The following is a 118,709-nucleotide window of genomic DNA, read 5'->3' on the forward strand; positions in this document are numbered from 1 at the left end:
GTACCCAGAAGGCAATTTTAATCATCAAATTGAAGGACCAGCTACTAAATAAGGAGTTTGGACAAGAGGAGATCAAAAACTAAGATGTGTAAAATCGTGAAGGTACATCAGAAGCTGAATGTAAAGCAGCTATAGACCAAACTGTACAATATTAGGGGCACAGCGCATTGAATCAGGCTTGCAAGAGTTTGATTAAAGATAGAGAAACTAAACCATCTCCTGTAGAATAGCAAGTGAATATCTAGAATATGTTGTTACAGAAGGTTCTCAAGACATCCAGCATCAGTCAAAAACTCATCAAACTCATGTTCTCCCTAGATATTATCTTTAATTGTCATTGCTAAGATATAGAATACTGAGGTAGATGGGTCATTTAGTCATTTGTATGTTAAATAGAGAAACTGAAGCAATTGAGCAAAACTTAATGAAAGTAATTGTATTTAATGGTACAATTAAAGTTTTATGCTGTGAGAATTAGGTATTCTGTGAAACAGGATTTAAAACTAGATTGATCCCTTCTTACACAAAGGCAGGAGGAACTGATTCAGCCATTACTGCATGGTTAAGATCAGTCAGCTGGGATATGGGTGAACCTCAAGTTCCTACTTTGTTAGATACATGGTCATAAAATTTTGTCTCAGTCAAATTCCCTAATGACCAAAAGTAGATCTGTCATGTTGTTACATCCTCTTCCATCTGAAGATATTCAGTTTCTGGAAGTCAACTGGATTAATAGGGCATAGAAACAAAACTTGTTCTTTTTGTTCAGGTACAAGTCAGGAGTTGTTACAGGGGATATTTCCTAAACATAAATTATAAAAATTGAATTCATAATTATGTGAATAGCTTCAAGTTGTTATTTATAGAGAAGCAGCCTTCAGAGAAAATTTTAATTTTCAATTATATTTCATTATATTTTTAGATAAAGCTAAAAAGTATTTCCTCATCCAGGAATAAAGTAAGACAAGAATACACAAACCTTATTTTAACATTTTAATAATCTCATTATTTGACAGTAATGGAAGTATTTTTCATAGCCAGAGTTTTCTATGTCAGCTTTGAACAGGTTTTATAAATTATTTTGCAGTGAAAGGAAATAAAGCAATAAATAGCTCAACTTAATTCATAGGCTTTGTGAAACGTTCAGTGAACATTTGTTATGGTTCACTTTCAGGCAGGAATTTCATTTTATATGCTAAGGAAACCAAGCCACATATGACACTAGATTTTTTACTAACTTGAAAGATTCTGACACCACTATGCACAGATATCTCCTAATTTGTTTATGTAATAAATTCCACTTCACATCTGGCTAAAGAAAAGTGGAATAAACAAATGAAGATGCTGAAGGCTCAGGAGCATGTGGCTGGAAATTTTCCCAAGACCTTGGTCTGACTGTCTCAAGACCTTGCCAATATGATAACAAAGGCTGAAGATGCTCCAAACATTTTAAAACAGTCAGTGATAGAATCTATTCTGATTTAAACCCAATGTAATTTAATGAACTCTTTAATCTTCCAGTATGAACCATCATAGAGTAATTCTCCAAAACGAGATTAAAATTGCTTGCATTTTGTGTGGTCCTCCTAGCTAAGGCATGCTGAGGATATGGAGGTGATTTGTGAAAACAGCACAGCTTCACACAGCGCAAGTTCTTCCTGATCAACCCAGTGTGGAGAGACTGCAGCAGTGGACAAGGGAAAGCCTGCAGGCATCATTTGTTTGGGCTTCTGTAAAGCCTTTGGCACAGATCCCCAAGTGCCCTGCTCTCTAAACTCGAGAGAAATGGATTTGATGGTGCTGCACTGTTCAGTGGAATCCATTCTTGCCTGAGAGCTACTCCATCCCTCTGATCACTTTGGTTTGGGCAGCTGCGTCTAGGTAATCCTATCAGAACCATGATCTCCAGGCATCTTCTGCAACATCAAAGCTACTGAACTTAGTTTTTCAGCATAAATATGAACAAGGATTTCTAGCATCACAGCTTTTGCAAGTCTTCTTCTATAAACCAACAATATTTATAATTTTATTTTTCTGTAATCCTTCAACCCCCACTAAACCAGTTTGAATTACTAGCAGTTGGTCTTTGTCACTGCAGTGAATCAGAGAACTCTGCCTGATGAGGGAAGAGGAAGTCAGTGAAAGAAGTCACTTCTTGCTATCTGCTAGTACAGAAAAGAAAATGCTGAATGCCAAGTCTAGGGGATGCATGAATGGAATTTTTTAGCTGGCATAAGAACAGAGATAGTGCAATCTAATGCAATCATTTCTAATGACTTATCAGGGACACTGCTGAAATTCCTTTCTTTTGTTGTCATTCCATCCCACAGCTACCATGTGAAAAAGAGGAATGGAAGCCGTTGTCTTCTTCTGAAAGTGAGTACAGAAGGACATTCATATAGCAGAGGCCAGGGTGAAAAGGGTAGAATGTCAGAATGGCAGAGAAATTAGGAAATGTGGAGAAATGGCTGAAAACACTCTGTTCATATCATTCATATAGAGCAGTGTTAGTGTGCAAGATAGTGTTAAGGCATTAGATAGACTAAATAGGATGTTCCAAATATTGCAAATACTTATCTTGAGAACTTAGTCTGAATCACATTAATTTGTATTTGCAAACTGTGTTCGTTGGTTAATTTTTCTGTATCATTCATATAGAGCAAGTGTGTGCAAGATAGTGTTAAGGCATTAGATAGACTAAATAGGATGTTCCAAATATTGCAAATACTTATCTTGAGAACTTAGTCTGAATCACATTAATTTGTATTTGCAAACTGTGTTCGTTGGTTAATTTTTCTAGATCACTTTTTGAGCAGTATTTCACAGTAACCGAAAATTCACTGATATCATGAAGATACTGACTGATAAATTTGAACATGGAGAAGTCTCTGAAGATTTCAAATGACAGCCAACATATGGAGGCCCAGATTACTCAAAAAATCTGTAATGCATGGAACTTCAGTATGCCTAAAGTGTCACATAATCATATTAACTAAAATGTTTTCAAATTATCTAAGTTTTATGTTTGATTACTGGTATTAAGGAAACCTCACCACAGGCACTGGGAGCTGCTGTTAGGTCCTCCTGAAGCTGTCTGCTCCAGACTGAATCCCGCTGTCCAGTCTCTCCTCACAGTGCAAGTGCTCCAGCCCCATCATCTTGGTGGCCTACCCTGAATTTGATCCAAATGGGGAAGTGAGATTTTTGACTAAATGTAGAACCTCCTTTTTATTATATTTCTTTGTAATGGAAAAACTGACCTTTATTTCTCTGCCACATCACTTTATAGTTTAAAACATGCACTTTGCTAGGTAGCACCAGGAGGTTTCTTAAACCCACCTTTAGTAATCTCTCACCAGTTATCCAAACCTTAATTTTAAGCTTACCACTTGCTTGTTGTACTTTCTATAAAACTGTATGCATCAGTCTTCTAGTTTATGCCCCCCTTACCCTCAAGAGCTTTTGCAATGGGGTTGAGAAACTGCTTTGTAAACAGCCCAGCTGTATAAACAACATGAATGTGGTTGGCAAGCAAACCCCATGGCTTTAAACATTACACTTCCTTCTCTAAATGTTTTTAAAATGTATGGGTTTAGACATAAAATGCCTTACGAATCAAAATTTACGGTAAACTTTACTTCCATGCATTTCCATGAAGGACAAGTACCTGTCCAAAGAATTTCTGATGCTTTCTCTTTTTTTTTTCAGATAATATCAATGCAACTTTTTTAATTCATTTGACATCATTCTGAATTATTTGTGTGCATATATGAGAGGCTCTGATCTTGAAAAGAAATTTTTGAGCACTCAGGTGGAAATTCCAATAGACATTGGCTTGGGAAAATATAAGGACTCAGGAATACAGTTCAATTAGGGTGTACCTTTAGTGACTGATGCCTCTGGAAAGAGTCAGGTTAATACATCATTCAGTACATATGAACATATTTTATGAACAATGGACACAACTCTTATATTTTTCACTGGTGCTGAAGAGAGGCTTTCTCTCCACCCTCAAAATCCACACCAAACCTGCCCTGTTCCTCTGCTGCATTTCTTCTTACAATACCTAGGAAAACAAAGGCCTTCATGGGGTTAGGTACTACAGCCAGCACTGGTTTGACATGTCTAGATCCAGTGGAAACAGCTATGGCTTCAAGAGGTGTTGAAGATACAGTGCTGTTCAAACTCCACTTAGACATTTAACATGCAAAATTTCTGGGTAATTTGTTCAAATTCTTGAGTCCCCACAGTTTTAGAAAGAAATGCTGAATCACCTTATAGATAAATCATCAAATGTATTTTTCTTCCTAATGTAGATATTTTTAAAAGTTACAATTAACTATGAAAAATGACTATCCATTTATAGTGGAGGTCTTAATTTTTAAGGCTAAAGTTGCTACAGGAAAGTACTTAAACAGTAAATTGACAAGACAGGGGACATTTTTCACCATGATAGAAGAGTGAAAATAAAAATGGACATAACATATGTATTTTGGGGCAGACACAAGAAATAAAATACATCAAATCATACTAAGACCTACTTATGGGTGTCAGAGATCCACAGTGCCACCAAGATAGCCTCTAAATGTCTTTTTGAGACTGTGCAATCTTAAATATCAGAATTAAAAAATGTGTATAAGATGATGAATGTATCAAAAAAAATTAGAAAATTATGTTTTACCTTGGATCTATTTTTCTATGGCTTCATTTTCACTTAGTTTTTACTGTAGTGTTTACCAGTTCCTTCCCCTGATCAGCAAAATTATGTTGGCTAGACGCAAACTCACGAACTCATTGTTTGCCTACAGTTTTCTAGCAGTAGAGATAAGTTGATATTTTGTACTTGATCTGGGCAGTCAGTTTGTCTGGACAAAGAAAATTTGGATTCATGTACCTCTTTGAGGCATCTTCTCGGTTTCAGTTTGGCTGTGGGCATGAGGCAGGAGTCCCTGTTTCTCCCAGGTCAGGTGCAGCTGGGAGCAGGAACACTGTCCTGGAAGGAATGCATATTGCCCAACTGCCCACCAGCTGCAGAGCTGCCACCTTGCACAGCAGCACAACAAAGCCCTGCAGCACAACAGCTCCTGCCTTCTTCAGGCACCAGCAGAAAATGGGTGAGAAGTTCCACTCCAGAAGAGGTCACCTGAAGTATCTGTGTGAACCAGCTGGGGCTCCACGAAGTCAGCAGAGCCCAGGTGTGAGGCACTTGGCACAGGAGCCCAAAGAAAGGCATCTGATGCCAGCTGAGATGCAGGGGGAACCCAGGGCACCTGCATGGGATGGTCAGATATGGCACAGGACCAATGAGAGCTCTCTGTCCTTCGGGCAACATTAGAAATCCAATCTGTCTGTGGCCAGTTGAAATAACCCCAAGATAAACTGCTGTCTAGGGATTAGAGAATGCTTTCACTTCATTGATTATAATGAGACTTCAGACACAGCACCCAGGAGGGTGCCCAAATTTAGTCCTGCAGACAAAAGGGCAACTCATCTCTGGTGCCCTTAGTCTCTGCTCCACAGAGTTTAGAGGGCCTCATTCAAATTAGACTCACTGCCTCTTGGGAACATATTTATATGTTTCTTGCTTCTGGCACTGGACCATATTTAACATCTCTGAGCACCCCAATTACATGTTTTTCCCAGCAAATGATGCAGAGATGCTGCTGTTTGATATAAAAAGGAGTCAGGTTGCTGTAACATCCCCTGTCATCCCAGCTCAGTTGTCTTGGCCTCCCCTTCTTGCCACAGGTCCCAGCGATGAAGTCCCACCTGGAGAGGCAGAGCCAGAGTATTTCCATGTATTTGGAACTACTCTGAGATTCCATTTACCCCTCTGCACAATGGGCCTCAGAATAACATCCTTTTCCCAGAGGAAGATCATCTAAATGTGATGGCACAGCCCCAGGCACTGGAAATGTTTCACTTGAAATACAACTGCCTTGTGGTAAGAAACATTAACAAATGGGACCATTGACTTTTGTTTATTTTCCTTAAGTGAAGTGTCTGCTGTTTCAGGGTCGGTGATCATTCACCACATTCACTATATGCTGTTATTTTGGGCACCAAACACAGACTGTAAATCAAAAGAGGACACCTTTCAATTATTTGTGTTAGCAAAAGGTATGTAGAAATCACATGGTTGGCTCAATCCTTGTTTTCAAATAAATAGAACCTAAATGCTGCTTTAAAGCACTTAATTTCTTCTTGACACATCTTCCATCCCCCATTTTCCATTTTTCCTTGAAGGGGGAAGACCATCATGATTATTCCAGTCTCTGCTGTGCCTGTGTAAATTACCATCAGTCCAGCAAACTTTACCCATACCCACAAGATGACAGAACTGCAGAAATTTTGCAGTGCTTGTTGAAATCTTACTATTCAGCAGTTTTGTGGGTTTCAGAGCTTTTAAAATAAAACTTTCCAGGCTTGCTTGGTTGCACTGGGGTCAGCACAAGGTCTATGAACCACTGCTGATGGGTTTTACCTTCATTTACACCTATCTTCATAGTTTTGAATTCATTTTCCAACTCAGACGGTGACATCACCTGATCCATAGATTTTACATCTTACAATGCCCAACACTGGTTGGCTTTGATGTTTTCGTTTGTCAGTGCCAACTTTAAAAACTCCCTTTGTTTGAGGTTTACAGAGTCTCTCTATATAAAGGTAAGACCTTCAGAGGTCTCTACTTAGTTCCTAGCTCAGTCAAGACTTTATCTCCCCTTAAAAATACCATCATACACTGCATCTGTGACACTGTTTCAGAAAGAGGGAGAATAAAGCTAATTTTCTTTAAGCCTTCTATTTGCTTGCTTGCATGGCCTTTTACCATTCTTTCTTCGCTTTGTCTACAGAAGACATAAATCCATGCCTCAGTTTGGACTTCTGGCCACTGATGTAGTATAAATAGCAATAAAAAGTGTAAGAAAACATATTGGATTCTATATTTTTACATCACCAGGACTCCCAAAGGATTTAACTGAATGCTCTGAAAACACGATTCAGCCATAATACACCCTCACATGGCTCATTGCACACAGTCTTTCAGAAACCAGGTTCAGGTTTAGTATTTTGATTTACTCCCTGTGACAAAACAGCTACAGACTTCCTGTTTTGTTTTGTTTTTTTTCTCTCTGTATGATTTTCTACTGGCATGCAGAATCTGTTCACTACAGTGGACTATCTTCACTTATTCATTTCATTTCATTGTTCTACTGTAGCAAAGATCCAGCTTTACTCATCTTTTCTTATACAAAGAGAAGTTGTTTTCAAAAAAGCTGCCTGTTCTATTTTTTTCCTGTAGTTACTTTGCCGAATTTTTAAAATATTCCTTGGAAATGCCTCAGGACAGCTCTCTGGAGGTACAAAAAGCAAAGTTTTTGAAAGAGATTTCACAGTGAACTTCAAAGGACTTCAGAGCGTTTGTGGAAAAAAAAATCACGAAAGTGGAAAATCGTTCTTCCCTGCCTAATATATCATTCTCTTCATGCAAGACAATTACAATTACAATTACTACTGCTTTGTTGATTTCAGTTTAAGCATTTTAAAGAGCTGGGCTCCACATCACCTTGGAGCCCTTGGGTAGGCTAACACTGTTCCTTAATGTTACTCTTGAGCCAAGCTAAATATTTATTTTCAGTTCTACAATTATATCATTCAAATATTGTCTCTGTGTATTTGGTTTCGCTTTTAATTGGCAGCAAGCTGACCTGTGTTTTAGGTAAACCTGAAACCACTGAGGAATAATTTGGAATCATCTTCTCCTCAAGTGTCATGGACTGATCACATTTTTGCAATAACAATTTGTTAAGAAATCTCTCCTGTTCCAGAAGCAAAGATTCCAGTGTCTGAGCTGAGAAAGAGTAGTTCTATAGGGACTTGAGACAGAATAAAAACCTTTTAACTACATCTGATAAGGGGCAGTGGTACACAAATGACAGTATAAAACTGTGCTTCTTTATGTATAAGGAACCTAATTTCTGAGAATTTGGAATTCACTGGAATGTTATCTGTGGAATTTTAAGCTATTCATTTCACTCATAGATTTCTGAGCTATGTCTGGAAGTGCTATGAACAGCAATAACATCCACAGCTTCATGGTCTCCAGGAAAGCATTCCTTAAAGCCACCAAAAACAGGACAAGGCAGCACCACTGCTCCTAAGCTCCACACAAAGAAAGCAAAACACACTGTAAACTGCTTATTTGCCAATTGGATACCCCAACATTAATAAAAGCAGTGCTACAACTATTAATACAGAAATGCTGGAGGGAAAGAAATGGGACACAGACATAACCTGGCATTCTGCACCAGCAAGGAGTGCAGTGCAGTGAGAGCACTGGCAGCATGGATTCAGTGCTTGTCCTGAAGCACTTCAGGGAATAGGTGGAAAAGGAAAGGTGGAAAGGTGGAATAACTGATTAACAGTCTTTATGTCCATTGCTTAGTAAAAATCTCAGTGCTGCTGACAGACAATGTAAAGGAGAATATACAAACTGCTTTAACAGATGTTGTCTGTTCCTAAGTGGTCTGACCATATTTAGCAGTGGCTGAGATGGGCAGAGGCAGAAACAGCCTACATAACAAATTCTTCTCAGCTTTATTTGCTTTTGCTGTTTGTCATCATAAAACACACAGCTATCATTGTTTGAGTAATAGAGCTTTTACACATTCAGCTTCACTGATTTTTGTCCTTTTCCTGTTTTGCCAACAAGGGAACATCCACATCAGGGTAGTGTATTCCAGGGTGTCTGTCCCAATGTCTAACAGAAAACTGCCTGAGGTTTTCCATACAGGCAAAATAAATTATCCATGAAAGAACAAGGCAAATTCAGCAGAAACCACATCTCTCCTCGGACCTGTGCTTGTCAGCAGGTGATATGATACAAGGTATAGCAGTAGCTGAGATTGTGGTGATCCTGGGGAGATAGAAATAATCTTTATATTTGAAGTATAGTAATGCCCATCTCTGCCATAATGTCAGATTTATTCTACTATCCACCTCATAAGAAAAAAAATCACATATTTTTGTTATTGTAGACACACAGATCCATTGTCTACCTGTAGCTGGTACTGCCTCTCTCGAAGTATTAGCTCTCTCATTGATCTATGGTTGTCATCCTCTCATAAAGTAAATGAAATTCAGGTTTTTTGAAGATAAATTTTATTAATTAGTCACTCTACATAACCTGCTTTATTGTTAACAAAAAATGCTTTTAAATGTTCTTAACTATTTCCTGATATTTAGCATTTTTTGTTTTGAGTACATCAGGCAGTAAAGTATCCTGTAATATAAATAGGAATTCTCTTTAGGATCTCTGAAGTAAAATTTTTTGTTAATGTTATGGAGTTATACCTTTTTACAGAAACAAAAAAAACAATATCATATTGTATATTCTATAATGTTATTTCACTAAGAATTGCCATTGAACTAGTGTAATTACTGAAAAGATGCAGTTTACTTTAAAATAATGCCCCTTGTTATGTATTTTTATTGTTTATTAAATGGCAAAAAGAATAATTTTTCTAACAAAGAAAAGTAAGTTATTGCAGCATTGTTGCCAGTTATTGCCTGTGGAAGTTACTGCAAAATAATCAACAAGTGTGGTTTGCTTATGCCCATTTCTTCCCGCAGCCTATGTCAATATTCAGAGACCTCATGTTTATACAAAGATACAGTTTCAGAGCCCTCAGCTGGAGAACGGATGCCTAAACCACAGTGTTGGGGAGGAGAAACAAACCAGCCATCTAAGCATGTTTACTTCCAGCAACAAGGAAGTTCAAACTTGTCCCTGAGTGGTGACTCACCGGGTTGGGACTATAAAAGTAAAGGTAGCTGCTCTCTAAAGCATCAGGGCTTCAGACTTCAGAAATCCAACATGATGCAATCAGGACTTGCAGCTGTTTTCATTTTCTTGTTGGGTTTGTCATTATGCCTGACAATCCCTATTCCCCTTGAAGACAGCCATGAATTCACAGAAAAAGACCTTCAGTTTGCAGAGGTACAGTATAAAATAATTCATTTGCATGTTCCTATAACAGTAAGCTGTGCAGTTACAACTGTTTGGAAATTATGCTTATTACTCTTTTTCCCCTTCTTAGCGCTATCTCAGGACTCACTATGATCTCCATCCGAATCCTGCTGGCATAATGAAGAAGAGTGGAAACACAGTGGCAGCCAAACTTCGGGAAATGCAAGCTTTTTTTGGCTTGGAGGTGACAGGCAAGCTAGATGAAGAAACATATGAGCTGATGCAGAAACCAAGATGTGGTGTCCCAGATGTGGGGGAATATAACTTTTTCCCTAGAAAACTCAAATGGTCCAAAATGAATTTGACATACAGGTAAATGCCTGGTATTTTGAGTATTGTTGCTGTTATTACTTTCTTTCCAGGTGCATTGTCCAATGGGTTGCTCAGTACATGAGGTTGATGTGAGAAGGGTACATTTGAGTTTGACTGGATTAATGTTGCAGTTTAAAACCCTTACAGCCCCACTTTTAGAAAGGTGATCACAGCTTACACTGCAGCCCAAAGAAGTAAACGTGAATTTTTCCCATTGCACTTTGTCATGGAAAAGGAAACCTGGTGTGCTGTAAGCCAGCAACGCCTCATCTGGCCTCCATGTAGACACTCAGGACGCATCCATGGTGCCAAATGAAAGAGGGGAAGGGGCTCAGGTCAGGCACTTCTCTGGGTCACTCCATCCGAAATAATCAACATTAGCTCTGTTTTGGACCTGGTGTAGTGTTTGCTTCTGTCCTGTCCTAGACAGAGAGGTGTAGATGCAAACCAGTCTGTGTAGTGTGACTGTGAGAGCAGGCTTTTCCGTATCACATCCCAAATGTGGATCTCTGTCTTTGTTCAGACAAATCCCTGTACCATGACCTCAGAAAAGTTGACCTTAGGAGGTGAAGGGCTGACAGTTCACAGGGTAGATCCTTCTCCTTTAATTCTGCAAGGTCATATATCTGGGGCTTTCAACAGCTATAGACTGAATTTGTTTAGCAGATTAGCAAATTTGAAATCACTAAAATCTCTTAGTTCCATAGCTAGCATTAAATGTTACTTTAATATGGACAATTATAGCCTTAAAAAAAAACCACTTGGTTAATGTTTTGCTGCTCCAGGAAGTGAGGATCTTGAGATTTTTTATGTGTCATAAGAATTTTGAAGTTACTGATATTATTTTACTTAGTACTGAATATATCTGTCACTTCCTAAATCTTCTGGTGCATAGAAAACCAATTACAGAAAGCTGTTGGATAATTTCAGATATCTCTGAATTATTTTAGTGATAATATAAATGTTTATTTTTTTAATACTGTACACAGCTACTAAGCTCCTTGTTATGTGATAAGATCATGTGACAAAAGCAAAAACTTTTAATGAGGTGTACAGTCAGATAAAAGTGCATTGCACATTTCTTCAATTCACACAATTTAACTGGAGATATTAATCTGTTTGACAGAATTATGAATTACACTTCAGATCTGAGACGTAATGAAGTAGAGAGAGCTTTCAAAAAGGCATTTAAAGTTTGGTCTGACGTGACACCACTGAACTTTACCAGAATACGCAGTGGTACAGCTGATATCATGATCTCCTTTGGCACTAAAGGTAACACAGAACCAATTGTTTTCATTTTATAAGTAAACTGCATTCTTAGATATATATAACATGGAATAATTAATTTAACTGTTTTGAATTTTGTTTTATAGAACATGGTGACTTCTATCCTTTTGATGGACCCTCTGGATTACTGGCACATGCTTTTCCCCCAGGCCCAGGCTATGGAGGAGATGCTCATTTTGATGATGATGAAGTTTGGTCAGATGATTCTAAAGGTAACAGAAGTTCCTGAGATTATTTGAAAGGGTGATAGATGGAAAATTTATCCTTGTTTGATATCTGTAGGCAGTTTGTTTTGTCTGTTGACTTTTGTTCATCATTGTGTTCACTGTTCACACATAGAATGCTGAGTTTAACCTCGAGTCATAAATGGAGGTTTAACATGTTCTTTCCATAAATTTTAAGATATAACATTCCTAAGTGAAGCAATTAAAAAAAAAATTACACAAACAAGATTTTGTCATTTTGGCATTTCACTAACGGTAGCTAGTTCTTATCACAGACTGATGGGCATTGCCTTACTGAAGCCTAGAGCAAACATACCTCAGCTGCACTTTGTCTGCTTGCATTTAATTTGAAAATTCATCACCTTGCCTATTCAGCACAGAGTTTAACAGAACAAAACACTATTTTTTTTCAGCAGTAGATTAGGTCACGCTCCTGGCATTAACACTAATTGCTGTAATAATGGACTCCCTACTGCAGATGAATTCCCAGCAAAATGTTATTGATTTGAGTAGGACCAAGACTTCACCCTAGAGTTTTCCTGTGTTGCTAAGAAATTTCAAGAGATCTAAATCTCTCCACATAGTAATACCGTCATGTAAGAATTAGGCTGAACACCAGCTATGAGACACTAGGTCTTTTAGGCCCTTATTAATGCAAAGCCCTTCCTAGTGCAAAAACGACAAGCAATTGTATCTCGTGGAAGGTGTCCCTGCTCAAGGCAGGGGGTTTTGAACTAGGTGGTCTTTAAGGTCCCAAACCCTTCTGTAACTTTATGAATTATGCAGATTTTTTCCATGTATTCAGTTGTCTCATTAATTGTTCCCTATGTTAAAGCACAGTGTCAAATATGGTGATGCAAGAAGATATACATTTACTTCTGCTGTGATTTGTTATAGGCTATAACTTGTTTCTTGTTGCTGCCCATGAATTTGGTCATTCACTGGGACTTGAACACTCTAGAGATCCTGGAGCTTTGATGTTCCCAATCTACACATACGCTGGAAAAACTGGTTTTGTTCTTCCTGATGATGATGTGCAAGGGATCCAAGAGCTCTATGGTAAGTCTGTATACTGTATAATATTTATCTCCTGTATCATTATAGCCTGCTGCAGATGCACTGCTCAGTTACTCTGAGCTGCAGATGTTCAGTAACAACAGTAATGATCAATTAAGAATGATTCACAGGAGATGCTTTGATTTATTAGCTGAGAGGGGGAAAAAAACAACTATTCTGCAGAGCACAGTTGGTCACTGACCACTCTCCTTTAGGGGTAGGTGATAGGGCATAGAGTCCTTTTACTTTTTGACCTGCCTGAAAAGAGAAGGTAAAACAGAGTCTAAAGACAGAAATAGAACTATCCATGTTTCATTATGAAAAGCATAAAGTCTTTGGGGATCTTCAAAACTTGGAAGAAAGAAAGGAAGTTCAATTAACACCTCTGCAGCACACTTGAACTGCAAAGTTCATGGATGTATTTGGCTAGAGGAAAGAGAGAATAGATTTTTCTGTAAAATTTTTTTACCCATTATGTTTGTATTCATCATGGTCTTGGGAGATCTTCCATGTTCTGTTCAATATCATGATCAACAGACAGAAAATTAACACTGTCAAGATTACATCATATGATATCATTGCAGGTGCTGGAGACAAAGATCCCAACCCAAAACATCCCAAAACACCAGAGAAATGTGATGTAGAATTATCACTTGATGCAATAACAGAACTTCGTGGAGAAATGCTGGTCTTCAAGGACAGGTAAAGACACTTCCATGTCAAGGGTACTGGATAAAGTTTGAGCAAGCAAAAACACCATTTCATTTTTTACTAAAGATTTGGGTAAATTTACATTTAAAAGAGCACAAATCAATATAGGTGTCTCAAGAAATGGCATCATATATCTTTTTAGGCAGGATTCATAATGCAACTACAGACTTGACTGCCCAGCAACATGATGTGAAGATAATATGGCTGAAGACTGACACTTTTGTGCACATTTTTAAATTCATGGGATTTTCTTTTACATGCATAAATCTGCTAAGTTTTACTTGGGTGAAGATGTACTGCTTTCAGGAGCTTCACATGGGACATCAGTGATTCTCTTATTCTAAATGAAAGAAGCTTAAAATTTGTTATTGTTTGAGGTGATCACTGTGTGAGTGACAGAAATAGTCTGCAGTTGATGGCTGTGAGGAAAGGAAAGGAAAGGTCTAAGAGGGGCTCAGTCTATTCAATATTCTATGATATGATAACCATTAGTTCATCAGTAATTTATTTTAACTATAGGACATCAAAGATACTGCTATTCTACAGTATGACAAGAAACATAAAAATTATTTTCCTTTTCTGAACTAGGTTTTTCTGGCGACTGCACCCTCAGATGGTTGAGGCAGAACTGGTGTTACTTAAGTCCTTTTGGCCAGAGCTTCCAAATAAAATAGATGCAGCTTATGAAAATCCCATCAAAGATCTTGTGTTCATGTTTAAAGGTGAGTTTTCAGTTTCCTGGTTGGCTGAAGAATACACATACTTAGTCAAGCTTAACAGGTGGTGTAGAGGTAAACAACAGAAGAATAAAACATCCTGCCTTCCTCACTTAAAAAACAAGTTATTTTACGTCTATATACACATCTATAAATTTTTCAGTGAATTAGAAGATCTACAATTTAGTTAGGATGCCCAGAATCATAGTACAAATAGTCTAATGCCTACTGAGTATGTGACCTAACAATCTGTTGTATGAAAATAGGGATTACGGTTTCCTGAGTACTTATGAAAGCTGAGTACTTACAAAAGACTCACTCATAATTTATTCATATTTTCAGGAAAGAAAGTCTGGGCTCTGAATGGTTACGACATAGTTGAAGACTTCCCTAAAAAGATATATGAAATGGGATTCCCAAAAGAAATGAAAAGAATAGATGCAGCCGTCCACGTTAAGGACACTGGCAAGACTCTCTTTTTTACTGGGAATAAGTACTGGAGGTAAGCTGGAGACAGTTTCAGTGTCCATGTCATAACCTGTCCAGATGTATGGAAATATCAGGAGTTTGGTTCAAACCAGGCATTTGGCCAATCTGGTCTGTGGTTTCCATTGGTGCTACAGCTGTGTACAACATGTTGTAAAGGTGTATGCAAGGCTTTTCCAAAAAATATGGGTGCAGATTTTAAAAGCTGAAGGAGTATAAGGAAATGAGAACAAAGTGCTCTGATCTGGGAGAATTTCTAGTGTGGTCATGCCTGCTAGACAAATTCTCCATCTTGCCTCCTTGAGTTGCTTGTGTGATGTGAAATGGTATCAGTGCTGTGAGCCAGAAATCTGTCCCCCCCCAGGGTGTCTCTTTTTTACTGTCCATGAGTGGGACTCACAACCAGGTCTCATGCATAATTAAGACATTGCCATCCCTTCCCACTATCATTGGGCCAAGCAACCTCCGGATAGGTTCGTAGTACCAATATATCCAGGTACAATGATCTCCATAAAACACACACTTTATTAATCTGTTCTGAAAATTTAGCTCCATTTTCTTTTTGTTTATTCCATTTCTGGTGGAGGTATGCCCTGTTTATCACCCTGCATTTTACCATTGCACTAGACAGAAAGCACCCAAAGACTGCTGGCTTCCTTCAGGTGTGGGTAATTTCCAAACATATAAAGGTCACAGGCTAAACTCCCAGGCTGTTTAACTCCCCTGATTTTTTTTCCTTTGTTTTCAATACAGCTATGATGAAGAGACAGAGGTCATGGACACAGGCTATCCCAAGCTGATAGAGGAAGAATTCGCAGGAATTGGTGATAAAGTGGATGCAGTCTATGAAAGAAATGGTACGTAATCTGATAATGAAACTTTATTACAATTAATTGCCCTTGAAACTTGAGATTTATGTCTTGTAGAAAATTGTGCATTTGTAATTTTAATTTCTTCACCTCAATACTTCTGTTCTTGGCTGAATCAATTTTCTGATCTAAATTATGCTCTGACCAAAAAAGAGCTTCTTGCTTAGGGAACCTAAAGTGACATGTTTAATATAGAAGTATTGTAATGTAATAACTGGAGCCCATTCCTATCCAGCTTTTCAGGGAGTGTTTCTGAATCAGTGTCTTAATAATTAAAATGTCCTGTATCTTCTGGATCAAGTGATGTAAGAATTTTACACAAGATTAAATGTCAGTCATTTCAAAACTCCGATCCAGTTCTTGCAAATGGGATGAGGATCTTTTAAAAATTTAGCTCAACATTTTAAATATGAAAATGTTGCATTTGAGTTATTAAAAATGAAAACAAGATAATTACTATTTTAAGGATAACTTTAATATGCCACCACATTTTCTTAGTGTTAATTCTTTCTAACTTTCTTTTTTACTTAGGTTACCTTTACTTCTTCAATGGACCACTGCAGTTTGAATATAGCATCTGGAGTCAAAGAATTGTCCGTGTCCTGCATACTAACTCCCTGTTTTGGTGCTAATTACAGCTGAGTGCCATGTCATAGGCTGTAGAGCAGCTTGTAGCACATGGGAACTTAATAACATGGGCATTTAGGTTTATCAAAGGACAGCAAGGTTCTATGAACAAGTACTAGGCTACCTACCAACAAATGTACACTGTATATATGGACTTATACAGCTGCATGTCAGTCTGGAATTGATTTAACTTAATAGGAAAGGAGAAAATAAATCGTTAGCATTTCAAGGTGCATTACACCATTTAAAGTTTGTCTAGTATTGGAGTGATGCTGGATACATCACTCACTTTCATGAACACTACTAATTCCCAGTATTCTGAGCACATCTAGCACCTTCCAAGGATTTCCTAGCATGTCCCAAGAGATAGACTTGGTAACCCTGGAGCTTTATATCTTTAAACTAATTCTTCTTCCCTTTTTGAATTTCCTTTTAACATACTGGGAATTCAGATGTGTAGTGAATGAGCGAGGGCTGCATGGTAACTCCCTGAGCAAGTAACACCAAGCAGCAATGATGAAGTTTGGGAATTCAAAACTATTTGACTGTATTGAATGGGAATGTCCTGCTCAAAGCAGATGCCTATCTCATCTTTAGAACAAGGAGAAGGTACAGAAGCAGTGAGATGTCATTCCAAGGCAGACAGGAAAGCAGGAAAAAGGAAAAGTACTCCCTGAAGAAATCGTAGAATTTTATGATACTGGGAAGACAAGAAGGAAGCAGCCACAGGAGAATCGCACAAGTTGAAACCGTGCATGATGCTACATCTGGTATCACAGCCCAGGTGTTTTCAGCTGGTGTTGACTGAAGTGACATTTATAGAGGTTATGCCTGTGCCAGAAGAGAACCTGAACATCCAAAGCAGAACATTGAAAAGAGTATATTTTTTCATGTTGGCCACTCTTTTAATATCTATATTAATTGTTTCAGTATATTGTAATATTTTGTTTGTTTTGTTCTGTTTTTTTTTTTTTTTAATCAATGCAAATGATCTGGGACTGTGATTATTTTGATTTTAAAAAATAATATTAAATAAAATGGAGGAATAAACTGACATTGTGATATTACTTAATTTTTCTTATGCTCCCTGTCACAAAAGCAATACAGAGCTATTGGGCAAAAGAAATCAAAATCCCTAACCTGTGCATTTTATTAATTAAGATTTTCATCTCTGTTTAAAAATAAAATTTATTTTTTGTCCCTTCAAGAAAAATAATTTTATGGAAAAGAAGAAAGACAGAAGAGTGAAAAAGAGAAAGACCCCTCAGAACTGCAAAATAAGAGCTAAGTTGAGCTTTCTGTAATGATAAGCTAAGAGTTTATCATTACAGAAAGAATGAGAAATTTTTAAGAAATACTGGGAAAACAGTTACGCCTTAGTTTGAATGTTAAATATTAGCAATTAATTAAAACTACATTGTCCTGTTCTGTCTTCTCAAAAGCAACCCCTAAGTCAATCAATCAGCCAGGCCTGCCAAGCAAAGCTCACAAAAAATTATATCTTTAAATAAACATAAATGACCCGGCTTACCTAATGGTGGGCTAGGTGCGGTTAATTCTGTAGCTCACACAGCATAGATTGGTTGTGATAACTAACAGATTGAGAGCTCTCTTCTGAGCATAAGATTGTGAACTAGTGAATTCCAGACCTTATGCTTCAAAGAAATGCATGGAAATAGAACTGGAAAAAACCTTTACAGAATGAAAAACTTAAAGTGGACTAAAATCAAAGTTCTGTTTTATGATAAAATATTGAGAAAAAACCTGGGGGAAAACTCAGTACAATTCTCTAAGCATAATAAACATAATATGGTTCAATTACATATAAAAAGGTTTGACAGAGTGTGCCTGAAAAAAATAATGTTTTATATTGGGCTGAAGTTTCACTTAGTTATTTTGGCAGTGAAATAAGGCTCTGGACATAGTCCTCATTTTTCTCAGTAAAAAGGCTTGGTGAAAAATTGTATCAAAATAATAATGAATCTTCCAAAAGGGCTAGATGTTGAGTCTGAGTCTTCTGAGTTTCAAAGGTCTGACAAGAGCTGCGCTGAGTAAGAGAATGCAAATGTAGACAGGGAAGCAAGGAGAAGCAATGAATGTCTTTCAGATCTATGTGAATTTCTGTTAACATTGAACACTTGTCAGGGGAAAAAGGTACTGCCTAGGAAGCTGGACCTTCAAAAGCATGATCATATCCAGCTGCTCCCCAGCCCAAACAGACAGATTCCTGTTAGCTGCTTGCTGACTGGAAGCAGCCTTTGGCACAAGTCCAAGCACAGATTCTGTGTCTGCATCCCCAGCAAGAGATGGGAGCTGCTCTGTGGTTAGCTCTACCCCAGGTGAGAAAAGTACCAGGCTGCCAGTTCCTGGCATTTGGTTGAGAAAAAATAAATGGAAGAAATTTCTTGTGCTGTGGAAGTGGAAGGCTGAGATCAGAGGCAGAGGGACCCTGTTGCTGCTGTCAGCCAGAAAGGAAAACTCTCCACAGTACCTTGTGCCTTGGGACCCACTGCCACCACACGAGAATAGCACTGCATGGGTGACTGGTGAGAACCAGATGGGATGTCACCCAAGACCATCAAGAATTGAGAAGAAATAATTCTGTTTCCAGAGGCAGAAACTGAACTGACTTGTTTCCCTGAGATGTGAGTGGAGAAAGGACCACAAGGAGGCTGAAGAGTTGTCTCCCAGGATGCAATACAAACAGAACTTCCCACCAGGTTGCCAGTTTTTTATGTGGAACTACACAAATCCACCTAATAGTAGGGAATAGACAGAATAGTCTGTACCTAATAGTAGGGAATTTTGTCAGGGAGGTTTAGGTTGGATATTAAGGAGAGGTTCTTCACCCAGAGGGTGGCTGGGGACTGGACCAGACTCCCAAATAAAGTGATCACAGTGTCAGCCTGACAGAGCACAAGGAGCATTTGCACAATGCTCTCAGGCACATGGTGTGACTCTTGGAGTATCCTGTGCAGGGCATTAGACTCAATTCTTACGGGTCCCTTCCAACTCAACATTCTGTGATTCTGTGATTCTATGACTGATTCTGTGATTCTGTGACTGGTACATGAACAGCTATTGATTAATGTGTCTTTTATACCGATGTTGATCTCTGCTAGGAATGGTCATTTGGAGGAGGAGAAAGGATAAGGCAAGAAAAGGAATCTGTCAGATTCTCCTCAGGGAGTTTTCTGTGTTGGTTACATGATCCTAAACAATGGGGATTTGGAGGATGCAAATATATATGCCAGGTGAGAAAAAAAGTAAGCAAACATAATTTAAACTTTCCAAAGCAAGAAATTAGGCAACACTGTAAGAATTTCCATGAACTACATGAGATCTACTAGTAGCTGAGAAACTTGAGAAGGAATTCAAAGTTACATTCAAAAAGAAAGTGTATTTTTCCTTAGCATAATCTCCAGAAATCTATTCTGAAGACACTAGATGGCAGTGACAGCTTTGCTTCTTAGAGATTCTGCACAGAATTAAAATTGTAATGGTGGGTGAGGAAGCCACAATTAACTTAGTGAGTTCTTACACTATGTCAAGACATAAAGACCCCAACACTAATAAAGATATTTTAATTATCTATTCTATTGAAATGCAGATTTCTGAGAAAAATGGGTATAATAATGTTCAGGAAGATTCTAGATGTATTCACTATCAGGGATACTAATTCTTTAGTTTTCTGCAGAATTCGATGCAAAGCACTTTGTACAGTACACTCTTGTCCCAGGCACAATGCAACCCCTTAGTCTAACCCCATTCACTGGAAAATTCCACATACACATACATAGACATGTTCTATCTGCTGGGAACATGGCAACCCTTCTTGGATTCTTACTGAGTCTGGAGAGGAAAACTTATTGTTTCAGTATTTTCTCACATTGACTTGAACAATGATCTAGACCTCAGCCTTCAGCCTAGGTCAAAGAATGGCACATTCACTTCTGTTGTGGTGAGTGTGTGTTCACCTGTCCTGTTGGAGAGGTTTTCTGTTTACACATATACAATTAAACAGTACTTAGTGGAAATACTGATGGCCCACTAGCCAGAAAACTTATTTGGAATATAGGATCAAGACCTTTATCAATTATGTTTAGGGGTTTTTGCACAAGGTGAGGTGTCTCCACTCACTGTGAGTCCATACCAACTTTGTGGTTTGATGGTTCTGCTGCTTCTGATGAAAGATATTTCCTAGGAAAACCTCAGTAGTTCTCCTTAAGATGGTGCAGAGGGTACAAAGCCCACACAGAGTCCCTCCAGCCTGTGATCTTCCTCTTTCCTGCTTAACACGGGATGTGGTTGGTACATCCATTTTAGTCACAGCCTTTTGATTGCATAGTGCAGTTTGAGTTTCCAGCCAGTGCTGTTCAGGACTGCCTCTGGCTCTCACTTCACTTATCTCCCACGTGCTGTGCTACAGAGAGTGTGCTCTGCCCCTGCCCCTTTACTCACAGAAAATGGATCAAAGGATATCTTCCTCTAAGGAAACCCTCACCAGGCAGCAGGGAAGAAGCTTTCAGTTTCTTATTTAAATGTCACATAACAAATCTCCTATTGCCACAGTAATACAGGATGGTGCATTTCTGTGTGTGTTGGAGTGAGCCATCCACGTTGTGTCTTCACTTTTTGCTGGACTACACCAGGGTCCCATCACTGGGCAGGAGGAGCCTGATGGAGCAGTGTCCTCAGAATAGTCACATCCATATTGTGCAGTCCCTGCTGGACTATACATGCTCTTACATGATCCTGTTCTGCTCTTCTTAAAAGAGGAAGATGGGTCATTTCCAGAGCCGTGTTGTTTTCTTAGCCCAAATCACACAATGACAGCACTCTGTAATCTCATCATTACAGGGATTACCACCCTAGAAAGAAAGTAAGAGAGGTTTCTTTTTATTTCTGCATGATTTTTGTTGTCTGAATATATTCTTCTCAGGAAGAAAAAAAGTATGTAGCCCTCCTCAGAGTCTGCCCTAAGAAGAACCTGTGAAAGTCTGTTGGGAATCATCCCTATCTGAAGGATCTGGAGTTCACAGTGTCCTTCCCACTATTTGTTTATCTAGCAAATGTCCTTTTCAGACTCAGCTTGGACCATTCTATGATTCTATTGTTCTATGGTTAAATTACTGGTTCCAGGTAGTTTTCAGGTGAATCAGGAGAATTTAACATATAAATCTTGCTCCTGGTCCAAATTTTGTGCTATTTTGCTATAGCACATTGGTGATATAATGGCAAATAAATCATGCAGATCTTCATGATGGGGTCAAAAGGCATCAGTGGTACAGAGAAAACAGGATGAGACAAATGCCAGAAAAACAGTTGGTCATGGAAGCTGCAAGGAGCCATGGGTTAAAACATCATGTTTGAGGTCTCCCAAGGAAAACTGCAGTACAGGTAAACCAGGACCATTGGAGTGGTCTGTGCAGTACCACAGAGTGCAATTTCAACAAGGGGCAGCCAGGATGTGGCCAGGCAGCTGGGGCAACTGAGCTTGGTAAAATGCTTGATCTCCTCGTGGCTACATATTCTGATCTGTTGGTCTCAGCTGATTAGATTAGACCCTGCAGGCAAAAACAGTAAAGGAAAGTAATTTTCATTATTCTGTCAGAGCATAAACACAAGGTTGTGTTTATGATGTATTATGTGATATGTGCTGTTTTATGCCTCGAAGTAACCCATGTCAGAGAATTAGCTGATGGCTAGGCTATCCAGCTGTACTTTCCAGGAATCACCCAAGGACTCTTCCTTGTGGAAAATTTGTAACACTAACAATTTTAGCACACCATTTTTTTGAGAAAATGCTTTGGGAAGTTTTCTGTAGTCCCAATGTGGATATTCTGCACCAAAACACAGGAAAAGAATCTCCAATAGGGTCACTGGCTCACCAGTTATCTCATACATGAGAACATATTTCCAACTGAGATCAATTTCAAATTCAGAGAAACAAAAATTAAATTACACACTCAAAAGTATCACAGAAATGTACTGTCTAAAATTCTGTTGAAAATCATGGGGCAGGAAATAAAATGCACCCAGATCTATTTACAGTGGTAGAAAACAGTGGATAGCATTGCAACATGGAGATAGAGATCTATAACAGGAGAATGAGGATGTAGTAGGAAATATAAAGCAAATGAGCATCAGCTTATCTCCAGATATTTTATTTGTATAATTAGTATTAGTAGCTGAAGTATGAATATTAAGAAAGAAATAATCAATAAGAGCTTGTTAGGATCTGAAACACGATTCAAACAGAAGTCTTAACATAGAGTTCAGTTTGTTTTGGTTCAGGGAATAATTGCCCAGATAACAGCTGCTTTGCAAATTGCTTGGGAAAATCATTGCTCTCATATAATCAGTCTCAACGTTAATAGTAATTTCAGAGAAGAGACTACAAACATATGTTTTGGAGCAGCACCTGGATCTGGTACCATTCAAACATTTCAAAAAAGGGGCAGCAAAAGCCCTTTGGCAGTTTTCTGCTGAGTGCCAAGGAGGAAACACAGCTCAGAACTTTGCATTCAGGAATTTTCTGTGCTATGTTCATGAGACTTAGAGTATGATTTACACTCTCTGAAACTGAGTCACTTGATGCACAAAATAAATATCGGATGTGGGTTCCTTCTCCCTCTGTGAGGCTACAGAAGCATCAGCTCCAGAAGGAAAACGCTTGTTGAAATTTCAGGCTTAAACAATCCAGTGCTGTGCACGCAGCATTAAATAAACACCGGAAATTTTAATTGTTATGATTCCTCTTGCTCTATTCATAGCTCCCTGCATTAGAATTTTCATGGCACCCCAAGGGATGACTTGCGTTATATTGACACTTGTTTAAACTGTGACATTTATCCTTGAATCTAATCATTAGAGTCACAGAATGTTAGCAATCCCCAGCTGTCCAAATCAGGCCATCTCAGATGGTCCTACTCTTTTCTATCCATAATGGAAACAAGAAGTAAACAAGATCCTGTTCTGTGATATTTCAAGCGCTGCTGAATTTTTCATTGTTTTTCTTTAGTTATTTCTTGCCTAGATACAGGCCTTCTTAATATCCACATTCTCAACTGAATCTCAGATTCAAAATAGTACAGTAAACACAACAGATTTTTTGTGCTCCTTATGAAAGGCTACTCCTTTATGATCTATTTTTAAACTATTGTCCTTTTTCGCTGAATGTGTTCTTATATCAATAAACAGTAAATAAGAGGACCTACTTTCTGTAAGTCACTTGCTTACGTATCTTTAGCAGAGCTCTTATTTGTTTTAACTTTAAAACTGATGTTACAATTTCTTGCCCTTTGATGTGAGCAATATTTTTTATTTCTCCTGACAGTTTTGGCAGACATTTTTCTTGCTATCTGCTTTGTAAGACTGTGTGACCAGAGCTAGACACAATATTCAGGTCAGACGGAATCAGGTCATTATGTTTCTAGAATTATCATTAATCTCTTCCTCTACACTTTATAGCCTTATTTTTTGAAGACATGTCAATACATGGTTTTAGTTGTTATAAAAGGTTTGCTTTAATCTCAGTTCACAGAGATTTCATCTAATAAAGAGATTTCATCTAATTTCATCTAAGACAAGCCACAGGAACACAAATTTAAGAAATTCCCCCAGAATTACAGGAAAATAAGTAGGATTCAAGGACATAATCAGTATTGCTTCATTGATTAGCTGTCTGCAATCTACTTTCTTCTGTGTTTACTGAAAATCAGAGATTTACAAGTTCAACATGCGTCAACTGCCAGAACTGAATCACAGAGAAGCCCAGCCATCCTGTTATGGCAAAACCACCCAGGAATAAAATAATAAATACCAGTGTGAAGCAAAGTCAGAGGACTGTGTGAAACTAGGAATTATTTCCTTCCTCTGGTGCATCTTACTAAAGGGTACTACCTGCTCAGATTACCATGCCAATTTTATGATGCCAGGTTTTAGAAAATAAGTTGTAAACAGCCAAAAGGCAAGAAATGCAGCCTGAAAGTACACTTCTGGGAAGCAAAGGATCCGGGAAAATAACCTACTTTATAACAGGGTAGAGATTTAATGAATGTGTGGAATGCAACCCTTGGGCTATGGGGTAGGAACAAACTGTGGCAACAGGAAAAGCAGGAAGGTTACGGCTACCAGTAAATTCTGCCAGTGCTGTTATCCTTACAAGGGAGGATACATGAAAGCAAAAAAACTCAAAGGAGCAAGAAATGTCAAGTCAACATTTACAAATATGCGAGACCCACAGCTTTGATCCAATGCTGAAATGCATGGGTAGATTAAATCACCCACCATCGCAGATTTGGCTACAAGATTATGGGGCTGTAATTCCAACACCACCACCCCCCAACACACCTTAGAGCAACCACAGCTGTGTAGGCTGCACAGATGTGTTTAGGCTCAGGATGGATAGACTAAATTTTGATGAGATGATGTAATCAAAACAAGTCTCATTATTATTTCTAGCATTGCAACTTGTTACTGAAAATAGTGTACGTGTAAAATATCTATCTCTTAAAATATCCCAGTGACATAATTAGCCTCACTTCCTCTGTGTTAGATGACTAAACAACACACTGTGTGTCTGCACAGCCAAGACAGAAGTTGCAAGGTGGGGTGATTAGTGTATCACTAGTGACTTGCCATGAGGATGACCAAAAGGGACTCTTACTTCTGAAATGTTAGGGCTGAAGCAGAGGTAGAGTTTAGGGGCCACCCATCTTGAGGTAAACTGCTTTCTGTTTTGGCATGCTCTTTCTCATGGACCAGGGAACAGCAGTCTTCGTAACTCCAGTTTGGGATGAGTCAATTCCTCCTCCAAAGAGTTTACCCTCCAGGGAGATGTAACGCACAGTGAGCTGGCAGGTATAACCCATGAGCAGACCTCCAGCCTACAGGAGTCAGGGCCAATCCATGGTGTACTTCTTTCCCCCAAATTTGGATGACATGCTTTTGGCTGGACAAGGCAAAAACAGAGACAAGGAACACCAAGAGGGCCTTCAGGGAGCAGGGAAGGGATAGGAAAGGGAGAGATGGGCAGGGAGAGAGAAGGACAGGTGACTGTCTCAGACTGCCCTGGACTGTGGGGCAGCTCAATGGATTCCACTCGTGGGAAATGTGGAGCAGGTCCTTTGCTGTTCAGTTTTCTTCCTATGGTAATATTATAGTTTGTGCATCATTTGAGTCCTAGAGGAAACTGAAACTGAGAGCCAGGTATTGCTCCCAGTCCACTTTGCCTAGATTGCCCAGGTATTGCCCAGACCACTTCCCTTGAAGGGAAGAAGCTTAAGTGTCCTGGCTTTCTTAAAAGTTTCATTGAATGACATGACATTTTATCTTCAAATTTTCATACTTACAGTGCTTTGTTACTGAGTTTTTAGATTATGGTCTGTACTGGACATTTTGCTAAGAAAGCAGCAGACCGCTAGGCAGATGTGGAGAAATAAAAGCTTTCCAAGCCTGCCTGTTTATTCTCTCAAAACTGTTTTCAGAGTCAGGCTGAAATCTTCCTGTTTGAAGTTTCAGAGAATGAAGGATGAGTTATTTTTGTATAAACAGTAAATATTTTGTGTGAGCTAGCTGGTCTATCAGATCCTGCGTTCTTAAAATGAGAGATTTACTGGACATCGGTATTCAGTTGTAAATAATGTATCTTTCTTTCCGCAAAAGATGTCAGTTGCTACTCAACACAAGTTATACCAAGGAAAGCAGTGTAAACCCATGTGTGAGATTAACTAAGAAATGTTGGATGGTGTGTTGTCTTCATTCCTTCCTGTTACAATGAAAGGAGAGCAAAGAGCAAACACACCAGCTGGTAGTAATGATCATGCCAGAGATGTGCCTTCACAGGTAGAGCCATTGTGCTCATTTCCACAGATTATAACACACCAAAAAAAATTGTTACACTTCTTATATTTCAAAGTCACTTAAGTAGCTACAACACATTCAAATTCAAACAATTTTTCTGTGCAGTTCTGAGAAAGTGAACCTGCTCTATATGCTCGGCAGTATTTTCATTGTTTTTTATACTGGAGATCATCACAAGCAACTGTTGGGTTTTTGTCTTGGGAATATCCCAGATTTATTGTGTGGGTGTAGTACTTGTCTAGCATGATCCCACTGACTAGTCTGCTTCCTCACTTTGAATCATTAGATATTTCCATCAAGCAGATTGCACAGATTTAATTTTGTTTCAGCTCTCAGGTCCACAAACTCTTTCTCATTTGCTGTGTCAGACATTCTTGCTTCAGCTGGCATGGAGTAAATAACAAAGACCTGGAGGGCCTTTCTGCACCCAGCAGAAGAACAAATGCACCAGGCTGTGTTATATCATGCAGCAGGAAATAATGCCTGCTAGGACTTGAATGGAGATTACTATCATTTGGATTAGTGTTGAAAGAGCAGCTTTAGTGCCTTCCCTGATACGTGATTCTGTAGCAGTATCTACATTTGGATGTCATGGAAGCAAGCAGGATTTCTATCCTGATTGAATCCCCCAGGCTCAGCTGTCACATAAATGACACAAATCAGGCACCTCATTCCTCTCACTTTGCCCACCCCACAATGCCTTAAAATTTTTCATGTTGTTTAGTTTCAAAGGCTTCAAAAGAAATTCAAGTATCTTCCAGCAGAAAACATCTGCAGGTAAGGAGGTGTAATACAAGTGTCCTGAGGTTTCATCAAGCACTTCTCAGTGACACTCTTGTCCTCAAACCACCTGGCAGTGAACAGGTGATGACACATGATGGCAGATGATGGAATGTAAGGGACTCACTTCTTTGAATAAATGATTGCAAAACAGTTAATCAGTAAAGGAAGGTACAGGACAACCTTCAGGGAAGTAAGAGAAAGTAAAAACCCAGAAAAGAACATGCACTTGCATAAAGACTTTTTTCAGTAGACTTGGTGAAATGCTTCCATAGTGTTCCAGGAAAAAATGAAAAAAATCAGTTAGGTGTGTAACAGAAAGAAAGAAACAATCAGAACTGTAGGATAAATTATGAAACTCCTTTTTTCATACTTAGCTGTGACATGAAAACAACAGAAGCAGCACAGTGGAATTATTACTTCTTTATTAATAGTGAATACTTATTCAATCTCTTCTTAGTTAAAGTAAATTATTTGCATTCATTGGGCAAAGGTTGACTTAAAGTTAGATAACTGAGACATCATGCACATTATTTCAATATGAGCTTAAGGTGAGATATCTTTCAAGTAGAACTGATTGATTGTGAAAGAAGAATAAATTCTTCTTTTGGAAAGAAAGAAATTATTTTGCTTAAAGATTGAGTTTGGTTTTAGTAAGTATTTATTGATATGAATGCAAAACCCAGTGGCTTCGCAATTAGTTTCCAGAACTCTGGCAGCCTTGGTGCCATGACCACTTCCCTGAGCAACCTGTTCTGGTGACTGACAGCTGTCTCAGTGAAAAACCTTCTCCTGATGTCCAATCTGCATTTGTCCTGATGCAGCGTCATTCCATTGCCTCATGTCCCATGGCTGCTCATACTGTCACTGTATGACCATATGAAACAATTTTCACCTTTATCACAGAGAGAAACAAAACCAGAAGCCAAGCAAAAAAAATTTCTGGCTAAGTGGATAAAGAAAGTAGAAAGATTTGGCTGTTATTGAAGGAGATTAATTATCTAAATGAGGACAACACACTTCATTCATATTCAGAAGGTAAACCTGACTTACATTACCTAAGGAACTCTGGTTATTTTGCAATCTTGTTCTCTTTCTGCCTAATCCTGGGGCATCCCAGAGATTGTACAAATTGCCTAATCACCTCCACTGTTCACAAATGGCTCACTTCTTCAGGCATCTCCTTTTGACCAGATTAAAGACTGAGCCATGGCTGAGGTAAAGGGCTGAAATCATAATGACTTGTTGAATAACAAGTGTTAAGAAGAGGGATCTTTCATACATCTGGGCTGGTCCCATATTCCCAGTAAGAATATGCCAGCCTTTGGGAGGCCAGATGTGCTCCTCTCATGTTGTGTTGGGGTGTTGTTGGATTCACAAATGGCTCACTTCTTCAGGTATCTCCTTTTGACCAAATTAAAAACTGAGCCATTGCTGAGGTAAAGGGCTGAAATCATAATGACTTGTTGAATATGGTGTTAAGAAGAGGGATCTTTCATACATCTGGGCTGGTCCCATATTCCCAGTAAGAATATGCCAGCCTTTGGGAGGCCAGATGTGCTCCTCTCATGCTGTGTTGGGGTGTTGTTGGGGTCCCCTTCTCTTTGCATGCTTCTTATAACTTTTACCAGAGTAAGAGCCTCTAAATGAAATGATGAGCCAGATGTAAAATTGTCCTCTGCTTCCCACTTAGTCAATGAAGAAAGGTAGACAAAAAAGTGATTCACACCACTAATATCTCAGCTTCTGTCTGCAGGCATCTGTTTTTCTTCATTAACTGCAGATAGGAAACTTGATGACTGTGCTCCTAGCCTAGACAAATCTATGAAACCACTACATTTATGTAAGTTTTGTCTTAGATTTAGCCAGGTTTCTGACTTTACATAAACACCCCTGCTTTCTGATTTTTTTTTTTATCAATTTATCAGCATTCTGATACATTGAAGTACTTTTCAAAGTTTTTGTCTTTGGGGCATCCAGTTTCTTTTCACCTTTGGACCCTCAGAAAATTCAGGTCCCCTCTCATTCAAGTACATGGGCATTATACTCCAGCTAACTTCTGATAAATTCATTGATCTTGCCCAATGAAATTCAAGCAGATATGACTTAGTCCGTCAATGACATTTCACCCCTTGTAGTCAGTTAGCAAAATCGAAGCCAAAATATAAATACTTCATAATGGAAGCACTGATTATTGTTAATCACCATGTTGACTATAATACCAAGGTCCATTTGGACCTTGCAGCTGGTTTTTGTTAGGAAGATGGGGTGAGCCCTTCTGGTGAAACATAAATATAAACCTGTGATATCCCCTTTGGTCTTATGCTTTTGTTAAAGCAAAGCAACAGAATCTTTGTATAAAGCTCTTTTAATGTATTTTAAGTGTGTACTTTAGGGTGAGATGAATCACATTCTCTGTATGCTAATCTTTCAAAAGGAGAGATCCAGCACTAATGAAAAATAATTTCATTCCTGAAGATGACTTTCATAGCTTTTATTTCTCCAAAAGGATTCCAATATGATCAGAATCTACACAGGGATCTCAGTCAGATACTCAACTGCATAAAATTTTGATCCAGATAAATTTCTTTTCCTTTGATGTGACTCATTCGTTTTTATTCTGTCACATCATAATGCTTAAGGCTAACTGATCATCCTTTTCTTGTTTCTCACATCAGCCCACAATGTGCACACATCAATAATTATGTTCCACTCACACTTTTGTTCTGTCATGTTATTGTTAACTTCGGCCTTGGATTCTTCTTCTGAGATACTGTCTACTATATTTGGAAGCCTTCAACATTTTAATGTCTGTTTACAGTCAAAAATTAAAAATAAGTTGAGTTTAAAAAATCCAGAGTTAAAATTCAGGACTATTATGCAAGAGAAAAAATAAATTAATAAGGATTGGGCAGAATATATAAAATAAATAACATAAAATAGCAAAAAGGAAGAGAAGTTATATATTTGCTTGCAAACAATTGTTTTAAATAAGTGAATCTTCATTGTACAAATATTTTCAAACTATGCTTGAAGACCTAAAAAACAGATGATGCAGAAGGATTCAGGAAGCCTCTGTGGTCAATAATGCTTTTGGACAAATAGTGTAGAAGTGTGGGAAAAGACAGAAATAAGCCATATTTTAGCTGTTATTGATAACAGGGAAATGGAGGCAAGGCAAATCTCTGTTGAGGGATTGCTGGATTCCACCTCTTTCGGTTTTATCTTTTCTCATGGAGCTTTTGTTATTATAAAGTAAATAAATGACCCAGAATGATCAACATTGTGCAAGTGACAAACCCAGATTAATCCACCAGTCAAGCATTCTAAAGTGAGACCTCAGTAGACTCCAGCTGAGCTTGGAGGTCCATCTCCCCTGTTCTGGCAGTGCCTGAGAGGAGATGAGGGAAGTGGCTTTGCTGCCAAGTGCAGGAAGAGCCTGTATGGGGTGGCTCTTGGGCAGGCTCTGCTCCTGGGATAGGGAGCCTTTTCCTGACTTAAGCTAGTTGCCAGCTTTGCCAGCTACTGTGGCTTGTGGGGCAAATATTACCTGTGGTGGTCCAGAGAGGGTTACCAGGGTTACTCAGCTGGCAGGGACAGGGGCCAGGTACCCCTGACTGTGGGGTTCAGTGCTCAGGCCACCCCCAGTGCCAGGTGCCACACTGCAGGCAGAGCCTTTGGGCACAGACAGGCACCCTGGCTGACAGCTCCAGTAAAAGGAGTTATTCTGGAGCAGGGAGGGCACAAAAGCTCAGCCACAGGAGGTCACAAGGCACGCTATACTTTCCAGGACCAGTGGGTGACACTTTTTGTTGACCTGGGTAGGTGCCCCCAGGGGCTTCCAGTGGGTGCAGAGCATTTGCCTACATGACGCACATGTGGTGCTGCCTCTCCTGAACTGATACCATTGGCACTACTTGTGAAAGTACACGTGCCCCAGACTCAAGGAGACACAGAGTGAATATTTTCCCTCAAGAAAATTCCCTGAACTATTTGTCTTAGCTACTTCTTGGGAAGGATCAGTGCCCAGGCCTTCCTTAAAGCCTCCTGTGTGATTTTCAGAATATTCCCCTGTCCCACTGGTGTTTCCTCATTCCCTGTGTCTCCTGGGGATTCCTCAGTCCCCACCAGATCAGCTCTGCAGGGTGTGGAAGCGGGTACGTGACTGCTTCAGCAAAATACAAATTCTTCACAACAGTTTTCACTCCAGAACAGAGCCTCAAGCAGATACTTCTAATTGACTCACTGTACTAAATAAGTTGTAAGCACCTGAGTCATGCATCATTTTAATGCTCTTAACAAAAGAATCAGCTTCAAGAAAATTGGTGTGGATTACTGAGACAAAACGATATTTTAACAATACAATTTAGGTTAAATGCTCCTTTCCTGAAATGCCTGCTGGGAGGAACTGAGATATATTGGTGCATTCTATTTAATTCCACAACTAAAGTATGGTACTAATGACAACACTAAAGAATTTTTTCCTGAAAAAACTCCTCAGAAAAATTAACTAGATATGTTTATTTTACTGCCATGGGGACAAGATGATATAGGATGATGAAAATCCTATTGCACTTCCCACATTATTCTTTGTGTAATAGCAAAAGGGATTTTTTTTTCCTTTTTTCATTATCCTTCTTGTTCCAACACTATAATTTATAATTGATCAGATATATATGGGGATCTATAAATTGCTTGTGAGCAGAACACACTCTTGTCTGTGTTTCCAATTGCCTGTGCTAATGAGTTGGTAGTTAACATGACAGCCAGCTGGGTTTGGCACTATCTGTTTTACTGAAAGCAAAAATAAAGAATTGCTTGTACAGCTGCATAATGTGGAACGTCTCTCGTGGAAAGGCTTATGTCACTGTTATAAAAGCCTTTTTGTGGTCAGTGAACAAACAGAGGAAACTCTCTAAGTGCTGTTTCACTCTGTCTTAAAGGAGTTATTTCAGGAAGTGTCAGTGAATTATGTTTCCCAGATACCTCTTAAGAGTAATGGGAGCTGCACTACCAACAAAGTCTGTCCCTGTCTTTGCACAGATAAAAGTGCAACTGAGCCTCAAGATTATTGTGCTGGGATTAGTAGGAACAAAGGACACGACTGCAGCAAAATACTCCAGTCCTCTAAAGCAGTTTTTCTGCAGGTACAAAGACCTCCCTTCAGGTCCTTCCTCCTTCAGGCTCTGCTAGTTCAGTGAAAGAATATCCTTCCCTTTTCCTGTAAATTATCTCCCCTCAAAGGCCAACTGTACATACAGAAATCTTACTAGTTTTTTCAATAAATGTTTAGGGTAGACAGGACAAGCAAGGTGTATAAGCAGTTACTGAAGTTGTCCATCTCTCCTTCTCTCCATCTGCCTTTAGGCACAAAGACAGGTTGTGCTTGACCTTCCTTATTAGCTGTGACAGATGAAATCACAAGTGCTTCTTTGAGTGCTGGTCTTTCCCTGCTCTGATGGATGTCATTATTGCAATTCGGGGATTACAAGGCAGTTTTCATCAAAGCTACTTTCATTTTATTTGCATTAGAGCTGTGTTTCAATCTTTCCTGTGTGCCTGAGAGTGATTATTCATTTGTAGTACAATATTTTGGTAGGAAGGATGTTGTCCTGACCCAAGCACAGAAAAAACAGACTGTGAGAAACATCAGAGCTCTGAACTTTATTCTTTCACCATAATTACCCATCTATATGCCTGTCTTTATGGCTGTGTTGCTCTGTATATGAGGTAGGTTCATAAGTAAACAGCATGGATGGATGTGAACATCAGCTGTGGCACCAGTGTAAGGTTAGGAACTACATATTTCTGTTTCTGAGCACTTAGCTGAACATTGTTGCATTACTGCGCTTTTATATGATGTGTTTCAAGGAAATTTTTTTCCTGTTAAATTCAAAATATATGTTACAAAAATATATATATTTGATTGGATCTTAATTTAATAGTATTAAACAGTAGTACTACTACTATTAATAGTAGTAGCAATACTATTAATAGTAATAATCGTAGTCACCTTAATTTAATAGCATTAAAAATGTGTAAAACCAGAAATTAAAATTTTCCAAGTTCAAAAGGAAAACTATATTTAGTATTTTCAGTGCTCTTGCTATTCAATATCTTCTGAATTTAATGTGGTTTGCATTTTTTTTAATAAGCCTTTTCCCTTTATTTGTCAGCTTTGAGCAGGAAATGGTTTCTGAATATGTGAAGTAATAAGTGGTGTAGAAGTTTGGAAGAGCTAAAACATAATGTGGGAAATTTTGGGTGGTTTTGACTATTATATATTTTTAGGGAAAGGGAAATTTTGTTGTTGGAAGAAAGAAAAACAAGGAGTTGCCAAGCATATTATGTTTGAGAAATAATGAAAATTTCTCTATTAACAATTCACGAGTCTTGTATGATTATTTTTAACACATATTTATGATTAACTCATATTCCATGTAATGGAATTTTTCAAGTGGGCAGCAATTTATTTCATTTTCTGCCCAACTATAATTTTTATTCAAATAGAACCATGTTTGAGCCCTTATTGCAACAGAATTTTTTCACTCTTCCAACACTGCTGGTGTTGAAATCTCTATCAACACCAAAGAAAACTCAGACCAGATTCTTTCTCACTTTGCATAAAATGACCAATCTTTTATGTCAATCATACTTTCCTTAATTTTATCCTACAACGACAAGTGAGTGTGTTCTCAAATAATCATCAAAAGAGACAAGAAGTCCTTTCTTTGCTGGCAGGTCAAAAGAATGAGGGTTTTCACTTTAAAAAGAAAGCAAGTTTTAAAATGTTCCTGCTCTCCTTTCACCGGATGTCTTCAACTAACAGTAATAATACCCGGACAACAAAAACAATTATAACAATTATTCCCTTTATTCTTTTTCCATCTACTGTGAATAGAGTGATAATATCTCTATTTTGTTGCCTTCCTAATTGTTTCACAAGTATTATTTGTGTACTCAAGTAGAATAAGGAGAGACTATGTGACACAGATATTAGAGAAATGAACTAATGATCCATTTTATACAGCATCCCAGTTCTGGCAAAATAAAATTTGGATACTGAAAAGACGAATTCCCTATAGTGTGGGGCCTTTGAGAATTACAGTGTTTGAAACGATAATCCCGTGTCACCTTGGACAATTCTAACTCTCTATTTTGCAGTGCAAGTACAAGGACCAGAAAAAATTTCAAGAACATAAATTATGAAAAAAAAATTTGTAAAGTATATTAAAAAAACAACAGCCTATTCCCCATGGTCTTCTGACATTTGCACTATTAATTAAACTGAATCTCCTAACAATTTTTTAATGTTGCAGGTATCTATTTGCTAAACTGAATAGACAAAAGAAACTCTTACTAGATAGTAAAGTGTTCATGCCAGTAAAAATAATTTTTTTGAGGTTTGAAAGAGAAGCAGATGACTTTAGAATCAAATGCAATACGAGATTATTTTTTTATAGTTTAGCTACAGGGGTATTATGTAATGTCTATAGGGAAAGATGATTGCCATATGTGGGGCTGAGAAAACTGTTACTAAGATACAGGCAAGGCTCACCAAAATTTCCCAGGGAAAATAAATAATATTATAGTTATTGGTGAAAAAAAAAATTAGAAAGACAAGTTTTGACCTGTGGACAGCGGGTAGTGACTGGGAGGGAGCTAATGATGTGCCCTAATTGTGTGTGTTGGTGCTGAGGGTTCTGGTATTGAGCACAGCTGTGTGATTTGGTGTCCAACACATCTGTGCCAGACATTGTGTAAGCTTCCCTTAGTTCACCCCAGCTAGCTTCTGAGAAAGTACATGGTCCACTGGATGAAGAGCCTTCCTCTGCAAGAAGTTCATGTATGATCTGGAAATCATACTGGGTTTATGATGAAGTGTTCACAGGAAGGGCAGAGGAGATGCACGGACAAGCCCTGTGTGTCTTGTAAATGCATGATCTAGGGAGGAATCAGTCATTCTGAATTACACAGCTGCCTACTGTTTCATTCCTCAAACTCTATGACAACCCACTGCGCTTCCTTCTCTTCACATACACCTGAAGAACCTCTCTCAAATCTGAGAACAGTTTAGCATGTTTTTAGCATGTGAAGTAATATCCTAAGGCATTTTGGAGAGAAAAGGCTGTGATCAGGTCTTACAAAACTGTAGTGAAGCAACATCCTGATCAGCCTGTCTTGTGGTTTTTAATTAGCTGGAGGCCACTGGATAATCATTTCCAATTAAGTCATGTGAGTACAATTCCTTAAGAACATTGTGAGCATGAAAAAGTAATTTAATTTATTATCTGAAACCTAATCCCTGTCCATGTTCATGACTGCACATGAAAGCTTGGCCCATGTGCCATCCTCAGCAGTGACAGCTGGAGAAACTGCTGCCCAGAAGCCTCTTCCTCTGCTCTACAGCAGAGCCCATCCCTACCTGACACACTTCACTCAGATCAGTTGGACTTAATTAACAATTAAAGTTGCAAAGGTTTTACAGTTCAACTTTTTCTTGGGTGAGGTAATACGAATTTATTTGAATACCTCAGCTAGATATTTAGCAATCCCTGTGCAGGCACATAGTGGTGAGCTGGAGGAAGACACTGCTGGAAAGTGACATATTAATTAGTAATTTCATATCTGTGCTTTTTCCTGACTCTGCATTCTTGAGATCATAAGTGGTTCTCTGTTAACTACAGGAATCATATATTCAAGGTAATTTTTTTCATATTAAATGGATTGTGAATTTGATACTTGCAATATTTATTAAAATGCTTTTTTTTAGTCAAGAAACATTTTGAAATTTTGTTCCAAGGCAGTTTAATGTGTTAACCGTGGCCTTTGATTACTTGAACTGGTATTCAAAATAAGAATATTCTCTGGTATGCAGGAGTAAAAGAGATGTAGGAAGCCAATTACTTACTTTTAGCTTAGCATTTCCACAAATGCGCAATGACAGCACCTTCACTAGTCAGCATCTTTAAAGAAGTGGTTTGAGATGTTGACTAGCTTTTTTTTACAAAAGTTTAAACTAAATAAATAATTTTCATCTTTTAGATGTACAATTAGTATACAATTCTTTTGGTTTCTTATATTTGTAATTGTCCTCTGCTCTATAACCTAGAACATCAATAAAACATTTAATTGTCAATTTTATTATAAAGCTGATAAATTACATCCTGGTCTTCTATGGTAGCATTTAAATATTTTGCTATTCATTGCATTGTTCAAAGATCTCCTTCTGCTAAGTGAAACCTTTGTGGGTGCAGGTTTGCTAAAAACAGACATGGATCTATAGTGGGTATGGCCACTTTATTATATTAATCAAAATAAAGAAAGGATTGATTGCACAAATAATGTTGGTGTCCAGACAAAGAAGATAAGTAAGGGAGGTAAAGTTTTTGTTTGGTACTCATGTTCTACTGGCAGCTACTTAAGGATCAATGTAGATCTCTACATAAAATGACTGCCAGTAGTTGATTAACATAATTCTCAAATGATGACCATGACATATGAGAGCAGGATGGCAGACTGTTTCCTGGAGTTCTTCCTCACTCTCCTTGCTCAGGCCTTTTTATGGACAGAGAGCTCAGGCTTCTCAAGGTAGTGTATTTATTTTTCATGTATTGATAGTATGGTGGCTAAATATCTTAGGGGTTCCAAGTCAAATTAAAAAAGCTATTAGCTTTTTCCAGTCCACATCAAAAGGAATTCAGAAAAGTCAGGTGATTCTTTGCATGGCAAAGTTCCCTATGTCTTCCTAATATTTAGTTTAAAGCATTGCACTCAAGTTCATACATTAACACATAATATATTAACAATATGGGTGATGCACGTAACAAAGTCAACTGTTCAAGCAGTTTTAAAGAGATGGGATGACCAACCACACATCAGAAATCATCTTCTGTGGACTTGTCTTCTGCTATGCACAACCAAAAAACTACAGTAAATCTTCTTGAGTCTAAAAATCCATCACCTTAAGTAACAACCAGAGACCTGGTAACTTATTCATATCCTTTACAAGAGAATAAGAATCACTCAGGTCCTTGACCATAAAAGACTCTGCTTGGGAGGAGGGAGAAGTGCAACATTGTACTGGCCATCCCCTTCAGAAGGAAAGGCAGGATCCTGCCCACATTTCAGTTACCTCAATGGTCTGAATCTCATGGGGCGAGAATGGTAAAGAGGAAAGAGTGAATTAATTATGTATCACAACCACAGGGCTTCCTGCCACTCCCATTGCTCAGGCCATGTCCAAATTCAGAGCATGACCCCAATACATTGCCACATATGAAATAAGGGTGTTATTATTTCCAACTTTCATATTCTAGTTTAGTTCCTGCAAACCCCAGAGTTCCTGGGCATTGGATTTTGTCACACATCTTATTCACTGATGGATAATATAACGCCAATGCAATCATTCTGTGACCTTGCCTTCTAAGCTACCAAGTCAGACATTGCTGAGAGGAAATGACATGCAGCTTAAGAAACTTGTTTATATACAAAATACAAATACGGAAGTGATTTCAGCTTTGTTAAGGCTGATAATACTCAAGGATACAGACATCAAAAATCTCTAAATTCCTGTGTAATTAAGATCAGCTATTGAACCTACCTCTACATGCCATATCTCAGTTTGCAATGGAACTGGGACAAAATGCTTAGACGAAGTTGAAAAGTAACAGATATTATTACTATTAGAAGATGTATATTAGAAAAGCAGGATGAAGAGATTCTACTGATAAATGGCAGTATATGGATATGCAGGAAAAATGGAATTCAAGTCAATACCTTTTTCAGGCTCAGTTTCAATACACTCAAAGTACTGTCTTGCAGAAAGAGATTTTAAGTTTCATTTTCAGTAAATATTCTCTGTTTTTTCTGAGTCTTTTAATAGCAGACCTTCCTTTTTCCATGTCACAAATTTTCTGCTTGCCTACCTCCCCCAACCACTTATGTGCTATGATCTAGCTGTTGTTTATTAAAGACTAGCTTATACAGTGATGTAAAGGGCTTGTGTCTTTTCCTGTTCGGTTACTGTTCCTCAAGTCCCAGAATCTCTTTGTATGAATTTATCTCCCAATTCCATTCAAGTGAAAGAAACCAGCAGTTTCTTCCATGTCCTGGCATGTCCAAGACCTTCATAACACATCCTGCTTCTTTGGCACAAGTAGGTTAAAGAGGAAGAGTTTAGAAATAGCATGAGTGAAAGGGAGGTGGAAAAGAAGACATCTACAGATCCTTCTAAAAAGTTTAGAAGGTGAAATCATATTGTGCGTGTGCATGTGTTAAGTTAGTTCAAGTTTTCTTTGACTTAATGTGCTGGTTTTTATAGAGTTAATAACAATTGTTTACATGACTGTGCTAAGTATCCTTCCACTTCTCTCCATAAGTCAAAAGTGCCAAGCAGAACTGGAATGACATTTCTGTATGGAATCTCAATAGTAAAAAAAAGAAATGGCAAAATTCCCAGGTGGAATTTTGACAAATCCACTAGAAACCCTGGCACTTGGACGACACCCCACAGTATAATACAAATTGCACTGTCAGAGTACAAACAGTTCTGTGGTGGAAGAATATTAGCCTTGATGTTGGCAGGCTTTTGGTGAAATGCTTCGTTCTACTGCAGGGGTCTTCCTGGGAAAGCACCCGCTCTTGGCCCTGAGTGTGTGGTTAACTGCTGGCGATATGGGACGAATGAGTCTGAGTGCTGATGAGCTGAGGGAAGAAATGAGCAGTATTCCTGGACCCATTCTGGCTGCTTCACTGCTGCATAAGCTGGCAAGTCACCCCTGACGTCTACATGGTCTCCAACCCAGCTGAAGCACAACAGTGACTTCAGGGAACAGGGGGGATCAGCTTCCCAGGACTGGGATGGGAATAGCAGCATCTCTTTACCTATGGGACCAAGGCATGAAACAGGCATCTGACCTGCTTCAGCTCTTGCCAAGGATTAAGTGATTCTGGGCATCCCTGAAGCAGAGTTCAACTAGTTGACCTATAGGTAAGGCACGAGTGCCAGGTGAGGTATCAGCTCAGCTCACTCCATTCAAATTTGAGCTGTGTCTTTGCCAGTAAAACTTCACTGTGTCCCCTGGCAATGTAATTTTCAAACACTTCAAACTTCTGATTAAAGCTACAACACAGCTCCTGTTTTATCCTGCAATACTTGAACCCAGGACTGAATACCCACATTTGTTTGAACACTAAGACTGCTGTCTTATAGTTCAGCATAAGAAGGCAAGTCATCTCTTGGATCCATGTGTAAGTATCACACTTGCTCACACTCTCAGAGCCATGCAGACTTCTCAGCAGTGAATTTGCATCACTTGTGCTTCCAAACCCAAGGTAGGATAGATACAGCTCTTCCTCCCAACACTCACCAGACACTCCATAAATGTCAGCTTGAGCATGCAGGCAACGGGATCTGGAAGGGGAAACCAGCAGCTGGAGATGCAACATGTCTATTGGCAGCCATGCAAAAGTCACAGAGAAAGAAAATCTTCCTAAACATCCAAAAGGCTCACTGAAATCTTTGCCAACTGAGTGTGCTCCATCTCATGCTCTGACTGATTTGCCCGTGGACACAGCAAACGGAGTGTTTATAAAACATTTAACTGAAAGCAAAGGATAAATGCCATATGCAAGCTGCTGCTGCCAGGCACAGAGATATAAACACAGCATTTAAAATGTCCCTGCTCTCTGTCTGGATTTCTATGTGGAAATGCAAACATCATACTCTACAAATGCAGTTTGGGATCCTCTTCCATGACCAGCAGAGAGAAACCCTGCTGCTGCCAAAGGAGCGATCCTAGCTTTCCAGCCTTCCTGGCTGCCTTCCTGCATCACTGTTCCCATCCATGACATCCCAGCCCTCCTCCATGGAGGCTCTTCACACCCCTTAGGATGCCAGTGCATTTGCTAATTTCACAGCATCAAACTATTTTTAGTGGGGTTAGGGTTACTGTTCTGGGCTGTTTTCTGTAGCTCCAGCCCTCTGAATTGGTTTATTGAGGACACACTTGGTATCAGAAGGGCACAGGAAAACAGCAAGAGCATTGGCCAGGCTGGGAGGAGCAGGAGGACCCTGTTACAGCAGCAGTGGGCTATTGGCAAAGCCACCCTCATTCTGCTGCAGCCTTAGACATAAACATTTGTACCACTTCACTCAGTGGTTCAGGGACCTGGGCTCTGACCTGGGTCACAGACAATGTGACCTGACACCAGCCAGGCTGTTCAACTCCAGTTTCCTTTGGAAGGAAGCCATGCCTTTCCCCAGGCCACCTTGCAGACTGCAGAGCTCAGCTGCTGCGGTACTAGGATTGTTTTTATGAAGTCTCCAATATGTTTTTTCTCACTGGAGAAGTGGTTCCTTTTTTCTTATTTTTCTCATGTTCAAAGAGAAGGGGACTATTTTTAGCTCAAGTTTCTCCTTTTGATCTTGCATGTGGGTATTAAGTCAACACAGGAGAATTCTGTTTCCAAAGATGGATGTCTCGGAAATGACAGTCAACAGTCACCGAGTGACAGTGGTTCTGCAATCCCTCCATAAGGTGCAGTGCACCAGGTTCAGAAAAGGGCATAGGAACTGAAAGTAGGACTTCTGGCAAAATGGGAAGCTTGGAATGTATGACGCAAATCGTCATCACCTTCCATCTGATGTTGGAGAAGTTTATTGAAAGGTTCTGCTGAAGACCCTTTATCCAAAAGGTGCCTGTACTTCTGTAGGGCAAATTCTGATGTTTCTTCTTTAATTTTGAAACCACCCTTGGCTAACAGGCCATGTAGACCAGGATATACGATTGGGGTACTCTACTGAGACTTTTACTTTGTGGGGTGAGGGACACAGGGGAGGAGGCCCCAGATCCATGATTACATGGGCCAGGTAGCAGCTCAAATAATTGTTCTGTAACAATGCTGGGATGTGGAAAGGAAAGGAAAGGAAAGGAAAGGAAAGGAAAGGAAAGGAAAGGAAAGGAAAGGAAAGGAAAGGAAAGGAAAGGAAAGGAAAGGAAAGGAAAGGATTTTTTGTATAATTGGCTATGTCACAAAAATTATCAGGTACAAGATGGGCTAAAGAAAGGGTTTTTTCCTGGCATGCTGAGGTCCTGCAAGCCACTTCAAGAAAGCTGAAGGCAGTTTCTGGAGGTCCCTTCTCAAGTACTATGAGGAATTACAGATTGTTGACCCTCACAAAGAGCCAGGTCACTTCAGCACCTCTGAAAAATGGGGTAGTTTTTGTCCAGCCTAATTTAGGAATGAAGAAAAAAAAACATACTGTCCGATAATATGATTGCGAAATCAGGGGGTTTTGGGCAAGGTAAACTGTCATGTGTTTGCTTGCTTCTAAACCCAAATTTGTTTTCTGCGTTTCTGTGGAAAATCAGAGGATGTTATAAGCTGAGTCATGCCATTATTGACTTTAGCAAGCACAGCACTGATATAAATAGTGAAACACTGGTGTGTCTTAGACAGAGGCAAAAGAGATTAAGAGGTCTTCTAGCAAGGGCTGGTAGGACAGGGAGACAAAGATGAAGACCAAGATCCTTCTTTTACTTGAGTTATTATATTTTATATGCTCCTCTGCTTTTCCAGTGGCTCCAGAAAAGGAAAAAGAAGATATGCAATTTGCCAAGGTAAGGACTATGGATAGAACTGATTAAATAATTTATTGAGAAAATTAACATAGTGATGTATTAGCCATGTAAGTACTTTATTACCAGATCTCTGCACTTGAAAAGCAAGTTTTGTATTCTAAATGGTTGCTTTTTCTTCCCTATCAGAAATATCTTGAAAACTTCTATGATTTTAAAGAAGAGAAACATTCTCTGTTTAAAGCAAAGGACCTCAACCACATGGCTGACAAAATACGAGAGATGCAGTCATTTTTTGGGCTAGAGGTGACTGGGGAGCTGAATCAGAAGACGCTGGACATGATGAAGCAGCCTAGATGTGGAATACCAGACGTCCGTTCATACAGCGCCTTCCCACGCAGCCCCACATGGACGAAGGAAGATGTGACCTATCGGTAACATACATTAGAGCACACTTTCCTCCTCACCACTGGGAAGCCTTGTGAATGCTAGGCAAAAGTAATGTAAATGGGTTCTTTAATATTTATTTCTGTATTTCTCCATATAAAAGCTCCATTCAGGGTGAAAGGGACAGGAATGTGGGGAATAATCAGGCTACCAAATAGTGATGAGAATACCCAAGTAGGAGTTTACAGTAGTTAGCTAATAGCCTACTGAATAATATACTCAGTGGATAGAAGGAATACAGCTGAGTATAAATGTTAGGGTTTCTGAAACATATAAAAGAAAAATGTGAAAACTTTATCTGCTATGTAAGCAAATATTTTGAAAATAAACCACTTGAGACACATAAATAATTGTAACAACTGATTAAAATATTTGACCTTGATACCATGTGTCCCAGTCACATGTGATCTGGTTCTTTTTAATTCCTTTTGTCTTTAATTCACAGGATTCTGAACTACACTCCAGACATGCTGCAAGCTGATGTAGATGAAGCAATTGCAAGAGCCTTCCAGCTCTGGAGCAACGTCACCCCTCTGAGGTTCACCAGGGTCTATGGAGGCCAAGCAGATATAATGATTTCCTTTGCAGCTGGATGTAAGGAAACTCTGTTGCCAGGGAATCATAGTACTTGTCACTTTTTCTTGGTGAGATAATGAGAAGCATCCCTTTTTTTTCCCCCTTATTTTTAGTTCACGGTGACTTCTATTCCTTTGATGGTCCAGGAGGAACTCTGGCTCATGCCTATGCCCCTGGCGGTGGGATAGGAGGAGATGCCCATTTTGATGAAGATGAAAACTGGACCAAATTTACGACCTATAGTGGTAGGTAAACTTAAATATTGTGTTGACTGTTATTTTATTAGAAAACATTGGCTTGAAAATGCTGTAAAGTCACATATCCTATGGCAGTCATTCCAGTATTTACTGAGATGTAAAATTTCAGCAAAATTTAGTGAAACCTTTCTGCATATTTTGATCTGGGATGAAATCACAACAGTCCCTTGAAGTTAATGCAGACTGCAGTTACAACTTCAGTGAAGGAAATTAAGTTAGCATGGAATAGCAATGTTGGGTAATCGTGACATCAAAAGATAGGGAATTTTCACCCTCTGATAATGACCTTAAAAATTTGTTTATTTGCTTCAGTTTGGGTTTTTTTCTGATTTAAAGTCATGCTCATCTTTAATTTCTAGAAAGGAAAAAAATATTGAATTTATTGGTGAATAACATTAAATATAACAGTGAATTGTTCTGGTTTCCAGCAATGTCCAGGGATTATGTTACATGTTACTGGTTTTGTGAGGTAGTTACCAGGCAAATTCCATGTCTTTTACTGTTCTCAAAATCTGATCAGGTGACTAAAACCTTCTCACCTGCTTTTCAATTGTTATTAATATTTAAGAAACATTGATTCTTTGTTGGAAAATTTCTGCAACATGGGCAAAAACTGTTCACAGAGTGATTTTCCAGTGAGAAATCAATGCCTATGATTCAAAATTCATTTGGAGTTTCTCATTTCTTCTCCAGGAGGCCAGAGAGCTCTTACTTGAGCATAGTTAGATTTTGCTATTTTTTTAAGACTGTGAATGATATACCTCACAGGAGAGAATGGTGCCTGTATCCTGCTGTCAAGCAAAAAATTTATTTAGTGTTTGTTCTTTGTGTGGATCTTTTGTAGGATACAACTTATTTCTTGTTGCTGCTCATGAGTTGGGCCACTCACTAGGTCTCAGTCATTCCAATGTTTTCGGTGCTTTGATGTATCCTGTATATATGGCCGCGGATACAAGGAACTACCAACTTCATCAGGATGACATTGATGGCATTCAAGCCCTCTATGGTAAGTAAGAAGCATTTTCGGGTGAATGATAAATAACAATTTATAATTAATTTCACCCAACAGATAAAACGTACTGAACTTCCTACTACAAGAAAAATATTGTTACTATTTTTGGGCAAATCTCCTGGAGTTTTTGTGGCTAACAGTCTACACTGCAAAATGGAATCTGTAGACTGTACTCATTCCAGTTAGTCAAAAGATCCAAGAGCCTTTCCCCTATGATACCAGAGGAACAGCCCATATCTGTAACATTAAACCCTCTTATCTTCCACAAAAGGGTGTTTATGTGCACAGATGCATATACACTTGGCTTCACATTGTACAGCCTGAAATGCTGTGACATGAACTGCTCTGATCCATCTTCCAATTCCACACTTATTTATTTTCCAAAGGACCCCCCAAGGAATCTCCTGCACTTCCAACTGAAGCTTTTCCTCCACAAGAACCAACTGAAATGGTACCTGCAGAAGAACCAACTTCAATGTCTCCCAGGGAAGAACCAACAGAAATGACACCCTCCAAGCCACCCCAAAGACCAGACGACTGTGACCCTCATCTGACTTTTGATGCTGTCACTACTCTCCGTGGGGAAACACTGTTCTTCAAAGATGGGTAAGTGCTTTTATTTCCAGCAACTTCTTTTTGTGAGGCTCACAAAAGCAAAGCACAAAGTTCAGTTCAAGGAATTTTTCCTTCCTTGGTTACAAATGAAAATATTTCTTTCAGTAAGTGTTAAGGCAACTTTGAAAAGTTGTACTAGCCTACCTGTGATGGGTGAGCAGCATGGTTTACTAACAAGTGAGTATAATGTTTTGATCCATCATACATCATCGTCCATGTCTATCAAAATTGTGCAAGGCTGAATTCCAGTGCCACTCCTCAGCCTGCAGCTGCTTCAGCATGCAGCACTGTCCTCATCAGACCATTCTGTGTGTGGGCCAGGGAGCTGTGGAAAACATCACTGATGATTTTTAGTGTCACTCTGACCTAGGATTCTGCACTAGACCAGTAATGTCTACAGAGAGCTCCTGCTGCTACAGGGTGGCCTTGTTTCAAGCACAGTCTGATGCTCACTGTAGCAAGTTGCTGGCTGGGCACATCCAGCCTGGCGAGAGCAAACAGCAGGTCAGGTCTGGACTTCACCCCCATCTTGGCTTGCAATTGTGTTTTGATTGAACAAGTTTCCTTTGATGATGTAGGTCTGATTTTCCTCCTAAAACATATGAAGAATTATAGCTTAATAGATTTCAAGGAGGAGGGGGAAAGAGCAATTCTTCCTTAAACTGGACTTTAACAAGTTTCTCAAGAGTTCTTATTTAACATTTGCAATGAAACTGAAATGAGCTGTGTCTGCTTAGATGGGTCATGATGAAGAGAAAGCTGCAATTGTCAGCACTGCCGTAAATATCCTGCTGACCTGGACAAACCATTATGGTGCAAATGCAGAAGTCCACAGGGCCACTAGCTGTAGGTGATCCTGGCTGAGCCAAGGGACTGGACAAGATGAGCTTCAGAGGTCGCTTCCAACTTCAACTATTCTGAGCTTCAGAGCACCTGTAGCAAAGGGCGCAGGCCTGTGAGGGAGCGGGGCAGAGTGAAGGACTGCATCCCAAAAGGGGTGGTATCTCTGCCTCATAGGGAGCGCTGGTTCCACATCCAGAGGGTAGGATTCGAGTACATTTATGGGCCCTTGATCTTCTAATGAAGTACAGACCATGAAGCACTGCTGGTTTTGTTTCTAACAGCTTTGTCTGGCGCAAAAGTCCATATTTCTCAGAAATTGAGCACGACACCATCTTCTCCTTCTGGCCATCACTGATAGCTGGCTTTGATGCTGCATATGAGGTTGACAAGAAGGATCGAGTGCTATTTTTTAAAGGTACTTCTCTTACATTTCCATCAGTTTTTTATGCATATATGAAGTTATATGAATACTACGAATGTTATTTACTCATAATAGAAGGTATCTTATGCTAATATTCATATTAACTCTAATACTAGTACTACCACTAATAGAGGATATTCTTCATATTTAAATCCATTTAAATTTTGCAAATTATGTTACCACCAGTAACGAATGCTGCTTCACAACAGTCCTACACAGACTTCTTTTGGTCAGTGAGAGCAAAGACCATAGCTGAGACAAAAGTGATTGCTTCATTACATTATCTAAATACATTTTTAAAGATGACAAACACACCTAAAAATATATTGACTTTTAATTTTGGAGTATATGATACTCTAAATTATTATAAAAAAATAGAAAATACAGCAAATGTGAGATTTTCAAACTTCTCTGAGCCCTAAGTGGGTAATGTTTTCAGCTGGACATCAAATAACATCTGTTGTTTGGTGGCATTTATTGTGCAGAAAGCTCTGGGGCTTTGGCAAAAAGGAAATCAGACTCCCCAAGAATCCTTACAACTTTTTCTGTTTTCCTGTAGATGGCCAGTACTGGGCTGTCAGTGGCTACAGAATAGAGCCAGGGTTCCCCAAGCCCATTCAGAACCTGGGTTTCCCCAGCAGTGTTGGGAAAATCGATGCAGCCGTTCACGACCAAAGTACCAGGAGAACATATTTCTTTGTCGGCAACAAGTACTGGAGGTAAGGTTCTTCTCTCTTCTGTACAAGAGATAATCAAAACAGCTTTTTTAATCAAGTGATGTGAGTATTTGTATGGAAAGTTCATGACCTCTTTTTGTCAGCCTTCACAGCTGCTTAAACCTGAAACTCAATTACTCTGATGTTTTCATAAAACAAAGTCTGTTACACCTGAGTGTTCACTTACTCTTATCAGGCTGTGATTAAGGGACAAATAAGTTTTGTTTATTCATTAAGAAACAGTGTGAGCTAGTATAAAAATATAATGTACTAGTTATATAATTAGTATAAAAATATAAATCGAGAAGACTTTGTCACCATGTCAGGTATTCATTCAGTAGTTATTAAGAAGCAGAAGTGCTCTGTGAAATTTATAATTGACAAATCAAGAAAGTTGTAGAAGGAGATTAAAATATTTACTTCCTAATAAACAGTTCAGCCAAGCAGTAATCTTAGCCTAATAATTAGTCTGTAATACTGTCTTGAAAGGGTGTTATTACACCTGAAGTTTGCAATTCTCTTATGGGGTCACTTCATAAATTGTGTGCTGTAAAATTAAAATAATTATGTTTGATTAATTATTTAAGATTATTACTCAGTATAAGCTATATTCAGCCTTATTGTCAGTCTCAGGGAATGAAAGTAAATGTTCTAATCTGATATTCTGAAAACAGACTTACCTAGGGTACTAAGGATGTAAATATTCATACAGCCTGGATTTATACAGCTCTATGAGGTCATAGATCATAGGTGCTGGATTTTCCACTAACAGTAGGCATATTTTGTAAAAAATCCGTCTTGTTTCAGCTTTGACTGTCACATGCTTATTTTCTGTTTCCCTGCAATTTCTTTATTTAGTTTCAATGAAAATAATCAATCAATGGAAAGAGGCTATCCAAGAAAAATAGCTGCTGACTTCCAAGGGATCGGCCATCCAATTGATGCTGCCCTTCAGAAAAATGGTAAATAAATTAAAATGTAATTTAAAAAACCCAAAGTCCACCAGCCAAAGACAAAAAAAAAAGTTTCAATACATATATTAAATTCTTTGTTTGATTTTTTTTAAGTCACCCAAGGAAATAGTGAGCATGTAACAATAAGTATATAAAAATGAAAATTTTTTTTTTTCATATTTTTCCTTTCAATTCTAGGACATTTCTACTTTTTCCATGGATCAAACCAGTATGAGGTTGACATCAAGAAGAAGAAACTCATCCGTATAATGAAAAGCAACAGCTGGTTTAATTGCTAGAAATATTAAGTGATGGTGCAGAAGTATATTTGTACCAGAAAGAGTTTTTCATGTTTCTTGATTTTAAACAGTGTTATTCACCTGTTCCTGTGCATCTGAGTCTGAAATTATGGCCTTTGGCAATTCTAATTTAAAACCTTTAAAATATAAAACCTAATGTACAGTTTTAATTTATTTTCATTCTCCAACTATTTATTAATCTAGTTGTTTTTGAGTAATAAAGTGTTTTGCTTGAGTTCAGCAGTTCTTGTGTTCTGATTCAGTCCATTGGAGACAAGGCATCTGCTACAACCACGCACAAGCTGAATGGCACCAGGATCCGTCGGCATTTTCAGCTGGGCTCAGTGCCTGTGGGGGGAAAGTTAAAGAGAAGTGGAGGGGCAGTTCTGTCAGGAAATTAGAAATTACCCAGGTGACAAAGGAGGGAAACAAGGCACTCAGGAACAATGTGGGGGAGACATAAAAGATAAGAGGGGATCCTACACAAGAGTGTGTGAAGGGAGAGACTGGAGTCTGTGGCATGCCATGACCCCTGGCACAAGGACAGAGGGGTCAAGGCTGGGGTGGGACAGGTAGATGGGAACATGGCAGTGGCTGAGAGGACCAGTGCACCAGTGCCACTGAGGGTGGTTTTAATGGACAGAGTCATTGGTACAGCAGGACATGAACAACCAGAGAGAAGGGTAAGTGTCCAGTTTGGGATGGAGGTGGCATGCAGGCAGAGTGGGAAGTGATGGAGATATGATCACAGGGTCACAGGGAGTCAGTGGATTAGCCCTCCTGAGCTGTAACCATGTGCCATGGAAATGGAGTCAGGGCTGGCCGTCCACCTCATAATGCTCGACAACAAACCAGAAACAAGAAACACTTTCCAGAGCACACGAGCCAAAATAATACGAAAAAATCTAAGGATTTTTATGTAACTACTACAGATGAATCCTCCAGAGGATGAGTGGTGAGGCAAACCTGCCTCCTCCTCCTTGTTTGAGTCCCCCTCTCAGGGCAATAGCTCAGTGACTTCAAACACCCCTTGGGCTCTAAGAGAGCTTGGCTGTAGTCCATCTTCTCTTTGAAGGGACTTGATCCCATCTCTTACAACACTGCTGTGATTATATGATTGTGCAAGGAAGTCAATTAGCTATTAATCTTCCTCCTACAAAACTGGCAAAGGCAGAAAGAGAGGCTGGGAATGGCTGACAAGATAATTCCAGTTACCACAGCTCAAACCTCATTAGGCAGAGATAAAATTTGCTCCTGTTTTTCTGCACAGGGCAGTTGCCTCTGAAATCTGATCAAACACATACCACCTGTCTCTCCATCCATCAGGGCCAGGGTGTCTCCCAGTGCACCCATGGCCCACAGTGCTCACAGATAAGATCAAAGAAAGGCAGCAGAGATGACACTAGGCTGGAGGGGCCTTTGACCAGCCTGGTCTAGTGGGAGGTGTTCCAGCCTGTCACAGGTGGGCTGGAATGAGATTATCCTTAAAGTCGTTTCTACCCCAAAAATTCTATAATTTTATGATCTTGGACTATGTCATCTCTGGCATGTTCTCCTCATGCATGTTTTGTGCCATGCTAGATATGCTACATATGCACACTAGATATGCTCTAAGTACCTCTAAAGCCAGGTTTAAAACCAACCTATGTTACAAATCAAACCATGTCATAAAAGTTGCTTTTAAAAACTTTTAACAGTCTCTACTGTTGTGTCAAATAGGGACACGAGCTCAACATTGCCACAGGGGCAGTGGATCACCATGGCAGAGTCATGGACTGAAAAGTGGCTGAGCTCACCTGGCAGCAGTCCAGGCAGGGCAGAGGCACAGGAAAGTTGGTGTTGCCCCAACATCTCCCAGCGTCTTTCTCAACAGCTCTTGCTCTGTACATAGCCGATCCTGAACAAACTTTAGTCCAAGGACTTTAGATGCCTCCAGGCTTAAGCAGGGTGCTTGTGAGTACTGTTTGTGCATAACTAATGGGGTTACTTCCCTTTGTTTTTAAAAACGCCTACATAGTTTGATATCCTAAATAGATGCCTTCTTGTATATGAAGACTACCTTCAGAACTCAGGCCTTTAGGCTCTGGTTGCTGTCTGAGACTTGAAAGTGGTTAAGGAAGAGCTAAAAGGAACATTTCAGCAACAGTGAAGCAGAACACTGTTGGTGTTTACACTGACTCACATTAGATTAAAGTATTTCTCCTGCATAAGGTTAGTACTATTTTTTTAGTTATGACATCCAGAAAACAGCAAAATTAAAATACTCCCTCCAACTTTGACTATTAAGTAGCTTAAACTCACAGTATCTGAAAAATGAGTGATATTTACTTAGCTGTGAAGAAAAATGTAGCCTGGAGCAGAAACGGGTGACAACATGCCATGGATTTCACGTAGATAAGGGGACTAGTGAGATGTGTTAATCATGGAATTTCTGTCAATATTTTTGCTTTTTAATGTCTTAAACTTTGAAATGAAACAATATTTTCAGTTTGGGAAAAGCAATGAAATTCCTGGCAAATGGAAGATGTAGCTCAGATGATGTTGGAAACATCGGAAGCAGGAATGCTGGAGCTGTCTACACTCAGTGAACAAGAGACTATTTCTTGTAACCATGATTTTGTTATAACTCATAAATTATTGCTGGAATTAAAGACCTCTTCGGTTCTAGCAGGGGAAATTTATCCACAAATTTCAAGTACTTTTCCTGTATGAATAGGAACTTTCCTTGGAATCCAAGAGCAGGCATGCAAATTAGACTCACAAAATCTAACCGGTTACATCTAAAATTCTTGATTGCAACAACAGTTGACGTAGACCAAACCTCTTGCACATGAAATCTCAAAAACTCCTTAATGACTTCACTGACAGAGAGCAAAGGTGACCCATGTGCAAGTTGACTGGAACTGGAACACTGAATGCTGCCAGGGAATCAGCATTATCATGCCGGAGACCCACAGCTGTTATATAAAAGACAGAATTAGGTCACACACTCATCTTTGTCAGCAATAAGATATTTTTGAGGCTAGGTTTGTGCTGCCAGGTTTGCAGCACAGCCAGGAAAGAGGTGCCAAAGGCACTGAGTTAAGCAATGTTCATGACAACGCAGGCTGGAGTTGCAGTTTTACAGCTCAGAACCTTCCACTGCACAGACCTGCTCTCCCAGAGCCTGGCCAGGGGTCCTACACTGCTACCAGAGTTCAGCCTGGCCAGGACACTGAGGGTACATAAGGAAGCTGAGAGGAGCCAGTTCAAGCACTGAGTAATTAAGCCCTTGGCTTTGCACAACAAGCCAACTTAGTTTCATCCTATTGAGGCTCTATGAGATGTTCTTTTCTCTTTATTACATTATTCATTAGTTTTAACATATATAAACTGTGAATTAGCAATAACTTTTCTGTTAAGGTTAATAATAATAACAATAAATATATTGTGTTATATATTATATGTCTTGTGTTTTATGTCTTAGGCTGGGGCTATGGGAATTCATCCAAAGCAGAAGATTAAGTCCAGAAGAGGTAGGGCAATCCTAGGACCTTACCCAGACAATTTTACAGATTGTAAAAAGGAGAGCATAGTAATTTTCACACTGACTTCATTAAACTAAAACCAGAGATTGACACTATATATTTTGCTACTTCTTGGTGAAGTCTCCTCAAAGAGGTGACAGACATCAAAGAAGGTCTTTGTGATTACGGAATTTTCTTTATAAAGCATATTCTAGGCAATTGATCTCTTGAGAGAAATGGGGAATAGTATCAAGAAAAGTGAGAAAGAGGTTGACAGAGTAGCAAAAGTTGAGAACGCTGATAATCAGAAAACTATATAAATGTCATTAATACCTTCTTAGATGGTTTTGATGCCTTTTAGTAGCTCTCTCATTAGAAAGAAGGATGAGTGCTGAAAATTTAATTCCTACAGGCTGGAAAGTTACTTCTTCCTTCTAATACACATGGAGACACAGGGAATAAAAAAAGAGCTGGAAGGCTGTGGAGGGCTGTTTAGTTCCAGAAGATATTTCAGCAGAGAGGTGCTGTCAATGTGTAAGCTGCACAGGAGAGCGCTGCACCAAGTTTTGGATTCATCTCACCCACTCTGGTACACCTCACATAACTCTGTGAGTGGAGTCATTACCAAAAGCTCCCCCAGGGAATTACTTCCCCTTGGCTCAGCTGGTCCATTTCTGGGTCATTCCCTGAGCCTGTCCATCTCCTTCCAGGACTAGGGAGGGGTTCTTTCCCTAATGGAAATGCCTCAGGTAGATGTGTGCTTTAGGGTAGGAATTCATTCCTCAGTGACCAGATAACCCTTGCAGAGTCCCACCAGCCTTGCCTTGCTATTTCAGCTGCCCAGACCTAGCAAAAGGCATGCTGTGCTCTGGGAATCCTTCTGGTACCATCACAGTACTCTTCACCATGAAATAATTTCAGCAAACACCTCAAGTGTACAATATATTTATAACCTCTCCTTTCACATCTCTATTATCCCAGCAGCTCTGCAGAAGGGGGTTTATGTCTCTGCACATTCAAAGCCTCACCTGCTTCTCAGTGCTGCAGGATTACCTGGAATCCTGTGTCAGCCCCACGTAGAAGTCTCAGATATGTAAGCTGTCTCCAGTGGCAGTAGACATCTCTCTACAGGACTCCCATCCCCACTGCTTTGTCCTCGTTTTGGAAGTGCATGGAGGGTGTTATTGGGCATGGAGGAAAAGAGGACTCAATCTAGATTTGGCCTGCTGTTGAGTCTCAGCAGTTCCTACACCACCGACAGAAAGGGAGAACAGAGGAACCTCTCTCTGACAAGGACAACCATCAAAAAGTTTGATCTAAAAAATCTCTGTGATTTTTAAAACCTTGTAGTAAGTATCAAAGAAGGACAGTATGAAATAAAGTCTTTGGGTAATTCTCTGAGAACAATGGAAAAACTGCTGAATAAAAGCAGCATGGAAACATCTTGGCTCAATTTTTATAATTTTTATATATGCTGGGAAAAGTGTTTTCATTTATTTGTGTTAATTTAACATTTTCCAGCAGAAAAAAAAGATAATTTCATCCAAGTGCAAACTGTTTATAAAAAACTGCATAAACAAAATATTGCTTCATCAAGCAAGGAGTTATAGAACTGGCAGCACTCAACCAAAGGGAAAGACGATGGCACTATAACAGCCTCCAAAAAACAAGGTATAAAACCCCCTGTAAAATACCCTCTTTAGGCACTTTAACAACCCTTCTGAAATCAATATTATCTTTGAATAGAAAGCATTAAAGATATATGCTTTAAGTTTAGGAGAGTAAGACTACATTTTAACAATTAAAAGGTTAATAAGCTCATTAAAAATAACTACAGGTCTATTATCTTCTCATTAATCATATTTCCATGTTGCAAAACCTGCACAAGGGTGGAACCGGATGAAAGACAGCACTGATCTGTTTTATGGTAAAACTCTTGTTTTGCTTGTTCTGTTGCTAACTAGACATTGTGAGAATCAATGAGTCAGGGGTTGGAAAGCTTTATAAAGCAAAAAAATACTATATAAAGCTGAAGCAGGTGTGTGGTAGACTACAAAAAAGACTTCTATAAAGGCTAGTGGAAATGAGAATGGGAAATCTCCCATTTCTCCTATTGCTATGTGCAGCACTTTCTTCTGCTTTTCCTGCAAATACAAGGCAGACAAAGGAAGAAGACATGCAGCTTATCCAGGTGAGGAAGGTAGAGCTCTGGGGAGATGTTTAGCTACTGCTGATCATCCACTAGTCTGTGTAACTAGCATAGAGCATCCAAACAACAAGTAGAATAAATAGGTGATTGAATATTTATCAAAATAGCTGTGTGATGAGAAAGGCTACTTTAGCACCATCTTATTTTACTTTTTTAAGAGACCAACTAAATTGGATGATGCATTCATTCTGTGTTAATTTTACAAATAATTAAACTTCTGCATCAGTCTAGGGTTGGTTTGTTGTCCGGGTGGAAATGTAGCTATTTACTTGACTTATGATATTATGAAACATAACTCCTCATGAAGTAAGTACAGTATATTTTTCTGAACTATTACTGTCTAAAATGTGGGGAAACAGGATACAACTACTGAAATTTTATGTTCAGTTGTGTATTTCAAATTACTTCCTCTAAAGGACTCTAGGTAACTTTTGGGGGGCAGGGTAAGTGGAGGGCACATTATCAAAAAATAATCTATTAACCAAATGCATTTTGATAACTACAAAATATTTATAGTGATAGTACAAAGGATAAAGTTAGCATTAAGAGAAAAATATTCATGCAGGCTTTAACAAACTATTATCCATGATGTCATAGAACAGAAAGAAAAGCAGCAAAGCCTACATGACTGACTGGTGTTTTTTAATATCTTATAAGCTTCAAAAGCAAACATCATTCATTGTTCTAAACTTTGGATTTTTGTGGAAAAAGCTAGCATTAAGAAAAAAATATTCATGCAGGCTTTAACAAACTGTTATCCATGCTATCATAGAACAGAAAGAAAAACAGCAAAGGCTACATGACTGACTGGTGTTTGTTTAATATCTTATAAGCTTCAAAAGCAAACATCATTCATTGTTCTAAACTTTGGATTTTTGTTTGGTTTTCTTTCATTAGAAGTACCTGGAAAATTACTATGGCTTTAAGAAAGATGGAGAACCTTTTGTTTGGAAAAGTAACAATGCAATGACCCAAAAACTAAAAGAAATGCAGGCATTTTTTGGGCTGGAGGTGACAGGGAAGCTGGATTCTGGCACTTTGGACTTGGCACAGAAACACCGCTGTGGATTCCCTGATGTAGCTGGGTTCTCCACCTTTGCAGGAGAGCCAAAATGGACAAAACATGTCCTGACATACAGGTAATCACAATGGAATTCTTCATGTCAGGACAGTGTGAAGTGCAGGGTGAGTGGCAACAACATGACTTGTTCTGTCCTGCATTTTAAAGGATAGTGAACTACACGCCGGACCTGCGTCCAGCAGATGTCAACGCAGCCATCACGAAGGCGTTACGTGTCTGGAGCAGTGTGACCCCGCTGAGGTTCATCAGGAAGGACAGTGGTGATGCAGACATAATGATCTCCTTTGCAGCCAGAGGTAAATCTCCATTTAACCATTAGGAGTTATTGCCAAGTTACTGCCTACATGGAGCAGTTGGCCTGGAATGATTTCTCCCGTACATAGCACATGTGGAGATCGGTATCCAGTTGAACAAGCAGACAGAAAAATACAGTTCTTGCTCAAGGTGCTATGGTTACAACTCTTGACAGGTTTTGGGGGAGGGCATAGAGGCAGATGAAGAGAAAAAGGAAGAAAATTCAGGGAGCCGCCAGTAGTTCACTGGATCCACACCTGCTGTGTGTTGCTCAGTATGTGCATGAAGCCCCAGTCAGCTGTGTTTGGGGTTTGCTCCTCAGGTCACAATGACTTCATCCCCTTTGATGGCCCAGGAGGCTCCCTGGCCCATGCCTATGCACCTGGCAAGGACTATGGTGGAGATGCTCACTTTGATGAGGATGAAACGTGGACCAAAAGCACAGAGGGTAGGTAATTAAGTTCTCCAAGCAAGTTGAACATGGAATCAAGGGTGCAGTATCTGTCTCCTCTCTTCCTTAAGAAGTGTTTAAATTGCCACTGATTTGGGGGAGCATATGGTTTGCATAGCTCTAAAAAGCCTCTGAGTCTCTGGTTTAAGTTAAGGCCCCAGTTCAGCTTCATCCATGCACTGGGGGGAGCTTTATTTGTAAGGATGGCTCACTTCTTCCCACTTCTCAAACCTCTTCCTGCACAGTTGCCTCACTTGCACTGGCCCAGGGTCCTTCTTCTACACTGAATTCTGCAAGATCTACAGATTATTTCCTTGTACTTCCCTATAATCATTCCACTATTTTTACTTCAGACCATAATTTCATCTCCAACTAAATTTCACACAGGAATTTCATTTGCTTGGACAAGGAGTTCTGAAAGCTTCTGACCTACCTTATGCCTTCTGACCTACCTTGTGCCTTTCATGTTATTCAGGACAAATACAAAGACACAGCTCTTCTCTCATGTGTTTTGTTTGTTGTTTTCAGGCACAAACCTGTTTTATGTTGCTGCCCATGAGTTTGGCCATTCACTGGGACTTTCCCATTCCAAAGACCCCAACGCTCTGATGTATCCAGTTTTCAGGAAATTTGACCCTTCAGTACTCCTTCATCAAGATGATATTACTGGCATACAGTACCTCTATGGTAATTCAGAATTTTTCATCAACTACTGCTTGTAATTTCACAAACTTCAGATACTTTTCAATGACAACTTTGTGTAGTGGATATACCTCAGTGAGTTCACACTATCATTTCTTCCATAAACCGCTTCTTTTAGGATCATCTCCCAACACAAGCAATGATCAAATGGAATCTACTGAGATAAAAGACCCAACTGAGTCAAAAGATCCTGCACTGCCAAACAGCTGCAACTCCAATCTGACGTTTGATGCTGTCACCACTTTCCGTGGAGAAATAATGTTCTTTAAAGACAAGTAAGTCAGCTTCTGAAAGTAAAATACCTGAGTTTCACTGTTTGATTATGCCCCACAGCACAGAAAAATAACTTCAGTTAGAATATGAGCCATTTTAGACAGGAAGACACAACAGGGAATCAGGAAAAGAGATGGAAAACAAAAATATAGAGGTTGATGAAGAAATTAAGAGAATATAAGGAGGAGGATGACCTTTGGAACAGCGGATGCTGTGAATAGGGTGGGGGAAAATGGCTCCTCTGCAAACGTTTGCTGTTTTCACTTCAGGCCGTTAGCAAGTCCCGAGTGTCAGGCATCACCCTTGTGAAACAGGTCTCTCTAAGCTCAACTTTTGCATCAGGGGAAATATGTGCTGTTTTCACTTCAGGCCATAAGCAAGTCCTGAGTGTTCTGCATCTGGGGGAATTCAGCTTTGGCAAAACACATCACCAGCTCTGAAACACTTCACACCCTCTTGCTGTCCTTGCTTTGAGGGACCTGAGGGCTTACCAGCCCTGACAAAATACCTGCTTGAAGAGCTCCCGTAGTCAGGATTCAGTATACTAATAAAAGGAAAGGAAAGGAAAATTGGGCTTTTTTTACCAAAGTCTTACCAGGCATCACCCTTGTGAAACAGGTCTATCTAAGCTCAACTTTTGCATCAGGGGAAATAAATGTTTTGACAAAACAGTTCATCTGACCTATTTTAAATGTCTGCATCAAGAAGAGAGCAATCCTACCATGGAAATAACTGTCTTTACATTAAGTTTACAGGGAATATGGTGTGACTAACTCAGGTACATAGTTGGGTTTAATCAGATAAATACTGCCCTGGTTGCCATCGTGTGGTTTCATGCATCAGGGTGTGTGAACATCCAATTTTATTTAAAACCTGTTCTATACTTGCACAAGGCATATTTGGCGCAAACATCCAGCAGAGAGAACAGCTGATTTTGAGTTGATATCTTCATTCTGGCCACAGCTGCCACCTGGTGTTGATGCTGCATATGAAATTCCTGAAAAAGATGAAATGGTCATTTTTAAAGGTAAAATGTTGTCTTTTTATTTTCCCATGTTGTCTTCCCAAGTAGCCTAGAGAGTTTGCATCTGGCTTCAAACCACCTAAGTTCTTTCTGTAGGATTCTGAAATCCTGAATTTAGTCCAATAAATTAGTGTGTTTCAATCACAGAAATAATAAAATTATTGTCCAAGTTAAAAACATATATCTTATTTTTTAATAGCCACAGTGAAAATTTTCCCTGCCAAAATAAATTTCATTATTTTTCTTTTGGGAAATTTTCTATTGAATTTAAGAATGATAGTAGCATTAGTATGAAGAAAGACTGAAATTTCAGTTTTCAAAAAAGTAATGTGGAGAACTATTGCATTCTTTTTGATTCTAGAACTATTTTCAGTAATTTTCAAATTCAGTTATTATTTTCAAGAAACCATCAGCTTTCATGAAAAAGATCGTGTCATTCTCAGAAGAAGGTTCTCACATGTTATTAACTTTTGTTAATAGGGAATGAATTCTGGGTTGTGAGAGGAGATACCATACTTCCTGGATACCCCCAAAAACTCTATGCCCTGGGCTTTTCAAAGGATGTTACCAAAATTGATGCTGCTTTTCATAATGGAGTTGAGGGGAAAACATATTACTTCATAGCAGACAAATTTTGGAGGTAATATTTCCTGTGGTCCTTTTCTGAATAAAACCAACATAATCACATGATCAATATCCTGTCATGATTTAGGATGCATTAGTCAGACACTTTTGGTGATCTCTTTCAGTGTCACAGCTGGCTGTGGAAAAATATTTGAAAGGAGGTGGAACAGTGCCTTTAGTTTTCCTATTAGTTAATTTAGTTCATTTAACAGCTTATTTGTTTATTTGTTTGTTTGTTTTCATTTAGCTGTCTTGGTTAAAAAGTCGTTGTACAGCTCTACAAGTCATCTCCGGAAATCAGGCAGATTCACTATTCACATATCAAATATGTTTCTATGGAGTAAGAGGGAGAATGTCACCCACTTTCCAGTTACTAACAAATAGTTTCATAAAAATGCTGATAAATGCCACGTATTGCGAAGAATTGTCTGCTGTGCATGGTTATTATTTTTTTCTTTTCAATCCCATCCCTCCTGCTCAAGTTTTTCTTATAGGACATAGATTTCTAACAGACAGGAGAGGTGCTCCTGTAATGGAAGCAGTAAACAACCCGAATTATTTAAGATGAACAACATAACTTCTCTTTCCTTCCACCACAATGCCAAAGAAATTGTATATACAAAGATCACTCTAGAAAATTATTCAGCCACGTGTCTACTTCAAGCAGAAGATTAGACATCCACGTTTTAAGTCAAACTATCGTAACTTGAATGATTAAGTCTTTGATCATTAAGTCTCCTATTAAGGAAATTATAGAAGGGAAAAGCTTTCACAAGCCTTCTTATTCCAGCACTGATGGATAAACTGCACTTCACCAAAAATGTAATAGCTTGCTCTAAGTAACTTAAGTAAATTGACTTAAAATACCTCATAACTTCAGAAAAAGCCCAGATTTTTCCTGATAAACCTTTCTTACAGCAATATAACGTGAGTGAAATCTTTTTACAATCTATTATCTATTGCTCCTTTAGGCATGGTCTCTTAGAAAAAATAAAAAACATATTTATGGTGATGGCTCCAATATTAGGTATTCTTATGTGGAGTAAAGAGAAGCAATTCATCCAGTGCAGCTAATAAAGTAATAATTAATTTATGGCAAATTATGTCTCTCTCTACACTACCAAACAACACTAAAAATCTTCAGTAAACTTGGTTATTTGTTGATAGGTAGAAGATAATGAGTTGAGAGGAATTATTCATGAGTTGTTTGCAGGTTTCACTGACTCCTGTTTGTTTATAATTTTTCTCAGTTATGATGAAAGAAGTCAGTCCATGGATAGGAAGTCATTACTGATAAGAGATGCCTTTCCAGGAATTAATGGGAAGATTGATGCTGTTTTTCAACATGAAAGTGAGTAACTGTTCTGGCTAAAATCTTTAAGAAATGCTCAATGTGACAGGGCTGAGAGTGCTTGGGCAGAGACAGGGACCTCTACATGCTGCTCAGAGCACACAGGATGACCAACAAGACCCTGAAGCAGTCACATAACACTCCCATGCTTCACTTTACCCCCTTGAAAAATGGTGATAGTATACCTTTGGTGACAGCACATCTGGAAAGGCCAGTTCTTAGGGAGAGATATATCTGTATTCATGCTGATGTGCACATCATACCATGAAGATCAACACTCAACACAGGGACATCCCAACATCATAAGGTGTACCTCTCACAGCCTGTCCCTCTGACATAAAACAGCCAGCACCAGCTTCTCCTGCAGGAGGGTGAACATTGCTTAGACATGGAAATGCTGTACTAGACTTGAGGATACATTCACACTGCCACCTGTCACAGCTTCCCAGTTGCCTCCCTGCTCCTCATCTGCTGCTCACCCAAACCCATGCAAGTTAATTATAGCAAATCTTGCTTCTTTTCCTAAATAAGTCTCACACGTGGTGCTGAGACACCTCACCCCCAAGAGGTAGCTTCGACATGATTAGCCCAGGCTGGGCTTCTCCTTCCCTGCATGGTATCTGGCAGCACCCATCAGGCAAATACCTGCTCACACCTTGCTGTGCTCTGTGCACACTCTGGTCTGTGCAATACCTACCCACAGGTGGCTAGAAATGCACCCTGCTGGAGGGTTCGGCACAGCTGGAGTGTAAGAGCAGATATTTTAAGCTAAAGAAATGCACAGGATGCATCTTTTGTAGAGTGGCCTTGTGAGGTTCATTAATTACATGATGCAGTATGTGCATGGCTGGTTTGCTGTGGAGTGTCTCCATACTGCTGGGTCACATGTTGCAGAGGTTACACCTGGGAGTAGATGCTGTTAGCAGCATAATTGTATCCAAAGGTTGCTTTGAGCTCTTTGAGGATGTTGTTAAAGTGTACTAACCTTTATATCTGCAATATGATAATTCATCTGGGTTTGGGTTTTTATTGTTTGTTTGGTTTTTTTCCCAGACTTCCTTTACTTCTTCAGAGCAAGAAAGCAGTTTGAGTTTGACCTTAATAAGAAGAGAGTTACACGCTTCCTAAAGACAAACTTTTGGTTTCCATGCTAATAAAATGAAATCTGTAATGGTGTTGGAAAGGATGTACTGTTCTTGTGCTAGAAAAGCTTTTTATTTTATAAATATGTAGAATGTAAAGGTACTTCAGCACCAGTCAGCAGATATCAGACCCTGCATAACCTGTGTTTCTTTAAATAACAGAAGAGTATTTAACATATTGATGTGTACATATGTATGTAGTTAACATCAGGCTGGTTAGATTGCCAAACAACAATGCAGTTTCTACTTTTGATACAAAATTGTGATTGGTTTTATTATTTCTGCCATCTTCTTTTCACTCTTCTTACCATACATCATACATCCAGGGCTACACAGAACCCTGCTATGGAGCCAGGAATCCATAAGGAAGAGCATCTCTCTTCCGAAATCTAGGATTGCTTTCAACCTGTTTCAGATATTTCAAAACTAAGCAAGACTTAGCTAGTGCTCATAGTTACAGTGAGACAGACAGGAGTTCCAGAGAGCAATCCCTCCCAGCCTGAGGGGCGCTGAGAGGTGGAAGTTCTTTTTTACAGTGACTGGATAAGCAGTTTATGTTGGACACCTGATTATAGAAGTCACACTTAAGTGTGACAAATTCTGTCCTAAACGATTTATTGATATATGTCATTTCCTGTGCAGTGTGCTCTCAGGGAGCTTGGAGCAGATGACCCTACTCTTGTCCCTCCCAGCCTTATAAATTCTGTGAGCAGTTGTCCCTCCCAGCCTTATTAATTCTGTGAGCAAAGGCTCATTTCCACAGACACAGGAGCAGAGAGGCACACTGGCTTGTCGGAAAAACCCAGACAACACTGACCTTCCTCTGCTTCTCTCCAGTTTTCCCTGGGAAGTCCCGATTGGCTAGGGGACACCCATCATGTGTCAATGAGAAGGTCTCCATCACCTCACCCCATCACCTGGGGGGGGATAGGTATCAATATTTGCACATTTCATACTATTTATTTTGTCATGTTCAAAGGGGACTATGGCAATGTATTGCTCAAAATGTATTGTAAATTGATTACTTACAATAACAGAAAGAACAAAGGCTAGGAAATTACAGATTCAAGATAGATTGGGAAGGAAAGGGAAAATAGGGGGATAAGTGCATAACAGGAATTGGTTGTGGGCAAACAGGCTGCAGTCAGCTGCTTCTTTGGCCATGCCCTGCACATTTGGTCCTGTCTTCTCAGTAAATCATGCCTTATGTGTGGATGAGCTCTTTTTCTGTGAGTTTGGGTGAGCTTCAAGCTGGACTGCCCATCACCTCACCCCATCACCTGGGAGGGAATAGAGATCAATATTTTCACATTTCATACTATTTATTTTGTCCTGTTCAAATGGGACTATGGCAATGCTCAAAATGTATTGTAAATTGATTACTTACAATAACAGAAAGAACAAAGGCTAGGAAATTACAGGTTCAAGATAGATTGGGAAGGAAAGGGAAAATAGGGGGATAAGTGCATAACAGGAATTGGTTGTGGGCAAACAGGCTGCAGTCAGCTGCTTCTTTGGCCATGCCCTGCACATTTGGTCCTGTCTTCTCAGTAAATCATGCCTTATGTGTGGATGAGCTCTTTTTCTGTGAGTTTGGGTGAGCTTCAAGCTGGACTGGCTGCTGAGAGCTTAAGAGAGCTCAATGCCAGCAGCTGGAGCAGGGCTGCAAGCTACAAGGATGTGAATGCTCCTGGAGGTGCAAGGCCAGCTGCTCCTCTGGGAGGGTTGTGTGACTAAGAGCCTCATTTCTTAGAGAAAGAGGGCCTCCATGCTCTGTTGGTATTTCCATATTGGTGCTTCACTGAGGGACAGAAATTCTCATCAGAGGGAGGAGAGCAATGGCGTGGGGCCAGGAGTCCTTAGGATATTTGTCTAAGTGCTCCATGGTTTCTGTCTGTGATGGTTTCTGTGGCCAGTCTCAGGATTCTCTGGGCCCAGGGGGCAGTCATGAACCAGCTGCCAGTTCAATACTGACATAATCTACCTGATGCTGAAGCCAGACATCTCTTGGGGCCCACAATTATTCACATGCACAGCTAGAAAGATCCAAGGTGTTAGAGAAGGTATTCTCTCTTTCAGGCATGTAAAAATATCTCTCCCAGCACCCAAGGTCTCCTCCTCATTAAACAACATCCCTCCAAAAAGGTGAAAAACTGAGAAAAAACAGTTATTCTGTTTGATTCTGCTTCTCCATGAATCACAGAATCACTGAATGACTGAGGTTAGTTGGGCCTCTGGAGTTTATCATGCTCAACTCCCTCTGCTCAAACCCACCTTGAACGGGCTACTGAATCTCTTGGGGGCTTTTGAGAACACTGCTTTTAAACAAAGCAGAGACTCCACCACCTCACTGGGCAACCTGTGACAATGTTCTCTCACAGTAAAATAAGTGTTTCCTGATGTTGAGAGGGAACCTCCCGTGTTTCAGCTTGTGCCCATTCTCTCCAGTCCTGTTGGGACATGGTAATTGTATTCCATTTATGCATAAAATTGTATTTCAAGATTGCAGTGAGATTTCAACACACTTTACGTAACCTTTTTTCAATGCATTTTTAAAACCCCTGATAGCAGGGCTACTCAAACGGGGCACTCCAGTGGCTGAGGAATCTTTATCTGAGTTTTATCAGGGTCAAAAATATATAATGGCACTGTCAGACTTGCAAGACAAATACTGCTGCCACACCTGCTGTAGAGGTGGCAAACAAGGCTTTGCTGTCCAAGCAGAACTAAAGGTAAAATGATTCATTTTAATCACAACACCTCAAAAAAAAAAGGAAATGAGTAGCTCTAGTCAGTGTCTGACATTGCTGAGGTCAGAGAAGTAGATTCAAGCCTTGTAACTTGAAAGTTTCTATTGAATTTAGCAGAAAATATTTCTGTGCTGTTTATTTCTTTCTTATTAGTCTCCTTCTACTGTTCTTGTTCTCTAATTCTGTATTTCCTTCATGTTTCTGGTATGGCTTTTTGATTGGTCTTGCAGCTGCAAGTCTTAATCAGTCCATGGTCTCAGCTGAAACAGTGAAAGTTAAAAAGATGCATGAACACCTTGGCTCACACTTTATAGTATTTGTTTGTTAGTTTGTTTGTTTGGGGTTTTTGGGGGGTTGTTTGTTTCTTTGTTTTGGTTCCCTCAGGAAGTTTCTAACTTCTGGTCTGAATAGTTTTCTTCTGTTGTTCCTACTGTTATTGTTCTTCTATGGTGTCTGTGCCTTGCACATCGCTTCCTTTGTGGATAACTGCATGAGACCATGTTATTTTAAGTGGGATAATCTCTTCTAGTGCTGGTCTATCCAACTTTCTATTGGAAATATTGTTTTTCAGATTATTGCTCTCACAACTAAGCTGGCTGGTCCTAGACCTTTCATGGCTGCTTTGCAGTTTTCTGGCTGTCACATATTTATCCAACTAGTTCTTCTTTGGGGTTTTTTATGATTTCTGATTAGTTGGAGCTCTTTCTTTACCTATTTCTGTGCACACAGATAGTCATACCAATTGTGAATATGAAGTCTTAGATCTGTGGCAGAAGTAGAGCTTAGGTGACTTTAGTACTGTCTGACTTAATATAGTTTAGCTGGTTTAGTGTCAGATATCATTTTTTCTTCACAATTCTTACTTTAAAAATCTTCGGTATCAGTAACAAGACAGCCTGTTCATTTGAGTGAAAGCAGGCTTTTGAACTGAAGGTGGTTGACCTGTATTCAATATCCTGTGTTCTCCTAAAATAAAGTTTGAGACCTAGGCTCAGAGTTAAATACATTCTTTGTCTGTGGTACATGTAGTCCAAGCATTCCAGTTATAGTTTTCTCAGTCTTCTAAACACATCAGATTTTCCATGTTGTAGCCAATTTCTTCCCTGTTTGCACTTGGGTGAAGACAAAATATCTCTCACAAGGAACATGTGACTTTAGAATTCAGATCACAAGAATTTCTCTGTTTTCTTCTGTGTTTCTAGCCAATTTCTTCCCTGTTCACACTTGGGTGAAGACAAAAGTATCTCTCACAAGGAACATGTGACTTAAGAATTCAGATCACAAGAATTTCTCTGTTTTCTTCTGTGTTTTATATATATAGGTCTCATCTGTTGTAGTTTTCACCATCTTGTCTTGGTGTCATTTTGCCTACATCTGAATGTATATACTTGCCTTTTGCTTTTCAAGGACCCCATAGCATGGCCATCAGACACAATCCAGAAGGTCCAAAATGGAAGTCCCAACACTACCTAACCAAGGGAAAAAAACTGTTTGGCTGGCAAATTCTTTTTCTTGCTATTTATTGGTTTTCTTCAGTGTCACACCCTCATTCTGCGTAGAAAGGACAAATGACCTTTGATATTGTTCTTGGCAGGATTGCAAATATATGATCAAACAAGTTAGGTCTGCAGTTCATTTTGCCTACAACTGAATGTATATACTTGCCTTTTGCTTTTCAAGGACCCCATAGCATGGCCATCAGACACAATCCAGAAGGTCCAAAATGGAAGTCCCAACACTACCTAACCAAGGGAAAAAAACTGTTTGGCTGGCAAATTCTTTTTCTTGCTATTTATTGGTTTTCTTCAGTGTCACACCCCCATTCTGCCTAGAAAGGACAAATGACCTTTGATATTGTTCTTGGCAGGATTGCAAATATATGATCAAACAAGGTGGGTTTGCAGTGCTGACCTGCGCTGAAAGACAATGTATTTAAACACACAGACTAAGAGAGTTTACCACCTCAGTAAACCAGACAAAAGTAACTGATAACTCCTGGCAGAGCGGAGTAAGATTAAAACAAGTCCATTTAAATATTGTCTGCAGGAACGTGTTCCTAGTGAGATGCTTGGTTTGGTTAATGGAAATGCTGTAGGGGGGAAAAAACCTTTCTCAGTAGCACAAACTGCAGATGTGCAGGTTCAGAAATTAAAACAACCCAGAGCTGAAACAATGCATGTCTTATGTGCCATTGATATTACAGAGAAAATACTTTAAAGCTGACAAGGAGCAGCCTTTGTTTCGAGATTATTGTCTGGCAGCCTCTGAACCTGCATCTGGCTGCCAGGAAGAAAATTACCTTTGCAGGTTCACAAGCAGTAGCTGCCTCATGGAGTGTTTTGGCATTTGTGCCATGTATCCAAATGAGGGACTGTGAACCTGTAGGAGTTCCAGTATGTCCCAAAAGGTGCAGAACCCCAGAAAATACGCAGATTTACTTTGTAGATCAGTGTGGACACTTTGATTTCTTCTTGCTGCATCTTCCGGGACAAGGTTTACATCTGCACAGCTTGGGTGAAAACCACTAAATTTAGAGGCAAAGGGCTTCAAGTTGGTAATGCTGGTTCTGCAGGATATCCCACGGCCTATCTGCTATCAGGGAAATCAAGACTTGAACAAAACAGACCAGATTCCCACCCCAGGTAAGAGTCCAATTGCAAAGATGAAGAATGTAATTTGATTTTCCGGTGTTCAGGAAACAGGTGCTTGGCATGGAAAGTGGCACTCCTTCCCTCCTCCTTTTACTGAAATCATTGATGATGCCATGTCTGAGACTGTGCCAGTCACTGAGGTGTGACACAAGTGCTGCCCCACTGTGGGACTGGTCACACTGTATTGCTTTTCTACAATAGGATAATTGGAACTGATTCAGCACCTGTCATCCTGAGCCCTATCACAGTGGCCTTTGGACTTCTGAGTGGTTTGAACTATAGAATTGTGCTCCTAACACTGCCCAGCACTGCACCCTGGTTTGTAAACCAAGTGACTGATCATTCCCTTGGAGCAGTACCAACAGCAGTTCTATAAAGGAAATGTTTAACACTGGGTGATGTGAAGCCATGAGCTTGTGCAAACTTCAAGACAGCTGATTTGGAGGCTTGCCTTCGGCTGTTTCATCTCAGTATTAAAATGTACTTGGTTCATTCAAGGAAATGAACCAAGTACATTTTAATACTCACGAACCCTCTAACTTCAAACAAATATCTGGCAAACAGTAGAATATTGCTGCACAGTGACACAACTTACATTTTGACACATTAGATTTCACATGAAAAGTGACATCCTCCAAGGAAAATAGCTTGTTTCAGGATAATATTCCAGGTTTTCAGAAAGATTTTTGTTGTTTCAAAATAGATTGGAAAGAAGTTAGAAGATTAGGATATAATTAAGAGCACAGAATGGAAAGAAAGTACTTCCTGTGGGAATGATGATTATTTTGTCGTGCCACCTGCTATTGAGAAAGCAGTTGCTATCATCATTGTGGCAAATTGTAACAGTTCTTGTAAACAATTCTTGTAAAACAATTCTTAGAATTATGAGGTACCCCTGTTCATTTTTTGTAACTTCATTTTTGTAATTAAAATTACATAACTACCACACAATGTTCCCTTTTCTACAGTAATTTTGTAGTGAGAGACTTGATTTAGGGAAACCCCACAATGATTCAGGCTGTGAATTTATTTTTGCATTATTCAGTCAGGGGTGTGGGTGGAAATCATTAGAACATGTTACCAGAGATAGCTAGGGGAAAGGGGAAATAGTTTCAAGAGTCAAATCCAAGCCCCAGGTAGGTGAGGTACAAAGTAAATCAAAATCACTGAGAGGGAAACTTGTTCAAGGCTAGGAAATTCTTCAGGGGAAATATGTCTCCTCTTAATGCCTCTGCCTGAATGTCTTTTTCAGTTAATGCTGAAAAGGGAAACAATTCTTGGTAGACCTCTGGCAATGCTTACATTTCTGTGAAGACCTAGAGAGTGAGGAGCAGTCAGTAGAGTACCTAGAAAAGGGACATTTTGAGGTCTCTCGTCTCAACACAAGGAATAAGGATGCAGTTTTGCTGAGGAAGAAGTGTAAAAATAAAGCAGGATTATTGCTAAGACAAGCAGACACAAATCTGTACTGCCTGTATGTACACTGGAAAAACTCTTGAACGCAGTGGCTTGACACCTGTGCCGCCTCCTCTTCCGTAGCAGTGGCTTAGCAGGTGTGTACCAGACCTAGCAGGGTGATTCAGGGTGAGTGAAGCACTGATGGTTTTGGTCCAAACAAGAGCTGTATCTGAAAAACTGTCAGGGACAGGTAAGTGTAAAGTTTCCCCCTCTCCTTTGATTGCATGGAGACTTTCCATGTAAGCACATCTGGAAGAGCTCTGCTATGAAGACAGGCTGAGAGAGCTGGGAAGAGAAGGTTTCAGGAACACAGCATTGTGGGCTTCCAGTATTTGAGAGGGAATTACAACAAAGAGGTTTAGGGGCTGTTTACAGGGGTAGATAGGGATGGACAGGAAAGGGCAAATGATTTCAAATTAAAATGCAAGAGATTTAGATTAAATCTTGGGAAGAAGTTCTTTACTTGGAGTGTGTGAGGCACTGGAACAGTTGCCACAGAAGTTGTGGATATCCCATCCCTGGAAATGCTCAAGACCAGGTTGGATGGGGCTTTGAGTAACCTGGTCTAGTGACAGGTGTCCCTACCTATGGTAAAGGGGTTGGAACAAGATGATTATTCAGGTTTCTTCCAATACAAGCCATTCTATGACTCTAAGTTTCTGTGGTTTTAAACAAATTTCAGGCAGGGACAGTGTGTTGGGAGTTGTCCAGAGCTGGTACCCTGAGATACCTGAGGCTGCTGCAGCTCCCTGACCCCAGGTCCAGCAGTGAACTTGTGCTTATATACCAACAAGCACATACAATGTACATATGTTCTCAACAGACTTGTGTGCACCCTGGTGTCTTTCCAGTCACAGCACCACTGACACAGGCACCTCCAGACCCAGCCCCGCCCCAGAGGCTCTCACTGAAACCCCCCAGACAAGATAGGGCCCCTCACATCGAAAAAAAAACTGAAATGGGGTTTAGTGAGAGGCCAGGACTGTGCCAGTCAAATGCAGGTGCAACACAATGGTCCTGTGAGAAAAATTAGGAACCGTGCAGATCCCAACTGGCACTCGGTAAAAACTTTCATTAGACTTTGTCCTCTGAGGAGGTCTTGGTTTCATTTTGACATTCATTTTTTATCTCATTGGTTTCCTTCTGTTGGGATTTGAGCCTTAGTCTGAAGGCAAGTGCTTGAGAAGGGGAAGGTGGTGTTGTGCTAGCTGCCACACCACGGGAAAGCAGATGACTGAAGCCTTTCCTTCCCTTGAGTGTGGGTTCAAGGGAGCTGTGCCGAAGGACACGGAGTAGGAAGCCAAAGCAGATGGTGAAATGGGAGATGACTTTGTAACCCAATACCATGGAAATTCCCAAGACAGGGGGATGCCACTGCTTCTGTTTCCTCTTCCTGATGCTGCTTAAAGTTTTTTACTCCTCAAATGCACAAAGAGCTCCCACAGCTAGTGCTGGAGTCCAGGATTTTCTAGTCCTTCCACTGGCTGCCTTGGAAAGTAATTTATTTAAAGTGTCAAAAAAAAAAAAATCCAGAAGTCCTCTCTCTCTCTGATCAACTCAGTATCTTCTTGATCACATTAAAATATGGCCATAGACCCTGCACAGAAATCTGCAAGGCAGAAGAAACTCTCTGTGAAAGCCACAGCACAGGATTTCTTTATGTTTCTGTCTCAACCATCAGATGCATCTGATTAATGTGCTTCCCTTCTTTGTTTAAGTGTTTGTGTATCTGTTTAAGCATGTCTCTGATGCCTCTAGAAAATAAAAAGGAAAAGATAAAAGATACAAGAAGCTAACTAGTTCTTATGGAAAAAAAAAGAAGTGAAGATATTGAATCAGGAACTATATTAACCATCCTGAAGAAACACAAGAATGAGAAAAATTTACAGGGTCATAAGACTAGTTTAGAAAGAGAGTTAGAGAAGTTAAGCAGCATTTCACAAATCCCAAAATCCTTTGAGTTGTAGCCAAGTCTTTGGAGAGGTATCCAACACACAAAATTCTTTTCCTACATGTCTGAATCAAGATGGAGTAAGAATAACCAGTAATTGAGTCTCTTTGGATTGTGAACCATGAAGTTGAATTTCTTTAGTCTGCCACAGCTGTACCCTTTGAGGAATCCTTTTCCTAGTCATTTAAAATCCCAGCTTATGCTTTTGAAGTGTCGTGTATTAGCTTCAATCAGTCACTCCAGGCAAGCTATGTGACTTGCATTGGAAGGTACAAGGCAATTTACTTTTCCCAAGAGTGGTGTAAGCTCTGCTGAACCTAGATGTAATTAGGGGGTGATACACTACAGTGAGTGTAGCATCTCATATGAAATAGATTCTTTTTCATGATATTTGGGAAAGTAAGTGAAGAATTTCCCAGCATAATTAAAATAATGACTTTTTTAATATTTCTCCATCTCACACTAACATTTACTGTTTCTCTTTTAAGGTTTACAAGGAGGGTCTTTATCAGTAAAGACAGAAACATCATCCTGAAAGATGTTCAGCCTGTACCTGACAGCCTGCAGAGTTAGCAAACACACATTCCTTTCAGGCCAATTACTCTGATGCTTGCAGTTAGAAATGTTTTCCTCAGTTTAGGGGTCTACACTGTCCAGGATATTTAAACTTCTCTTATCAATGTTGGGGACCTGGTCAATGCATCATGGACAGCAATTCTCTTCTACAAGTCTGTGTCATGTGGTCAGTTGAATGACTCTCTAGAATTCATTGTCCAAAATGGGAACTTGGAGACCTAAATAACTTACAGATATCAAGACAACAAAACACTTAAAGCAGATTCCACCTCATTATTCATTTGCCTGTACTTCAGACACCCACCGAGGGCTGGCTGCCATGGCACGGGAGCAATGGAGACCTGCATCCTTCCAGGGCAAATGCAAATCATTTGTGATTTCCTAGAGAATTTCAAATAGCACTAATGTTCAGGCAGCTGAATCCCCAATCCCATGTCTAAATTTATTGACTGCTGTTTAAGACCATGCTAGGGTCTTGGAGACTGAAGGCTGCTATATTTTTTTAAATTCTTCCTTTTATTTACCAGCTTTTATCATGGCTCATCTCATTGTTCCTTCCATGAAACAGTGATCACAGGGTAAAAATGGTTACTTTAATCTTCTTTTTCCACACTGATGAAAATTCCTGGTGTCTTTCGTGGTGTCTTTTCCTCTCATCATCTCGCTCTGCCTGAATCAAAACACACTATTGCAGCACAGACCTTATCCATGCTGGCAAGAGTAGAAATGTTACTTACCATACAAATGGGAACCCAGATTAACCATTCCAGTAGTGTGACCAAAATTATTAATATCGGTAAAAAAATGTTGAATCATTTTAGCACTCACTTCTGCTAACATCACAAGATTGTTTTAGATAGAAGTGTTGGAAAACTGTTAGATGACAGTCCTCCTGGAGCCATGCTGCTAGTTATTCCATTGAAAAGATTGGTTCTTTGTACTGTCATTTTTATCTTGATATTACATATTGTTACATAATATTATATAGTCTAAGATTAAATCATGTGTAGCATAATTTTATTTATTATCATACAATTTATTACGTTGCTTTTAAATCTTATTTATCATTATTACTCTAGTTTGTCAAACCTTGTGCTATAAATAGTCTAAATTCATGATTCAAAAAAACCGTATGAAATGTAGCTCAACATTTTACCTGAAAAACATTTCCTTGTTTGTTAAATATGCTATAAAATTACACAAACCAGAAGACTTGGGCAAAATAAGGATAGTAATATTAGTTAAACACCTTGCGTCACTACCTGATGATGAAACTGCTATGCATCATTTTTACTAATCAGAGGATATTATACAGCATGAGTCAGGCTGTCACTGATTTACTATGAGCTATATAAACACAGCTTAGATGTGTGCTCTGTAGCTCAAGTGAAACTGAGGCAGACAGCCTTAGATGAGGATGAAGACCTTTGCAATTCTCCTGTCACTGTATGTGGCAGTCTCCTCTGCATTTCCTGTGGCTCCAGAAGCAGAAGATGAAGGAAAAACCCTACAGCTTGTAGAGGTAAGTATCTTTTCAGTGCATATCTAAGGGAAACATAAGGTACTCTGAGAGATAACTATAATTGCAATTCACAGAATATGGGTGGAAACTAAAGATGCCATTTTGCTGAGGCTTTAGGAGAAAATTTATCCTATCAGCCTAGAAAATGTGTGAAAATTATGTGGAACTTATTTGCCCAGAAGTCATCTGAATATTGTATACATCATTTTTGGTGTTGCCAGCAAAGTAATAACAAAACTACTGTGGCGTGAGTTCTAGCAGGAACAGTCAAATTCAGCAACAATTTACATTTCAGAACGTGCTTTGAGACTTGTGACATGACTGGTCTTCATAATATAAGGAAGAAAATTTGCTTGAAGCAGGCTTTTTTTTTCTGTGTTTTGGCTGAAGTGATCTCTTGCAGAATATTTTAGAAAAAGGGAACTCACACAGACACAACATAATTTGTTGCAGACAAAATTCTTGAAATTCATTCAGAAGGCCTGAATTTCTAATATCATTGAATTTATCTGTTGCTAAAAATAAAAGGCATGATTCACCAAGTCTGACTCTCTAGCAGTATTCAGCTGCTTCGGTGGGAGTCCCAGCTGTGTGGAGTCTCACTGCCAGCCTCAATTTCCTTTCATGAGACCAGTTATAAGCTTTCTTGTAAGCTTTGTTGTTAGAGTAATTGATCACAATAAATAATGTAGAATTAGTTATTAATAGTAAATATTAGAGTTTTCAAGACATTTCTTGATATATTTCATCAGTGAAACAACAAATTCAGAAAACCATGGAAAAACTGTACTGGAGAAAAGAGGTTGTTGTCGGTCCTGGTAAACACAGGGCATTTCAATATGAGAATAGTTTAAGATTACTTAGTAAATTTTAAGTGTGACCAAAGACAGTACTGACAAGTCACAATGATCCTCTTTTTTTTTTTTTTAAACTCTGACTCAGAGTTATCTACAGAATTTCTATGACCTTCAAAAAGATCCCCATCCACATTTAAGAAGTAGTGGTGGTGAAAACCCCCTTGCTTCAAAGCTCAAGGAAATGCAGTCATTCTTTGGACTGGAAGTGACTGGAAAACCTGATCTTGACACATTGGAGGTGATGAAGAAACCCAGATGTGGTGTACCTGATGTGCTGCGATATGCGTTCACACCAGGGAATCCCAAATGGAAAAGAAATAATCTGACATACAGGTAATCTTTCCTAATCTGGTTCAAAAAGGTATAAATCTAGCACATTGACTTTGGGAAGGGGGAGTCTGAATGAATCATATTATGACATATATGGACATATGGAGTGATTTAGTGATTTCTGGAAGAAAACAGATACTTTAGAAGGCAGTATCTAAAACAAAACCTTTATTAATTTTCATTCATGAAAGATATGTCTAAGATTTTTTTTTCACAAGCAATTGTATTTCAGCTAAAATGCTGAAATTTCAAATATTTTCTAAGCAATGTATCATGTGTTGGGTTTTCTTCGAAGGATTTTGAATTACACCCCAAAGATGACACGAGCTGATGTGGATGAAGCAATCAGAAAAGCTCTCAGTGTCTGGAGCAACGTGACACCATTGACATTCCAAAAGGTTGAGGATGAAGTAGCAGATATAATGATCTCTTTTGCTTATAGAGGTAACAATGCAGCATATTAAATACCCATCTGAAGTTATACAAGTAATTTAGGACTTTAACTAATTTTTTACCTCTTCATTTTAGACCACCGTGACAATTCTCCTTTTGATGGTCCCAACGGACAGCTGGCTCATGCATTCCAGCCTGGTGAAGGTCTTGGTGGAGATGTGCATATGGATGAAGAGGAAGCTTGGACAAAAGATGGAAGAGGTAAGTTTGTAGCTTAATCTATATAGTTTTAACCTCATATGGTCTCACCTTACATGATGTTTACTATTTAATAAGCCTGGCTACAGGCAGAAAAGTGAGCAAAAGGGATAGAGTTTTTAATTTATAATTGCTTGCCCTTTCTTTGTTGTTTTTTACTGCCACTTTTAGGCATGAACTTGCAGAAAACAGATTTTTTAGATCATAGTGGCATTTATAATGTCATATAAATATTTACATCATGGTGTTTTACAATGATTTTAAGGTCAGCACTTTAAAATACTTTTTCGTTCAGGGGAAAGCTAAAACTTGGATACAGGGAAATCTGTTGGTAGACTTCTGAAAGCAAATTCTTTCTTTTTCTTAACCTAACACTTCAAAGTTTAGTGCTAACTAGGGTGTTCTAATTATCACTGAAACTGTAATCTCATTGGGTTTTTTAAGTCCTTTTTTCTGTTGGATCACTGCCAACAATCCCTCATCCATGGGCATGATCCTTGATGTGAGCAGTTTATGTGATAGCAGGGGAAACAACTCTTGTTTAAGACAAAAGGACACTAGAGAAATGACAATGAGAACAGAGTTAAGGCCAGACATTCTTTACATACTCATACAGGTCTTCTGTAACAATGTTTTTGTGTTTTTATGATGTAGAATTACTTACAGTCTCTCTTGTACCTCTAGTGTATACTAGTTTGCCGTTTAGTCAGTCATGTTGAGTATTGAAACAGATTTTATGCTGTTTCATATGGTTTTCATCCTACAGGCTACAATTTGTTCATTGTTCTTGCCCATGAGCTTGGCCATTCACTGGGTCTGTCTCATTCAAATGATCCTGGAGCACTGATGTATCCAACTTACTCCTACACCGACCCCAGTGAATTCCGTCTTCCTCAGGATGACATTGATGGAATTCAGGCCATCTACGGTAAGAAGTAATATATTTATTTAATATTTCTACTTGGGAGGCTGGTAAATGGTAAAATGAAGGTATTTAACACTCCACCAAAATGAGAAGTTTATCGGTTTCTGAAAAATGGATAACAAAAAGGAGAAAATTCCCGGAAGCTAACTTCAGCTGAAGTCCAGTTCTGCAAAAATTTCATTTTGAAAAGATGAACACAACCTGTTTTATCAATATTAGATTTCTGCATTTAATGACAGACTCTTACTTTGAAATTATATCCTTTCTCTTTCTGTATAAAACATATTTTCTGGGTCCTCAGAGATCTTCTGAACACTTTCCTTATATTTTTCCACGCCGAATGATAAATGTTCATCCTACAGGACGGTCTAATGCTGCTGTGCAGCCAACAGGACCCATAACTCCAGAAGCTTGTGACCCAAATTTGACATTTGATTCTATTACTACCCTGCGTGGAGAAATAATCTTCTTCAAGGGCAGGTAACAACAATAAGCATACACATTATTTCTTTTAAATATTCAGCAGTTTAAAAAAAATCCATGAGGGAAAACTGTCTTTTGGAATGTAATACAATGAGAAGCACTGGAAGACCCTTCTCAGATCATTAATCTGAAGAGCCCTATTTGACAAGAGCAGGGAAGGTGACAGGAGCTTGTAGGTTGTTCACAACCTCTTCTATCGCTGTGCCCACCACTGTGACACCCTTACCTCTGAAACTGATTCAAATAAACAGCAAAGCAAGAGCACTCATGTATCTGACAGCAGTGTGTCCATGGGTCCCACACTCATCCTCAGTACAGGAGCAGGGACAGAGGTGCACCTCTTCTATCGCTGTGCCTACTACTGTGACACCCTTACCTCTGATTCAAATAAACAGCAAAGCAAGAGCACTCATGTATCTGACAGCAGTGTGTCCATGGGTCCCACACTCATCCTCAGTACAGGAGCAGGGACAGAGGTGAAGCACCACCAGGGAGAAGGATGTCTGAGCCTTATTGCTCTAAAGAGAAGTAGAAGGTTTTATATTCAATTTGCTGAATTTTTAGCACATTATTGAGGTGCTAAAATTACCAATGTCCTTGCTCTAGATTTCTTTTACACTCACTGGAAAGGGGTATTCACATCTCCTCTCTGTTGTACTTCAGGAGCTATAATAATTATTTTGAATGTTTTGAAAGGATTGGAATCATTTTATGACTTAAATTTTTTTTATAACAGATACATGCTGCGCAAGCATCCCGAAAGGACAGAGACAGAGCTGAATTTTATCTCACTGTTCTGGCCAAGGTTACCATCAGGAATTCAAGCTGCTTATGAAAACGTTGAGACAGATGAAATTACAATTTTTAAAGGTAATTTAATCAGACGGTCTCCACTTTTTCTGACCTGTTACTTACTACTTCTTATAAACTATGCAGTTACAGAAGTTAAAGTGTTGTTAAGGAAGTTGAACAGATAATCTTACAATTCTGAAAATAATTATCAGAGGATCATATTGCTGTAACAGATCTCCAGAGGTCATAATCTAGAAAAATTTCCCCTCTCTTATAGTTAATTCCCTGAAAAAACAAGTTATGAAAAGAGCTACCCTTATTCAGGTCTAGCTCTCTTCAGGTAACAGCACTTCATCTTGTGCAGAAGGATTTTTACTGAACTCATTTGACAAATACAGGCATTTTTATATTATAGTTACTGATATGTTTATTAGTATTTGATGTATTTTGGGGGAAAAAATTAAAAAAAATATGTTGGTGAAAAATTGTACTGTGAGAGGAAAATTATACACTGAACTAACAATCGGTCTTTCTTTTTCAAGGCCTCAAATACCCTCAGATAAATTCATTACATAATTGCTATAGTACATGACCTATTACCATATTCATTACCTATTACCATATGTTCACTGCATCTAAAATTACCAAAGCATATTGATTAGACGTGTGCTTTCCTTAATAGTTTAATTTGATGCACATTGCCTAGTTTTCAAAATATTATATGGCTCTATAATCAAATACCATATTACAGGAATTTACCAAATTCAGTATCCCAATCCAAGGTCAATGGTTTAACTCATCAACATTCAGTGCCCCCCCCCACCCCCAACTGTTATCCCAAAAAATACCTTATATTCATTTTTTTAATTCTGGGAAAAGCTCTATCCAACACACGTCATGATTCTAATGTTTTATTCATAAAAAGAAAAGCCATTTCCACTGTCTTCATCATAGTAGTCCCAGTATAAGAATTAGAAATGTCTTCTAAAGTAGTAAACTGAAAAGAATAACATGACATCTAGACATATTGTCTTCCAGACATCTAAAACACAGGTAAATGCTTTTATAAATAGTCAAAACGAATGAAACTTGCTTGTATTTTTCAGAGGGTAAATATTGGGTCATCAGTGGATATGATGTTCTACCTGGCTATCCCAAACCAATCTATCGCTTGGGGCTCCCAAAGACTGTCAAAAGAGTTAATGCAGCTTACAATGATGAAGCCACAGGGAAAACATACTTCTTTGTAGCTGACAGATACTGGAGGTAAGGTTTAATGTTCATTTACCAGAAGACATGTTTTCATTTCCCTGGGGACTGACGTGTTACTATATAGTTTGAGTGGATCAATGTTTAAACCAGGCATATTCCAAAAATTTAAATGTGTTTCACTGGAGTTTAAAAAAAAAAAATAGGCATTTCCTAGAAAATGTCACCTTTTCATCACAATTTTTTTTCCCAAATAATAGATTCCTACAGCAGGATTATGATTTCTTTCACCTGAATGAAAAGATACCGAATTAAAAAAGAGTCAGTTTCTAGTAGATTGTTCACTTTTGCTCCACAACACAGCTGCTTTTTTGTGTTATGCTGTGATATGGTCCACTTTTAATTCACTTTTCAAACAAAACGAATCATTAGTGCAAAGTGCTGTAATTTAATTCCTCTATGAAGTAATTATAAGTATTCTCCAATTTTAAAGTTGCTTGTGTTTCTAATTGATGCTCATGACACATTTCAGAGAGAAATTTTGTTTAAGTCCATCACAGACACTAATTCAACTATGGTTCACAACTGTGCTACTGTCTTCTCCAAAGTTTTATGTTTTGTTTTTATGTTGAACTGGATATTCAGTGCCTTGAAATAGAGATTCATTTTATGTGCAAGTCATGGCCAAGGCTCTGCTAGTCCAGAAATACAGAAATAAATTTCTGAGCTGTGTTTCCAGGATCCCTGGGAACATTATGACAAACTTTACCAAAAGTAGGATTTTCAAATCTCAGAGAAATCTCCAAGAGAAACTTAATAAGGAGAATCAAAAGCTACTTAAGTTAATCTATATGAGACTTAGCAACAGTAGAGTTGCATGTAAGAATTTTCTTTTGACTTTCAAAATAATGTCTGCTTCCTCATAAATTGTAATGACATTTCTTCTTCTAAGATACGATGAAAAGAAAAAATCCATGGATCATGGGTATCCCAGGAAAATAGTCTCTGACTTTGGAAACATTGGCAGGGTTGATGCTGCTTTCCAGAAAGATGGTGAGTGAAACTTACCTTTAACCTGTATTTATGTGAATATTTGGGCTTCTATAGATAGAATAATTCTTTTTAAAAAGCTGTTATAACTTTAATGAAAAAGAAATTAAAAATATCTGGTATACATAGACTGTCTATAATGGGGATTTTTTTTCAAATGAAATATAATTGGATTAAATTTGATTCTAGGTTATGTGTATTTCTTCCATGGGACAACTCAGTTCCAGTTTGATCCTCGTGCCAAACAGATTGTTCGAAAAATGAAGAGCACCAGCTGGTTTAATTGTTAATTGCAATGTTTTTCCATGTGCACATTGTATGTTTTTATCTGCTGCATTTTTCAGCATTTCATGATTCTCAGGTCAGAATGGATTTCTGTTCAAATTTTACTGCAGTACAGTCTTAACACTTATTTATTTTAAGCCAAATATATTTATATAATTTATCACAACTTCTCCTGTTATGGTCAAGTTTCCTAATAAATTATGTTTCTCATATAATTTTGTTCCTGTTGTCATTTTTGCCCTGATGCTCAAGACCCAAGTCCAGCTTTCAAACACTAAAAAATGTAGTCTGGCAGGAAATGTCAGGTTTTTTCACAAAGACAGAGAAATGAGGATGCACTTGTCTCTGAACCCCCCACTTCTCACAAAACCTGGTGAAAACCTGGTGGTTAATTAGTTGGGGCTCATTATCTTTGGTGTACAGATCTACTTCCACTTTCTGTTCCTCTTTCTTCTTAGACTACTCTCTTAGACTTCCCCCTCTTAGACTACTCTCCAGAGTGCACATCTTTACAACTGTGGGAGGGCAGAGGGGCAGGGGAGAAGGAATATTCTCATGTTTTTGGATTTTGGAACTGGTTTCAAGTCCAAAAATGCAGAAATATAGATTAGAAAGGACCCCTGAGATAAGAAACAAGTCTCTTGCTGTCTGTGGTAGCCACAACATACAATAAACAAATAAACGTCTTAAATCAAGACTTTTTTTACTGTCTTACTACTCCAGTAGTCACTAAATCCCACCTAATTCCAGTGGGTTAGAGAATCAAGAAGGTTGCTTGAAAGATTAAAATTCTTGGCCAAAAATACCTCTGATACAAAGATGCATAAAAACGACAGCTTGATTTCCAGCTTAACCACATTTTCTGCAAAGCCCTCAATTTAAATGGTGTTTGAAGGGTTATTCACATTCTCTTCAGTCTTTATAGCTCAGCAGATATCAATAGAAGCAATATGAATAGAACAAAATTTATTGTATTTTATATCTGTATAATTCAATAGGCTTCAGAGGAAGGTTTAAGGATAGGTTAATAAAAGTTACTATATTTTGAGGAAATAATATGTAGTCTCATAAAAACATATCTGTTTCATTTTTTTGCTACTTATCTGTCTATATGACAATGCTCTTAAATTTTATCCTTCATAAATAAAGAACAGAATTGGTAGTTCTTATTTATATTAAATTCAGTATAGATCAGTCTCAATACTATTCAAAGATAAGAAATTGTATAATTGGAAATTAATTTGATCATATACTTTATAAAACCTAAGAAAATATTACAAAACAATAAAAAATAATGTGCAGCAAATCAAAAGCTTTAATTAAGAAGTTAATTTATGTGAATCCAGTTCTCACAAATTACTAGTTATAAGTACCTGTTCTTTAATATCAAACCTCACCAGCTATTGAATCGTATTTTCTTGTGCAAGCCAGTGCTCCTGAATGACAATTAAACCAAACTTTTTTTTTTAAAGTATATAAATCTAAAGTGTTTGTGTTCTGTTCTGCTTTTTTAGCAGAAATTATCTCCAAATGTAACACAATATTTACAAGCAAAGATAATATTTCTTACTAGAACAATTTATAGTAAAAAATGAAAACTGGGACTATATTTTCCCTACACATATGAAGTAAAAGCACAGGATCTGAAGGTGATATCGAAAGAGCTTCTCAGATTTAGAGCAGAATGCTAGTCCCTCTCTAGAAGCAAATAGTGGTGGGTACTTATGGGGCAGTGAAAATGTTAAATGGGAGAGGAGGTGTAAGGAAGTGGTTATGTTTTAGAGGAGGAAAGAGAGATAAAGGGTAATTTACAGATCATGGAAGATGAAGTTAAAAATAGGATGAAGTTTCTAATGCAATATTTTTAGTCCGTGCCTTTTCGCACCCTGTCCAAATTTTAGTTGCCAGACGCAGTTTTGAAATTCACTTTGTGAATTTCCTATGAACTGGAAGACGAGAACTTCACATGAAGTGATGCCTTTGTGAGAAATCTGCCCCATGCAGATGTGAGAGCGCATTTCCTCTGCCTGTGGGAGCCCAGCGATTGCTCCATCCCAGCCACACCATGAAGAGGAGGGCACGTCTCTTGCCAGCCACTCTTGTCTTCTTTCAGGCACAAAGCAGTCTTTCCAGAATTAGGAATTGGGGTATTTTGTCATAAAATTGCCTGTTATTTTCTTTTTCCCTTTTAATAAGTTTACCTCTATTTGCTAACTACTGTACTATGCTCAAGTACTGAGCCCCTCCCCAGAGCTTTGCTGCAGGTGTGGTGTGTAATCGTTGCCCATATCATCAGTAAGACAGATTTGCCCAGCCAGGAATTCAATTCCCCAAATGTGTTTAGTGCATTTGCAGTTCTGTAAGATCCCCTGGTAACCCATGCAGGTGTGAAACAGGACTCCTGGGAGCCCAGCACTTCCCAAAGGGCCACAAAGACCACACTGTCCCTAGGGACTTGAGTTAGCATGGTTGAGTCCTGCCCTCACGCGCTGCAGTCTGTTTAAAGTCCATCAAGAGTCAAAGACAGCATGTAGACCAATTGCCTTTGTCCCATGTTTTTCACTCAGGCTGAGTAACAATTCCATTTCATTGGCTCTGTGGAAGCATTGAGCCTGAAGAGTAGTGGCACAACTTTTCTCCTTGAACAGTTCTCTAGTGTCATTAAGCTGCCTAAAGGTTTCCAGCTGGCTTCCAACTACCAGTGTAGAAGTCACAGGTCTAGGTTCTGGATCACAGCCACCAGTGTGGCTTTCTTTTTAGAGATCTGCCTTATGTTTTTAAATGGATATTTGTTTGTCTCCAAGGTTTCAAAGCTAGAGGGAATGACCATGGTGCTACAGTCTGATTATGTTCATGCATATGACACAAAAGACAAAGGCTGTTCAGGGCTTTTGCCCCAAACGTATTTTCCCATGGCACTAGAATACATTTTTGGAAACACGTTTCAGCTGATATGAATTTAATTTTATAGAAAAATTAAGAACTATGGGCAGATTTTATATGAACTGGGATAAGTGTTTTTCTTGCCTCCCACTGTGGCTGGCTATCAGATTCCCACAGCTGTCTGCTATGTATCAGTGAAGGATAGAGACAATAAGAGCAGCTAGGTTAAGATCAGCTGCATCCAACTTTAAGCATTTGTAAATTAAGCTTTCTTCTACAGAAAACAGAGAAATACCTATCTCTGGGCAGTGATTCAACCAACTAACTTAAAATTGGGTCATCTGGCCTCTACATTGTCTTCATTCAATGTAGAGAAGTTGAAAACTCTAATTTAGACTACATTTTTAGTTTCAGCAAACATTAGTGTTTGCTCAGAAGAACTTGAGTGACGAATGATGGAGACCTACATCACAGAAAACACTACCAGAGTTTTGCAATATGGCCATCTACACAACTGAGCAGCCAGTTCCCAATGCCCAAGGCAGAGAGACCGGAAGAGGTTCACGAGTGATGTTTCACAAGCACGTCTATAGTTGGCTTTGGGGTCTGGGAAAAGAAGAAGCTGTAGAAGCAGCTTCTGGTTACGGTTTCCTAATGCTTATCTTTGACATTTATTAAAGTTGGTGGATATTGAACTACCCCATGACTTCTTTTCTCCTCTTACAAGACAGCAGCAATGTGACCCCTGTTTTAACCTAGAAAGTTGACTGCCTATCACATCAGTAGTACTGATGATGTTACACAGAGCATCCCAGGAAACAGAAACAGTGCTGCAGCGTAGTCATGACCGTAACACTATACCAGCAGGGACTCAACATTCCTAATTGTTCACAACAGAGATGTCTGTTAGGTAGCTGTGTAAACATGCATAATATCAACAAAAATCTAATAGATATGGTCAAATACATACAGAACTGAATGGGACCTATACAATGCAATGATAATAATCAAGACAAGGGTTTGTTGGGGTTCTTTTTAAGTATCTGAGAAATGCCTTTAACAACAAGTTTAACAACGAGGATATCGGGATGAAAAGGTTCACCATTAATGCCTCCAGCTGGAGAAAAATTGGCTGGAAGGGACAGCAAAAAAGCCAAAAACCAGAAGCATGGATTTCCTGAAAAAAGCCACGGTCCAACGTGAAAGCATTTCTTTCAACAGTTTTGTAAAAGTTGAGTATGTGTTGTGAGAGCTCCTCCGAAGTGCCAAACACCTTCATCTCTCTTTGCTGCCAGTGAAAGAGGAAGGTGCTTGGCTGGAACAGGGTGAAATCCCATAATTTGTCACAGCTTGTGTGACTCTTGAAACTTCCCTTATTCTGAATTACTTAAGACAGGAAATAATCATATGCCCTGCGGCTAATGTGGTTAAACTGGAAAAACCCTTTAGTGATGAGATGGCAGATAGATAGATAGATAGATAGATAGATAGATAGATAGATAGATAGATGCAGACAGAGATATAAGATTATTCACACTCTTTAGGCTCAATTTATAAGGTTAAATCAATCTCATTTATGTATATCTTGGATTCCACCAGAATGATTTAGAAGAAACACGCTGCTTTTAAAAATTGCCAGAAAGAGGTGGGTAAGGAATTGGCATTTTCATCATAAATCAATTTGAAATGAAAATATTCTGCTTACAGTCATTTCTCTCAAAGTCTCTTTTGTTTTCTTTTTTATGGGATTCATACCTCAGGCACAATTCCCATTTTCTAGGTGTACCCCGACATGTGGTGGTCCCACTTCACACAGGTGTGTTGGGACAACTTACAAGGTTTTGCATTTGTCCACCACTTAATCCGGCATGAAATTGCTCAGGTTTGTCAAAATTGGTGTAAAATAACTGAAATTGAGTACTAGTTTTGAAAGGGTAGCCAAGCTGCTTAGACAGATTCCAATCCCAGCTGACTTCAGATGACTGTGAAGTCGGATGGGTTCAATTAAGTTTTATTGTGTTAGTCTGCACAGTGTTATAACTTGTGTGGAGGGAATCAGAGCATGATAAGCTCTGAGTCAGTCTACAGCTGACTGTTCAAAGCACCCCATAACCATACGAGCTGGGATGTGAGAAAGGAGGCACATGGAGCAGAAAGCAGACAGCTCTCCTACCAGGACAGGGATGAGAGTAAAAATGAAGGCTATTTCACTTTGGCTTGTAACATGCACAGCTGTTTCTAGTGCCCTTCTCTTCCATCCAGAAAAACACAGTGAAGAAGATGCAAAGCTTGTACAGGTAACTGCATTGTCCATATCTGGGATCTATTGAGCCCTCTATTTTTAGACCTGTTCTGTGTGTTCCACTTGCACAGCAGCTTGCTGCATTTCTGAGACAATGCTATCGCATAGACCTCTGTTGCTTGAACTTTATTAAAGTAAGTTAAATCTGTACAAACTGGAAATGTCAAGTGAATAAGAGTGAGGACAATGTTGTCTGTTTCTATTTAGCTATGATCCTCATGAAAACATCTGTTGTGCTCCAAAAGTGCAGGAAGGTTTTGCCAGCAACCTACACAAACAACATCAGTCCTAAGGTATTTATTTGTTCAAGAAACAGATCAAAATGTGAAACATGTCACTATTTTTTTTTTCACTAGAACTACTTGAATAAATTCTATGCTGTTGAGCCAGATCCAAATCAACTTGGATGGAAAATAAATGCTGAATCCGCAGCTGAAAAACTTCAGAAAATGCAACAATTTTTTGGTTTGAAAGTGACTGGAAAACTGGATAATGAGATATTGGAAATGATGAAGAAACCTAGGTGTGGAGTTCCCGATGTAGGTCTCTATGGTTTCACTCTGCCTGGATGGAAAAAAAACAAACTGACATACAGGTAATTACTTTTTGAGTTTAAATTTTAGTTTTGTGGGTATCTGAATTTGTTATATTTAAATATAACTTCTATAGCAATTGTTTCCTGTTGGGAATACAAAAATGTTTCTCTCTCCTCAGCTGTTAGCTATGCATGCTCCTGAGAGGAATTTCTGAAGATCAAGCTGGGTATTTTGCATTTACTGGTTCAACCATAGTATTTTGCTTGTCATGTATCACTCCTGACATTATTCTGATATCCTGATATTCTGTAAGCCAAACAGAAACATCAATTGTATCCTGTACAAGCCTCATTATCTTTAACGTTTGCTGAGATGACAGTGTCAGAAACCTGAGGAGGTAACTTTCCTCATGCTCAAGTAGCAACCTCCTGGCTAAGGCCCATTTTAAGAAAAAACTGATAATGTGTACACAACTATTATTATTAAAAAGACATATTGGACAGTTATCACATACTCAAACACACTCAGTTTTCCCTTATCAAACTCACCCAGATCCAGATGAATCTTGGGAACTATTTCGTTACAGGTTATACTGTTTCTTATATTTTCTGTTAATCTTCTTAACTATATTAGGATTTTCTTTTTTTTTATAGGTTATACTGTTTCTTTATATTTTCTTATATTTTCTGTTAATCTTCTTAACTATATTAGGATTTTCTTTTTTCTTCAAATACTAAATATTATGCTTGAATTCTCTTAACTGTAGAATTGTGAACTACACACCAGATATGAGCAAGGAGGATGTGGATAAAGCAGTTGAGAAGGCATTTAAAGTGTGGAGTGCTGTCACCCCACTGATTTTCACTCGCATCCATATGGGAATAGCAGATATAATGATTGCTTTTGGGAAAAAAGGTAAAATGAATACTGCACACAATGATAAAATTAACTTTTTTGAAATTTTTTAATTAATTATTTTTCAATAATAATAACCAGAGCTCAGTGTTGTACCAACTTCTTATGATTTAGTTCATGGACATTGCCCTCGCTATTTTGATGGACCCCTTGGAGTTCTTGCTCATGCCTTTCCACCTGGCACTGGTTTAGGTGGTGATGTACACTTTGACGAGGATGAAGACTGGACCACAGGCTCAGCTGGTAGGTTCAAAAAAGGTCTATAAAGTGTTATGCAGATGAATAAATTTCATTGTGATTTTATTTAAGTGAAGGAAGAGACTAAGATGAAACATTGCATTAACTACAAGAGCAGTTTGAGGGTATTGCAGGCTGTCCTACAACAGGGATACTTACAATGACATAGACATAAACACCTTGATCTACTCTAGTCCTTAATTAGCCCTGATAAAAATACCAACAGGACAATCCTTTTTAGGTGGGAATGCCATAGACACAGCCACTCTTACCTGGGGGTTGGTGGTGGCCTGGAGTTTCACAAACCTTGATAAAAGCTTTCTCTTTTCCCCTTCTGGTGCACACCAAGCCTGGCACTACTATGGCCTGTGCTTTGCAGCAGCCCTCAAAACACATCCCCACCATCTAAAAATCAAAGGACATCCCCACCATCAGGGATAATGAAGAGTCTTCACTAAAAACTCCAGAGTAGGTTCAACAACAGGCAGCAGAGAAGGGAGCACTGAGTGCCCAGCCCCATTCTGCCTGGAACGTCTGCTCTGCTCAGCCTCCAGGCTGGCCGTACAGCACGTACTGCCTCTGACAGGTCCATCAGCACACAGGCACATTGCCCTCTGCTACTTTAGACCCTTTTCTCACATACTTTTTGAGATGGAAAGCTGCAACAAGAGGACTGAGGTCAGGAAGAGCAAGGAGCTAATGAAAAGAAAAAGTTCTGTAAGGCTGCTGCACAAGGAGGACACTGTGGGTTTATGGTGGTGGAAAAAAAAGAGAGGGGTGAGTACTGGACATGTCACATGATTAAATGTCATGTTTTCCCCATACTGGGACTGAATGGGTCAACCACAATTCTTCTGCTGTTCCTCAGCAGCACAGCTCCAGCAGCCAGACATTGCAGAACTTGGAGCGCTCAGAAGACTCGTGAGAGAGGAGGACTGACTGGAAATATGTGTGGAAAAAATGAGACTTTATTTTGTTTGGGTTTTTGAGAAATGAATGTCTTGGCTTCAGCCAGCCTTTCTTGGGCAATAGATGAGCAGTCCTCTCCTCTGCCACAGACTTGTGGTCTTCATTAAATCTGTTGACATTTCTGGATCTTGGTCTGCAGGGCAGATGATCATTCTCCCCTAATTCAGAAAGGCACGTTACTTGGAGGGACGCATGTTGAAGGAAATTCCATTTTTATTTCTTTGTTGTGTTAACATATGTCACTAGTAATAAGCATGCAGAAGCATAACATTTTAAAATTTTATTTTGTTTCATAAATCTCTAAAGAAACCATATGCTTTAAAGTCCCAATGGTATAAAGGTAAAGCATTCTGCTAATGTTTTATTTTTCCTTGTCTACTCATGATCTCACCTTTCTTTCTCAGGTTTGTAGGAGGGAGAGTGACACACTGAGTGACACTTTGATACCTGCGGTGAGCACAGAGTGTGTCCTCCTGCCTTGCCCTGGAGAGCTGTTAGTTTGATCTGACTCACTATCTAATCTGTTCTACCTCAGCCAGGAAACCCTGCCAGGACATTCCAAAGAGCTGCACCCACACTCACCCCCAGATATCTACTCACACACACACTTTCAGTAGCTAACAGAAAGCAAGAGGGTCAAAAGTCTCTCCCTTCTAGTGGGGGGAGACCATAATCTTGTCCTATACAAAAATATGTTCACCTAGATGCATTCCCTAGTGAACGTCCATATATTGTAGGAAAACTGCTACTGACCAATAGCCTGATGCTGTGATTGTATCAGCCATTTATTGAGTAAAGTTTGACTGATCTCTTCTCTCTATCCATTTCATAAGGGTTCAACTTGTTCCTTGTTGCTGCTCATGAGTTTGGTCATGCCTTGGGTCTCTCCCATTCTAATGATCAGAGGGCTCTCATGTTCCCCAATTATGCCTACATCAGCCCCAGTGAATTTCCCCTCTCTCCAGATGATATAAGTGGCATTCAGTCAATTTATGGTGAGTAAAATCCATGGCTTTAAGAAAAAAGGTAAGCAGAGGAGAAATAATCTCTTTCACAAAATTTCACCATAAACTTCATCATATTCGCATAATGTTAAAAAAAAAAAGGCAAGGTGTGGAAACCTTAATATTTCTACAATTTGGTGTAATCTTTCCAAAATTTCTCCCTCAGGATCCCCACCAAATGCCCCAGATAAAAGGCCGACCACCCCTACCTCACCTAAAATCTGTGCCTCCCAGATGTCTTTTGATGCTGTAACTACACTCCGACAAGAAGTCATTTTTCTAAAGGGCAGGTAAATACTGATATGACATTTGTCTGCATGGGGTTTAATTTTTCTTGATTTATACAAAGACTGAGTACTTTCATAGTTCACATGTTTACAGGATTGCCAATGAAACAAATGGATTTCAATTCATGGAAATAAAAGTTTTAGCAGATATTAGTTATATTCATATTTTTATAGGAATCCCTGAAAAAACATGATTCATTTTTTTCCAGAAAACACCTCAATCCCAATGAGACCTTACACCCAAATGTATAGATGGTTACACTGAATATTGACTTGACTTGACTTAATGATGCAAACATTTCCAGACAATCACATAAAGGTTTGGTTTGGAAGGTACCTCAAAGATCATCTAGTTCCAAGCAGGGACACTTCCCACTAGTCCAGGTTGCTCAGATCCCCATCCAACCTGGCCTTGAACATTTAATTAAGTGTTTAATTAATTTTATTAATTACATTTAAATAGAAACAAACAAAGTAGGAAATAAGTACGTTTCACCATACAGTTGAGCCAATCTCTCCTCCAATCCCCTCTGCAAGCCCAAAATCATCTGGGGAATTAATCTGCTGAAGAGGTTACAGTAAGCCCTATCTGGGCTGCTACAACCCTCTTACTATACAGTACAGGGACAACTTGAAATATTCAGCTGCTTATAACTGATCATTTATCAATCAGCATCAATTAAATGCCAGAATAAACACAGAATAAAAAACCAAACACTTCCCAGTGCAGGGAGTTATTTCCTTTCTGACACATCAAGACAGGTAGCTCCACTGACAAGAAAGAGCTTGTAAGTCACAATGTTGCTCACATTCTTTTGCACATACAGAAGTTTCTGTGGTCTGTTATGTACTACAAACCTGTTTCGTACTTAAATCAGGCACTTATGGAGGGTATATCCCGATAACTCAGAAGCTGAACGTGAATTAATTTCTGCCTTCTGGCCAAATCTGCCTCCTGGTATTGAAGCTGCATATGAGAACACAAAAGATCAGATCCTACTTTTCAAAGGTGAAGTATGAGATTTTCTCTAATTTTTTCTAAATTTAAGTATGGGGGTAAAAGGCAAATATTTTGTCTTAACAGGCAACAAATTCTGGGTTATCATAATTTAAGTATGTGGGTAAAAGGCAAATATTTTAATTTGTCTTAACAGGCAACAAATTCTGGGTTATCAGCGGATATCAGGTGTTGCTTGGTTATCCAAAGAATATCAACACACTGGGCTTTCCTAAAGGTGTCAAGAAAGTTGATGCAGCTGTTTGTAATAAAAATACAGGGAAGACAGACTTTTTCACAGGTGACAAGTACTGGAGGTAAGAAGAATTGACAAATGTTTTCCTATTAATAACTCAAATATAATCTGAATAAAAATTAAAGTGAACAAGTCATAAAAGAGAAAGTAGACCTTTTAGGTAACTGTAGGTTCCCTCTAAAGCCTATTCCCAAACTGGCATGAGTGATTCTTGATACCTAAAAAGCAGGCAGGGGAAGAAAGAAGTCAGCTTTGGGAAGTTAAAAGATTCTTTCTGTGTGCAAGGACAGTGGCTGCAAAGGTCTTCCCCAGAAAACCAGGGCAAGAGTGGTTCACGCAGACTTTATTGTGACTAATGTGGGGTTCCTCAGTGATACATGCAGAGTCATCTGGATTTTGAGATTCCTGTGGTTTCCTGTTTTTTGGTTTTGATTAATTTGGGTAGAGTATTTACAATATCTTGCATTGTTATTTTACTGCCTTGGTCACAAGACAACAGCATGCAAGAAAACCACAACACACATTTCTTACCTCGTAACTCATTCTCTCAGCCTCATATGCCTGTCAAAAATATTTCTTGTATCCAAGGAGAAGTGAAACAAAGGCTTTGTTTGCTTGTTTTGAGTTGGGTGTTGTTTTGTTTTGGTTTTTTTTGTTGTTTTTTTTTTTTCCTCCTGAGAAGGTTCCTCAAATCTGGAAGAACATTTAGGTTCTCCTTTCTTTTTAGTCCTATCTCATAAAAATTGTCCTGGGTCACATAGGAAGAACTTGATGTATTAGAAATAAGCCAGCTTCCTTGCCTCCATCTAAATCTTTCAGCTAGTAAAGGACTATGTACAATACCTTACTGAAGTCTGAGAGGAGGAGTCAAAATTCATGCTAAAAATACATGCTATAGCAGGAATGAATCTGTCCAGTTTCCATGCCCTGTCTGTCACACTGTTATCATCAGAGGAGGGAAATCCCATTCCTGGAGTCAAAAATGTGGATCTTCCTTCAGTTTTTCTCACTTAGGATGCGTCTTTGGAGTTTACCTTTATCAGCAAACAAGAAACAATCTCATGGAAAACACAATGGCCAGCATCCTGCAGCCATGTGTGCAGTTAAATAGCAGAACTTTCTCTTGCAACCCCTGTGAAACCAACTAAATGCAGATGGTAGGCACCTTTAAAAAGCTGCTTAACTCTGTGCAGAATTGAAATCTAAACTCTGGAAAATTGCGTGTCCCCCTTCATATGATTTAGGTTTGATGAAAACAGCCAGTCCATGGAGAAGGGTTTTCCTAGACTGACAATCGATGAATTTCCAGGAATTAGTCAGAGGGTTGATGCTGTTTTTCAACAGAAAGGTAAATTAAATGATCTTTTATGTAAAATCAGTTTAGTTCTAAAGATCTTAAGTTTTGAAATTATGATGATGATGATTGCTGCATCCTGCAAAAGACAGAAATGAAAAGATGCTTTCCTTTGTGTATGAAAGGGATTTGTCAGAATAAAGCTATTTCTTTTATCCATAACATAATACTTTACTTTTTCATTTCCAGGATTATTCTACTTCTTCCATGGATCAAAACAATGGGAGTTTGACCCTATTGCTAAAAAAGTTATCAGAGAAATGAAGAGTAACAGCTGGTTTCACTGTTAGCATCATTAAACTTTCTTACATTCACTGAAAGACAATAACTACCATTCCATAGATCTCAGAAATTGGTTGCATGTACACTGCTCTACAGAATAGGCAACAGGACTAGCTTTTATAAATGCTTTTCATGTATTTTAATAAATGAACATGTCAGCTCAAATTTTATTGTCAAAGACGAGAACAAAGTTGCATTTTAACCGTAAGTGGAAATTGTACAAAATAATTTATTATTTTATTCTCCAGATGGTTTGGGGATTTTTTTTTAATATTATGGCAATAAAGAGTTTTAGGTTGATGGCACCTGTTTTCTGCTTCATCTGTTGAAGGCATTCTACATTTCTGAGGTGTGAAAGGCTTCAGGCTAATATTCTATTATCCCTCCAGCATACAATGTTTGTACTTTGCCTCTTTTCTCTCCAAAGAGCAAGCTTCTTTTCTCTCCATCTGCAAGATACAAGCTTTCATTAGCCACTTGCTTTTCTCCATTCTGCAGAAGATGCATTTTTCTGCATCTTGTCCTGCTCTTCTTTGCTGTTGCAGCTTTGTCCCTTTCACATCACAACAGTACTTTTACACCAATATCACCCTGAAGATCCAATGTCTAAATAAATTATCTCACCTGATAATCACCCTGATTAGTCTTTATAGCATAACAATTAACATTTCATCAGCGTCCACTTTGTCTGAAGCTATGAATTACGTCCTTCACACATCAGCCCTGCCCTGCTCAGGAATAGTTTCAACTGCCATGTCATGGAGCACAACCTTTGCTCTGCTGATAGAAACCATGAGCTTTACATATTTCTGACATTTATTTCCTATTGCCATGCAAACTCTTCACAAAATCAGACAAAATCTATAGAATCACAGCCACATCCTCTCCAGTTATTTCTTTTACATTTAGTTCTGGAAATAGGCCCAGAACACACTGCCAAATTGTTGGCCATACTGAGTGCATGGCTGGGGATATTTGAGAACCTGGTCTCAGTACTAGTTTGTCCTGCTGTTCCCCAGTTCTCACATATCTGCCTGTTTTACACACCTTTCACATGCTTTAGTAAAATGTTTCTTTTTGCTGTGTATTTTTATAATGATGCAATGACCCTAGTATGAACCTTGCCCACCTGACTTTCTGTGAACAGCAGCAGTACCACCATGCTGCTGCTATTGCTATCTGAAACCCACTGGCTTTGTTCCCACGAGGAAATCAAAGTAAAGGATCAAATGTGATTTTCACTAATCTGCAAGTCTAATCATGGTGGACACCACCACCATTTAGATCCCTAAGAAAATGTAAGCCTAAAGTGGGGTGGTATGGTAGACATTTGAGGGAGTCTCGTCTGACTGCTTTAGCTTTCTAGCTAGAAATATGAGTTAGGGAAGATCCCTGTACTGAAAAAAGAGGAAGAAATTTTCCACAACATTACTCATCTCATCATCTCATCTCATCTCATCTCACCCAAAGATTATGCTGGGGCAAACCAGTGTCTTCAGCCTCCAGATAAAACATCTCTTTGCAGGAGAAGGCTACCCAGCTAGCTTAGAGTACATACCTTTCAGACACATAAGGCTGGGTGGAATTAATAGTATCTTTGATGGTTATCTTTCAATTTTTATTCAGAATGGGACATCCTACATTTCTCCTCTATGACGTTTGCTTTTTTGACAAGTTACAACAGCAGCTTTTTTTATCACCACAAGCCAGTGATAAAGTTGTCTGAAGGCACCTGCTTGCACTGCCACTGTGGAATGATTGTGATACCCCACACAAAATGAGCAGAACATGCTGGAGGCAGGTGGAACAAAGATGAATCCTTCCCTATTTCTGTCTTTTGAGGCTCCTTAAACTCTTCTCCAGCATTCAATTAAATTGATGTCCGTGTAGTAGAAAGCACAATTTAAAGCACAGTCACAGAAGCTGCCAAGTTACACCCAGGTGTTTATACTCAGAGGCAAGATTACTCTTTAACACACAGTCTGTTCAGTGTGTAATATGATTGTAATTTTATCGCCAAGTAACGCTTAATCATTGAGTCATAGAGGAGATTATTCAGTTCTTTGCAATACATAAGCAAGTTCCACTGTCTTCAGATATATAAACAATCATAATTACCCCCTCTTTTCTTAGGTGAAGCATTGTTTCATAATTTATAAAAATACCTGGTCTTAAGGCAAGTTAATTTTTAACAGTGAAAGCTAGTTAAGTTTTCTGACTGGCAGCTCTGGCATTCTGTTAAACCAGTGAGGGGTTCATGTTCACAGGCCACCTGTGAAAATAAATAAAGCAATCAGTATTGTTTTTCCTTTATTAGCAAAGAAGGCCTAAAAAGTCATTCCCAACACAGAAAGACTTGACTTTTTATTAGTGGTAACAGCTTGGTCACTCAGTTTTCCCTCTCTGATTGTCATTTCATTGGAGGAGTAGGAACCAGAATAGGAGTGTCAGAACAGAAGGGTGCTTACTGGTGGTCCTATTCTTCCATCTCTTGACTACATGGGATTATGTCTTGCAGCTCACTGTATCCTCCCACAGCCCCAGAGAGTTCCCAATACCTCTCCCCCTCCCTTATGCCTCCTATAGCTCCTCATAATGCATGTCTCCATACTATATTAGGCATCTAGCTGGGTAATGCTGTGCAGTTACCCATGGGGTGACCAGACACTGGCCCCACAGCCTGGCCCAGGGATGAATAATATCTTCCCATCAAAAGGGGTTTTCTCCTCTAGCCAGCTGATATTTTCCACAAAACCAGTAGGAAGTGTGTAATTTCAGTTTGGCTTGGAAAAATCAGCCAGTACCTCCAGTTGCTGGGGGACCAGATGGACGCACAGACACACAGAAAACAGGATCCCATATGGTAAAGCTGAAATAATTTTCTCAGTGCTTTTACTAAATATTCTTCTTGCTTTCCACTGCAGATTTCCATTCAGTTTTATAATATTGTATTCCCCCTACTGTTGACAAGAGGAGTTTGAGAGGGCAGACAAGAAAAGGCAGAAATTACATATAAAACCAAGGAGAGCGCTAATCTTTGTTTGTCTTTCTAGTTTTTTCCTGTCACCAAGAAAAATAGTTGCTTGCTTCTTATCCAATTAATGGTTTTCAACAGCTGTTTTTCAAATGAATAAGATCCTAAGATGATGAGACTGAACCAAAATGAGGAAATTATACATCCTAATGTAACAAGTACAGCATTCCTGGTAGGTTATCCTGAAAAGTCCTCCTCACTTCATTGCCTACAGGAACCCAATCTCTTGACACTGGCATGGGAATGTTTCAGCTAACAGAGTGGGGCAGGAGCTATGTTTGATCAAATATTTGCTAGAGCAGAGCTGGAAAGCCACATCTTACCCTTTCAAGTGAGCAATTCTCCTCTGTGCTCTCAGGTGACAGACAGATACACCAAAGTGTCACTGAGGCACATAAACTACAGCATTCCTGGTAGATTGTCCTGAAAAGTGTTGCTCTCTTTTTTGCCTGCAGGAACCCAATCTCTTGACACTGGCATGGGAATGTTTCAGCTAACAGAGTGGGGCAGGAGCTATGTTTGATCAAATATTTGCTAGAGCAGAGCTGGAAAGCCACATCTTACCCTTTCAAGTGAGCAATTCTCCTCTGTGTTCTCAGGTGACAGACAGATACACCAAAAGCCCTGAGAAAACTGATACTGAATTTTTTTCAAGGGTTTGGTAAGGAAGAAGAAAGACAAGCATGGGAGCTAAAATATACAGAAAACTTGTTATTACCTGGCTGTACATAACCATTCTTCCCTGCACTCACTCATAACTTCATGCCCCTTGTTGCAAATTGCCCAAATCCCAATAACAGGAAATGAAGGTGCAAGGCTGTGTTTAAGTGCTGATAACCAACATGCTCTTTGAACAGCTTATGAAGTTTAAACCTTTTTGAACACATGTCCATCAGACATGCCAGAACCACGCCCAAAGCAGACAACTGAAACCCAGTTCAGACATTGCAGGTGCTGAAACAGGACATCAACAAGAACTGAGGATGAGCAGAACAGTGCAGATGAGGGGCCTGCCCAAAACAGGGAGAGCACTTTGCTGAAGTCTACACACCCAGGCAGAGAGCCTGGCAGGGTGAGCCCTTTTAGTGACAGCCATCTCAGTGACCTTACTGAGTGCACCTTGCACATGTATTTTGCAGACAGGATCTAGAGGTTTGAGATGTGGGTTCTGTGGTTCTGGCTGTAAATCAGACTCTTTCCTGATCTGTCTTCATTCATTTATTAAATCAGCTTGGGATAAGGGGTGTCTGTTGGATTTTTCCTCAGGCATCCCAGGCTTCATGAGTTTTTATGGTCTGCAAGCACTGTATCTTGCTAACTTTAGACAAGTTAGTGGACACAGATCCATGTGTGTGTTTGTGTGCTCGTTAGAGCACCTTGTCCCCATATGGGTGCGTGTGGGTCTGCACAGGCTCTGTGGGGCTCTGCAGCCTGCAGGAGCTAAAGGAGCAGGGAAGGTGTGGAAATGCCTTCTCTGTATGATAGGAACAAATGCTGCTGGTGGAACCAAGGGCCATACAACCTCTACATTAATGAGCAGCACAAGGTTCCAAACTATCAGATAAAAATCCAACACAGGCTCCTAAAGACTAGGTCTGGGTCTGGGGTGGGTAACTCAGCCTCTGGATATTGTGAGCTGTCTGTTTGACCTTGGACTGATGAAGGTGGTGATTACTTCTGGAGCGTTTCCTGCAGGAGGTTAGCACAGGCCCCCAAAGAAAACGCTGCTTCTTGCAACAGATTGGAGTCAATAACTTCACCCTGCCGAGCCCAACCCAGCAATTCCCACGGACCCAGCCCGCAGGGACCTGCCAGCGCTGCCCACTGCCCCTGCTTCGGGGTCCCCTGGTCTGGGCGTGGGGTCACAGCTGTCACCCAGGGCTCACAGCTGGTACCCACGGCCACAGAAGCCACCCAGTGGCTTTAGAGCTGGCGGGCGAAAACCACAGCTGTCACCCGGCACTAGGTGTCACCCGGGGTTACAGCTGCCACCGCGCGGTCACCGCTGCCACCTAGCGCTCACAGCTGGCACCTCGCGCTCGCAGCTGGCACCTCGTGCTCACAGCTGGCACTGCGCAGCCACATCTGGCACCTCGCGCTCACATCTGGCACTGCGCAGCCACATCTGGCACCCCGCGCTCACAGCCGCCCCAACATCTGCTCCAGGCTGGCTCCTCCGATGTTTCTCTTCAGCTGAGCGGTTACTCGGCTCAGGATTTTCTAAATAAAGGTTTGCATAAAGGTGTTTTATAGAAGGAAAAGTAGGGGAGGAGAAGCACTCAGATTTAAAAAATAAAAAAAATGCTTTGTGAAATTTCTTAATAGGCTAATTTAAATTGAATAAGGTGAGCTATGTGTTTGCCATGTTGGTGGTGATTCAAAGTCACCAAAAGGAAAATGTAAAGAAAAGCACCAAGAGAAACTTGGTGCTCAGAACTATGTTCTGAGGGACTGAGTCCCCTAAATTATCAGCAACTATTATAGGAACTGGTAAAAGGTGTTTTGCCCTAAACTGAAAGGGTTACAGTGGTTAGGATGAAAAACTGATATTTCAAAATGCCAAAACTTCAAAATTTTCATTAAATAAATACTTACAGACATATGGAAATGTCATTATTAAACAGAACAACTTGGCAATAAAGATGAAAAATATATAGTTTACAAAAATCAATATAAAGCCTTTTTCAAATGTGTGTGTATGTATATAATACAAATATATATGCATATATTTACCTGTAGCTATGTTTCAGGCTATACCATTACTTTTATAACTACCACTTTTGATTTTCACCAACGATTATAGAGGACATGATTTACACAATAAATATATGAACTCTTTAAATCATTATATAATTTCTAGTTTGTTTATAATTTTCCAAGCAGCTGAACAGTGCATTTATCACTTCATACTACTGTAAATAGAATTACTGTGAACAGACCAGGCTTTTAGTGCTGGATGAATAAACATGGGTTAAGGAAGTAAGGAAAGTTTACACTGATCTCAGGAGAAGACCAACAGGTATAGGTGTGTTCTGGAGCAAAATTCTGAAAATCAACAGCTGTTTGTTCATGGAGGTGTACATGGTATGGAAGGAGAATGGCTATTAGTAAAGATGTTTTTGATTTCCAAGTGTGATAAACTCTTCCCTCATTTCCAGGAACACAGTGCAGTCTGTGCACACTGTGAGCCGGAGGACAGGATTTAATTAGAGAAGAAGGCGCTGATTCAGCAAAGTCTTCGAGCTCATGCCAAAATTCCAACATGTATTTAAGTAACACTACTTTTGAAATCTTTTGTGCAGTCATAGTCCTAATGGGACATCTGTGCTCATTAAGACCATGGAAATGCAGTGCCCCAGCAAAGTTCACACAAAGCATGGCCACTCCTCTAACATTTGGCTAAAGAAATGTGCATTCACACCAGTACTTTCAAAGTGGTCTGTGTGTAAATGAGAATGGACCCCATCATGTTCCTTCCCCTTGCAGTCCCCTTGACTCTCCTTCTAGAGCTTCACCCCCACCTTGCAAACCTTTCTGCTTCTGCCTCTGGTTTTGCAAAGATTATTTTCAGATACAGATTATTGGAGACCATAATTTTGAGAATCAGTGCTATCAGAAGGCAGAGGTCTACACAAAATGCAAATTGTAAAAAGGGAGATACAGACGTCTTCCTTTCATTCCTGAATATACTGTAGGATATTTTTGCTGACATAGAATTTTTGTAAGAATTTGGTTACACGGTGAAAGCCAAGTTCTAGGTATGTAAGTATGTGATTTCCACCTATATCCTTGTGTCTGATGTCCTCCTGACTGGATCTGAGCCTTTAAAAATGCTTAACCATCAGGAAAAGTCTCTGCAATCTGGGATGAATTTGACCATCATTATGCCATTCTTAAAGCTTTAAAGAGAGGGTGAAACAAAATTTTCAACAGGCAGGAATAAAGATGTCATCTGTTAGAGCATCTATCTGGGGAAAGGACAAAGGAACTATGGACTTTAACACAAGGATGATTTTGAAGTCAATTTCTTCATTATATTCACTTACTTAGCATGTTTTTAGTTTGTGGAGAACTTTGTGGCCACAACAACCAAAATCCTGTAAGAGCTGTCCACATGCCTAATGGAGACATCTGAGTTCAGAGCAGTGAATGGTCCTTTGGACACGTTCAAACCATATGGCCAAAGGCAAGTGTTTTAGCACCAGAAGCCAGTCCAAGTCAGCTACTGAGTACTTTCCCTGTGTGTGACTGACAGCAGAGACTCAGGGAAAAGATAGATATAGATCTCAGGTAAAGTTTTTCTGCAACACCTAGCAAAAAAAGGCATATGGTTATCTCCTGAAGGAAACTTCTGAGACCCTTTTCTTCCTTCAGCACAGGGCCAGGAACCATTCTCAGTGAGACATGGACTACCTAAAACTCTGGTCTCTGCACCTACTGTTGGTCATCAAGGCTGGGCTGGCACTGTAAGATAGATACAGGGCTGCTGGGGCTTTTATCTGCACACTGAAGAAAACAAAGTGTGAACACTCTGTAACATAGCACAGGTATGAGCCACTGGTTTGCAAGACAGAGAGATTTCTACCCTTTCTCTTACTCTGAACACAATTGTCTTCCTCCAGCAATGGTGCCACACTCCCTGCAAGAGTGTTCAACAGAGTGTGAACACTCTTTAACATAGCACAGGTATGAGCCACTGGTTTGCAAGACAGAGGGATTTCTACCCTTTCTCTTACTCTGAACACAATTGTCTTCCTCCAGCAATGGTGCCACACTCCCTGGCTAGCAGCTGGAATTACCAGCAGTGTGTTGTATCTGACAAAGAGACAGAGGTCTTTTTTCATTACCACGTACACTCAGTAAGTTTATCTCCATGCACAGTAGTAATTTGACTTCTCTCTTTTGAGAAAAATAGTAGAAATAATAGTATTTTTCTGGTGCTAATTCTAGACAAGGGCCTGTACAAGTCATACCTGATGTTACAGCACAATCTGTTTATTCAAAATAGAAAAGCTGAGCACTAACCATCTACAAAATAATATACATTTACATACTACAATAAAGTTGCTGTTTAGATTTGTTTGCCGTATTTCTATTTTCCTTAGAGAAAGCTGATGCAAATAACCTAAAATCGTCAAAACTGGAATTTTTGATATCACAGAAAATACCAAAATTACAATTCCCTTTCATTCTGAATCAAACCTCAATCAGCATAAGATCTGAGATTTCAGTATAAATACACCATACTGTCTTCATAATAATAAACTAATAACTCAGTTTGCATTGCCAGAATTTTCTAATAATCACACGTTCATCTAGATAATTTAATCATAATTTCATACATTAAAAATTGCAAATTTTATATTGGAAAATACTCATTTTTTGTCAATCAAAATATTTACATGTCAATGAGCAAAATTTGCTTGAATTTTTCTGTGCTTTTTAGGATATCTTTTACATGTATTATATCTAAAAGCAAGGCAGCAGTTTGTGAAGATGGCTGCAGCAGCATGACAGGAAATTTTAAGGACATGGAGGCATTCCCAGTTTTCAGATGACCAGAAGTGTGGGCTACAGCACTACAAGCATGAAGACTCAGAGACTGTGGTGTGGTGTTCCTGACAAACTACCAGCCCTTTTCAGGAGAGCCTAAATGGATAAAGAATACATGAACACACAGGTGGTGAGTTGTGGATTTTCTGGCTTTGGAAATCAGTAGGTATCATTTGGATTATTTAAAAGGACCTTTGGCTTTTTAATTTTTGCCAATGTTGCATTCATTTTGTATTTCAAACCTTTTACCTCTGTTATAAGCTCAGCAAGGACTTTGCAAAAAGTGTCTAAGATTTTTTCCATAAATTCCCAATACTTAGAATTAAAGGAAGACTATTATAAAAAGGCACAATGCAAGTCCAAATACAAAATGTTTCATCTGTTTTAGTGAGAAACACTTCTGGCTTTGGAAATCAGTAGGTATCATTTGGATTATTTAAAAGGACCTTTGGCTTTTTAATTTTTGTCAATGTTGCATTCATTTTGTATTTCAAACCTTTTACCTCTGTTATAAACTCAGCAAGGACTTTGCAAAAAGTGTCTAAGATATTTTTCCATAAATTCCCAATACTTAGAATTAAAGGAAGACTGTTATAAAAAGGCACAATGCAAGTCCAAATACAAAATGTTTCATCTGTTTTAGTGAGAAACACACACTTGTCACTGCACCACTAAATGCATAGTGTTACATTAAGAAGACTGCAAATTTAAAAATGTAGGTTGGTTATCAGAAAATTAAATGAAGATTTCACGATATGAGATCATGAAGGGCTAGAATTTTCCCAAGGAGTGACATCCCTGGCTTTCTTTTTGACCTCATCCCTACTGCACAGCACTGCCACTAGATGTCAGATGACAAAAGGGTCCCACTGGTCCCCAGAAGTGAGTCTGGTCAACAGATGAACTGGAAAAAAGTGTTGCACAGGGTAAGAGGAGTTGCCAGGTAAAAATAGATAGCTATTGATTTTTAGCTGTTGGTAATATTAAATTATAGGTTTTCTAGGATGAATTGCACAGCTGTGACACACAAGAAAACTGAAGTCACCTTCTTTCTCTGGGCTGTTACAGAGAAACAGCATCTTTCAAAATGAACCCTGATTCATTACAGGAGTTCTTCAGCATTATCACAATGATAACACTAAACAGAAATGGAAAAAATGAGACTCAGATCTTACTCAATGGAAATTAAAGTGAGATAAGGAAAAATAAATTATCAGGTCTAATTCCTTCAGTCAGCATAGATTACCTGTATTTACATCTCAGCTGGCTCTGTGGCCTTGCCCTTCAGCCCCACTCTCACAACTAAATTACAATAACTGTGGGGCTTGGTGGTGAACATGTTTACACCTGAGGAAGTTTTCAAACTGAACACTGTAAAGGAAAAGAGACTTGGTGCATCCTCTGTGTTGTGTCATGGAGCTGATGACATACACAGTTGATGACTGCTCTCCATAGCAGTTTAAATCCGAGCTAGGAAGACAGCCCTGGACCATATCCTGGTACACAGCAGAAGCACCAGACTCAGACCATGAAGGCCGTTGTGATCAATGCTTCCCAGGACAAGAGCTAGAACAGGGACAGGGAAAAGGCAATGTTCTGCAGAGAACAGAAGAAAAAAGCTTCCCACTTTTATAAGCATACGGGCCAAGCTCGGTATTCTGTGATTACAGAGCAGTTTAATCTGGTTTCTCTATCCAGGTTTATAGGAAAAAATGTGCTTCAGAGAACTTAATTTTCTTCTAGTACCTTGTGTAAAGTGGAATGATGCAAAGGGATTTTGGTCACAGTGAATTATACTGAAACCTGATGTCAGATTTATGCCTTCCCAACTAGAGAGGGAAAGCCCCCTATTATGGGACATAATGCATATAGTGTTGAATTCAATTACTTGGGATGAGTTTAAATTGCTTTAGAATGGCGTAGTAGCACTATTTCATAGGACTGCACAACCTTAACCCCTCAGTTGAATACTCTAAGTGAGCACAAAGCATTATATTTGCACTAGTGGAGACTTAACATTTTTTTCTAGATCTGATTTCCTTCCCTGAAATGTCTAAACCATTAATTTCCATGCAGTCTTTCAGTCACTGTTCATGGTCACAGCTGTGAAAAGGCACCTGCTCCCGTTATCTTCTTCCAAGGCTTCTGCTGGGTTATCTTTCCTGTCAAGAAAGAACTGCCTCAGTTATTAGTTAAAAATAGTTTCTGGAATGCTGTGTCAGGGTGATCTTCCTCTTTGCTGATATTTGCTACATCATTGTGACTCACTCCCTTTGATAGCCCCTGTGTGACCCTGGCACATGCTTCTGCCTCAGTGAAGGGTTAGAAGGGGACAACAATTTTGCCAGCACAGAGGAATGGACTGTGGGAACAAATGGTCCATGGAAATAGTTTATAAACTTTGCAAATTCAAGGATTACCTGAGAACCAGCCTTTGAAATTTACTTTGAGAAATCAGTCTATTCCTGAGCTACCTGAGGAAAAACAGTATAACAATGTGGGACATGAGAACAGTTTAAAATGTGGAATGTGAAATACAAAATCCTATATTAGGGGATAAATTTGAGGTCAGTTTAGAAAGTGAATACCAAATGAACAGACTGATAAGCCTTAATCCCAAACAAACTCATTGAAACAATTATAAAGGCATGGATCTAATGTTACTTTTTCAAAACTTGACTGACTCAATAAATTCTGAGGAAGTTATTTCTGACATATCAATGTGAAACATTGATAAAATTTAATCCATCATTGCCTGCAAAAATTATTTTAATAAAACCCACAAGTCACAACTTTTACTGCTGGCCAGTAAGAAGCAACATAAATACTAGCATAAATTTATAATGTTGCTTTTTGTTGTGGTTTCCCACAAGGAGCCTCTGGATAACAGTTTCCCTGTTGTGTGAGAGGAGGCTGTAGGACCCTAATATGAAGAATTTCTCCTTCAGTATTAAGCACATCCTGAAGAGCTTTGCAAGATCAGGACTGGAACATTTGTCAGTTTGTAGTGTTGAGGAGAAAAATCCTGAAATGTCTGTGGGAAATACTTATTCCTTGTCTTCAGTGAAGTAAATTGACCAGCAGCAGAAAATTAATGCTCTATACTGTTAAATTAATGCATTTATTCCTGACATAATTTTGTCCTGCACAAATTTGCATTTGGATATGTTTCAGGAGTCAGTAGAGTGCAGAGACTTTCCTCAAGAAATCAAGCAATCTGCATGTATCTGCCCTGTTTTGAAAGATAATTTTAGATAAGAAGAGAGTACTTTCATTCCTTTTTTTTTTATTAGTACACAAAAGTCAGTGTGTCCTCCTTGCACCACTGATGGTGTTCCACACTCATGTGGATAAGTGTAGCATATGCAAAAGAGTACTTTCATTCCTTTTTTTTTTTATTAGTACAGCAAAAGTCCGTGTGTCCTCCTTGCACCATTGATGGTGTTCCACACTCATGTGGATAAGTGTAGCATATGCAACCCTGCTTTCTTGTCGTTATTACCACATTTTCTTCCCAACTGGTCATGTGTCATGCAGCTGGGTCTTACTCAGTTCTTTTCCCTTCTGATAGCACATCCAAGTTTTAGTAGCCTTAATTTTGGGAGATGGTAAGGAAAATAAATACGAATTTTAGATTAAAGTCATAGGTCCAGCCTTAGAACCCTGTAAAAATTGCAAAAGCCTTTTTTCCCCTGAATATTCCACTGTTTCATAACATGTTTTTGTGGCTTGGCTTTTCAGGCTTTTTAAGAGCATATCCATTCAATTACCTCAGTCTGTTTGGGTGGGTTTGCTTCATGGTGCCACTGCAATCTAATGCCATTTGGAGGTCCTGTTCAATGTCTGCTGTTTGTCCAACTACACTCCATAATATCCTTCTTCACAAGGCAGAGTGACACTAAAGTATTCCATCAGTGTGCCACTTGGTCATTAGTCAAAACAGAAACTGACTTTAAGCATGTCCAAGGCTTCTGACAAGCCATTGACTGCAGATCTCTCTGCCAAACCTCAGGCTCCACAAAGTTCTAGATTACTTTTTTCTAATCCCCAGAGCTCATCTTTCATCTGTTTTATTTCACCATCCATATAGACAGTCGTCCGAATAATTTAGGAGCCAAATCCAACATCATTTCTCCAGTCCTTTGATTTACCAGAGAGGTCCAACTCTAGCCACAGATCTCTGACCCAGGTGACTTGTTACCCCCTAAAGAAATGCTCCAGAAGCTGGAGAGGGTGAAGATGGATGCACACGATTTCATCAAGAGCATCAATCAAATTGTCACTTAGAAGACGGCAGACAATGTTTGTTTGGATCTGTTTCAGCCCAACTTTACAGCAGAAATCCCAAACCCTAATTCTTCCACTGAGCTTTACCAGCCTGTCACTTCAGTTACTGTGGAACCAGAGACCAAGGGGACCAGAATCTCTTCTGTGAAAAATGTAAAGTTCTCTCAGACAAGAATCAATCAGCATTGTGCTTAAAGCTGTGACAATCACTGTTTCTGCTGGGCTTTCTATGCTTGGAGCAGTCAGCCTGTTTATGTCTTTTCAGAGCAAAAGTCCAGTGAAATGCCATATACTGCAGCCACCCTTCACCACAGCTTCCCACAAGCTGGTAGAAAGCCACACAGGATTTTCTGGACCTGTACCTTTATGGCACTTGGCCAAAAATAACTAAGTCTGAGAAATTCTTAGGAAAATAAACTTCCTGAAAAAATATGCAATTTATGCGATTTTTATTTTTCATCAGAAACTGAAAAATGCCCAGAAAAATGTTTCATAAACTGGTTGCCCTATTCTTTCTGGCATGTGAGTCATCTCTTAGATCTATTACAGGACTAATTTTATTAGCACACAGTCTGTCTTTCTGAAGCTCACAGAGGATGTACCACCTGCAAGAATGCCTGACGGATCAGAGGTGACATGATTGTAGCTCAGCTAATACTTTAATCAGTGCCTGGGACTTGTCTCCAGCTGTAGGTATAAGCAATATGACCAAATTAAAGAGAAATCATAGGACTGAGGCAGGAGTGAATCATACAAGATGGAGCTTTGAAGCCTAAGGCTATGTCTCCAGCAGGAGATGGAATACAATAGGGACCATTCACAGACATGGTGCCCAAGAGACGTGAAGCAGCTCCAAAGAGAAATCATAGGACTGAGGCAAGAGTGAATCATACAAGATGGAGCCTAAAGCCTAAGGCTACGTCTCCAGCAGGAGATGGAATACAATAGGGACCATTCACAGACATGGTGCCCAAGAGACGTGAAGCAGCTCACACTCAGGCTACTAAACTCTCTTAATCTCTCAGGTGGTTTGTCTACTTCCAAACAGGTTATTTGGGAATTGTCTCTGGCACATGATGTGTCCTGAATAGTGGCTGGGAACCATCCAGAGGGTTGGTGTGAAATGAAGACACACAAGAGCCTTTTTAGAAATTTAGCAGGAAAGAGGCTTGAGATCTAGTGGCTGGGAATATTTTTCAGTGCCACAAAATTTACTGACACCAGCCATAGCCTGGGCATAATTCCATCTCTCTCAAAGTCCATCAAACATCAGGCTCACAGATGCTGGTGCTGTAGTTTTCAGTGAGGCTTATTGGCAAAATATTTTGTGGACTATTTCCTTTGAATTTTTATGCCAGTTTTGTTTGTTTCCATTTAATTTTATGCCTGACAAAGCAATTTATGTCTGAGAAGAGCATTCAGATGACTTTCACAAGAATTTGAATCAGAGCTGCAACTGCTGCAACTATTTCACAAGAGGCATCATAGCAGTCACTTGTAGGAAGCCACCACACTACAATTATAAAATGGGAAGAAATTATAAAACAGGATATCCTTTGGAGTGCTATTGCTCATTTAAAACAGATGTGAAGCACGTTGGTAGGATGAACAGAGAGAAGACTATGCTGGAGACCTGGCCCAGTAAAATAGCACAAAATCTTTTTAGATGCATACGTAAAAGCACATATGTATGTGTGTTTGTGTGTACTTATATGACTTTGAGAAGAATTCAGGGAACATAGTGCAGAGATGCTCTGTGAGTGGTAGCTGCACATGAGCATGCTAAACTTGGCTGGTCTGTAGCCCTTTGACTCTCTGCTCCTCCTTGCACCGCACACAGCCTCCATCAAGGTGACTTTGGGTTCACTATGACCAAGGCAGCGATCCTTGTTGCAGCAAATTCAATGCAGATTTTCTATGACCTTTTTTGACAGATTCTTTGTACATGACCTACATTAGTGTTCCCTCCGCTGCTGGCCCAGTGGCACAGTTCTGACAGATGTTCTTAATCTCCTTGTCTAAAGGAAGCACAAAGCTGAAGCTGTCAAGGAAGCCACTGCCATGTGTCATTCATCAAAGCATCGTTACACTCAGTCTAGGCCTGTGATTTACCCCCATCTCTGGACAGTAATCTAGAGGATGCCTGCACTGAACAGAGCTAAAGGCAGACAGAGATTGCTCTGCCATCTCTCCAGCCTCCCCAAGGCTGCCAATTTCATAGGCAGGGTGGGATCTACACTCAAGCCAAGGTTAAACATAAAGCACAGGCACGGTTCATCAAATCATGGCTCATGCAGTTTTAGAGGTAACAATGTCTAGAAGATCCACAAAATATTTATTATATATTCTTTCGCATAGTATAAGGCACAAACTAGTCCTGAAATAAACTGTTCAGATAAAGATCTCTGAACACAGAAGAAGAGAGAGAAAAAGACAACACAGAGATATCCCCCAAGGCATCTTAAATCTGAGGAACTAAATCAGCAGACAAGGTATTAAATACATGTAGCAGATACCTTCTTACCTACAGCACATTTTCCACCACCACCACTGCTCATCCTCTCTCCAGGAAGATGTTGATCATTCTTAAAAAGCTCTCGTTTCTTCTACACAGGAGTGAAATTTGAAATGTTTACATGAATTAAGGATGCAAATAATAAAAATACTTTACAATGGATAAAATTATAAAAGAATCCGTGGAGAAGCAGTGAGTTGTTTTCACATATTTTCCCTGCCGATCAATTTTGATAATTTATGTCTCTTGTCTATCATACTGCTTTTTTCTGACTCATCTAAATAATTTTAATTTGCTCTCTTTGCTTCTCCTAATAAAACAGGAAAAATTAATATTAACTGAAAATTGAAGAAAGAAGCAATTTTTTAAAATCGCCATGAATTTTAAAAGAAATCTTTCCTGGAAAATTCTGACCCACCTATCTTAAAATCAGTTCACACTTACTAAGCAAAAGAAATAGGGTTGCACAGTGAACACAACGTTATTACAGCTGCTCCAACCACTGAGCAAACACATTGATTCATTCTAAAGAAACCACACTTGAAACAGCTATAAAATCTTCATAGGAGGTATTGGATTCATTTGGCTTGGTGAATAGAGGGCTTGTGTGTTTTCTGGCATAGGCGTGGGTAATAAAATAAACACATACAGAACTAAACCAAAGGTCTGTGCCACTGCAGTTAGGACTCAGCAAAGGCACTGTGGAGAACATCTGACTTTCCTTGAAGGTTAACATTAAAAGTATCATCAAAGATTTAAATCTGGTTTTCCAGATCTTCTTTCCAGTGGATATTAACCTTAGAGAAAAGAAGCCACAAGTTGGTGCTCATGAGTCTTTTCTACTAATCCTAGAAACTTCCCTCATTTCCTCAAATGTTGGTTTGGTTTTTTTTGGTGGCTTATTCATTCTATTTTTTAAGGTATGAGAATGTCTAGCTGCATGGATTGTATTATGTAAACTGTACCAGCAAAGTGAAATTGTCTGAATCCAATTGTGTAGATGAGGATTCAAGGTTAGTCAGCCACAGCAGGGCTGGGAGTGTGCAAGTGTAAGGGTTGCATGATTTCCTGAGGGAGAAACCACAGGAAGAGGAAGGGATTGTTTATTATCTCATTGCCCCTCACACACCATCAGCAGGCTGAACAGACCTGCCTCTGCCCACTTTCTGATATCACGTATTCAAAGTTCTCTATCAAAAGCCCTATTTAGATCTCACTTCTCCCATTCCATAGCAGGGTGCCTGGAACTAGATGATCTTTAAGGTCCCTTCCAATCCAAACCATTCCATGACCCCATGATCATATGATTGCAGGAAAGAAATCTGGCCATTTCAAATACATTTTCAAAAGTACGAAAAGTACAGCATTATCTGTTTATAATACTTGGGTTTTTCTTCCTAATGTATGATTTTAAAAAGTATGCATAAAGACTTCAGAGGAATCAGTAGCAAAGTAGATGCAACATTGAAAATGAACGGTGAGTATTTATCCTAGCAGCAAACAGGCCTGATCCTGTCAGCCTGTGCTCTGTGGAGGTAAGGAAGTTAATATAAGCATGTTGTCTGTTTCAAAAAATAGCACATTTATTGATTTATTTCTGTGATTAAGCTGAATGTGGTTTCTTTATCAGCTGCTATAACAAACATTCTGAAATATATCAGCTCCATATCCAAGCTATGTAATCATCAGATTATTTCAAATCCCAATAAATAATTCTGCTCTTCTTCCTGGGATCTGCTAACAGGACACAGGGGAACAGTTCAGAACTGCACCAGAAGGTGTTCAGACTGGATATTAGGATTCATTTCTTTATGACAGTGTGGTCAAACACTGGAACTTCCTAGAGAGGTGCTGGATGTCCCAAGGCTGTCTGTGTTTCAGAGGCATTTAGACAATGCCATTAGTAACAAGTTTTAACTATTGGTCAGCCACAAAGTGGTCAGGCACTTGAGGTGGATGAGCACTGTAAATCCACTCCAACTGAACTATTCTAATCTAATCTAGCCTACTCTAGTTTATTCCATGTTTATTTCGACATGAAACATGCCATAACAAAGAGATGAGTCGTTCATGCTGACTCCATGAAAGTCAAGAGCAAGTAAGGATGTTAGTTTTGTACTGACATCAGTATTTTGGAATTGATTTGGCAGTCAATTTGGGTTGTTTGGCAATGAATGTATGCCATGTATGTGAGGTGCCACACGTAGTGCAGCCCAGATAGCCCAGTCTGTGCTGCCTTCGGGCACTCTGTGTCAACAGCTCAGGTATTGCTATAGCTGGAGTTGGGGTAACAAGGATTTCAGGGCTGGATCATGATGTAAGCTTAGTCTCTGAGGCTCTGGTGAGGGGAGAGCCACCACAGCAATGCAAAAGGAGGCCACAGTGAGTTGGGGCTTGGTCTCTTCTCCCAAGTCGCAAGTGATAGGACAAGAAAAAAAGGGCCCCAGGTTTTGCCAGGGGAGGTTTCTACTGGATAGTAGGAAAATTTTGTTAATGGAAAAGGTGATACTAAGCACTGGAGCAGGGAAGTGATGCACTCACCATCCCTGAAGATGTTTAAACAGACATTTAGGTACAGAGCATAAGAACACAATTTAGTGGCAAACACAGCAGTGCTGGGTTAATGGTTGGACTTGATGACCATACAGGTGTTTTACAACCTAAATTACTCTAAATAGGTAAAGAAACTCCTATAAAATACAGAAAACTTTTTTACCCAGAAGATTAATTTAGTGATTCAATTGTAAATTATGTAACAGTTAATTACCTTTTATTCAAAATGTAAATAACTTTTCTAGAGCATGAGAAAGCTGAAAAGAGGCTGGTAAGAGTCAGGCAAACAGTTTTTCCTGTGGCAGGCAGCAATAGCTACTGACAGGGGTTCAGCACAAGACAAGTTCTGCAGATGTTCAGGGGTATCAGTCACCAGCTGATGGTGTTCACTGGGACTCACATCTCACACCCTTCCACAGAGGAACTGCTTCCCCAAGCTCTGTCTAGAGGTGATTGTGAAACTCCTCTCAATGACTCAACATCAATCACATGGTTCTGCCAACAAATATGTTGGCCTAGAGAGGGCAGTGGGGGCATTTAGTGAATGCAGACAGGATGTGGCATGTATGAAATTCAATTCCAGAAATTCTTCACCAAGATTTTTGCTTCGTGACAGTAAGTTAAATGTGCATGAGATTGAATTTGTCTGTTCTGTTTGAAACAGCCTTGACAAACAGGCTAAGATTAGGTAAAGAACTCCAAGAAGAATCTAGATTTGCAGTTCCTCTAATGAACGAGTTATTTTTCCATTTTCCTCATTTTTAAGGATTTTCTTACCTTTTTTTCTGGTCCAAAGTCCTGTAGAGAGAAGGAAAATGTGATTAATATTATGAAAACCAGTTCATAGAGTGGTTACTATGGCAGTACTCAGTTTTTCCATTTTCCTCATTTTTTAAGGATTTTCTTACTTTTTTTTTGGGTCCAAAGTCCTGTAAATATGCAGAGAGAAGGAAAATGTGATTAATATTATGAAAACCAGTTCATAGAGTGGTTACTATGGCAGTACTCAGCAGAACATCAGATGGAGGTAGAAGAAAGTAAAAACTGAACCATGAAGTCCAGAAACAGGGTTGATCTTTTTCTAAGTTTTTCCTTTTATGTAAACACAGAGCACAATGAGGAATGCCAAAAGTCAGCCTAGCAATATAACATTATTCCAATAAATACATCTATATTTAATCAGCATTGGTTATTTTGAAGAGTTTCAGTCTCACCTCAGAAACTCCTGGACACAGAATATTTTTCCTTCTCTTTTACACAGAATTTATTCTAATGGAATTCAATGAGAAACCCATTCTGACTTCTTCTCAAAGACCTGCATTTCCAGTGAACAGGGTGACATAGTGGGAAACCATTGAAGAAGTTGTTCTCCTTTCCTAAAAGAACCAGAAAAAAACAGGAGAACAGCTTTCTGGAAGAAGAACCGTCTTATGGTTTAAGTGGTCTTATGCAAGATTTATGATCAAAGAACCAAACATTCATGCCCATCCAGTATCTAATTTTGGAATTCAATACACAGCCTCTTCAGCCTGTGCTTTTATCAATACAATCTGGTTTCATCAAGGAGAAGGTGATGACAGAGCAGAAACCACTCACCACTTTTCCATTTTTATTTTGAAAGAACTTACTCTGTGATCTCATGGATGAGACCTAACACAGTAACTGCACAATTATTTAACTGAAAACAGAGATAGATTTGGACATCACTCATTAAAACACTGAGGAATCATAGTTTAAAGTACGGATATGAAGTCTGGTGCCTTTTGTTGTTGCTATGTTCTGTTGTCACAGCATTGTACAAAAAATTTAAACATATTTAGTTTTTGTATTCTTTCCTTTGTGCCTTTTTATGCCAATCACAAATTTTCTCTATGAGAAAGTTTTTCATCCAAGACACTTCAGATTACTGCCAGAAGACTGGCCAATGGATCTGTGTTGCCAAGAACCTGCAAATGTGTAAGACACTTGCACCCAAAGCAACTTAAGCAAGAACTTTGCTGCCTCTATTCCTTTTACTAATAGATGGAATAAGCCATTTTGGCCCCCAGGAGAGCCTGACACCTAGATATAAGTGACATATGAAGCTGTTATATCTTCCCTCAGAACTGTGGAGCCTATGCAGAAGACAAACATATTTCATGTCTGGTATCTGCAATTTCTTGAATGATTTTTAGTCTTTTTCCCTACTTCTTGTGAATGGATCTTCCTTTTCTATCTACTTCAGAACAAAATCAAGAGGAAAAAGCTATGATCCAAAACTGGGACAAACTTGTCCCTGCTTCACATAGCCTTCCGTTTTGCACAGCCAAGTGAGTGTCCTGCATGCATATCCCTTTATTTTCTACTTTGACCAGTAAAAAGCAAAATCTTTTTCATCTCTTGCACTTTGAACAAAAAAGTGAAAACACAATTTGTCAAACATGCTGATAAAAGGAAACATCTATTGCTGTTATTGAATTTAGCAGACATCAGTGAGCAATCCTGAAAATCAGGATAAACACAGGAGGAAGCAGTTGCCAAGAGTTTAAGAGACTTGTTCAAAGGCACAAACCTATAAGGAAGTACAATAACTCTCTGCATCAGCATCCATAAAAGACTGGCTAAGATAAAGCCAGACTACTTTCCCCAAGATAAGAAAAGCAGATGCCATTCTCAACAGATGAATTCTCTGCGACATCAAGATCTTCACTTGGGAGTCTGATTATTTTCAGCAATACACCTCTTAGATGAAAATTTGGAGAAACCATACCACCATCTGTCCACCAGAGCAGAATTCCCTCCAACAAAGGAAACAGGATATTTAATCAGATTTTGGCATTGTGGATAGAGAATGGAGAGAAATAATTACTCTATGGAGAAAAATGAAACTACTTCTTGGATCATCTGCACTAAATAATTGGTTTGCTTTTTGTACATGTTCTGGGTTATTGAATAAAAACATTTTAAACCATCAAAATAAATTACAAAATAAATAAAAAATGTGTGTTATAATTACAAATAATCAAAATGCATTTTCTAAGGGATATTACTATCACAGTAAAAAATATATTTATTTGTGGACTTATAAGTAAAAATTTAGTTAACATCTATAATTCTTGTATTAAATAGAATCATAGCATTTAAATATTTTTGCATGGACTTCTAAATACTCCAAGAAATGTGAGAGCTAACTGAATTTTAATGTTCCATCAAAAATGGCAATTTTCTAATTTAAAGTTAAATAGGGTATTAGAGGCTTTCTATTTTTTGTTTCTTGTTGGGATTTTCAGTGTAACTTTGTGAACTTTAGCAAAACACATTAGATCTGAACCATCCAGATACAATGATTTTCCATTTATTTTCACATTAAAATATTTGAATCAAGGAAAAGACCGTGAGACATTCAGACCTGCATAATAGGAAAACATTTTTCTCTGGTACTTTGTTTTGGAAGGAGCATGGAAAATGTTCTGGTTTTTAATATGCATGATTTATGAAAATAGCAATAAGTTTATTTAATGCCATCAGTGGAAATCTTTTGAAGCATTAGCTAAGTTGTCTAGAGAGGTCAAATTTTTTTACCCTTTCAGTCTGAAAAATGGTTCCATCTACCACCACTGTTTTCAGCAAAATAATGGATTCTTACTTATTGGAAAAAAAAAAAAAAAGGTGCTATTCCTAATTGTCTCTTTGAAAAAACATAATGTGTTCTTTTAAGTACTCTTAATTTCTGTAGGGTAAAAAAAAAAAGAAAACAAACACAAAAAAAAAACCAACAACAACAAAAAAACAAACCAACAAAAACCTGTGACAGGCTTCTTGAGTTTCATTTTTTCCATACTGAAAGGTGATTTATGGAAAGGTCACAATGAAACAGTTCTTTACCTTCTTTCTCCATGGGTTGTGACACAGTGACAGCTGGTGAGAACAGGATAAAGAAATCTGAAGGGAAATGCAGGCCAGACTGAAATCAGTGATTTTTATCATTGGCCTCAAGGGGTCAGAGGTTTACCCCGAGACTTAAGATTTGTGGAATCCAGGATCCCAAAGTCTTACTCCCACACATGATTTATAGTAACTTGAAATGCGTCCTCCCATGCTTATGTAACCGTATGCTTACGGCACAATAAATCTATTATGTTTGTATTTTCCTTGTTTTGGAGTTTCTCCTTACCTGTGGTTTACAATAATGGCTCCTCTGTTATTCGTGCAAAGTACAGAGTTGCATAACCCAGTGAAAATTAAGCGAGCCCTGTGCAATCTACCTCCACTCAGGTACTGCAAAAAGGCTCTGCACTGTCCCAGGCGAGCCCTGGCTCTTGGTGTTGGCCCTCCCTTCAGTGTTTCCTCTCTCTCTATAGTCGAGCTGCAGCACAGCACACTCCTATCTAGAAAGCCAAGGCACAATGAGGGTGCTGAACACCAGTGAAAGGTCTATTTTGGGACAACATCTTTGTCACTGCTGTCACCCCCATTTTTTTTTATTGCCCTCATACCTTATCACAAATGAGAAAGCTAAATGCTGAAAATGAAGACTTTCCAATGGAACCTGAGCACACCCAGCAAGGAAGAACTTAAAGGAGAAGGCCCATGTGAAAGACATTCTGGTTCACTGAGTTCAGAGCTGCCTGGAAAACACATGGAGTAGTCCCCTGCAAAGAGTTACCAAGTTCCCTTTTGAAGACTCTCCAATTGCACCTCACAAGAGAGCTGCTTCAGATCTTCATTCTTCTGATGATTAGAAACCTGCCTGGGTTTCTTTCCACAGAAATTTCTATATCCTGTAATTTCAATTGTCTTCCCTCCAGCTTGATCCCTGATATTTACTGGAATTAAATAATCATGTCCCGTCTTCATTGCAAAGATGCAAATTACTGGTGTCAACTGTCAGCAGTTTGGACTTTAATTGCGAAATTAACAGCTGCTCTCCCATTACATAGTTTTTTTACACCCAAAGTTGTTCCAGAGCAGAAAGCAAGAAACCTGTTCTATCAAAATTCAGCAGATTTAGCGCTTCTGACACCAGTAAAGGTGACAGTGAAGGAAACTGGTGAAGTCCAGCTTAATATACGATAGACATCTGTGGAATTAAGGCATAGCTGTGTTTAAACAATGCAGTTATCAGGTACTTTGCAACACATTGTAGATTAATCATCTTTGACTACCAACAAACTTGGGCATATAAATACCTATAGGCTGCAGTTTTTAATTAAAGCAATGTGTATTTTAGCTATCACTAATGTGCATGGAGACAGCACTAACATCAGTGCCATGTCTTCCTTTAGCCAAAACTTCAACTTTTTTCTGACTTTTTGCTGTTTCATCTAAATTTCTAGATTTCTTTGTCTTCTATATATTTGTCTTATTTTCTACAAGGTATTGATTAATATACTGTATAACACTTCATTTCATCAGCTTTGAGAGTTTTGAGTGATTTTACCCCACCGGTATTTCTACCATACCATGTGAGTTGCTACAGTGATAAACTTTGAAAGGAAAAGTCACTCAAAGGTATTTAAGGGGCTAGCATAATTTTGTCCTCACTCTGTAAACTTATTGATTTTTGCATTCATTTCTTCCTAAACACACTGCAGATATATACTGCTTCATGTTTCTTCCTGATCATAGCCATGTTCTACAGCCCTGTGATGCACTCTTACCTCAGTTTTGAAACTGATAAATCCAAGGGTGAGCTTGCACTGTGCTGTTGTTCATGAGTTGTGCTACTCTGACTTCCCCATTCAAAAAGAAGTGCTTGTGAAGTGCCCACATCCCAAAATCACAGTGTTCCTGGGCTGCCACTTTTCCTTGAGGGTGTGAAGATAGGCTGTGAGATTTTGGGTTGTACAGGGATGCACTATAGTTGCCTTCCAGTACCTATTGGGGAGCTTCGAGTGAGCTGGAAAGGGGCTTTTCACAGGGGCATGTAGTGATACAAAAAAAGGGGGAATGGCTTTAACAGAAAGGTAGTAGTTTTAAATTAGATATTAGGAAGAAATTCTTTACTGTGAAGGTGATGAGACACTGGAACAGGTTGCACAGAGAAGCTGTGGATGCCCCATCCCTGGAAGTGTTCAAGGCCAGGTTGTACGAAAGCTGGTCTAGAAAAACGTGTCTCTGTCCTTGGCAGGGAGTCAGAACTGGATGTTCTTTAAAGTTCCTTCCAGTCCAAACCATTGATGCTGTGAATCTACGTGCATGAATGAATTATTTCCATTTTACAGCTCTGCACTCCGTGCACTAGAGCATGTTTCACATTACCCAACAGGGCCTGCTGCCAGCAGCATCACCAGGTGTTAATACGGAAATGGGAGGATGCATTAAGAGGTGGATGGAACATGATTACAAAGCTAATGTTTGTGAACCCAAAGGCTTCATTCTGAAAGCAAATGTGAAATTTGAGGAAGCCATAAAGGCTGCCAAACCCAGCAAATCCCTCCTCATACACACATCTCTGTACCTGCATTCTCAAGTAGGGGAGTGTTCTTTCTTAGACTTCAGTTCTGCAAATGCTCACACAAGAGAAAATATGTTCTCAGAGCCATCTTGCTGTTTTCCCTGGAAGTACTTTAGTGTGCAAAGCTAAGCAAGCACAAAAAAATGTGAAGAACACAGACTTTCTTTTTAACACTGTCTTAATTATCCCTTTGTTTATGGCACTGTAAATTTTATGCATACCCTCTAGAGTTAAAATAAACAGGTGGAAATGACCAAAAGGATAAAATCCACCATAAGAACAAGACCTAAAATGGACACAAATGTCAAATTTAATAGACAGTTTCTTCTCAAGATTCTGTGCACCATAGATCCTCTGTACAACACCTCAGGGTGCAAACATAACAATTTATTTAACATTAGCATAACAGACATCCTCGACCCTTTCTGGCTGCTATGCTAAGTCAACAGGAAATGTGTCTTCAAGAAATCTTTTTCTTCTTTCTTAATAGATCTCATAAGAAATCAAATCCATCTTGCATTGAAATCCAGGCCCTACTGAAAATCTCCAGCAAAACTGACACTGACTTTCAGGCACAAGTGACAATACTTTAGTTGATGTGATTCAAGGTCTCTGTGACAGCCAGGGACAGCCACTGGAAAGGACAAGGAAAAACATATCAACAATAGGCCCTGTCCTGGCAAATAACTTTAGTGTTTGGAAAAATATGCTCAATATTTCATTTATTTTGCATCACTAAGAGATGATCAATCCAAGCCCTCAGGTAAAACTAACTTTGATCCTGTTCGTAGTCTGGTAGAAATGTGTTGCATTCTTCAAAAATGGATGTAGTAAATATTATACCATTCATTCTGGAAAGCAGAAAAAAAAATAATTCCAACAGAAACAGGACATTCTGATTCATTTGTACAAGGAAGAAAGGCAATCTCTAGCTGAGCATGCTTTATAGGAGAAGCAATTTCCTTCTGCTGCTTTGGACTTTCCCCTGAACACAGAATGCTACACCCGGGAGAAGGCTACAGGATACCTCTTCAATGCTAAGTTTTGTGCTTTTGTATGTGATCAAGGTTTTTAAGAAGTTTATCTGATCTTCATGAAGTTCTATGCCTTTCATCAGCCACTGAAGGTTTTCAAATTCATCTGTGTCCAAAACAGACAAAAGGAAAAGGATGTAGTTTTATTTCTTCCTATCTGAGACTTTAAATAAACAGATATAATCTGTCTATTGTTTGAATCGTAAACAACTATCTGTTAAGAATGACCTTCAGCATGCTATATTGAGAAACTTACAGAACTTGTAACATATTAAAGTACATTTTTTAATACAGAGGTTCTGCCTCACCTTTTATAATACTTGTAGAACAGAAACTATCCAGAAATGCAAAAGTTTCCAAAGTGTCCTGTTAAAGGAAAAAAAAAGTGATTGAAGTAAAATACATAATTTAGTATTTCATGTGTTCTTTCCTCCACTACTAGCAAAGAATCAAAACTAAAAATTCAAGTGCTAGGTCAATGTAACATTTTGACTACTATTGTTAATTTTCATTTCCATGGAGAAGTGTTTTAACTACAACAGAATGTTGCATCTGAAGACATGCCTTCTCTTTTACTTCATTGCCCATTAAAAATGTCAATATTTAGGCTATCAGAACAGGCAGATAAAGAGGATGGGAAACATATAAAGAGAACATATATGTGTTTAACAAGCCTGTGGCTAATGTGGCAATTGCTAAAGAACTTGTAGGAAAAGAAAGGGAGAAGGAATGGACGGTAAGCTTTAAAATGGAAGAGGTTGATGTGAGATGGAATAAGGTTGGTGAAATATCATCTGGCAGTAGTTTCTCATGAAGGGGAACAGAATGAAAACCACCAGATGAGTAAGTCTCAAGCTTCCCCAAGTTAGAGAACTGGGGAAGAGTGGCTGGGAAGTTGCCAGGCAGACAAGGAAGGGGGGGTATTGGTCAACAGCAGCTTACAGGAGCCAAGAAGGCCCAGGTGCCCAAGAATGCCGATGGCATCCTGGCCTGGGTCAGCACTGGTGTGGCAGCAGGAGCAGGGCAGTGACCGTCCCCCTGTACCCAGCACTGCTGAGGCCACAGCTCCAATCCTGTGCTCAGCTCTGGGCCCCTCACTGCAGGAAAGACATGGAGGGGCTGGAGCGTGTCCAGGGAAGGGCAACAGAGCTGGGGAAGGGTCTGGAGCACAAGTGCTGTGAGGAGCAGCTGAGGGAGCTGGGGGTGTTCAGCCTGGAGAAAAGGAGGCTCAGGGGGACCTCATCACTCTCTACATTGCCTGGTGGGCAAGCGGGGGTTGCTCTCCTCCCAGGCTTGCCCCAAGGGAGGTTTGGATATTAGGAAGATTTTTTTTTCACAGAAATGATTGTGAATCATTGAACAGTCTGCCCAGGGAAGTGGTGGAGTCACCAGGTCTGGAAGTATTTAAAAGACATATAGACATGGTCCTTGGAGTCATAGTTTTGCGGTGAATGCAGCAGTGCTGGGTTAACAGCTGTACATTATGATTTTTCCAACCTAAACGATTCTAAATAGGCAAGGAAGTCCCTTGAAAATAGAATTTTTTTCTTGAAAAAAATGTAGTTATTAAACACTTTGCTCTGTCAAAGTGTAACTTCAGTAGTAGAAGCTGACAGTAGAAGCTGTCACAATCTTGGAAAAACTTCTGAACTAAGGATCTGAAATAGAATATATAATCTCCATTACAGAAGAAGGAAGGACACAGGACTTAATATTTTCTACAGTTTGTTTCAGCTGACTGAAGCATTTTCTATTGCCTATTTTAGGACAGAATAAATAATTTCCTAGTCATGCTTGTTTGTCATTCTTTTCAATGGAGAAAGCACATGTGACCATTTAACATTAGAGGGCTACCTTGCTCATGAGCTTGTAGACACTGATGTAGCAATCAGACAGGAGAAATTTCCCAGCCAACTGATTCATACTCATCTGCCCACTCATCCTCTAATGCATCCACAAAAGAAAACAAAAAAGAAAATCAAAAAGAAAAAAACCCACAAAACAAAAAACACAACAAAAACCCAAATAAACAAAATCCCAAACAAAAACAAACAAAAAAGACAAAACAAAAAAAAAACCCACATAAACAAACCCATGGAGCTATGCAAATTTAACTGGCATAAAGCTGAATGCCTAGTGGAGAATGTAGTGAAGAATAAAAATGTATTTTGAAGAATAAATAGGGAAGAATAATACAATAACTCAGAGGGACCCCTGGGAAAACTTTAACATTCTAGAAATTTCTGAATTTTTGTCTTGTAGGGATCTCAGATACTGCCCATGAACAACTGCATAAAAGTTCCAGGAGAAGAGAGTGAAGATGAGCTGCTAAGAATAGAGGTGTGGCATAAATCACACAGGACTAAGGGACAACACTCTGTGGCTCATCTCATTGAATAGTATAAAGAGTGGGACGAAAGACATTTCCATGTAAGTAGGTTCCACAAGACAGAGAATGTGAAGATCAGTGACCCTGTAGATCTGAGATGATGTCATGGTAATTTGCCATAAATGAGGAATTATAGGTTTAGAGATAAACTGGTAATCTCTGGTTCATTGTTATAAATTTGTCAAAAGGTATAGGTTTTCACTGTAATTGGAATTTCCGATTAGTTACTTGATCCTTTCTTCCAGTAAGTGCTCAAAACTACTTTCTGTCCATTATGCAAATGTTCACCCCACACAAACAAGGGTGCACACCTGAAAAGTAAAATCATGTGATTTTTAATGGTGAATCAGAGAACACAAAAGTATCTGTCTTCATTGCCTTTGGGTTCAGCTAAGTCCTTATCAGACACTCCACATAATTAAACTTCTGCATCTTAGAACACAAAACTCAGCATAATTGGATCCCTGTGTTATGCAAAAGTTTCACTGCAGAGCCAGGAAGCACAGCTCATGCACTGAGTGGTGAGACAAATCACACTTGACAAATTCAGATTAGTCAAAGTAAACAATTTTGAAGCAAACATAGTTTGCAACCTAGTCTTCAACAAGCTGTGAAGAATGAATGCATTCATTAGCAATCTAATGGTTGAGCCTAAGTACACTGCAGGTTTGTATAGAGATCATTTCCATAACAAGGTCATTAAGAACTCCCTAGCCTCATGTTTGTGCAACTTTTGTCAAATCTAGAGTTGAGGAACTGGGCTGGAAAATTTGATTTGAGAATGTGAAGAGATTCACAGTGGGAAATGTAACCCAGAAATCTATTATTTCAACTACAGAAGGCTGGCATCCTCACCAAATGCTGGTTAACTTAAGTAGTCCTGGACTTCTCAGGAGGGAATAGGGTTTTGCATGATTAGGTCCTAATTGGAGGAAGTGCTTGCTTCACTGTTTCATATAACACACATAGCTGCACATCTATTGAATTTTCTGGACTGGATTTTAATGAACAACTCTTTGCCATATAATTATTTTTGTTTCCTCCTAGCTA

At 39.1% G+C, this 118,709-nt stretch overlaps 5 protein-coding genes across 5 annotated transcripts; all 5 read left to right on the top strand.

The window, feature by feature from the left end:
* The first annotated feature begins 9,854 nt into the window (after positions 1–9,854).
* On the top strand, positions 9,855–17,290 carry LOC120506626 (collagenase 3-like). The gene is made up of 10 exons (XM_039718396.1): positions 9,855–10,000; positions 10,101–10,342; positions 11,469–11,617; positions 11,719–11,844; positions 12,754–12,915; positions 13,497–13,614; positions 14,212–14,345; positions 14,682–14,841; positions 15,579–15,682; positions 16,226–17,290. The coding sequence occupies exons 1-10, from the start codon at positions 9,878–9,880 to the stop codon at positions 16,324–16,326; spliced, it is 1,419 nt and encodes a 472-aa protein (XP_039574330.1). The 5' UTR covers positions 9,855–9,877; the 3' UTR covers positions 16,327–17,290.
* Positions 17,291–41,451: 24,161 nt separating this feature from the next.
* On the top strand, positions 41,452–47,852 carry LOC120506631 (interstitial collagenase-like). The gene is made up of 10 exons (XM_039718411.1): positions 41,452–41,592; positions 41,740–41,984; positions 42,443–42,591; positions 42,687–42,818; positions 43,675–43,836; positions 44,229–44,448; positions 45,582–45,715; positions 46,281–46,440; positions 47,296–47,399; positions 47,589–47,852. The coding sequence occupies exons 1-10, from the start codon at positions 41,488–41,490 to the stop codon at positions 47,687–47,689; spliced, it is 1,512 nt and encodes a 503-aa protein (XP_039574345.1). The 5' UTR covers positions 41,452–41,487; the 3' UTR covers positions 47,690–47,852.
* Positions 47,853–53,278: 5,426 nt separating this feature from the next.
* On the top strand, positions 53,279–59,212 carry LOC120506743 (stromelysin-1-like). Its single transcript, XM_039718703.1, has 9 exons — positions 53,279–53,386; positions 54,302–54,543; positions 54,633–54,781; positions 55,102–55,227; positions 55,759–55,926; positions 56,099–56,207; positions 57,099–57,232; positions 57,710–57,869; positions 59,104–59,212. Exons 1-9 carry the CDS (start codon positions 53,279–53,281, stop codon positions 59,210–59,212), a joined length of 1,305 nt encoding a protein of 434 aa, XP_039574637.1.
* An 11,906-nt stretch (positions 59,213–71,118) lies between these two features.
* LOC120506634 (interstitial collagenase-like) lies at positions 71,119–78,021 on the top strand. Its single transcript, XM_039718413.1, has 10 exons — positions 71,119–71,254; positions 72,197–72,444; positions 72,737–72,885; positions 72,970–73,095; positions 73,859–74,020; positions 74,380–74,497; positions 75,237–75,370; positions 76,399–76,558; positions 77,454–77,554; positions 77,741–78,021. The coding sequence occupies exons 1-10, from the start codon at positions 71,144–71,146 to the stop codon at positions 77,839–77,841; spliced, it is 1,410 nt and encodes a 469-aa protein (XP_039574347.1). The 5' UTR covers positions 71,119–71,143; the 3' UTR covers positions 77,842–78,021.
* Positions 78,022–82,914: 4,893 nt separating this feature from the next.
* Positions 82,915–89,937, top strand: LOC120506632 (matrix metalloproteinase-27-like). Its single transcript, XM_039718412.1, has 10 exons — positions 82,915–83,016; positions 83,378–83,616; positions 84,324–84,472; positions 84,587–84,715; positions 86,512–86,673; positions 86,849–86,972; positions 87,848–87,978; positions 88,124–88,283; positions 89,467–89,570; positions 89,766–89,937. Exons 1-10 carry the CDS (start codon positions 82,915–82,917, stop codon positions 89,864–89,866), a joined length of 1,401 nt encoding a protein of 466 aa, XP_039574346.1. The 3' UTR covers positions 89,867–89,937.
* The last annotated feature ends 28,772 nt before the right edge of the window (positions 89,938–118,709 follow it).

Source organism: Passer montanus, unplaced genomic scaffold, assembly GCF_014805655.1.
Source record: "Passer montanus isolate IOZ18808 unplaced genomic scaffold, ASM1480565v1 scaffold4, whole genome shotgun sequence".
NCBI lineage: Eukaryota > Metazoa > Chordata > Aves > Passeriformes > Passeridae > Passer > Passer montanus.

Bases quoted from the DNA above. Each gene is read 5' to 3' on its own strand.
- LOC120506632 (XM_039718412.1), top strand. From the start codon at position 82,915: ATGAAGGCTATTTCACTTTGGCTTGTAACATGCACAGCTGTTTCTAGT. The intron at 86,674-86,848 runs GTGAGTAAAATC...TTTCTCCCTCAG, and splicing joins TGGCATTCAGTCAATTTATG to GATCCCCACCAAATGCCCCA. The intron at 87,979-88,123 runs GTGAAGTATGAG...TTGTCTTAACAG, and splicing joins TCAGATCCTACTTTTCAAAG to GCAACAAATTCTGGGTTATC.
- LOC120506743 (XM_039718703.1), top strand. From the start codon at position 53,279: ATGAGAATGGGAAATCTCCCATTTCTCCTATTGCTATGTGCAGCACTT. The intron at 55,927-56,098 runs AATTTTTCATCA...CTACTGAGATAA, and splicing joins GTACCTCTATGGTAATTCAG to AAGACCCAACTGAGTCAAAA. The intron at 56,208-57,098 runs GTAAGTCAGCTT...TACTTGCACAAG, and splicing joins ATAATGTTCTTTAAAGACAA to GCATATTTGGCGCAAACATC.
- LOC120506634 (XM_039718413.1), top strand. From the start codon at position 71,144: ATGAGGATGAAGACCTTTGCAATTCTCCTGTCACTGTATGTGGCAGTC. The intron at 72,445-72,736 runs GTAATCTTTCCT...TTTTCTTCGAAG, and splicing joins AGAAATAATCTGACATACAG to GATTTTGAATTACACCCCAA. The intron at 77,555-77,740 runs GTGAGTGAAACT...ATTTGATTCTAG, and splicing joins TGCTGCTTTCCAGAAAGATG to GTTATGTGTATTTCTTCCAT.
- LOC120506631 (XM_039718411.1), top strand. From the start codon at position 41,488: ATGAAGACCAAGATCCTTCTTTTACTTGAGTTATTATATTTTATATGC. The intron at 44,449-45,581 runs GTAAGTGCTTTT...TGTTTCTAACAG, and splicing joins ACACTGTTCTTCAAAGATGG to CTTTGTCTGGCGCAAAAGTC. The intron at 45,716-46,280 runs GTACTTCTCTTA...GTTTTCCTGTAG, and splicing joins TCGAGTGCTATTTTTTAAAG to ATGGCCAGTACTGGGCTGTC.
- LOC120506626 (XM_039718396.1), top strand. From the start codon at position 9,878: ATGATGCAATCAGGACTTGCAGCTGTTTTCATTTTCTTGTTGGGTTTG. The intron at 10,001-10,100 runs GTACAGTATAAA...TCCCCTTCTTAG, and splicing joins AAGACCTTCAGTTTGCAGAG to CGCTATCTCAGGACTCACTA. The intron at 10,343-11,468 runs GTAAATGCCTGG...TCTGTTTGACAG, and splicing joins AAAATGAATTTGACATACAG to AATTATGAATTACACTTCAG.